The sequence below is a fragment of the Carcharodon carcharias genome, chromosome 23, assembly GCF_017639515.1.
Source record: "Carcharodon carcharias isolate sCarCar2 chromosome 23, sCarCar2.pri, whole genome shotgun sequence".
In the NCBI taxonomy this organism is placed as follows: Eukaryota; Metazoa; Chordata; class Chondrichthyes; order Lamniformes; family Lamnidae; genus Carcharodon; species Carcharodon carcharias.
In genome coordinates, this window is record NC_054489.1 from 4,176,814 (window position 1) to 4,320,992 (window position 144,179).

General features: G+C 45.2%; 5 protein-coding genes across 5 annotated transcripts in view; all 5 read right to left on the reverse strand.

Moving 5' to 3' along the window:
* Window positions 1–6,662: 6,662 nt before the first annotated feature.
* On the reverse strand, window positions 6,663–47,381 carry krt222 (keratin 222). Its single transcript, XM_041173785.1, has 7 exons — window positions 47,311–47,381; window positions 37,909–38,077; window positions 37,585–37,713; window positions 18,733–18,953; window positions 13,374–13,450; window positions 10,647–10,782; window positions 6,663–6,971 (listed from the first exon to the last, which is right to left on the reverse strand). Exons 1-7 carry the CDS (start codon window positions 47,379–47,381, stop codon window positions 6,758–6,760), a joined length of 1,017 nt encoding a protein of 338 aa, XP_041029719.1. The 3' UTR covers window positions 6,663–6,757.
* Window positions 47,382–50,472: 3,091 nt separating this feature from the next.
* On the reverse strand, window positions 50,473–59,072 carry LOC121269163 (keratin, type I cytoskeletal 19-like). Its single transcript, XM_041173680.1, has 8 exons — window positions 58,495–59,072; window positions 57,641–57,723; window positions 55,575–55,731; window positions 54,187–54,348; window positions 52,994–53,119; window positions 52,681–52,901; window positions 51,369–51,403; window positions 50,473–50,695 (listed from the first exon to the last, which is right to left on the reverse strand). Exons 1-8 carry the CDS (start codon window positions 58,924–58,926, stop codon window positions 50,598–50,600), a joined length of 1,314 nt encoding a protein of 437 aa, XP_041029614.1. The 5' UTR covers window positions 58,927–59,072; the 3' UTR covers window positions 50,473–50,597.
* Window positions 59,073–77,988: 18,916 nt separating this feature from the next.
* LOC121269037 (keratin, type I cytoskeletal 19-like) lies at window positions 77,989–84,923 on the reverse strand. Its single transcript, XM_041173431.1, has 8 exons — window positions 84,402–84,923; window positions 83,456–83,538; window positions 82,682–82,838; window positions 82,429–82,590; window positions 80,716–80,841; window positions 80,411–80,628; window positions 79,559–79,623; window positions 77,989–78,235 (listed from the first exon to the last, which is right to left on the reverse strand). The coding sequence occupies exons 1-8, from the start codon at window positions 84,810–84,812 to the stop codon at window positions 78,141–78,143; spliced, it is 1,317 nt and encodes a 438-aa protein (XP_041029365.1). The 5' UTR covers window positions 84,813–84,923; the 3' UTR covers window positions 77,989–78,140.
* A 3,795-nt stretch (window positions 84,924–88,718) lies between these two features.
* Window positions 88,719–96,218, reverse strand: LOC121269056 (keratin, type I cytoskeletal 19-like). The gene is made up of 8 exons (XM_041173475.1): window positions 95,620–96,218; window positions 94,681–94,763; window positions 93,297–93,453; window positions 93,044–93,205; window positions 91,319–91,444; window positions 91,014–91,231; window positions 90,156–90,223; window positions 88,719–88,832 (listed from the first exon to the last, which is right to left on the reverse strand). The coding sequence occupies exons 1-8, from the start codon at window positions 96,049–96,051 to the stop codon at window positions 88,738–88,740; spliced, it is 1,341 nt and encodes a 446-aa protein (XP_041029409.1). The 5' UTR covers window positions 96,052–96,218; the 3' UTR covers window positions 88,719–88,737.
* A 47,497-nt stretch (window positions 96,219–143,715) lies between these two features.
* The window catches only part of LOC121269161 (eukaryotic translation initiation factor 1b-like), a 5,927-nt gene continuing 5,463 nt past the window's right edge, over window positions 143,716–144,179 (reverse strand). Inside the window, exon 4 of the mRNA XM_041173678.1 lies at window positions 143,716–144,035. Within this exon, the coding sequence (XP_041029612.1) occupies window positions 143,991–144,035 (45 nt within the window). The 3' untranslated portion in view covers window positions 143,716–143,990. The remainder of the gene's footprint in view (window positions 144,036–144,179) is intronic.

Sequence of the window (144,179 nt, forward strand, 5' to 3'; positions counted from 1 at the left end):
TCTTAAAATGCATCCAGGAGAGCGTTTTAAGCCAGTACGTAGAAGGTCCCACAAGAGAGGGGGCGGTCCTGGACTTAATTTTAGGGAATGAAGCCGGGCAAGTGGGAGAGGTATCAGTGGGGGAGCATTTTGCAGATTGTGATCATAACTCCATTAGATTCAAGGTTGTTGTGGAAAAGGACAAGGATGGGCCAGAAATCAGAGTTCTAAATTGGGGGAAGGCTGATTTTAATAAGATCAGATCTGATTTGGCCAGAGCGGACTGGGAGCAGCTACTTTTGGATAAATCTGCGTCAGAGCAGTGGGACTCATTCAAGAAGGAAATAGGGAGAGTACAGGGCCAACATATCCCAGTAAAGACAAAGGGTGGGACCAACAAATCCAGGGAACCCTGGATGTCGAGGGATATACAGGATTGGATAAAGAGAAAAAGGGAGGCTTATGGCAGATACCAAGGGCTCTAAACAGCAGAAGCCCCAGAGGAGTATAGAATGTGGAGGGGGGAACTTAAAAAGGAAATTAGGAGAGTAAAACGGGGGCAGGAAAAAACATTGGCAGGTAAAATAAAGGAAAATCCAAAGTTATTTTACAAGTACATTAAGAGTAAGAGGATAACTAGGGAAAGAGTAGGGCCCCTTAAGGACCATAGTGGTAATTTGTGTGTGGAACCAGAAGATGGAGGTAGGATTCTAAATGAATACTTTGTGTCGGTGTTCACAAGTGAGAGGGACGACATGGGTATGGAAATCAGGCAGAAGGACTGTGATATAATTAAAGAAATTAGCATGGAAAGGGAGGAGGTTCTAAGTGGTCTGGCAGGCTTAAAAGTAGATACATCTCCAGGCCCAGATGAAATATATCCCAGGCTGTTGAGTGAGGCAAGGGAGGAGGTAGCAGGGGTGCTGGCAATAATTTTCAATACCTCCCTGGCCACAGGAGAGGTGCCAGAGGACTGGAGGACAGCCAATGTGGTACCGTTATTCAAGAAGGGAGGAAGGGATAAACCAGGGAACTACAGGCCAGTCAGTCTAACCTCAGTGGTGGGGAAACTATTGGAAGCTATTCTGAGGGACAGAATTAATCTACACTTGGAGAAGAAAGAATTAATCAAGGACAGTCAGCATGGTTTTGTTATGGGGTGGTCATATCTGACCAATTTGATTGAATTTTTCGAAGAGGTGACCAGGTGTCTAGATGAGAACAATGCATTTGACGTAGTCTACTTGGACTTCAGTAAGGCTTTTGATAAGGTCCCGCATGGGAGACTGATAACGAAGGTAAGAGCCCATGGGATCCAAGGCAATTTGGCAAATTGGATCCAGAATTGGCTGAGTTGCAGGAAGCAGAGGGTGATGGTCAAGGGGTGTTTTTGTGACTGGTTGCCTGTGTCCAGTGGGGTTCCACAGGGATCGGTGTTGGGTCCCTTGCTGTTTGTGGTATATATAAATGACTTAGACTTGAATGTAGGAGGGTTGATCAGTAAGTTCATGGATGACTCGAAAATTGGTGGGGTGGTAAATAGTGAGGAGGATAGCCTTAGATTACAGGAGGGAATAGACGGGCTGGTCAGATGGGCTGATCAGTGGCCAAATGGAATTTGATCCAGATAAGTGTGAGGTGATGCACTTGGGCAGGACAAACAAGGCACGGGAATACACGATGAATGGTAGGACACTGGGAAGTACCGAGGATCTGAGGGACCTTGGTGTGCATGACCACCGGTCCCTTAAGGCAGCAGGACAGGTAGATAAGGTGGTTCATATGGGATACTTGCCTTTGTTAGCCCAGGCATAGAATATAAGAGCAGGGAGGTTATGCTGGAACTGGATAAAACGCTGGTTAGGCCACACCCAGAATATTGCATGCAGTTCTGGAATTCACATTATAGGAAGGATGTGATTACACTAGAGAGAGTGCAGAGGAGATTTACCAGGATGTTGCCTGGGCTGGAGAGTTTTAGTTATGAGGAAAGATTGGATAGACTGGGGTTATTTTCTCTGGAGCAGAGGCGATTGAGGGGGGACATGATTGAGGTGTATAAAATTATGAGGGGCATAGATAGGGTAGACAGGGAAGGAACTTTTCCCCTTGGTGGAGGAATCAACAACCAGGGGGCGTAGATTTAAGGTAAGGGGCAGGAGGTTTAGGGGGGATGTGAGGAAGAATTCTTTCACCCATAGGGTGGAGGGAATCTGGAACTCACTGCCTCAAAGGGTGGTAGAGGCAGAAACCCTCATAACATTTAAGAAGTATTTGGATGTACACTTGCGATGCCTTGGCATACAGGGCTATGGGCCTAGTGCTGGAAATTGGGATTAGAATAGTTAGGTACTTATTTGACTGGTGCAGACTCGATGGGCCATAGGGCCTTTTTCTGTGCTGTAGACCTCTATCACTCTATGATTCTATGACGATATGCCTGGCCCAAACTTCCTGGAGCTCAGGGAAATGCTTTGGAAAATGCAACCACCTAGGGAACATGGGCTGATTTTAACACACTCAAAATCCATCCATTTGCTTGGAGTTAAAATCAGGCCCATTGCCTGAAAACGCTGCTCCTCTGGCAGCATTGCAACGATCACTGCATTGCACAAGTGCATGTTTCGTGATGACAGCTTGCTCTCAGGCATCTCCTGTCTCACTCATTGCTGTGAATTAGGACTCAGCCACAGTATCAACTCTGAGGGATGGTGTATGGGCTATGATTGTCTAGTGGCTCCCACAGACAATGTTACATTCAAATATCCAATAATTCTAACCCAGGACCCAGAAGCAATATGTTAGCATCAGTTGGTGCCCTTAACATAGTCTTTTGCTGAAGTTCTCACTCTCTGCCCATCTAGCCCACCTAACCACAGTATTTCCTTGGTGCATTTTGAATAACCCGGTGTTTAAGCTGTTGTTAAGCATGAACACCAGCAAAGACCAGTTGTCCCAAATGTGCATACTCAATGTAATTCCATAAATCCCGCCTGTTGCCAAAACCTGATCTTTCTTCCTGTTACGTACATATGAACTAGGAGCAGGAGTAGGCCACTTGGCCCCTCGAGCCTGCTCTCCCATTCAACAAAATCATGGCTGATCCGATTGTAACCTCAACTCCACATTCCTGCCTACCCCTGATAACCTTTCACCCTCTTATTTATCAAGAATCTATCTAGCTCTGCCTTAAAAATATCCAACGATTCTGCTTCTACCACCTTCTGAAGAAGAGAGTTCCAAAACCTCATGACCCTTTGAGAAAAAAATTTCTCATCTCTGTCTTAAATGAGCAATTCCTTATTTTTAAACCATAACCCCTAGTTCTAGATTCTTCCACAAGGGGAAACATCCTTAAATGTTTCACTCGAGTCACCTCTTACTCTTCTAAACTCCAGCGGATACAAGCCTAGTCTATCCAACCTTTAATGTTAAGGCTTCTTGTTACAGGTCATGCTGGTTCTCGTCACTTAAATGTTCTGTGACAATTTACATGTTGTAAATTAGATGTAACATTTCTTTATATCCTGAAAATGGATGAGTTGTGCAGTTTGCAATGTTGGATTGTATTCCTCAGAGATGTTAAATTAACCCTTAGAATTTATAGCTGTAGCTAGCTACAAAACTTTATTCAAATATCTCACTGTCTCCCTCTGTGAGCCAGTTTTATCTGGTGATTGACAAGTAGAGATGATCAGAAACACCCACTGACAGAGATTCCAGCCATGTAGAAACCAGCTATCCACTAAAGCTGTGGAATAAAAGATCCCAAAGAAAAAGGAGTGTTTGTTGGAGATATTAGGATTCATGACAAAATGTTTGATCAAGGAAGTAGGTTTTAAGGAGCATCTCAAAGAGAGATGCAGTGAGGTGGAGAAGTTTAGGGAAGGAATTCCAGAGCTTATGGTCCAGGCAACTGAAAATGTGACCAGCAATGGTGGAGTGATTAAAATCGGAGGTTGGACAAGAGGCTGGAATTGGATATCTCGGACAATTGTAGGGTTGAAGGGAGAGGGCGAGGCCCTGCAGAGATTTGAAAATAAGGATAAGAATTTTAAAATTGAGGTGTTGCCTGGGAGCCAATGTAGCTCAATGAGCACAGGGGTGGGGGGTGGTGAGTGAAACAGGCTGACAGGTGCTTTGCTGCAGTTGTACAAGTATGTAATTAAAAACAGGAAATTCTGGAAATGCACCGGAAGTTTATCAGCATCTGAAAGAAAATACAATGGAACATTTTTGTGGAAATGTGCTGTCAAAACAGTTCCAACCTGAATTCTCTCAGATATTAATTCATCTACAGCATTCCAGTAAATTATCCTTTTAATTTTCAATCTCTAAAACTGGCAGCTTTTCCCTCCACTTTGAAGTGTATTGATATGGAGACCAAGTTAACTCTGTCCTACACACAGATTTATCTTATCTCCTATTGAACACAGCCACAGAGGTTACTGTGGACTTCAGCATAGAGAAGTTAGAGCCTTCGAGTACCCTTACTGAATGGTAGAAAATATTTAGATTAATACTTCTGATTAAAAGGTGACAGTATGATATGGCAAAAGCCTTTCTCCAACATTTTGCATCCTCCACATCTCATTGCAGGTTTTGACCTCTCATATATTCAGAGAACACAACAGATCTGATAATCTTTTAAATGAAAATCAAATCAACAAAATTGGGATAAATCAGGCACAGCCCCTAATTCAGGTCAGCTATAAAACCAAGGACAAAAGTTTAAAGGAACCTTACAAACTTTAAACAACAGATCTGATAGCCCAATCATTACTTGATAAATTCAAGTACCTTGCTACTTGTCTGGTTAATTTGCCTGATTGGAGTAGAGTTTATCCTGCCCTTTCTCATTTATCTTTCATTGCCCCTGAATAACTTGGCTCACTTTTCATGCTTTTTGAATCCTCCTGTTTACTTTTCAGCTGTTAATGGGTGCAATTGTTACCAATATGGTGAGGATGCTACATCAAGTGGCTACAGTTACACAAGCCAGACTAACGAGCCCTCACTGAATTTACCCACAACAATCACCTAGTAACTGAAGCAGACCATAAGCAGCCTCCCAAAGTTTTACTTCACCCCTGTAGACCTGACAGCGAATTCAGAGCCATCCCTGTACAACACACCAATACTTTATAATATATAATATACACACAGAAAATGCTGGAAAAACTCAGCAGATCCGGCAGCATCAGTGGGGAGAGAGAAACAAAGTTTAATGTTTTGAGTCTGTATCGGACTCCTCCACATATGCTGCCAGACCTGCTGAGTTTTTCCAGCATTTTCTGTTTTTATTTCAGATTTCCAGCATCTGCAGTATTTTGCTACAATCAATGTTTTCCTGCTCATCACAGCTTGGCTTCTGCCTTTTAATTTCCACTGCTGTGTGTATTTAATTATTAAAGGATACATTCCGCAGGTAAGGTGTTAGCCTACCTGAGTACATTCACTAATAATCTCTGAGTGTTGTAGGAATCAAATTATTATTTAAAACATTAAGCTATTTAAGGCGCTGCATATTCATATTGAATCTGATAATTATAGATCTTTTCTTTTCTCTTTCTCTCTCCTGAAGGTCCTGAGGACCATTGTTGCCATCTCACACCGAGACAGTGATTCTCAGCAGGGACATAGCCCACTCCTGGCCCTGTCTGACATTCCTATGCATTTATAGAGACGGTCAATAAATAAAAATCAGGGGCAGAACCATGGCTGATTTATTCATCATGCCTCCAACCCTTACCAAGGTGCTGATGTCAATTCCAGCTGGGTAACTGTCAACTGCTGCTGACGTGAAGTTAGCTTTAAAAAAAAGACCAGGATATGAACCTGGTGTCACCTTGGCTCACTCGCTCACTGGAGAAAACCCAGGAGACACTTGCCCTTAAACCCAAAGTTCATTCAAGCGTCAACTTAATATGAGATCGTTTGATGAAAATCAGAGCGAAATGAGTGGGTTTGTCTGCTTGACATGCTGCAGATCTTTACAGCTGGGATCCAGTCTAAGCCAGACTCTGGGCCACCAAGGGGTAGGAATTCACCAATGGAACTGATCATCCAGTGCAGCAGGTAACCAGCAGCCAGTCCAGCACCGCAGGTTTTGGCACAGCCATTAGAGATGAATTTCTAGCCCCAAGTGTTCTTCCTGCATTACAAACTTTACTGTTGACAGCATAATCCCCAATAAATCCCCTTTACTTAATGAAACCTGCTACCTGCTTTGTCAGATTCAGCAGAGTTCATACGTAATTTTCGTTAACGCTTCTTAATTTAAAATAAAGTAACTAGTGAGCCCCACTTACACAGGGAAAAATATTAATGAAAGACAATTGATTGAAAAACAACTTGCCATAGAATAAAAAATAAAATAAAAACAGAAAACTGTGGAAACACTCAGCAGGTCATGCAGCACCTGTGGCGAACGAAACAGAGTTAACCTTTCAGGTCGATGACAGTTCTTCAGAAACATTTACTCTGTTTCTCTCTCCACAAATGCTGCCAGACCTGCTGAGAGTTTCCACAGTTTTCTGTTTTTATTTCAGATTTCCAGCATCCGCAGTATTTTGATTTGGAGTAACACTTCTCAGATTAACTTACAGCTGGTTTTTCATGCACCTTTGTTCATTTAGAAATTTAATTAATTATTGAAAGAACAGCCCCCACTGAACTGCCACTTATACACCCATTAGGTTAATGCAAGAGCTTCAAGTAGAGATTGAGGATAGTGCGTGTTGCATATCACACATGTTATGCTGCGCTTTGGTGACAGTTATGATTTGAGAGACGGAATGCTACTTGATTTTCTCATCACCAGCCTGAGTTCGATGTCAGGGAGGCTGCCTTGCTTGGTCTGTGAGCAGCCTTCGTCCATCGCTGCCAGGTGCAGGTCAAACCGGAGTGATGTGGATTTCTTCCGGAGGTGTGGATTATCTTTGAAAAAGGAGCATTCCCACTCTTTGATAACCTCGTCCACTTTCTCTGTTCTGAAACAATCACAAGATTATTGAGCAGACTTACTGACTGACTCCTGGTTTGAACATGTTAGCATTGATTACTTACTTGAGGCAATCTTACAGCACAGAATGAGGCTGTTCGGCCCACTGTGCTCCTGCTGGCTCTTGGAAAGAGCTATCCAATCAGTCTCACTCCCCTAATTCTGAAAATTACGGCCCCTCAAGGATTTACCCAATTCCCTTTTGAAAGTTATTATAGAATCTGCTTCCACTGCCCTTTCAGGCAGTGAGTTCCTGATCACAACAAATAACTGTGGAAAACTTTCTATCTGGTTATTTTCCTAATGTTTTAAATCTCTGATCTCTTGTTATTAATTCTTGTGTCACTGGAAACAGTTTCTCCCTATCTACTCTATAAAACTGTTCTGGGCACACGTGGAGTTATTGTGAGCAGTCCTGGACACCGCACTTTAGGAAAGATATATTGATGTTGGAGGGAGTGCTGTGTACATTTACTAGAATAATACCAGACTACCAAAAGTTAAATTACAAGGAGAAATTACACAAAGTAGGGTTGTATTCCTTGGAATTTACAAGGTTAAAGGTTGATTTAATCAAAGTTTTTGAGATATTAGGGGGAAGAGATAGGATAGATGGAGAGAAACTATTTACACTGGTTGGGGGTTCTAGGAGCAGAGTCTAAAAATTACAGCCAGGCCTTTCAGGAGTGGAATTAGGAAACACTTCTGCACACAAAGGGTGGTAGAAGTTTGGAACTCTCTTCCGCAAACAGCAATTGAAGCTAGATTCAAGGGACTGAATAGCCCCCTCCTGTTACTATGTTCCTCACCTCAAACTTTGGGAACCAAGTAGTTCGGGGTTGCTATTGGCAACTGCTCACGTTCAGATCTGTCAGTCATTAGCCTATCTCCTGTTGTTAATCCGACTGGTCAATAGTCACTGATATAGCAGTATAGCTCAGACAATCCAATGACATGCACCCCTTGACATCTGAACAAAGATATCTTGTCTTTCACATACACCTTTCCATACTTTTAACTGTGGCTCAGTGAGGAGTGCACTCAAACTCTGAATTATGAATTCAGAAAACCTTGTAATCAGGCTTTCACATTCTGCTCAAGAGACTTGAGCACCTAATCCAGGCTGACACTCTTGGTTCCTATACTGAGAAATGGCAATCTTTTGGATAGGACTTTAAACAGCGATCCCACCGTACTCTCTCAGGTGGGCCTAACAGATCCTGTGTCATTATTTTGAAAAGGAGAAAGGGTCTTCTCCCTGGTGTCTTGACTAATATCTATCCCTTAACCAACATCACTAAATCAGTTTATTTGGTTATTATTGTGTTGCTGTTTGGGTAAAGCTGCTCTGAGCCAATTGGTTGCTGTTTCCTGCATTACAGCAGTTCAGAAAATAATTAGTTACATGTAAAGCACTTGAGGACATCCGAGGTTGTGAAAGACAATATAGAAATGCAAATCAAGTCTAGACTTGTGCTGACACCTTGTGCACTGTTCAGCAGAGGGTCAGTGCCTGCAGTCCCTTGGGCCCTCAGCTCTATTGTGTTTGTCTAGTGGAGAATCTGTTGTGGCACTTCCACAGGGAGGAGGGCAACATTCTTTGAGAAAATAAAACTTTGAAAGAAACGTTGTTGGGGAGTTTTGCATTTGTCTTATGAACACGAATTAGCCTTTGGAGTTTGTCAACATAATCCATATAATATTGTCTAAAAACTGATAATTTACAGCCATGTCTGGTAAATCTCAAAGTTCTGGCGCTATTCACAATAACTTCCCAAAGTACTAGAACTTGATATTTATTCCTTAGTAGTTATCATTTCTCTAACAAGTAAGTTGACTTATGCTGGTTCTACAGATTCAACAGCTCCCCAGTAATTTACCGTAATGGTTATTCTGTGACCTAGAGACTTGCTTCTGAATCAGAAGGTTGTGGGTTCAAACCCCACTCCAGAGACTAAAGTACAAAATCTAGATTGAAGCTGCAGCCCAATACTGAGGGAGTGCTACACGTTCAGAAGTGCCAACTTTTGGATGAATCTTTAAACTGAGGCACCAACTGCCCTCTTGGGTGGACCTAAAAGATCCCACTGCACTATCCTGAGGTTCTCCCTAGAGTCCTGGCCAATATCTACTCCTCAACCAATATCACTAAAGAAAACAGATAATCTGATCATTATTACATTATTGTTTGTGGGATTTTGCTGTGTGCAAATTCACTGAAACACTTCCTACTTTACAAAAGTGGCTACACTTCAAAACTATTTCATTGGCTGTAAAGCACTTTGGGCCATCCTGAAGTTGTGAGAGGTGCTATAGAAATGCAAGTCTTTCTTTATTTCTGCAATGTGTGTCACTGTAGACAGTGAATACAATAACCCTTTAGAGTACCCACACTGTGTTCCATTTCCTTTAACTCACTGATAACTGTGTGTCCCCTAAGGAAACCCAATATCACACGTTTTGTTTGGAAACAGAAGCCAGCAGCATCATACAGGGTGAGGTAGTGTAGGGTTTATTTTGCTGAAGTAATAACCTGGAGAATGTGAGTTCAAATCCCACCAGGGCAGGTTGAGATTTGAAGTTAGTTTTTAAAAACCTGGAAATAACAAGTTGCAAAATCCAACTGATTCGCTAAGTCCACAGGGAAGGAAACCACCTGCCCTTATCTGGTCTGGACCAGTGTGTGACTCCAACTCCACAGCGACATTGTTAACTCAGAAACGCCCTCTGAAGAGATGCTCAGACACAGGCTTTTGCAGAGTCAATCCAGCCTTTCCATGACTCATGGTTCAGGGTCCCTCAGAGGGGTCATGAACCATAGTCTGGATTCTGGAAGCTTTTGAAAGGTAAGTTCAAAAGGTCTTATCCGTGCCCTCCCTATCTCTTTACCTCCTCCATGGCTCCCTTTACCCCTCTATGCCCATTTGCCTGGTATGCATGATGTACAGACTAATGAACCATATGATAACAATGGCAAATGTTGAAAAGCTGAGAAAAAAAATCACCCATTTAGAAATCTTCTTTGAAAAAAATTGCTGTCCCTACGGCCCTATAAAAGTGTAAACCTGACATGGCAATTATAGTATCAGTAACAGAAGCTTTAATCACTTCACACTTCTTAATCTTGTCCAAATAAACATATAGATATTGACAAAAGAGATCACAGAAAAAATAACCTATTATAACCAAATAAAGATGTCAATCAAGCAAAGTAAACATTCCACTCAGTTGTCAAAACAGAATCCCTGCTGAGTTAATGCATTTGTGAGTCTTGTAGCTCAGCCAAGCATTCATGATGAGTACAGGTGGGAGTTCCCAGATGACTTTCTAACCAGCCCACCTTAGCGCACACCCACCTGTGTGGCCACCTATGATCTGCTTCCAAGGTCAGTGGGCCCGGCTCTACCCCATCCCTGCCCCCGTCTCCCCAAAGGGAAGACTGGACATAACAGGGCCCTCGGGCTACCGATCTCAATGGTGAAAATCCAACGCTCAGTGTCAATTTGCTCAGTGTAAACTGGTAACTCGGTGAAAAACTATTGACATCTCATACTCACAATAATGAGGAATGGACAATAAGTGCATGAATAAAACAATTCAGCAGCAATTTTATTTAACTTATTCAGTGCACTGTTAAGAATGAAATAAAAATTGTTGTACTTACTGAATTTTGCCATGAGCTTTTGAACTTGCAGCCACTGAGTTGCGACTTAAAATCTCTTGTGTCGCCACCATCTCAATCCTCTGCTCCAAGCGGTTCGCGATGGCAGAAGCTGCTGCAGAAGCTCTTCGATCAAACCCTGTGGATCAAGTCTTTCAAGAGTCAGAATCTCACCAGCTCTGCATCCATTATCACAAGGAGATGGTGTCTTGTTTTGGATTGGGGGTCTGGATAGATAAGAATGCAGGAGCACCCTGCTCCCCAACACATGAGGTTTGGTTCCTATGAAATGACAGCCTCAGGTGTGGGGGGAGGGGGGGGATGGGGGAGTGGGGGTGCTGAGCTGGGATTGTCCCAACAACCCTCACTGAAATTTTGATTAAACTCTGAAATTAGCCCACGATTTCTGACATCCGTGGGGAGAAGCCATTCACATTACTCGGGAAGCCCATCTCAAGAAGAGAGGGGGAAATTAGCGACACAGTTTTGCAGAAACACATTCGACTGCTCTGAGTAATTGGTTTAAAAATGACAGTTTTCTTCCTGTTTATGCCTGGGAGCAGGAGTGTCACTAGCAAGCTCACAGTTACTGCTCATCTCTAATTGGCCTGAAAAGATATTCTAGCAGTTAATTAGTGAGGGTGTGGGACTTGGGTCGTATGTAGGGCAGGAGGTATCAGCGTGCCAGATTTCTTTGTCTGACGTACATCAGCGAACTAGTTATGTTTTGTGATAATGACACCAACTTTCTGCCCAAAAATGACCAGATTTACTTAATTCATTTCACAACTTGCTGAGGTGGGTTTTGAAATCTCAAACAATGAGTTCTTTCTCGGGGTCACTAAAGATGTGCAGTAAATATAGCATTATCAGCGATGCCCAGCCCCACGAATAAATAGAAACAAAACAATAATTCTTCAGCCAGTTACTCCTAGCTGTTGGGAGCACAGTTTTGCAAAACCGTGTTGCTGGCTTCCCTTCTCTTCCAGAGAGGAGCTTCCTGGCCAATGGGAGTAACCGTTTCCCATTGAGATCAGAAATCGTCCACTCCACGCCATCATCTATCAGGAAGAGCAGGTCCTTCACAGCTTCTTCTGAGAGATCATGGTGTGGGGAAATGGGAAGCAGTGTAGAATGGAGAAAACTGGGCCCAAAGAGCCACAATCTACATCAATCTTTTGAATGAAGGGACCGAGTGGATTGTAGCCAAATTTGCTCACAATACTAAGGAGAGCAAGTTGTGAGGAGGATAACAAAGAGTTTGTAAAGGGATAGAGATAGATTAAGAGGGTGGGCAAAAAATTGGCACATGAAGTTTAATGTGGGAAGATGTGAGGTTGTCAACTTTGGCAGGAAGAATAGAAAAGCAAAATATTATTTAAATGGAGAGAGACTCTAGAATGCTGCAGTACAGAGGGATCTGGGTGTCCAAATCACAGCAAGTGAACATGCAGATACAGCGAGTAATTCAGAAAACAAATGGAATGTTGACCTTTATTGCAAAGGGGCATGGAGTGTAAAAGTAGGGAAATGTTGCTACAACTGGACAGGGCTTTTGTGAGACCACACCTAGAGTATTGTGTACAGCTTTGCTCTCTGTACTTGAGGAGGGAGATACTTCCACTAGAGGAAGCTCAGAAGAGATTCACAAGGCTGATTCCCAGGATGAAAGGATTGTCTTATGAGGAAAGGTTGAGTAGGTTGGGCCTATACCCATTGGGAGTTTAGAAAATGACAGATGACCTTATTGAAACATGTAAGATCCTAAAGGAACTTGGCAGGGTGGATGCTGAGAGGATGTTTCCCCTCATGGGGAAATCCAGAACTAGGACACACAATTTAAAAATAAGGGATCTCCCATTTAAGATGGAGATGAAGAGGAATTTCCTCTCTCAGAGGGTGGTTAATCTTCGAAATGCTCTTCCACAGAGAGCAGTGGAGGTTGGGTCATTGAATGTATTCGAGGCTGAATTAGACAGATTTTTGATCGACAAGGGAGTCGAGGGTTAGCAGCTACAGACAGGAAAATGGGGTTGAGATCACAATCAAACCAGCCCCGATCTAATTGAATGGTGGAGCAGGTTCGAAGGCCTGAAGGCCTACTCCTGCTCCTAGTTCTTATAGCTTATCTTAAGCCAATGTCCACTCGGGAAAATATGAGATTCACTCTTTGTCTCATAAGGCATTGTGCACACTGGTGTTTCACAAATGCATAGTCACCCAGGTTAGATACAGAGTAAAGCTCATCTTCACTGTCCCCATCAAACACTCCCAGGGCAGGTACAGCACGGGGTTAGATACAGAGTAAAGCTCCCTCTACACTGTCCCCATCAAACACTCCCAGGACAGGTACAGCACGGGGTTAGATACAGAGTAAAGCTCCCTCTACACTGTCCCCATCAAACACTCCCAGGACAGGTACAGCACAGGATTAGATACAGAGCAAAGCTCCCTCTACACTGTCCCCATTAAATACTCCCAGGGCAGGGACAGCGCAGGGTTAGATACAGAGTAAAGCTCCCTCTACACTGTCCCCGTCAAACACTCCCAGGGCAGGGACAGCACGGGGTTAGATACAGAGTAAAGCTCCCTCTACACTGTCCCTGAGATGAGAACAGCTAGCCGTATGCCTTGGGCACTGGATTATAGATGCCTAAAGTAGATATTGGGTTTTATGTTTGGACGAACCTCATTCACAAGAATGTGAAACAAGTCACTGGTCACACTTACCCGAAGGGAGGGCCAATTCTTTCCGACTGAAGCTGCTGCAGGATGATTGATAGCCATCAGAAGTAGCGCCAGAGAGCCTGAAATGTAGAAAACATGTATAGGTAGTAAAATTATTTGTTTAGTGTCAGAGGCAAACATTTCCTCTTCAGCATCGTTGTGTTTATTGCCAACCAGCAGCCTTGGTTATGGAAAGCTTCTCATCTTATATATAGCTAAACTCTGTTTTCAGAAACATCACTGACACCGACACAGGGGCTACAAGTCCAGGATAATTAAACCAGCCACTCTGAGCAACACATATTCCAGCTAGTGGTTAATGAGCATAAGGATTAATACTCTATCTATTACAAACTAGCTGAGTAATAATCTCTGGGTCATTTCCCAGTACCAAACCTCTGAGTTAAATTCTTTACATCCATTGCTATTGAAGCGGCATCTTATTTATTCAGCTTTCCAACAACAACAACCTTTACTTATATGGCACCTTCAATGGATATCCCAAGGATGCTTCACAAGGACACTATAAAACACAATTGAACACGGAGACATGTAAGAAGATAACAGGGCAGACAGCCAAAGATTTGTTCAAAGAATTGCAGTGTCTTAAAGGAGGAGAGAGAGGCAGATGGTGGAGAGGATTAGGGAGGGAATTTCAGAGTTTCAGGCCAAGACAGCTGAAAGCTAAGGTGGAGCAATTAAAATGGGAATGTTCAAGAGGCGAGAATGATATGAGTGTAGAGATCTCGGAGGCTTGTGGGGCTGGAAGTCCTTTTAAATGAGACCCTTACTCTTATCTATTCCTCTCTCAGGCCACCCTGAGTCTTTTCCTTTCTAGTGAAAAAGAGACCCAACCTGATATAGAGTGTTGTAGGGTGATGGTTACAGTTCGGTAGGTCTAGAGAAGTCTTTGCTGCCATACACAGATTAACTGTAAATCTTCATTGACTCTTAGAACTATTTACAAATATACAGTAAAGGGTACAAGCTAGGAATGGTCTCCATGCTTGCTGGTGCACACAGCTCTGTCTAATACTCAACTGACCCCTAAGTGTAGGTCATGTGTTCTCTTACAGGAGATCTGGATGTAGAATCGGTTTGGGTGGAGATGAGGAATAATAGGGAAAAAAAGTCATTATTAGGAGTGGTCTACAGACCCCCTAACAGTAACCACAATGTAGGGCAAAGTATTCAAGAGAAAATATTGTGTTCTTGTGACAAAGGGAGGGCAATAATCATGGGTGATTTTACTCTACACACAAACTGGAAAAATCAGATTGACAGTAGTAGCCTGGATGAAGAGTTCATAGACTGCTTTCGAGATAGTTTCTTAGATCAGTACGTTCTGGAACCAACCAGACAGCAGGTAATATTAGACTTGGCATTGCAAAACAAGACAGGATTAATTAATGACCTCAGAGTGAAGGCATCCACAGCTAGCAATGACCACAATTTGTTTGAATTTTACATCCAGTTTGAAAAGGGAAGAGTGGGTCTAAGATTAGTATCTTAACCTTAAATAAGGGCAACCATGCAGGGATAAAAGCTGAGCTACCTGAAGTGAACTGGGAAACTAGGCTAGAGGATAGATCAATAGAGAAGCAGTGGGGAACATTCAAGGGGATATTTCAGAGTATTCAGAATAAGAACATACCTACTATAAAGAAAAACTCTAAGGGGAGGACCCACCATCCGTAGTTAACTAAAGATGTTAAGGAAAGCATCAAACTTAAGGAAAAAGCATACAACCCCGCAAAGATGAGTGACAGGTCAGATGATTGGTTAGAATATAAAGAACAGCAGAGAATGACTAAAAGGGGAAAGAAATTAGAGTATGAGAGGATGGTAGCTAGAAATGTAAAAATGGATAGCAAGAGTTTCTACAGGTATTTAAACAGGAAAAGAGTAAGTAAAGTGAATGTTGATCCTCTAGACAGTGACAGTGGGGAGTTAATAGTAGATAATAAGGAAATGGTAGAAGAAATTGACAAATATTTTGCTTCTGTGTTCACTATAGAGGATACAAAAAACATTCCAGTAATAGCTGCAAATCAGGAGGTGAAAGGGAGAAAGGAACTTGATGGAATTGAAATCACTAAGAAAACAGTACTGAGCAAATTGATGGAGCTGGGGGCTGGCAAGTCTCTGGGTCCTGATGGACTACATCCTAGGATCTTAAAAGAGGCTAATGAGGTAGTCGATGCGCTGGTGTTAATTTTCCAAAATTTGCTAGATCCTGGAAAGGTTCCATCAGATTGGAAAGTAGCAAATATAACCCCTGTATTCAAGAAGGGAGGGAGGCAGAAAACAGGAAACTATAGGCCAGTTAGCTTGACATCTATTGTGGGGAAGTTATTAGAATCAATCTCTAAGGAGGTTATAGCTGGGCACTTAGAAGACCTCAAGGCAATCGGGAAAAGTCAGCATGGTTTTGTGAAAGGAAAATCATGTTTAACCAATTTATTGGAGTTCTTTGAAGGAGTAACATGCACACTAGATAAAGGAGAGCTTACAGATGTACTGTACTTGGATTCCAGAAGGCATTTGATAAGGTGCCACATTAAAGGTTATTATGGAAAATAAAAGCACATGGTGTAGAGGGTAACATTTTAGCGTGGACAGATGATTGGTTGGCTGGCAGAAAGCAGAGAGTATGCATAAATGGGTATTTTTCGGATTGGCAGGATGTGGCGAGTCTGTACTGGAGCCTCAATTTTTTATGATTTACATCAATGACTTAGATGAGGGGAGTGAAGACATGGTAGCTAAATTTGCAGATAACACAAAGATAGGTAGGAAAGTATGTTGTGAAGAGGATATGAGGGGGTTGCAGATGGATATAGATAGGTTAAATGAGTGGGCAAAGGTCTGGCAAATGGAATTTAATGTGGGAAAATGTGAAGTTGTTCATTTTGGCAGGAAGAACAAAAAAGCAGAATATTACTTAAATGGAGGATGGCTGCATAATTCTGAGGTGCAGAGGGATCTGGGTGTTCTAGTACATGAGTCACAAAAAGTTAGTATGCAGGTACAGCAAGTAATTAAGAAGGCTAATGGAATGTTATCCTTTATTATGAGAGGAATTGAACATGAAAGTAAGGATGTTATGCTTCAGTTATACAGGGTATTGGTGAGACTACATCTCGAATACTCTGTGCAGTTTAGGTCTCCTTATTTAAGGAAGGATGTAAATGTATTGGAGGCAGTTCAGAGGAGGTTTACTAGATTGATACCTGGAATGAGTGGGGTGTCTTATGAGGACAGGTTGGACAGACTGGGCTTGTTTCCACTGGAGATTAGAAGAGTGAGGGGTGATTTGACTGAAGTATACAAGATCCTGAACAGCCTTGGCAAGGTGGATGTTGAAAGGATGTTTCCTCTTGTGGGTGAGTCCAGAACTTGGGGGCACTGTTTTAAAATTAGGGGTCGCCCTTTTAGGACAGAGATGAGGAGGGTTTTTTCTCTGAAGGTTGTGTGACTTTGGAATTCTCTGCCTCAGAAGTTGATGGATGCGGCGTCATTGAATATTTTTAAGGCAGAGGTAGATAGATTCTTGTTAGGCAAGGGAATCAAAGGTTATAAGAGGTAGATGGGAATGTGGAAATTGAAACACAAGAAGATCAGCCATGATCTTATTGAATGTTGGAGTAGGCTTGAGGGGCTGAATGGTCTAATCCTGTTCCTATTTCGTATGTTCTGCATCACTGAGTGGACGCTACTGTACTCAGTTTCACATTAATCCTAAATGTGCCAGACCTTTATACTACATAGCCTATTCAGCTTTTTCTGATTGTTATAACCTCTCAATACTGGACACCCTTGACTCACAGAAAACTGAGTGGGAGATGCACTGCCTGGCATGCAACTGGGAGCCAAAAGAGCAGGAAAATTCCAGGTTGATTCCTTGCCTGTTCTGTTTTATTTAATCTTACTTGAAGCAACAGCATCTTGACTCCTGTTTGGGCAACACCTCGATTTTAAAAATCTCATCCTTGTGTTCAAATCCCTCCATGGCCTCACCCCTCCCTATCACGTAATCACCTCCAGTCCTACAACCTTCCAAGATCTCCTCACTCCTCTAATTCTGGACTCTTGACTATCCTGATTTTAATCACTCCAGCATTGGCAGCCGTGACTTCAGTTGCCTGGGCCTCACACTCTGGAATTTCCTCCCTAAATCTCTCTGCTTCTCAATCTTACAGTCCCCCTGTTGTGATGCTCCTTAAAACATACTTTTTTTTAACAAAGTTTTGCACCATTGTTCTAATATCTCCTTGCCTGGGTGTCATGAAGCTATTAATGTATATAATATTATTGAAAAATATTTTTCTTTTAAACCAGAGGTTTAGTCTAATTGGATTAAAGCCAGCTAGTCTGGGTGCTCTGATGTGTATTAGCTTTGATATGTAAGAGAGGTAGGGTGCATTTGCATTTTTTAATAGAGCATTCAAAAAGTGGGGTGAATTCTGGCACCTAGCTAGCAAAGACCAAGCAATATGTTTATCTTGCTAATAAAATTGGTAATATTAAGGGGGTTTTATTGTTAGAAGTGGCTGGTGATACAATGAGAATTTACATTCAATGGGCTGTGCTAGTTTAACAAGACAACTATTGTGTGTGTGTAGAGCAGAGGCAATGCGAGATCAAAAGAATCTGTAAGCCTCCAACTGACTCCACAGGAACCAAAGTAAATTTGTACGGTGAAAATGCTTCGCCTGGTATCTGGTTAAGTCTATGGGTTGCTGTTGCCTTAATGGAGATTCGTTTGGGAATTTGTTAAAAGTTATGATAATAGGAATTTGTAGCCATGCGTATATTTAACTTGTGTAAATTAATAAAATGTTTCACTTAGCTTAACATAAAACCTCTCGAGCACTGGGGGTCTGATTCCTGAATTTAGAGTTGCATCTCAAACATAACACTTAAAATGATAGTTTATGACAGTTGTTTAAAGTTTCCCTCTGGGATTTTAAAAAAACAACTCAGCCTTTACCCACTGCATTGGTCATAACAATGAGTCAGTGTGGAATTTTGTTCGATAACACTCCTGTGAAGCGCCTTTGGATGTTTTACTACATTGAAGGTGCTATATAAATGCAAGTTGTTGTTGTAGAGTTAGCAACCCTTCCCCTGGGGTAGTGATATAAGTCAGCCAACATTTCTGCCCCACCCTCCTCGCCGGCCACACCCCAACCCCACACCGATCACTGTCCTGTGATCCTGACCCCTGCTGGAAAGTGTGTGCATCAACATCAAGTGAAGATAAGGTCAGCTTATGACTCACATTTTAAAAAAAAGAGACATGACATAATGGCAACGTTAAGCTCCTAAGAAATGGGAATTGTGAAATCTCACTGCTCACCTGCCCTCCTCTCTATCCAGGAGACTCCGGTACATTGCTATCTCTCTCTCCAATCTCATCTTCGTATTGAGCAATAGTTCGTGTTCCCAAACCTGGTGCTCGATGTCTCTCCTGACCTCCTGTAACTCCCCCTCCAGCTCGTGAATCACAGACGCCAGCCCCTTCAGCTGCAGCTCATACCTCTGCTCCGTCACCTGCAGGGAGTTCTCTAAACCCTTCTGCTGTGAGAACACATCAATTCAAACCAGATCTGTGATAGTTCTCAACCCAGCATATTGACTTAATATTACATTCACAAAAAACTGTAACTGCTTTTATTTTCACACGAGTTGCTCATCACACACATCGATCTATCTCTATTATATCAGTAAAAATCGAGTGTCTGCTGCCCAAAACTTATTTCCAATTGTCACAATTTTTCAGTGAGGCTTTTTATGTTAACCTCAGTAACACCTCTGGAGAGGAATTTGTGGGGCTACTGGGAAAAGGTGGGGTGTGGGACTAGCTGAGTGGCTCTTGCAGAGATCCAGCGTGGACACGATGGGTCAAATGGCCTCCTTTTGTATTGTAACCAGGCTATGATTCCATGATTCATTCTATAATGTTCTGATGAAAACTCACTGAATGGAAACATTGAAGCTGATTTGAAATCAGTATAAGTGGTGGGTTTCAAATAAGTTAAAATCAGGCCCAGTCTTAACTCTGTTTCTCTCTCCATAGACACAGCCAGGCCAACGGAGCTTTTCCAGCTTTTCTGTTTTTATTTCAGATTTCCAGCCTCCGCGGTATTTTGTTTTGTTCCATAACAGGAATCTCTATGTAAACATTTATAATGGAGAAAAGGGTGATGTTAAACCCTGTTATAGCTGTGTCACTCAGATCTGTGCTTTATTCTGTTTTTTAACTTTATTTTTTTTAACTCAATTTTCAGATTTGCCATCTCCACCCTATTTAAAATTTTTGCAACTCAATAGAGATCTGGAAGTACTGGGAGCACCATGTTCACAGTCAAGGAGCTGTGTAGCCTGGGGTCTGGAGATCAGGGCGCACAATTGGACATTGTCTCAGGTTTGAACTGGAGTCTTGGAGCGTTGTGTGCAAGTGTTTATAAGGTTTGTCAAGGATCGTTGGGGGGGGGCGAATGGAGACTGGGAGATAGTTTGGGAGTCTAGATGGCACCTGAGTCAATTGGGATCACTGGCCGGAATCTTGTGACTCGCTGTTGACAAGCTTAGAGGCAGGGAGAGCATTTACCTAAATAGGCTGCTGATGTACCAGCACCCTGCCTTCCCACCTCCACCACCATTAAGTTCTGGGCAGCAGAGGCCGTGGTTGACCCTTCTGCCCCGCTACCAATTGAGGCCCTTAAGCGACCAATTAATAACCACTTCAGGGCCCCATCCCATCACCACCGGTATTAACCCACCAGTTGCAGGTGGGCCCATCACCGGGTGGCATGTACAACTGAACCCATGCGGGCTGCTTGTCACCTCCAGGGGGCGGTCCCTTGATTAAAGACACTCAGTGCCTGATCAAAAGATTGGACAATGGGATGGGAGTGCCCCCTGACAGACACCACACTGCCCTTGCTGCCAAACAGCCTGTAACTCTCTCCTTGCAACCCCTACCCTTTGAAGCCCCCGCCACACATCACTTACCCGTGGCCTGGGTCACTCCACGTACCTGGGACTCCAGTGCCTGTTCTTCCAGCGGCAACCACAGCCTCCTTTGTGATGCTGCTGAGCATAAGAGTTGCCAGCCAATCAGAGGTCAGCAATTCTGGTGAGGCGAGAGGTCCGCCTTCAGGGTCTTGGTTCCAGGGGAGGCTGTTGGCCTCCCAGCTGCCTGCTTGGTGTCTGGTTCGGCAAGCCCTCTGGAGAAGAGGCAGCGAGGGTCTCGCCAGCTTTCCGGTTGGCAGGCGGGACTCCTGATGCCACCGAGTCTATTTGTATTACCAGGGACAAGGTCTAGCAATTTGAGGGAGAGGCAGCCGAGATAATGGAGCAAAGGCCGGCCTCTTGCGGACTGTCAATTTTCCCTTCACTGTTTTCCTTCCTCCTTCTCAGACAGTTCACAGATTTGTTTAGACTAGAAGCCCCAGATAATTGCTGCCTCGCCACCTGCCTGCCTAAAAATGCATTGGCGCCATGAGATGGTTCATCGCGTTACACCAGCCTTTAACGACCAGCAATCCCCACTAAGGAACAGGCTACATCCAAAATGCTCAAAAGTTCACTGTTTATGTAGGTTCCAAGCTTTTATTCCAAAAGTTGAGCTTTAAGCTGTAGAGCTCGTTCACTGTCCTACTCAGGAGAGAAAGACTTTATTAACTGAATTTGGAGCCACTATGAACAGAGGGAGTGCTGATGATTAACATTGTGAGTGGCAATAAGATAGAATTCAATAGTTGCAGTTTATCCTCCAGCTGACACTTTAAAGGACTTCGTAAAAGAAACTAAAATCATGTGCAACTTTTCCAGAAAGCAAAGTTCAATAAATTATAAAAGCAAAAAACTGCAGATGCTGGAAATGTGAAATAAAAACAGAGAATGCTGGAAAAACTCAGCAGGTCTGGCAGCATCTGTGGAGGGAGAAACAGAGTTAACATTTCGAGTCCCAATGACTCTTCTTCAGAGCTAAGGAGAAGTAGAAATGTGATGAAATTTATGCTGTTTAAAGGCTCCACACCCCCCAGCCCCCCTCGGTGAAGCTGGATAGAAGGTCAGCTATAGGTGGGGGCAGAGGAGAGATTGACAAAGATGTTAGGGACACAGGGCAAAGGGAGTGTTAATGGTCATGGTAAAGGGCTAAAGAAGTTGCTGATAGTGGTATAAAGATAAGAAAGCAGAATGTGTGAATAGCAGGGCAAAGGGAAGCACTCAGTGAAAGAACAGCATGAAACAAGTAACAGATAGCCCTTTGGGAGTGGGGAAGGGAAAAGGATAGAAAAAGGGGTAGAAAGGGATAAAGCAATTAATAGATGAATGAAAATAAGTAAATAAAAAATAAAAATAAATTGTTCCAATCCTACTCAGGCCCTCTCCCACAACTATTTCCAGTACATCGATGACTGTTTCGGTGCTGCTTCATGTTCTCGTCTGGACCTGGAAAAATTTAACAATTTTGCTTCCAATTTCCACCACTCTATCACCTGCACGTGGTCCATCTCCGACACTTCCCTTCCTTGACCTCTCTGTCTCCATTTCTGGTGATAGACTGTCCACCAATATTCACTACAAATCCACCGACTCCCACAGCTACCTCGACTACAACTCCTCACACCCCGCTTCCTGTAAGGACTCCATCCCATTCTCTCAGTTCCTTCGCCTCCGTCGCATCTGTTCCGATGATGCTACCTTCAAAAACAGTTCCTCTGACATGTCCTCCTTCTTCCTTAACCGAGGTTTTCCACCCACGTTGGTTGACAGGGCCCTCAACCGTGTCCGGCCCATCTCCCACACATCCGCCCTCACGCCTTCTCCTCCCTCCCAGAAACATGATAGGGTCCCCCTTGTCCTCACTTATCACCCCACCAGCCTCCGCATTCAAAGGATCATCCTCCACCATTTCCGCCAACTCCAGCATGATGCCACCACCAAATACATCTTCCCCTCACCACCCCCGTCAGCATTCCATAGGGGCCATTCCCTCCGGGACATTCTAACCCACTCGTCCATGACCCCCAACACCTCATCCCCTTCCCATGGCACCTTCCAGTGCAATCGCAGAAGGTGTAACACCTGCCCCTTTACCTCCTCCCTCCTTACTGGTTCAAGGGCCCAAACACTCCTTTCAGGTGAAGCAGCATTTCACTTCCATCTCCTTCAATTTAGTCTACTGCATTCGCTGCTCCCAGTGTGGTTTCCTCTACATTGAAGAGACCAAACGCAGACTGGGTGACTACTATTGCAGAACACCTGCGGTCTGTCCGCAAGCATGACCCAGACCTCCCTGTCGCTTGCCATTTTAACACTCCACCCTGCTCTCTTGCCCACATGTCCGTCCTTGGCCTGCTGCATTGTTCCAGTGAAGCTCAACGCAAACTGGAGGAACAGCACCTCATCTTCTGACTAGGCACTTTACAGCCTTCCGGACTGAATATTGAGTTTAACAACTTCAAGACCATGATCTCTCTCCTCCATCCCCGGCCCGTTTGTTAATCCCTTTTTAAAATTTATTTTTATTTTTTATTTACTTATTTTTATTTTTACTTATTTATTTGTAGTTTTATTGCTTTTTTATCCCTTTTTCTATCCTTTTTCCCCAAACACCGCCCCCTCTCCTCACTCCACCCCCAAAGGGCCACCTGTTACTTCTTCCATGTCATTCTTTCACAGATTACTGCCCTTTGCCCTGCTATTCACACATTCTGCTTTCTACCTTTATGACACTATCAGCACCTTATTTAGCCCTTGCCATGGCCTTTAACACTCCCTTTGCCCTGTGTCCATGGCATCTTTGTCAATCTCTCCTTTGCCCCCACCTACCGCTGACTTTCTATCCAGCTCCACCCGCTCCACCTGCCTTAAACAGTATAAAATTCATCACATTTCCACTTCTCTTTAGCTCTGAAGAAGAGTCACACAGACTCGAAACGTTAACTCTGTTTCTCTCTCCACAGATGCTGTCAGACCTGCTGAGTTTTTCCGGCATTTTCTGTTTTTAGTTAATAAATTATCTTTGTTTAATTCTCTGAATTCCAGCAAAAGAAAGAACGGTTCAGTAAAGTTACTGTGAGGTTAAAGATGAGATATTCAATATAGGAAAGGAATGTTAAACATCAAATGATAAACTTGGATGAAATAAGGATTAAGAAAATTCAATGGTCAGTTTTATGAGAATTGTTCAGCAATAGCAAAACATTACAGAACAAAGGGGAAATCATATGATAAACTAACTGACAACCAACAGTTTAACAATTCTTTTTAAGGACAACAACTCCAACAGTGCAGCACTCCCTCAGTACTGACCCTCCGACAGTCAGCACTCCCTCAGTACTGACCCTCCGACAGTCAGCACTCCCTCAGTACTGACCCTCCCACAGTGCAGCACTCCCTCAGGACTGACCCTGTGACAGTGCAGCACTCCCTCAGGACTGACCATCTGACAGTGCAGCACTCCCTCAGGACTGACCCTCTGACAGTGCAGTGCTTCCTCAGTACTGAATGACAGATTACTAGTGTACTTTCAAGAGACAGGGCTGGAAGTAGAAGTGACTCCAGCTCCCTTTAAAAATGGCAGACGGGATCAGTTCGGGAATCCTGTCCCCATTCCTGAGGTTTTCAACTTAAAGGAATCCCTTTTAAGTATGCCGGCTGGCTCAGGGTGTGAGCCCGCTCTTGCACTCTTGACCTAGCTGACTCCATTGCGTGGATAGGCACCTCCTACTCCACAACTTTTATGGCATCAGGCCAGCTTTTCAAAGCTTCATGTTTCACAACCCTCCGGTCATCTCTTGAGCCACAGTCTGGGTGAGGGAAGCTTTTGAAAGATAAGTGAGAAAGGTCCTCCTCATGCCCCCAGGACAAATTATATGCCCCAAAACATCCTCATGGTCCTATATTCCTCCCATACCAAGCTATAAACCCCGCCCCCCCCACCCAAACAACCCCTATGGTCCCTCATACTCTATATGCCAAGCAATGACCCCCCCAAAAAATTCCTATGGTCCCTCATGCCTCCCCATGCCAGTCCATGCCCCCTAAACATCCCCATGGCCCTATACTCCCCCTATACTAAGCTATGGTCCCCCAAACAATCCATAAGGTGCTCTCATGCACCCCCCCATGTCAAGCAATGGAGATTCCATGTCTATTTGCCCACTATACACTGTATAGAACCAATGAACCTGATGGAGACAGTAGGATGCTTAAAAATAGCCTTTAAAAATGTTCATTCATCGACAACTTTCCACTGTCTTAAAAGAACTCTTACTACAACCAATAAAAGTGTCAATCATCCAGACGCTTTAAAATCTCAATCATTGAAACTGCAAGCACTTGAACCCATTTATCTTGTGTAAAAACGCAGTGGCCATAATTTTGAGGTCAGTGGGCCCGGGAACAGCCTGCGACTGGCACCCAACTGCGATTTCACACTGGCAGGCCGATTAAGGGCCGCCGAACATGAAGAGCGGCTCCCCAGTGGCCGGGAAGGGGTAGGTGAGGGCAGGGGGCCTGTCAAACACCAGGTCCAGGGAGGGAAGGAGGAGGCCACTGCACCTGAGGAAAAAAAAGCTTGAGAGGAGGTGCCAGTGCTGGTCAGTAGCCACGATGTTGTGCAGCGCACCTGGGTGCAGAGCTGCAGGAAGTTTCGTGGCCTGCTGCACTCAGGAAGGGTGAGCACCGGGTTGGCATGGATCAGTGTGGTGATGTATTAAGGGCTGCCCATTCCCCCTGTGGAGATCAGGGGCGTTAGGGTCTGAGTGCCAGTTGTCAATGGCACCGGAGCTGGTCAAGCGGGTGAGCCCTGGCTGCTCGGACTGAGTGCCTTGCGGCTCGAGGGCCACAGCTCGGATCTGCCCTGCAAGGCCCACCTCAGTTGGGGGTTGGCCAGACTGCAATGGGGCTGCCGGTAGAGAGCGGACTCATCAATGCTCCTCTGTCCTTTCAGGGGAAGATGGCCCACAACAACAGTGAAGGGCCACAGACCAGCAGAGCCCTCGCTAACCTCTTAATATTCACCAGATTAGAGCAGGGCCCTTTGGAGCTGGAGAGGCGCCACACACCCCGGTCAACCAGCCGCAGAGTGGCTGGGGTGTCAGGTGAAGGTAAGAGCTCAGTGCACAGAGGTGAGAGTTTCAGATGGTGCAAACATCCTAGTGCAGTCTCATCATTGATAGTAGCCTCAAAACTGGATTCCCCATTGAAAGACGATGGCACCATGATGCAGATCTCCACTGTCTCACCAGGGTGCCTGGCATGCACAGTGACAGTGTGATGACTTTAACTAATGACACATCATTGTTCTCCCTTAGGTTTGCCACCTCACACCCAATCTCAGGTCCCCGAAAACCCACGCCTGACGCCAGAGGATTGCCAGGCACCAGATGCACATATGTCACACCCGCTCTCTGAACCAGGCACCAGTGCAGATAACATTACCTTGGGGGACACTAGATCTTCAGCTAGGATGTTAGTGAACATTGGTGAGGGCACTTCACACTCGCTTGAGGTGCAGGCAGAGGCAGAGAGTGCCCAGGGCACCGGCAGTCAGAGGGCTACTGGGGACCAGGACAATGCTCAGTCGAAGGCAGATGATGAGCCTCTGGAGTTGTCCATCAGGCGGCAGATGCTGGATGTCCAGCGGAATGTGTGGGAGGATCTGGCAGAGATCCATGAGGACGTGTGTGCCATTGTCTCCATTGTGGAGGAGTCCATGCACTGTGTGAGCATTGCATTGACCCTCATGGCCGAGTGCACTGCCCCCTCCATTGAGAGAGTGGAGACTCTCATGGAGAGGCAGCTCCAGGGACAGAATCAGGGGTTCCTGGGGTTGTGCTCGGACCTGCAGCCCTTACACAGGCCCTGAGCTGGTCAGTGCCAGTGTGGGGGTTGGATGAGGCGTCCAGTATCTCAGCTGGGTCCCCATCCATCAATGGCAAGCAGGGAGCTCCAGAGCGACCTCACATTGGCCATGAGCTGCCTGTTGTCTCTGTGGCACCTCTCAGGGCGCTCTGGATGATGGCAGCAGCTCCTCTGCCCCTCTGCCAGTGACTGTGGCATCTGATAAACCTGCGGCAACTTTTTAAAAATTAATTCATGGGATGTGGGCTTCGCTGGCTGGGCCAGCATTTATTGCCCATCCCTAGTTGCCCTTGAGAAGGTGGTGGTGAGCTGCCTTTTTGAACCGCTGCAGTCCATGTGGTGTAATGGGCAGATGCATCTGCAGCAGGCAGGTTGGTGAGGATGGGGTTAAGTATGTTTTTCCCTCCAGTTGGTTTTCTCACCAGCTGCCGCAGACCCAGTCTAGCAGCTATGTCCTTCAGGACTCGGCCAGCTCAGTCTATGGTGGTGCTATGGAGCCACTCTTGGTGATGGACATTGAAGTCCCCCAACTAGAGTATATTCTCTGCCTTTGCCACTCTCAGTGCTTCCTCCATGTGGTGTTCAACATGGAGAAGCACTGATTCATCAGCTGAGGGAGGGCAGTACGTGGTAATCAACAGAAGGTTTCCTTGTCCATTTTTGACCTGCCAAAGCCAATGTTGAGGACTTCCAGGGTAACTCCCTCCTGACTGTATCCCACTGTGTCCCCACCTCTGCTGGGTCAGCCCTGCCAGTGGGACAGGATATACCCAGGGATGGTGATGGTGGTGTCTGGGACATTATCTGTAAGATATGATTCCGTGAGGATGACTGTGTCAGACTGTTGCTTGACTAGTCTGTGAGACAGCTCTCCCAATTTTGGCACAAGCCCCCAGATGTTAGTAAGGAGGACTTTGCAGGGTCGACAGGGATGAGATTGCAGTTGTCGTTTCCGGTGCCTAGGTCAATGCTGGGTGGTCTATCCAGTTTCATTCCTTTTTTGTGACTTTGTAGCGGTTTGTTACAACTGAGTGGCTTGCTAGGCCATTTCAGGGGGCATTTAAGAGTCAACCACATTGCTGTGGGTCTGGAGTCACAAGTAGGCCAGACCAGGTAAAGACGGCAGATTTCCTTATTAGTGAACTAGATGGGTTTTTACGACAATCGGCAATGTTTCATGGTCATCATTAGACTTTTAATTCCAGATTTTAATTGAATTCAAATTCCACCATCTGCCTTGGCAGGAATTGAGCATTACCCTGGGTCTCTGGAATACTGGTCCAGTGACAATACCACTATGCCACCACCTCCCCTGTATGCCAGCTCTGGAACTGGCAGCTCCCCCCCCCAGGCAGGGCCAGCACAGGCTCCACTGGCCGGAGAACAACTGCCAAGGTCATCAAGGCCAACAGGACAGCAGAGTCGGCTGGCTGCCCTCAATGCCAGTGCCAGTGAGGGGGGAGCACCAAGACTTAGCACTCGCAAACATTAAGTTTAAGGCACCATGAGCTCAAGAGGGAATGGTCACAGGTGATCTTCTATTGTGCAATAGTTTGTTTATGTTCACTGGTCTGGGTTTGAAGACCAGAGAAGGTTCTGTTAATTTGTTTTGACTGTCAACGTGAGATAAATTTTCTTTTGTCGCAATGGCCTGAGTATGCTTTTTAATGTAATGTGGTGCAGGGTACGCCAGTCTGTAATGCGGGATGTGGCTGGCTCTAAACTTTATTACACAGGAACTGAGTGGACTTTGGGGTCAAATGAAAGGGTCATTTCAGACATCTGGGATGGAGGCAGCAGTCCTGGCATGAGGTGGAAGCAGATCTTTGGTAGCCCAGCTGAAGGAGCGTTAGATTAAGGTGCCCCTGGTACTCCTGCCTCCCTGGAGGTTACAGAGGTCTGCCTCCCCACCCTCAGCATTCCCCTCACTGTCATCCTCTTCTGACTTACTACTGGATTCATCCTCTGTGGCCTGTGCAGCTGTGTCAACATCCCCTTCCTCCAGTGGGTTCCCCCTTACCAGTGCCAGATTGTGGAGAGCACAGCTATATCAGTGACACCCGCTCCGGGGGTATTGCTATCCTCCCCACAAGAGTGGTCCAGGCATCGGAAGCACATCTTCAGAAGACCTATGGTCCTCTCTATCATTGCCCTTGTGGAGGGCTGACTCCTCTTATGACACTGCTCTGCCTCTGTTCTTGGGTGGCAGAGAGGCGTTATAAGCCACCTCTTCAATGGATAGACTGTGTCACCCAGCGGCCATTCATCCAGACGGGCTGAAGCACTGAAGAGCCCCGGCACCTGGGAGTGTCTCAGGATATAAGCGTCATGGGAGCTGCCTGAGAACCTTGCACAGACTTGCAGAATCTGCATCCTGTGGTCACACACTATCTGCATGTTCATGGAGTGGAAGCCCTTCCTGTTGACGAAGGCACCCGGCTGACCCGCTGGTGCCTTGATGGCCACATGTGTACAGTCTATAGCACCCTGGACAAGGGGGAACCCAGCAATCGCTGCAAAGCCTCTGGCTCGCTCAGCCTGGCTGGCCTCATCTGTACAGAAATAAATGAAAGTTAATACCCGCCTGAACAGAACATCTGTCACCATTTTGATGCAACTGTGGGCAGCTGATTGGGAGACTCCACACAGATCCCCCAATGAGCCCTGGAAAGAGCTGGAGGCATAGAAGTTGAGGGCTGCTGTGACCTTCAGAGCACACAGTCAGAGCTGATCTCAGGCCCAATCATCTGACAAATGGAGGTCTCTGTCTCCCTTGAGAGGTGGAGCCTCCTTTAGCATTGTACCTCGGACATACTGAGGTAGCTGCATCGCCGCCTGTAAACCCTGGCAGCAGGATAGTGGCATCTTCTGTGGCTCCTTCCACCTTGGACTACCTGCTGGCCCTGTGCCCCTTGTGTCTGCACCTCTCCTCCCACAGGTCCCTCCCCTGGAAGCTGCATTGGGACACCCAGCCTCCTCTCCCTTCTGCCCCTCTCTCCCTCCTCAGAGGAGGTGCCTCCAGCAGAGACCACAACCCCCATTCCCAGGGTAAGGGAAGGCTGTCTGATACCTGGAAGAGTCCACATGGTCTGAATCCTCTGGGGATCTTGGAGACACCAATGAGTCCTGAAATGAAGCCTGGAAATGTTAACAATGAAGCCCCGAACAGAGATGAAGCTGCCTCATTCCAATAAGCAACCAGCAGCAAACTGACTCCTAAACTCCTCACTGCTCTCACAGGCAATGCTGCTGACCCTTTGTATCCTGCCCTTGGATGAGGTTTTCGAAATTTTCGGCTGGCCACCTGCCCGTTTTGCCCGTGCGACAATTATAAAATCACACAGACAATGAAAAATCAGCATCAATTGACTTTTTAATCACCTTAACCGGTCTTTTAATTAATGGCGGGTGTGGCTCTGGCTCCTGCGCCTGCCCGCAGAGTGAAATATCGCGCGAGCGCTCGATGATGTCGGGACACTCACCTGACATCATCACATTTTATTTTATGCTCGAGCATGTTGGGCACACGTCTGCACGGCAAGTGAAAAATTCTGCCCATTGTGAAATTGACAGCATAGATCAGAGAGTCAGAGCTATCAATCAAGCAATGCTTTCCCTGAGGCTCAGGTGTTTCAGCAGGCTAATAGATTTTTGGCCTCTCAGGCAAGCCTCATTTTGCATTGAGAGCCGAGAAGTCTATAAATCTATTAAAACACCTGAGACCCAGGGAAAACATTGCTTGATTGTCAATTCTGACTCTCTGATCTATGTTGTCAATTTCACAATATTCATTTACACAAGATAAAGAGGTTTGAAGTGTCTGGAGTTTCAGCTATTGATATTTCAAAGGGCCTGGGTGATTGGCACTTTTATTGGGTGTAGTTAAAAGGAGTTTTGTTTAAGAAAGTGGAAAGTTAGCAATGAATGTCTGTTTTTTTTACATATCCTACTGTCACTATAGGGTTCATTGCCTCTATACAATGAAAGTTGCCACCATAGTCCCATGGGCTGCTCTCTCATTAGACAGAGACAGCTGATGGTGAGTTTAACCTGAGGGTCACCACACCTCAGGCGAGGGATGAGGTTGAGAAGACAGGGCCTTCTAGGACAACCTCAGCCAGTACAGGAATTGAACCACAGTGTTTGTACCATTTTGCATCACAAACCAGCCGTTCAGCTACCTGAGCTAACTGAGCCCCTCTTCAATACGATGTATAGTGGGTGTATGGGCATGGGAGTACCACGGCTTGGCATGGGGGCATGAGGGACCATAGGGGTTGTTTGGGAGGCACGGATGGAGCATGTGGGGAGAGTGTGGGGAGGGGGGGGGAGGTGAAGGAGTGTGGGGGTGAGGGCTGGAGGGCCTTTTTGTTTTCATTTTAACCGGGAAGAAGCTCCTCAGCCCCGAGACAGGCCTTTTAAACAGCCAGCCTCCGCAGCCGGCAGTGTCCATGGCTGCCTCCGAACATCTTCCCAGGTTGGCTGACCCAACTTGCACCCATGCGCCTGCAATGAAAATCCCGCCCTTGCGGGCACTTTTTCCAGAGGCAGGCAGGCAGAGATGGACACTTTCCCAACTCCCACTGCCCATCTTCAGCATGAAAATCCAGGCCTAGAATCATTAAGGCACAGAAGAGGGACATTCGACCCCATCAAGCCTGTGCCAGTTCTTGTAAAGCAACCCAATCAGTCCCATTCCCCTAATTCTATCCCTGTAGCTCTGCAAATTTATTTGCCTTAAGTCCCCATCCAATTTCCTTTTGAAATCATCATCATCACCACTTCCACCACCCTCGTAGGCAGCAAGTTCCAGATCATGACCACTCACTGCATGGTAAAGTTCTTCCTCACACTGCTCCTGCATCTCTTGTCCAAAACCTTAAATCTGTGCCAACTGGTCCTTGTACCATCAGCTGATGAAGGAATTTTGGAAGGAAATCTGCCATCCTTACCCGATCTGACTTCTACGACTCAGACCTACAGCAACGTGTTGACTCTTCACTTTCCTCTAAAAGGGTCTAGCAAGCCACTCAGCTGCGTTCAAGAAAGTGTCTCACCACTAACCTTGTCAAGCACAATTAAGGATGGGCAATTACCAGTGATGCCTGCATCCTGTGAATGAATAAAAATAATTGCAAATGAGGAAATGGCAGTCTTGTTGAATAATTAATTTGTTTATAGTTTTCACAGTCAGTTAAGAGAATATTAATGAATCGAGGATTGAAAACCACTAAAATAAGTAAGAAAATAGTATTGGAAAAGGTAATAGCACTGAAGATTGGCAAAAATCCCAGTGTTTAAAAGGAAGTAGGTGTGGAAGCTAGCTATCACTCTCCAAACATTCTGTTGATTTGGGAATTGTCCCTTTAGATTGGAAAATAACAAATGTGATTTCATTATTTAAGAAAGGAGAGAGAGAGAGAGACCAGGAAATTCCAGATCAGTTAGTCTAATGTTCACTGTGGAGAAGTTACTGGAATCTATAATTGAGGACAGAGTAACTGACTTGATTGAGAAATTTCAGATGACTAGAGAAAGCCAACATGGATTTGTAAAGGTGAGGTCAGGGTAATGAACCTAAGTAAGTTTTTGAGGAAGTGACTGAAGTAGATGGAGAGGAGAATCCCCACAGATGCCGTTTATTTAGACTTCCAGACGGCAGTTGATAAAGTTCCAAATTACGGACTGTTAGTTAAAGTTAAAACTCATGGAGTTGAATGTCAATTATTGGCCAGGTTAGGAGATTGGTTAGGAGATTGGTTAGGAGATTGGTTTGGCAGGAAAAACCAAAAAGTCGGGATGATGGGTATGTGACTGAATTGGAAGGAAATGTCAACTGTTTCCCACAACGACCAATGCCGGGGCCTCAATTATTCCTTATCTAATAACTTAAATAACACGATAGAAAGCTGTATATCCAAGATTGGTGGAAAATAGTATTAACGGAAGTATAAAATTACAAAGAGACATTAATTGGTGAAGGGAAGGATCTTGCACTCCCACCAACGGTGGGCATCAATGGGGGCACGATGGGAAAATTTGGAGAGCGTCCAAAAGTCAATTCATTTTTGGACAGTCTCCAAATTTTCCCGTCACACCCGTGACAATGCCCACCATTGGCGGGACCGGAAAATCCCACCGGAAATGAATGGGTAAGACTGGCCAATAGGTTTTGATGCACACAAGTGTGAGGTCATAAACTTTGACCCAAAATGGAATAGATCAGAATATATTATAAATGATATAAATCTAAGAACAGTGGCTGTTTAAAGAGATTTAGTAGTCAACTACAAAAAAAAAATCAGAAAGGTTAATGAAATGTTTCCCCTTATAACAAGAGGCTGGAAAACAACGAGGAGGATGTTTTGCTACATCTATCAAGGCCTGCTTTGACCACATCTTGACCACTGTGTACAGTTCTGGGCATCAGAAAGGTTATATTGGTCTTGGGAGCAAGGCAACACAGATTCACCAGAACATTACCAGTGCTCCAAGGGTTAGGTTATGAGGGGAAATTGCATAAACTACATTTGTATTTCAATAGAATATAGACGTTTAAGAGGTGATTTGATTGAGGGTTTAAAAAATTTGAAAGGAATTGATGGGCCAGATAAAGAGAAACATTTTCCACTGGTGCAACATTCTAGGATAAGGGAAAGTCAGAGCCAGGCTATCCAGAAGAGAAGTTAGTAACTTTCCTTCACCGAAGGGTGGTAGAAGTGCGGAACTAAAGCAGTAGATGCTAGCTCAACAAATAATTTTAAATCTGAGGCCAATAGGTTTTTTATTAGCAAAGGACCGGTTGGTGGGGTGAGTGCATCAGCCTTGACCTCACTGAATGGTGGAACAAGCACGAGGGGCTGAATGGCCTCCTCCCATTGCTATACTTCCATTTTGATGATAGGCCCACATTAGGCCCATCTGACAGACAAGCTGTCTGCATCTTTAAGTACTGATTAGTGGCAGGATATCTATTCATCCTCTAGCTTACCGCAAGCCGGAGGTTTGATCAAATATAATGGTTTTGTACCGACCACAAGCACCCTGCATTATAATTTATGTAAAACAATCTTGAAAACAATAAGAGAAACCGAGTCAGAGACCTGGAGGCTAGAATTTACAAGCAGTCACAACTTGCTGTCTGAGTGAACTCCGTGGTTTCCAGGATATATATGTATATATAAAATTAACAGGCTTTAACAACAGAATTTTAAAAGGATTTGCAGCTAAACATCATGTGCTTCAGTTGGCCTCCTATCCATGAACATTACAAGACATCCTTGAATATATCTACTTCATACATTAGGAGATTGGTGTATAGTCTGTTTCCTGTACACACTTATTTGCTGTAACATTTTACAATGACTTCCCTCAGCACATGTCGATGCTTTTCTCCACCGATGCTGCCAGACCTGCTGAGTTTTTCCAGGTAATTCTGTTTTTGTTTTCCCTCAGCACATGTGTTCAGCTCACTGCGAGACCACATGTATATATTACACATATCCAGTGGCTTATCGCAAAGCACTCTCACCTCAGGCTCAGAAGGTCATGGATCAAGTGCCACTTAAACACTCAAAACACTTAAACTAGGCTGACACTTCCAGCACAGCACAGAGGCAGGGCTGCATTGTTGGAGGGGCAGTACTGAGAGAGCCCTGCACTGCCACAGGGATAGTCCTGAGGGATTACACAAGAGAATGCTGCAAGGCTACAGGTGCTGTTTTCTGGGCGAAATGCTAAACCCTCTCAGGATCCCATGGCACCTTTGTCTCCTGATAAGTATTCATCCCTCAAGTAAGATCATTAAAACAGATTTTATGAGTCACTGCTGTTTGTGGGAGCTTGCTATGCACAAATTGGCTGCTCAGTTTCCTACATTGGAAAAGTGACCAGATTTCGAATGTACTAATTGGCAGTGAAACACTTTGGGAGAACCTAAGAGAGTTAAAGATGGGATAGAAATGCAGCTAGCTGGTTTTCTTTTCAAAATTATAAACTGTATCGTCTGCACGGAGTAATGTGCACGGGGAGGGGTGGGGGGGGGTGCGGGGGGGGGTACACCGGGGGGAGGGTGCACGAGAATAGGGTGTGGTGGGGGGAGGGCACATGGGGGGGAAGGTGGACTGGTGTAAAGGTTTAACAGGTCACACAGACATTTCTTTTTGTTGTGTGACACGTGAATATTTAAATAACATCAGACTTTCCTGCAGATTAATGTAATTTCAACTGTGGAAAAGGCGGTGATTGGCTTCTCACCGCTGATCACTTACAGGGAATCGGTTGCATCCTAATAGGCCCCAGGGCATTTCCTACACAAACTTGATTTGAAGGGACATCAGGAGGCCCCTCGTTTACAACAATTAGTCATTGTGGCCTGAAAGAGGAAATCGGGGTAACATACAGACGCAGTTTAACAGCAGACTCACACGTTGTGAGTTTTTAAAACTGGTGGGTACTGGGGGTGGGGGGGTTTGTGGGGAGGGGGGCAGGTGGGGGGAGAGTGTGCATGTGGCAGGGTGGGGGGAGGGTGCACGGGGAGAGGGTGCACGGAGAGAGGGTGCACGGGGAGAGTGTGCACGGGGAGAGTGTGCACGGGGAGAGTGTGCACGGGGAGAGGGTGCACGGAGAGAGGGTGCACGGAGAGAGTGTGCACGGGGAGAGTGTGCACGGGGAGAGGGTGCACGGGGAGAGTGTGCACGGGGAGAGTGTGCACGGGGAGAGGGTGCAGGGGAGAATGTGCACGGGGAGAGGGCGCACGGGGAGAGTGTGCACGGGGAGAGTGTGCACGGGGAGAGTGTGCACGGGGAGAGGGTGCAGGGGAGAGTGTGCACGGGGAGAGGGTGCACGGGGAGAGTGTGCACGGGAGAGGGTGCACGGAGAGAGTGTGCACAGGGAGAGTGTGCACGGGGAGAGTGTGCACGGGGGGAGGGTGCATGGGGAGAGGGTGCACGGGGAGAGTGTGCACGGGGGGAGGGTGCACGGGGGGTGGGGGGAGGGTGGGGATGGGGTGGATGTAAAACGCTGGCTGTCCAATTTACAAATCCTGTGAGTATTTTCAGAGGGTGTCTGGCCAAACGTTTCACTGATGAAGATTCTTGGGGCAGAATCTTGTGCTCTCCGTGGTGCTGAGTTTGGAGGCGAGAGGGTGTTTACTTTGGTGGGATGGTAGCGTACCCAAACCCCACCACTTTCCCACCTCATAGAATTAAGGCCACGGTTGACCTTCCAACCCACTGCCGACTTAGACCTTCACGTGGCCAATTAACGATCAGTTATGGGGCTCATCCCAGCACCACTGGAATGAAATCAGCTGATAACAGACCTGTCACCCTGCAGTCTGACTTTCACCTTGGGGATGTGGCCAATCAAAGACAATAGGTGCCTGATTAAGGGAGTGGACATTGGGGCCTGCTCCTGCCACCTTTTCCCCACAACCCCTACCCCTGTGAGGCCCTGTGAGGCCACCCCTCCCCCTCCAAATTACGTACCTGTGGCCTGGGTCACTCCGTGATCCTGGGACTCTGGCGCCTGTTCTTCTGGCAATAGCCACGGCCTTTCCAGTGGCCTCTAATTGGCTGTCAGCTCTCGGTGGGCAAGACTTCCACCCCGGGGTCTTGATTCCAGGGGAAGGCCCACTGCTGGCCTCACCATTGCCTGATTGGCGTGTGGTTCAGTGGGCTTTCCCAAAAAGAGGCAGGGTGGGTCACATTGTTCACCCCTTCCCCACTCACCCCCTGCCCCGCTCACCCCCTGCCCCGCTCACCCCCTTCCCCACTCACCCCCTTCCCTGCTCAACCCCTACCCTGCTCACCCTCTGCCCCGCTCACCCCCTTCCCTGCTCACCCCCTTCCCTGCTCAACCCCTACCCCGCTCACCCCCTTCCCTGCTCACCCCCTACCCCACTCAACCCCTACCCCGCTCACCCCCTTCCCTGCTCACCCCCTACCCCACTCAACCCCTACCCCGCTCACCCCCTTCCCTGCTCACCCCCTTCCCTGCTCACCCCCTACCCCACTCACCCCCTATCCCGCTCACCCCCTTCCCCACTCACCCCCTACCCGGCTCACCCTCTCTCCTCTCAACCCCCACCCTGCTCACACCCCTCCCCACTTACCCACCTCCCCACTAACACCCTCCCCTTCCTCACACCCTTCTGCCTGCTCACTCCCTCCTCCACTCACCCTTTCCTACATTCGCCATCCCTCCCACTCCCTGATCACCTGGATTCAGCCCTGACTCTGTCCAGATTCTCTGGTTGCACTTTAACCTGACGATGGTGGATGAGTGTGAGTGCTGATAGGCTGAAATGAGGATTGAGCCTCCTCTTGAGCAGAAACACCAGCATTGCCCTGATGGGCCAAATGGCCTCTCTCTGTCTCTCTGCTGTAATTCTCTATAACTGGGGAAATGCTGTCCCTCGGTTGATAGCCTCTCCTGAGTCAGTGCAGCAGTTTGATACACTGGGGGGGGGAAGGAGATCTTGAGGTGAAATCTGCTGAAGGGATCAGCCGACACATCACCCTGTCTTTGTGTTTCAGGTGCTGCAGTGAACTGGACGCTTGTAAACGTTCCTCATCCCTGGCTGTTTGTTTCTCTGCATTTAATCTGTCAGGACCTCTGGACAGTCTGACCAGGGTCCCGAATCTGCCTGTACCGGCGGCCAAGTCCGTGATCTTCAATGAACGTACAGTGGCACTAGGGCTGTATCAAAGAGCAGGTTTCCATGTATATTCCTGCTTGTCTCATGTGAGGAGATGTCCCACCTCTGCCCACCCTCCCGGTCCTTTAACTTGAGGTGCTGAATCATGGTGAGATTTGAGGCTCTCCCCGAAGAGTGATGTTTGTGCATCAGTGGAGGGGGGGCTACAGGTAGTGCCGTGAGCTGAGCCCAGTCCAATCCTCTCACCTACAGGAGTCACAGATTGCCAATCAGGAATGGGTTTAGTGTTGAGTACTGTTAAGCCAGTCAATCTCGGCTGGGCCCAGAGCCAGGTTGTATCATTAGCTTCAGTCACTCTGGAATGTTGTGGGGGTGAATGAGCAAAGCGTGTCCCTCCTGATCACTGATCAGTCACCAGAACTGGAAAGTGGGCAAATAAGGGCATTGGGCGCATTGGGAGTTTGGTTTGTGTATGATGCCTACTACTGTGGAATTTCTACAGATACTCTGTCAATACTCATGCATGAAGAATGGCCCTTTTGTGTGCGATACTAGAAAGTGAGGGGCACCTTGTGGGACGACGCTGAAATAAGGAGTTAAGGCAGAGAACTAGTGAGGACCATCTGTTAAAAATAGTTCTAATCAATATCTCGCAGTCACTCTTACCAATGCAAGGAGAGATTCAATCTCCACCTGAAGGCTTTGCCATTGACGTCTGGCATCATTTAGCTCTGCCCTGGCAGCTTGCAGAGAATCTTCATCCTCATTCATCTCCGCATCACTGACTTCCAATAGCTACAGCAAGAGAGAATGAGAAATAACCAACAAAGCAGCCTGACCATTTCCAATTGAGTGTTTGTAATACTGCGTATCTGCCGTACATTCCAGACACTTTAAGGAGAATGGGGATTACAGCCGAGTATTGCAATGAGGTAATTATCCAATTCAGCCTTTATCACTAACACAGAGGCCTTGTTCAAAGAAATGTACCTGAGTGCTGATGCAGGCATCTAATTCCATCCGACTCCTGTGTATAATCTTTTCATAATGCTTCTTAATGTCCGTAAGGAGCTGGGACAACTCCAGTCCTCTGCTGCTTCCATCTTCCATGGCACTAACTGGGTATGAACAGGCTGGTAAAGCCTGCAGAGCACAGACCCTGCTGCAGGACACAGACAGCATCATTAACATAAAGCAATACTGCCTCAAAATAACTGAATAAAAAAAAACCCCAACAGCCAGCTCAGTTAGCACATCCAACATTAACCTGTATAAAGTCAGTGACAATCAACGTTCTTAAAGGCCAGTCCTGAATAGACTGAGACATGCGAATGATTTAATGTTGTGCAGTTTAAAATCATGCAGCCTCTCAGAACACTTGGAAGTTAATTTGGTGCTATGCAGCAGCTTGAATGTTTTGGGATGTTTTGCATTGTCAGTCTATTTGTTTCTTCACTCACAGACACATATTCACTGTCCTAATATTGTGCAACAATGCGCATGCACAAATTCACACTCAGAGATCTACAAAGGTTCGTTTGCGCACACTTGAAGGGACTTGTATTTCCACAGTGCATTTCACCACCCCAGGATATCCCAAACCCTTCTTTGAACTTTAGTCACTGCCATAATGTAGGAAACACAGACCTAGCTTATGCACAGCAAGATCCCACAAACAGTAATGATATAATGAGCAGATTAGTGCCGGCTGGAATGAGAAATATTGGCCAGGACACGGAGGTTAATTCGCTTGCTCCTCTTCAAAATTGTGCCAGGGGATCTTTTACATCCATGTGAGAGGGCTGACCAGACAGGGTCCTGGTCCTGAGTTTAACAAACAACGCTTCCAACTGTGCAGCACTCCCTCAGGACTGCGCCAGGTGGATTCACCTGGATTACATGCTTTCCTGGAGTGAGATTTGAGCCCACAACCTGACTCTAATGTAAATGCTATCTACTGATCCAAACCTGACCCGAACACACACCCACACACATATCCCGCCACCCCCCCCACACACACACACACCCACACACACCCACACCACACACACACACACCCCTACACACACACACACCCACACCACACACACACACACCCCTACACACACACACACCCACACACACCCACACCACACACACACACACACCCACACCACACACACACACACCCCTACACACACACACACCCACACCCCCCCCACACACACACCCACACCCCCCCCCACACACACACACACCCACACCACACACACACACACACCCCTACACACACACACACCCACACCCCCCCACACACACACCCACACCCCCCCCCACACACACACACACCCACACCACACACACCCACACACATATCCCACCACCCCCCCCACACACACACACACCCACACACACCCCCCCCACACACACACCCACACCTCCCCCCACACACACACACACCCACACCACACACACACACACACACACACACACACACACACCCCCACATACACACACCCCTACACACACACACACACCCACACACACCCACACCACACACACACATACACACACACACACACACCCACACACACCCACACCACACACACGCACACCACACACACACACACACCCCCCCCCACACACACACACACCCCTACACACACACACACACCCACACACACACACCCACACACAAGCACCCACACACACCCACACACACACACACACACCCCAACACACCCCCACACACACAGTAAGGATGGCGGGAATAGAAAAAAGAGTTTAACAACTATGCATTGTAACAGTACAAGAACCACAGAAAAGAATATTAGTTCACATGATTTCCAGAATTCCAATGAGGAATTCTGTCACATATTTTATTCATTCATGGGACGTGGGCTTCGCTGGCTGGGCCAGTATTTATTGCCCATCCCTAATTGCCCTTGAGGAGGTGGTGGTGAGCTGCCTTCTTGAACTGCTGCAGTCCATGTGGTGTAGGGACACCCACAGTGCTGTTAGGGAGGGAGTTCCAGGATTTTGACCCAGTGACAGTGAAGGAACAGCGATATATTTCCAAGTCAGGATGGTGAGTGACTTGGAGGGGAACTTCCAGGTGGTGATGTTCCCATGTGTCTGCTGCCCTTGTCCTTTTGGATGGTAGTGGTTATGGATTTGGAGGGTGCTGTCTAAGGAGCCTTGGTGAGTTCCTGCAGTGCGTCTTGTAGATGTTACACACTGTGTGTCAATGGTGGAGAGAGTGAACATTTGTGGATAGGGTGCCAATCAAGTAGGCTGCTTTGTCCTGGATGGTGTTGGGCTTTTTGAGTGTTGTAGGAGCTGCACTCATCCAGGCAAGTGGGGAGTATTCCATCACACTCCTGACTTGTGCCTTGTAGATGGTGGACAAGCTTTGGGGAGTCAGGAGGTGAGTTACTCGCCGCAGGATTCCTAGCCTCTGACCTGCTCAAGCCCACTTCTCCCTCATTCTGGATGTAGGGGTTGCCAACATATCAGGAAAGCCCTGGAATCTCTTAGAGCTCATGGTGTTGGGGAGAGGGGGTAACATATCAGCATGAATAGAGGAACTATCAGCTAAGGGGAAATAGGGAGTAGGCATAAATGGGTTTTTTCCAGGCTGGTAAGCTGTAATTAGTGGAGTGCCACAGGGATCAGTGCTGGGTCCTCAACTATTTACAATTTATGTCAATGATTTGGTTGAAGGGTCTGAATGTTTGGTTGTTAAATTTGCTGATGGCTCAAAGATAGGTCGGAAAGTAATTTGTGAAGAGGACATAAGGAGTCTGCAAAGAGATATTGTAAGGTTAAGTGAGTGGGCAGAGATTTGGCAGATGGAGTTTAATGTGGGAAAATGTGAACTTGTCCTAATAGAAAAGCAGCAAATTATTTAAATGGAGAGAGATTGCAGAACTCTGAGGTACAGAGGGACCTGGGTGTCCTGGTACATGAATCAGGAAAACTTAGTATGCAGTTACAGCTAGTGATTAGGAAGGCAAATGGAATGTCGGCGTTTATTGTGAGGGGAATGGAGTGTAAAAGCAGGGTGGTTTTGCTACAGTTGTATAGGGCCTTGGTGAGACCACAGGCTGCATTTTACATGCCTCCTCTGGGTGTGTTTCTGGCAGAGGGGCACGGTAAAACAGGGTGGGTGCCCCCCAACAGCTTCCCACCCACCCCTGAGCTCACCCCATCACCCCCACAACACGGGGGCTGGGCAGGAGGATGGCTACTGAAATTTCAGCCGGCCTGCCATATTTAAATAAGTAATCAAGGGTCAATTAGGCTCATTACCAATTAACCCTGATAATACACTCCCCATGCCGGAAAACATTTCCCTTGGACAGCCGGGCAGAAGGGGACAGCCTGGATTGTTAAAATGGACCCTTCAAAGGGCAGGAAGGGCTGTTTAATCCTCGGGGGTGCCCTTTGTAGATCGGGAGCGGCCCCCTCAGATTTAACTCCCCCTGTTCTTCCTAAACAACCGCCCCAGCCCAAAACCCAAACCCTCCAACCCAGGACCAGCTTCGGGGAGCCCTGGGCCTTCTTGCAGTACCAGCTGTGGCCACTAAGGTGTCTTGGTGCTGCCGGGTCTGGTGGAGCCACCGGCTGATCAGACTGGCCGGCAGCTCCAGAGAGCGCAACCCCCTCTCCAGTGAAGGGTGGAGGCCCCACACTGCCCCTATTTAGCCTGCCTGTAGTGTTATGGCTGCGTGAGTGAGTTGGCATGGAGTGTGTCGGCTCCACACTGACTTTACTTCCAGGTGGGGTGAGCCTTCACCCCCCACTCCCCTTTATTGTTCAGACCCACATCGTGAACCGTTTTGGTCTCCTTATTTAAGAAAGGACATGATTGCATTAGAAGCAGTTCAGAGAAGGTTCACTCGACTGATTCCTGGGATGAGGTGTTAGCCCTTGAGAAAAGGCTGGACAGGTTGGGCCTGTATCCATTGGAGGTAAGATTCAGAGGCGATCTTATTGAAACATAGGAGATCCTGAGGGGACTTGACAGGGTGGATGCTGAAAGGATATTTCTCCTTGTGGGAGAGACTAGAGCGAGGGGACACAGATTAAAAATTTAAGATGAGGAAAATGTTTTTCTCTGAGGATCTTTAGCCTGTGGAATTGTCTTCCCCAGAGAGCAGTGGAGGCTGTATCATTGAATATATTCAATGCTGAGTTAGACAGATTTTTGATAGACAAGGGAGTGAAGGTTTATGGGAAGCAGATGGTAAAGTGGAGTTGAGACACAACCAGATCAGCCATGATCTTATTGGATAGCGGAGCAGGCTCAAGGGGCTGAATGGCCTACTCCTGCTCTCCATTTGTATGTTCATCTCTAGGAATTAAAGATTAATCTCTACGATACTATTGCTGCAAGCAAAATCTGGGAAAAACACCACTGAGTATTAAATAAAATTTTTTTTTTAATTCTTTGAACACTTCTGTTTATTATTTCTAAATATATTTTGGGCATGGCAGAAAACGTTATTCCACTCTCAGTCAGCAATGGAATCTGATGTAGGAAGGTGATTGTTAAATTCCAATAGTTGTTTAGAAATGAAGACCAAAACCAAGACAGACTGCTTCAGAGTTTTTGTTTGTCATAAAACTCTCCACAGACAGCACCAGTCTCAGCTGTTATCCCTTTTATACAACCAAATGGTACTTAGTTAAACAGCCTAATAATTAGCAATTGAGCTTCTTTAACTGTTTACTTCCCTAACAGATTCCCCTCTTTAAAAGAAAGTAACCCTGAGTTTAATTAATCACAAAAAAACAGTAATAACAAACATCAATATATATGTTTTCATTCAATAAATTGATCTTAGTGCCCTTCTTAAAAAGAGGATGCATGTATAGGTACGTCCACACAAAAGAAGTATTTTTTCTTTAAAATAAAGATGTCCCTCTTTGGGGATCTCTAGTAACTTCTTGGAGCTTGCTTCTCTTTTGATGAAGCAGTCAGATAATTGGTAGCTGCTCTCACTCCATTTGATTTTGGCAATCTCCTTATTATCAAGCATCTGTTTTAAACTTGCAGCATCAATTCGCAATCCCTTCTCGTTAACGCACTTTGTAGAGTGAACATTTTCCCAAAGTGACTTATTGTCTATAAGACATTCGAAAGGTAGTGTTCCTGAATACCCTTTCCCATTTAAAACTTCAGCCAGTATCTTTGATATAAAGAATGCCATAACTACCGCCTCAACAGCAGCGAGAGTCTCCACTGCCAACGTACTTTTTGCAACTCTTCCTGTCTTTTTAGATTCCCAGGCCAAAGGGCAGCATTTGCCATTTCCCCCATGAGAAATATTATAATCCTCCCACACTTGAAAATCCATCACATAGCTTTGCATAAGACGCATCAGTGAACACAATCAGTTTCATTTTTCTAACATCACCCAAAGATTGGGATTTTAAAACACTCTGCTCCATTTTTAATTTGGTCAATGTTTTGTTTGTCTGAATGATTTCTTCAACCTTGGGGTGGTTCTCTTTAGTGCTCAATTCCAAAAAGTCAAAACTGACATTTAGCCTCGTTTGTTTGCCTAGCCAATTGAGTTGCCCAATTAGACTTCTGAGTTCCTCTTTTTCTGTTTCAGAAGCCGCTGTATCTTTTTGGGAGGCCCTAGCACAACTAGTTGCAATAGGGTTGCTGATATAAAAGGACTTGTGATCCGCTCTGCCTGATTACCAATCCAATGTACTTCAACGCACCAGAGGCCTGATTTCCAATTTTAAACTCTGTTCTGAGCCCATTCATGGCAACTGTTTCCAATTCACTACTACCACCCCACAAAAAATTATCTACATGCATCATAAAGATGCCTGTAAGTTTCCCTCCATGGTGCCAATAAAACATTGCTGGGTCTGCTTCCAACTGAAGACAGCCCAACTTTAACAAAACTGATCTCACTGAGAAATGCCAAACTCTGGAGGCATCATTTAAACCATAAACGCATTTATTTAGCTTTCAGAAAATCTTTTCTGCGTTTGGCACCTATTTTGGTGGGCGGAGAAAAACTTCTCTTTGAAGTTAGTGTATCTGTAAAAAGCATCCTTAATATCAATGGACTTACATTCCCAAGCACTTGTAGCTAATGGAGCTAAAAAGATCTTCAGCAAAACTTTCCCTGCCGTGGGTGAATCTACTCTTATATCCCGGTCACCCAACATTTCTTCAAACCCTTGTACCACTAGCCTGGATAATGCACCTTTTCCTGTGCATACCCACCTATGAGACAGAGCTGGTTGTCCCCTCTCTGTCACCTGTGTGTATACTCCAAATTCTTTCCAACTATGTTTGGCATCCTTTATTAATTTATCTTCTAATTTGTTTGAAGCTGCCAAGACTTCTCGATCACATGGGCTCCTGCTTCTTGCAGCGTTACCCGTCTGTGCCATATCCCTTGATCTTGTTAAGCTAGGCCCTCTATCCTGCCTTCTATCATGCTTCAGGCTGTTACTGTTTGATCTCCCTCTGCCATTTACAGATGTTCTTTCAACAGTTCGCAATCTCTTCCTGGAGGCATGTTCACTCCCAGACCCACTGTCTGAACTGATACTGCATATCCATACCTTCCATTTTTGTGCTTCATGTTCCCAGGCCATAGGCCTAATCTCCTGTCCTTTATCTCGTACATTTAACCAGTTTTTATATTTTCCAGTGGCCTTCCCTGCTCTACCTACAGTCGTCACATCCCACCATTGGCTGGCCCCATCTGGCGAGCGTGTAACTTCAGTGCCAGCTTTCAGCAGTTGTTCTCTGGGGCAAATCACCCCATCTTCTTTGTCCAAATTACTGTCTCCATCTTCAGATACCCCGTCAACTTCAGCTACCTGATCCTCACGATCAAGCAACATATGGGTATAAAAAGTACGTCCCTTCCACTTTCCGAACCCCCAAATTTGGAATCTGTGCAACTAACCTTGATGAGTGTGCCCGAATCGTCTGGCTCCCATGTTGTAAAATGACGGAACAAAAACAAAAACAAAAATACCTGGAAAAACTCAGCAGGTCTGACAGCATCTGCGGAGAGGAACACAGTTAACATTTTGAGTCCGTAAGACCCTTCATCAGAACTAAGATAAATAGAAATGAGATGAAATATAAGCTGGTAGAGGGGGGTGGGACAGGTAGAGCTCGATAGGGGGCCAGTGATAGGTGGAGGCCAGGAACAGACTGCCAAAGGTGTCATAGACAAAAGGACAAAGGGGTGTTGACGGTGGTGATATTAGCTAAAGGACACGCTAATGGGGACATTAAGGGTAGGAAGCAGGACAAGCAAGTGACAGATGGCTCTAGTGGGGGTGGAGTGGGGGGAAGGGATCGAAATAGGCTAAAAGTTGGAGATGAAACAATAGATCAAAATAAATTTAAAAAGAGGAGGGAAAAGAAAAATATATTTGTAAAAATATTATAAATTATTGGAAAAATAGGGATCGGAAAGGGGGATGGAGGACAGAGTTCATGATCTGAAATTATTGAACTCAATATTCAGTCCAGAAGACTGTAAAGTGCCTAGTCGGAAGATGAGGTGCTGTTTCTCCAGTTTGCGTTGAGCTTCACTGGAACAATGCAGCAGATCAAGGACGGACATGTGGGCATGAGAGCAGGGTGGAGCGTTGAAATGGCAAGCGACAGGGAGGTCTGGGTCATGCTTGCGGACAGACCGAAGGTGTTCTGCAAAGCAGTCACCCAGTCTGCATTTGGTCTCTCCAATGTAGAAGAGACTGCATTGGGAACAGCAAATGCAGCAGGCTAAATTGAGGGAAGTGCAAGTGAAGTGGAGTGGACCAGGGTGTCCCAGAGGGAACGATCCCTGCGGAATGCCTCCGGGGGTGGGGGGGATGAGGTGAAGGGAAGATGTGTTTGGTGGTGGCATCATGCTGGAGTTGGCGGAAATGGCGGAGGATGATCCTTTGAATGCGGAGGCTGGTGGGGTGATAAGTTAGGACAAGGGGGACCCTATCATGGTTTTAGGAGGGAGACGAAGGTGTGAGAGCAGATGTGCGGGAGATGGGCCGGACACGGTTGAGGGCCTTGTCAACCACCCTGGGTGGAAAACCTCGGTTAAGGAAGAAGGAAGACTCAGAGAAACTGTTTTGGAAAGTGGCATCATCAGAACAGATGCGACGGAGGCGAAGGAACTGAGAGAATGGGATGGAGTCCTTACAAGAAGCGGGGTGTGAGGAGCTGTAGTCGAGGTAGCTGTGGGAGTCGGTAGGCTTGTAATGGATATTGGTGGACAGTCTATCACCAGAGATTGAGACTGAGAGGTCAAGGAAGGGAAGGGAAGTGTCAGTGATAGATCACGTGAAAACGATGGAGAGGTGGAAATTGGAAGCAAAATTAATAAATTTTTCTGGAAAATGATTGTTTTACCATGTTTACCTGTAATCTTTCCCAGGCCTTTCCACTCATTAATTCCTTCTCCTTTATAGTATACCATGTCTCCCTGATTGAAAATAGTTTCCAATGGTCATACATTGTGTCTTAGAGCTCGCCGAATTCTTTCTGAAACTTTGGCTTTAAGAACATTCTTCTACCCACGTTTAGTGCGGTTTAATGCTCAGAAAAGGTAGAGCTAATCGTAGTTCCCTCCCAACCTGGGGGATGATCACTGAAGGAATTTTTGGGTTTCTATAGCCCCCAACCATCTGCAGTGAATTCTTGGCATGGACAGCCCATGCTAGAGGTAATGTTAATTTACAGCTTGGTCTATCCACCAATATTTTACAAAGCATCTCATCTATAACCACGTGATTCCTTTCACACACTCTGTTACTAAAGGGGCTTTCAGCTGCTGTATTCATAACTATTATATTCATGTTTTCACACATTTCCCAGAACTAGTCATTAGCAAATGCCCCCCCACCCCTCATTATCAGTGAGGAAATTTTCTGGTGGTCCCAATCTGATCCCTATCCACTTCTCCATTACCTGATCCACAATTATTTTCTTTTCCTTACTGTATATGACTGTCAACTGGCTAAACCTTGTTGCCAAATCTATGACATGTAAAATAAAAATGTCCTTTTCTTTATCCCACACCTTTAAATCCAACACCACAACTTCATTGAAATCCCTCGCCAAGGATAGACTCACTATTGGCCGAGACGGTGTCTATTTGTATTTCTTACATATATCATATCTATCATTTATCCCCTGTAAGTTTAATGTGCTCTCCATCCCTTTTTCCTGCCTCCCTTACCAACAACTTTAATCTTTGTGGAGAAGGGTGGGCAAATTGCCGATGAAATTTTAACACAAATAGTTTTTTGTCTTCCAAATTCCTATCTCCTGACGCTAACAACACTTCTTTAATCTCCTTAGTAGAAAAGTAAGGTTTCATTAAAGAGATACAGTAGTGTCCAGATTGTGTAAATTACAAATCCACAGGTTTTCCAAATACAGTGGCCTTGTCGTTCTCCATGTCCAGCTTCATTTGTGCTTTCTTCATCGATGGCCTGCTCAACAGTAATGGTATTTCGCTCGACACTACGTCTGTGCTAATGAAATGATTGACTCCAGCTATCTTACAGGGAATCACTACCCTTTTAAAAAATCTTAGGGTATTATCATCTCCAAATCTAAAATTGGTGGAACTCTCAAATTCCTTAACCTTATTCCAGTCCTTGTCATTTAAGGAGTCCAGGTAGCATTTTAACCAGCCTGTTCCACAGACTGTAGAAGTGCATCCACTATCTAGCACCGCACAGTTGAAGGACTCTGCAACCAGCATTTTCATCACCAGGCTGAAACTTCTAGTAACTAATACAATGCCCCCCTCTCCTTGGTCAATATCTCCATCTTCTTCTGTCTCAGGTGACACCTTATTATATCGTTAAGGACGATTCATTGCATAATGGTATTTTGAATCACATCTAAAACACCGATGGACCACACCCTGGGCATTTCTAGGGTTCATTCTTTTGTCATAATTCCCCAATTCTTTTTTCCTGCCATATTTGTCCGAGATGTCTCTGTCCTCATTGTTTCTAGTTACAAATCTCCTTTCATACTGACGTCTGTGCCCTGTTTCTAAACCACCTCACCACCCATCAATATTGCATCCTCCATTTTCTGTCTTATCACCGAATGACTCATTTGCACCATGAACGTTGGTGGAAAGGAATGTTTTCCGACGGATTTTTTTCTGGCATCTGTTCTAGCGGTGCGTGTCTTCCTGCAAACGTAACTCCCGTTAGAACTAGAAGCCTGTCCGTATTCCATACTCCGGCACAGTCCAGTAATTTAAATGCCAGCACTGATTGGGGAATTTCTAGATGGAACTTTTGCAGTCCTGCGTATAGTCCATGGAATTCCATTACATAATCTTCTATGGAACTGTCCTCCAACTTTCTAAATTTGTCAAAATCGGACCATGCTTCGTAAGCACTTAATCATCTTTTTGATGGATCTTATCCATAAAATCTAATAATGTTTCCAAACCTTCATTCATGTCCAAATGCTCAGGCTCCAACCCTGAAAATACTTGGGACCTTGCTTTGTTTTTGTATAGTAACGAACGTGCCAAGGCCAAATCCTGTTTGTCCTTCGGCAAGGACGTAACCCATGTCCACATAGTTACTTCATTCTTCTATTGTTCATAGGGTTCACTTTCTGAAAACATCAGAGGGTAATCATACCCCCGAAACTCGACATTTTGATTCAGCCATTCTCCTTTTTTTTTCTGCAAACCACTTTGCTGTTAAAGTTAATTCCAAATACAGTCTGTTATCCAAAGAAAGCTTAGTTTCCAATCTGTTACTTACAAGCAGCAACCATCCTCTGCTACCACTGTTAAGTTCCATAGTTGTTTAGAAATAAAGACCAAAACCAAGTCAGACCAATTCCAAGTTTTATTACTTGTCATAAAACTCTCCAAAGACCGGACTAGTCTCAGCTATTATCCCTTTATAAAACCAAATGGGTACTTAGTTAAATTAGCAACTGAATTTCTTTAACTGTTTCCTTCCCTAACAGTGATGACCTGTGAGAATGGACATGTTGGATGTGTCATGAAACTAACATTTTTTCCATAATATTTCACTGGTTTATTGTGAAGTAGATTTATGGAGGTAACTGTAATTGGGTCTGTGTGTGATTTAATTACATTTTGTAGTCAAATAGACAGCAAGCTTTAAATCATCAAAAGAAGCTAGGTGCTTAACAGGCTAATGAGTAAACATGGATTCTGGCTTAGCATGTAAGGTGTGAAAGGAATTTGCATTTTTTGATAAATGAAGAGATATTTGGTTTTCAAAGGGTTCTTAGTCTGTTTACAACTAGCTGGATAAGCAAGGCTAAGGAATGTGTTTATTTTCCCCAAAGGTTACTGGCAATATTGGCACCATGAAAGTTTTTATGTTATGAGGAAGATACAGTTTCAAAGACATATGGCATGATAGAATTTACATATTCAAAAGAGAGAAACATATATAAAGAAGAATGAAAGGTTATGTGTGAGAAGGCCATGTAAGACCTAACAGGAGAATGTGAAATAGACTTAATGAAGCCTTCAGCATATGTGCATGAGTCTGCTATATAATAAAACTGAAGTTAGAGAAAAGCCATTTGGAATTCCAGTGTCCAGGGTATTGTGTTAACTTGCTGAGTTTGTTTTAAATCTAAAATCTATTGGGGACCATTACCTTAAAGGGGGTGTAACTGGGGGTCGTGTTAATTAGGAATTTTAGGAGTTATTGTAGTATTAATTGTATCTTACCTGTGTGTTTGACATCTTTTTTTAATAAATATTTTAATTTAATTTTTTTTAAATCTTTAAAGGTCTCAGTGGACGTATTACTCATTGATTGTGTACACATCTCGTAATAAATACAAATTTCCAAACCATTCTGATAGCACAACCAAGGTTCCCGCATGGATTTAGTCCACCTGGCACACATCATCTGTCACGTCATAACAGGTGACCAATGGCAGAAGCTAGGGGAAGTTTGGTTGGAGGCAGGAGGTCATGTGAACCACCTGGAATGTATCCAATCAGAGTTGATTTAGCTGCCAATGATCCATCTGTCCTCTCCATGCTGGTGCTAGGAGTTAATGTCTCCATTCTCCACTCCCTCTCCTCCTTTAAAATGATCCTTACACCAACCTCTTTCACCAAACCCATCTTGATGTCTCCTTGTTTAGTCCGCCGTCAACTTTGTCTGACAGTGTCGGTGTGAAGCAGCTTGGGACATTTTACTACATTAAAAGTGCTGTATAAATGCAATTTGTTGCAACTGGAGACATCACAAAGAAATCCATTCCAGTTCTGTGCCAGCACCTACAGTTGTGCTTTCTAAGAGAGATCCGTGCATGGCAATCAGAGGCAGGTTGCTCTGCATTTTTTCAGAGCTTTGATCCTCATCCTAACATCCCTAATGATGATCTGCTTCAGATTAACAAACTCAACCCAGACTGGAGATTGGAACCGGAACCTTCCGGTTAATTTGGCCGGTTACACATCGCCTTCAGCAACTGATTACAGATTATCCCAATCACTGGACAACCAGCCTGACACCAATAAAGCAGACAAGGTTCTGATGCAATACTCAAAACCACTTTATTAAAGACCAGAGAAAACCCAATGGACAAAATGTTATAAAGCAGCTAATAGATTTTAGTGTAGTCTGAGGATCATCAAGACCAACTCTGGGCAAGGAGAGTTTGGTTACTTCACATTGACTTCTTGATGTGACTCAACGACCTTCCCATCAACGATCGTTTCAGTAATGGTCACGACCTTTTTGGTTGTCACCACTGTTGGATCTGTAAGAAATAATTGAAAAAAGCAATTAAAATAAACAAGCAGAAAGAACTTGCATTTACATAGCACCTTCCATAACCTCAGGAGTCCCATAGTCAATTAAATACTTTTGAAGTGTAGTCACTGTTGGAATGCAGGAAACATAGCAGATAACTTGTGCACAGCAAGATCCTGCAAGCAGTGAAGTGATAAATGATCTGTCTTTGATATTGGCTGGAGGATAAATTTGACCACCACACTGGGCAGAGCTCCCCAGCTCTTGGTAGTATAGAATTCAATATTTCTGAGTAGAGTGACGTGCACACACAGTGTTCAGCAGGAGCCCTCTGAGTGATGCAGTAATTGGAATTATGGTAAATAATATACAGATACACGTCGGATTGTCTGTAAGCTCCACTCTTAGTTTTTCCAAACAAGTTTTGTTTGGTTAATGCACAGAAGATCCATCAGAAGCTGGGTGAGTGGACACGGTTCAACACACCACAGGCAATTACTGAAGATAATGAACCTGAACTCGCTGGAAAATTACAGATTGAAGACATCTTCCCCTCCACCACCCAGTTCCCCAGAACACTTTGGAGAAGATTTTGTGGGACATTCTCCCTTTGCAGCTTCCCCGTGTGGCTTACACCCTGTCATAATCCCCGCTGACATTGGTTCACTCCATTTCCTTACCATGGACAGTTTCTGTTTTGATTTCAGTTACATATCTGGTGAGAAACAAAGAATAATTAACAATTAGTCAGCAAAAAATAGTCAATTAAAATTCTCTAAGGGAGGGGGAAGGCTAGTGATCAGCAATGTGCACTGGACAAACCTCTCAGCTAGGACAGACAGTTGGAGAGCTAAAGTGAGATACTTGGAATACGGAGATGGAAAGAATGTTGTAAAGGTCAAAGTGGAGGAGCAGGTGAAGAGTTAGAGCCCAGGTCACAGTCACCAGCTGGGTTAAAATAAATAAGGAATTTTCCCTGAATTCCATAGGTACTAATGAGCCTCCAGGGTGAACAAGGGTCTTAAGCTGCATTTAGTACAAGGTCACCAACTTGGTAAAGGGTTGAAATGTACATTAGGAAGGCTGTTATGAGGAGGCTGATTGACAAAATTGTTTGCTAGTTCCCAATAATGAGGCTCCATGGCTAGTGCTTCAGTTACTGATCTTTCCTCACATCAATCAGCTGAACAGGAGTAATCCAGTCATTGTGGAAGAGTTTGAGTGCAACTTAAAATCCTGCTGAGTGCTTGCTGCTCAATTACTGCTGGAGATTTGAAAAGGATGTTTGAGACACATCAGGGTATTTCCTGGATCACTTTGTCAATAACTCAACAACACTCCAGCAACATTTATATCAGGAAGCCTCTGAGGACTTCACCTCAACAGAGTGCTGTGCTACTCCACCTTACTGGGCACCTTCTAGGAGTCACCAGGAGAAAGGGAGTTCTTGGTCATCAGCATCTTTCTTGGGTCCCCACAGTCTGCAGGAGGAATGGGAGGAGGACATGAGGCCAGGTTAAACAGTACAAGTGCAGAAGACCGGGACTGGGATAGGACACCTGCACCCCACTCTGAGTACAGGTCATCCCTCCTCCACCAGGACCTCCAATGTTGTATCTGAGAACCTGTGCACACTCCCTTGATCCAAGAAAGTTCCTGAAAGCTGCTGCTGTGTGTCAGCCAGGCCACTCCATATCTTCACGAAAGCTGTGTCTAATTAGTGCCTGAGTGTTAAACCTGCAGGTATATGATTCAGGTATGTTTGTATCATGGTATCATCGATTAGCCCCATCATTGAAAGCTGAAACCATATTTACAAACAGGCATGTCTTATTTCCACAGCAACTGTTCTCACTCTGTCACCAAAATAACACCCTTAGTGTTTCCATCAAGCTGGGGGTATTAAAGTCTCAGGAAAGGGGAAGACTGAGAGAGGACAACAGCCAGTGAATATGTGTTGGGTGGAGATTGAGTGTTTGGTTATTTCCCCACCTATCTTCTTCTCCCTCTAGGAGGTGACGGTATGTAGCAATCTCCATCTCTAGTCTGCTTTTGACATCTAGAAGCTGTGCGTATTCTTGGGTTTTTCGCTCCATTTCAGTTTGAATATGCATGAACTCTGCTTCCCGGTCAGCCATGATACCCTGAAGTCTGTTGAGCTCCACAGCATAGCGATCTTCTATCTCCTGGAGACTGTCTTCCAGGGACATTTTCTACATTGAAAGGGCAACAATCAGTAACCAATGCAGCAGCTGAGTAACTACAAATCCAAATTACTGAGAGTGGAATCCAGTACTGTACTCACCACGCTCAGCATTGTTTGAAGCTCAATTTCCAACGCCTGTAGTTTCCGTCTCTGTTCGGTAAGTTGTGACTTTTCTGTTTGTATCATCTCAGTGTTAGTAACCACTGTCTGTTGTAGATTTGCAGACTGTAATGAAACGTGTTAAAAGTTCTAAGCGTAAGAAGGTGTAAGCAACCAACACAATGCAATACATGGCAAACCAAGAGTGACTTAGGAGTTGGCTGTGTCCACTTCTAGTTATAATTCTTGCAAATATAATCATTTTTTTGTCTCCTTTTCTGAAGGTCCAGTGGCTACTGAACTGTAATTGCTACAAGTTCCAAGATTTCCCTGTGCTAAGTTAACATATCATAGTTATATTGACAATGAGGGTGTTAGGATATTCCTACTAGATAGAGTTACAGAATACTGCCAGGGTTCCTGCTTCTGACTCCAGTGATAGCTGCAGGCTAGTTCATGGAGGTAATTGTTTGTGACAACTACGACCAAGAGTTGAATGCAGGATGCGATAACAATAAAAAGCTGCATCAAAAATACATGCTTTTTACAGACAAGGTTTCTAGCTACACACTGGCCCAGTATTACATGATGAGGCTTGAACTAGGAAGATTACTGGAGTTAGGCTTGCTGGGTTCTAGATTGGTGTGTACCTCAAGTGGGAACTATGTATTGCCTTTATCTCTCATGCCCTCGTTTTCTTTATCCCACTGGAGGCCATGCATTCAGCCATTTGGTCTCCAACCTCTAGAAACCCTTCCCTAAACCTCTCTGCCTCTTCATCATCCTTTAAGATGCTCCGTAAAATCAGGCTCTTTGGTCAGACTTCTGTATGTCTGTCTGAATATTCCTTATGCGTCTCAGTGTCAAATTCTCTTTTGATAAGGCTCCTGTGAAGCACCTTGAGACATTTTAATGTTAAAAATGCTAAATAAATGCAAGTTATTGTTGTTATAGCCAGATTATACAGTGCTCAGGAATATATTTGTTAATCATAAAAGATTTATTGTAATTAAGCCACAAATTCTCTGATTCTTCTTTGCAAAATATTCACACAAAAGTTAATAAACTCTGCTGTCACTTCCTATTTGAAATCAGTATCATTCTTGTGTGAATCTATTAAGGATTTCACTGGGTGATTTCTTTATATGTAGACAGCAGCTTGTAGCGCTGTCCTGATTGGTCACTCCCATTACCTGTTCCTTGTACCAGGATTCTGCCTCCTTCTGGTTTTTCGCTGATATTAATTCGTATTTTTCTCTAATTTCGGCCAGAGCCTTGGTCAAATCTGTACCCGGGGTGGAATCCACGTCTACTGTGACTGTGCCACGGATTTGATTGTGGAGAGACTTCAGCTCCTATGGACGGAGAGAAGGAAAGCGAGATGAAGTTGTTAGCGTTACAAAACAGATGAATCTCCCAGCCTGATGGTTAGGGTATTGGAGCAGTAACCTGAAGGTGACGATATCAAATTGGGACCAATGGAAAATAATGAATATCAATGTGAACCAATTCTAAAGGATTCTGACAAACCAATCATTGGCAGGGAAATGACAGGTGCAATGTAATGTAAGATTATAAGATTTGGCAGGAGGAAGACCGGTGTGAATTCAGTGTTAAATGAGAATGTACTTGAGTTATTGGAGCAGGAGAGGGTCCATGGGTGTAATGAACAGATCACTAAGGCCATCCAGACAATGGGCCTAGACTGATAGAAAAACGTATCAGAATGTTGGGATAACTAGCAAGCAATAGAACATATAAATCTCAAGCGACCTTGTTAAAACTAGCCTTGGTGAGACCATATCTGGAGCATTGTGTGCAGTATTTGTCTCCCTGTAGCTATTCCAGGAGTACGGGGGAGAATATTCAATTATTGGATGAGCTACAATGGAATGGTGTACGAGCAAATATTGTCTACTGGGTCTTTTCTCTCTTGAAAATGGAAGGCTGAGAGATGAGATAATACAATTGTTTAAAACTAGGAAAGGTTTATTGGACAAATTGGATGCCAGGGACCAATTTAAGCATAAGGGTCATTTTTCTACATTAAAGACAACAAAGAAAATTGGAAATGCAGGTGGAACTTCTTAACCTGGAGGGTTATGAACAGATTACTGGACAAACAGTGGGGTAAGAAACTTAATGGGTTTTGAGAAGAAAATATATGGGTTCCTGTCAACACGTTGGGGTCAGGGTCATGGGAGCTGTGAATGGGGAGGAGAGGTGGGTCCCTTCCTGTCTGAAACTTTTATTATTGTTCCAGTCCCCCAGGTCTAATTGTGAAAGTGAATTCAATAAATCTGACAGAAGATTGACCAAACCTATCAGATTATCATAAAACTTAACTGGGTCACTAATGCCCTTCAGGAAAGGAACCTTCCCTCCCAGCCCAGCCTGGTCCTGTATAGGACTCCAGTCCTATTCTATGTAGACTCTTAGTGCACTCAGGATAACTGGAAATGAGCAATAAATATTCCCACATCACAAATAAAGTCTTTAACCAACATGCCAACCGTTTAGCATTCTGCTAAAATTAGAACAAGACCTTGTTGTTGTTGTTGTTTGATTATCTGCTGCTTACTTCTTCGTGGTTTTTCTTGGTGTAAATTGTTTCTTCCTTCAGTTGTTCAATCTGTGACTCCAGATCACTCCTAGTGAAGGTCAGTTCATCCAGGACCTTGCGCAACCCAGCAATGTCCATCTCCACTCCACATCTGATGGAGTACTCGGCTTCATATCTACAAGGTAGACCAGAAAGATAAAGCTTTTTTAATTGGTTCAAAGATGCTTTCAGACCAACAGGGGCAGCACTCCAATGTGAATTGTGCCAACTGGGACTATGGGCCCTAGTAAATGTAGGAAGAAGCGTCATATGGACTGGAAGCGTTGACTCTGTTTCTCTCTCCACAGATGCTAACAGACCTGCTGAGTTTTTCCAGCATTTTCTGTTTTCATTTCAAATGTCTGACTAATCTAGTTGAATGTTTTGGGGAGGTCACTAACACTGTGGATAGGAGAATGTCTATGGGTGCTGACTATATGGGCATCCAGAAGGTATTTGAGGTTCAGGAGGTCATTAGCTAAAGTGAAAATTCACAGAATTGGAGATAACCTTGTGACATGGATTGATAATTGGTTAGGAGCTAGGAGATGGAGAGTAAGGATAAAGGGAACATACTTTGATTGGGAGGATGTGACAAATCAGTGATCCATACTTTGGGCTTGGCGGTTCACCATGTATATCAATGGGGAGGGGTAGAGAGTCATACATCCATGTTTGCCAATATCACTAAACTAGGAGACACAGCATGTTTTGTAGCTAGGAACAGGAATATAAATCAGTGGAAATTCTTCCCGGTTATGTTTGTTCTCCCAGGAAAGCCATTTCCTTCACTGGTCTCCTATTGCAGCAATAATTCAGCAAGCGGTCATTGAAAGGAGGGGATGTGGCAGAAAGCTTTGTGAATTCTGACAAATACTTGATTGCTTAAGAGATTTCCCGATCTCAAAGCTACTTTGAACTTTTCCCTGTGCGTTTGAACTTTGAAAGCAATCCCACCTCCTCAGAAGCCTCTACCTCTAAACAGGAACAGTTTCCAGTGGCAGATGGGTTAGTGACCAGAGAACACAGATTGAAGATAACCATCAAAAGGACTGGGAGTGTGGTGGGGGTGACGAGGAGAATGTTATTTACACAGTGAGTTGTTACAGTCTGAAACTCAGTGTGTGAAAGGGCGATGGAAACAGATTCAATGATAACTTTCCATCAGGATTTGAATAAATGGTCAAGAAGGAAAATATTTGCAGGGCTATAGGAAAAAAGCAGGGGAGTGTGAGACGAATTGGATAATTCTTTCAAAGAGCCAGCACAGGCACCATGAGATGAATGCCCTCCTTCTGTGCTCTTTAATTGTATGATTTTTATGGACCTATCTTCACGCACCCCCTTAACACATTGTACTTCTGTCCATTTCCCATTTTCTCTCTGGCTTTCTGTGTAACACCTTGACTATACTCTTGGAGGAGCTGGAAGATTAGAAGATCCTCCAAATCTGGTGGCAAGAAATGTGTTCCCACAGCAGTGACCTCTCCGAAGCCAACTTGCCCAGCATCGAGGCACCAATCACTCAAAACTAGCTCCGCCGGGTGGAACATGTCGTTCACATGCCTGACACCAGACTCATGAAGCAACCGTTCTACTCGGAGCTCGATAGCACCAGGAGACTCCCAGGAGGGCAGTGGAAACGTTTTAGGGATGTCCTCAAAGCATCCCTGAAGAGGTCAAACATCCCACCGGCTCATGGAAGACCCTCACTGGCTTGTTCTGACCAAAATGGAGAAGGTTAATTCCGGATTTCACCAAACACATCAAGAGACTTTGACAGGAATGTGCAGAGGCAAAGTTGAGGCATCGGAGGAGCACATAAGCCTCCATACAACCCAACTACCCAACCCTTCAAGCACCACCTGCCCCGCATGTGGGCAGAGTCCACAGATCACATATGGGACTCGTCAGTCTTCTCAGAGTGGAAGCAAATCAACCTCAATCCTGAGAAGACTGTACAGATATTGTTGTGTTTGGGAATTCTCTCTTTCTAATTTTAATGAGCACATACCTTATGTTGACAGAACTAAAACAGGACTCACTTGGTTTTAAAGTCATCTGCAGCCAGTTTCGCATTGTCAATCTGCAGCAGGACCCTGGCATTGGCAAGAGAAGCATCATTGATCTGTGAAACAAAACGTTACATATAATTCATTTGTTTCTGCTTGTGAGAAATCCAAACCAGGGGCATAAATATCAGCTAATCAATAATAAATCCAATGGTAGGGAGGGAGGAGAGGAGGAGGTGTGTCACTCCTCTTGGCTCCACATTAGGTATTTTAAAAGAATTTACTTTTTGGTGATGGCCTCCCACATCCCTTTAACATTTCCCCCTCCCCCACCTACCTTGAGTGGGTGTCATGGAGACCAGTTACATATATACCTGCTCCATTCAGAGCAAACACATTTCTGGATTGGGCTGCACAAGATACATTCTATGTAACTGAATGCCAGAACTGACTCTAATCCTCTGCTTAGTTTACTTTAAGACTTGAGCACATCATTGAAGGTGAAAGCTAAAGTTCTGCGTTGTTACAGGTAGCATGAAATTGTGACTCTGTTTCGCTGACCTGGTAGATGCTGGAGATTCTATGGATACTGCAAGAAGAGGAGAGAGAGAGGGAGAGGGAGAGTGATCTAGTCAACATTCCTGTCTCAACTGAAGCCAATAACAACTGGTCATCCATTTCACTCCTGTTTGTGGGATCCTCCTGTGCAGATGCCTACACGACAACAACCATCCCATTCCAATGTGTGAAACCCTGAAAGAACTAAGCAAGAGGTTATAAAAAGTGAAGTTATACAACGGTGAAGTTTGTCCCGGGTCAGAGGTGGACTGGGCTGAGTTCGACTGGACAGAGCACACTCGGCGAGATGAGAGAGTTTACATACATACCTGCGCTCGGAGCTCGGAAATCGTTTTCCAATAGCTTCCCAGGTCTTTGGTTCCTGATGGTGTTCTCTTCTCATAGAACTCCCTGATCTGCCGCTCCAGCTGGTTGTTGGACTTTTCCAAGCTGCGCACTTTCTCCAGGTATAACGCCAGGCGGTCATTCAGGTTCTGCATGGTCTGCTTCTCATTGACGCTGAAGAGCCCGAACGACCCTGAGCTGTAACCCCCGGAGTATAAGCCTCCATAGCCGGAGGAGGCGGTGGAGATGCGGGTGCTGCGGATTGGATTGCTGTAGACGCTGACAGCTCGGCGGCTCTTGGACCCTGCACTGGCCACGCTCAGCCTCCCCGACTTGGAGGAGCTCAGGATGACAGAGCTGCCGGTGCTTTTGCGGGAGCCGCTGCGGGTCTGCACTGAGGGGAAAATAAGAGACATGGTCAGCAGGAACTGGAACCGAGTTAAAGCCGCTCAACTAAAATCACTCAGGACCAGGAGGGTAAGTGTTCGCCTGGACCAGATCCTCAACGATTTATCTACAAACTCTCCATGGGCGTCCCCACAAGCCTTCGTGGAACTGGAGAATGTGGACGGTCAGGTTTGTTAAATGACAATGGAAGCTAAAGGATCCAGAGTGTTAGAAAGCCAGTGCTGGTCCAGCCACATACCAACATGAGGACACACATCCCAGTCACATACCATCACCAATTCATTGTAATAACCTCACACTCACACCCATGACATATTTAGGAGCAAATATTTATGGAATTTCTGGTTCAAATCCATCTCCAGTGATGTCCAGTCTGTAACAGATATTTATTCTGTCGTGGGATATGAGTGTATCCCTCAATACCCAAGAGAAGATGCTGATGAGCTGCCTTCTTGAACCGCTACAATCCCTTTGGTGTAGGTACACCTACCGTGCTGTTAGGGAGGGAATTCCAGGATTTTGACCCAGTGACAGTGAAGGAACAATGATATAATTCCAAGTCAGGATACTGAGTGGTTTGGAGGGGAACTCCCAGGTGGTGGTGTTCCCATCTATCTGCTGCCCTTGTCCTTCTAGATGGTAGTGGTGGTGGGTTTGGAAGGTGCTGCCTAAGGAGCCTTGGTGAATTCCTGCAGTGCATCTTGTTGATGGTACGCACTGCTGCTACTGTGCGTCAGTGGTGGAGGGAGTGAATGTTTGTGGATGGGGTGCCAATCAAGTGGGCTGCTTTGTCCTGGATGGTGTCGAGCTTCTTGAGTGTTGTCAGAGCTGCACTCATCCAGGCAAGTGAGGAGTATTCCATCACATTCCTGACTTGTGCCTTGTAGATGGTGGACAGGCTTTGGGGAGTCAGGAAGTGAGTTACTCCCCATAGGATTCCCAGATTATGACCTGCTTTTGTGGCCACAGTATTTATATGGCTAGTTTAGTTCTGTTTCTGGTCAATGGTAACCCCCCAGGATGCTGATGGTGTCATGACTGAGTCACACAGAACAGCAAGATTCCAAGTGCCATCCCTACTCAATGCTGTGACAGCCGAGTGTCACTGGGGCTCCTGTTGGCCCTGGGCTGGTGCACGATTATTAGGAGCCTTAGACAAACCTTCAGCCTTGCTCTGTACTCCTATGTCCTGCCTAGAAATAACTTCCAAAAATGGATGTTGTGTATGAATAGAAATTCTGCATTTATATTTACAGATTTATTTTACATGGAAAAGGAGAAGATTATGACAAAAACAGAAACAGAAATACCTGGAAAAACTCAGCAGGTCTGGCAGCATCAGTGGAAGAGAGCACAGTTGATGTTTTGAGTCCTCATGACCCTGATTATGACCTGAATTTTACATTTGGCAGGTGCACATGATCAGTGAGTTCAGGGCGCCAGGAAACGGGCCCCCGACAGTGATTCATCCCCCGGCCACGATTTCACGCTGTCTGACCAATTAACGGCCAGCCAGCGTGAAACACATGCTGAAAAACTCAGCCCTGCCAGGGTTGGGGGGGTGGGAAGAGGGCGGGCAATGACCTTTCCATGGGCATGGGTGAGCGCTGTGAGAGAGCACCCTGAAGGCAGATAGCTGCAGGGAGCTGCAGACCTGCAAATGATCAAATAAAGGTTTAAAAAGCTGCAAAAAAAATGTCCATGCAGCACAATCACGCACCTGAAACTACACCTGATGAAAATGTTGTCCACAGATATTTATTTTCATTTTATTTCATAACAGAGATTCCATCCCGCCCTTGGACGAGGTTTGATGAAAAGTGTAAAGGCCACCTGGCTGATTCACCAACTGTAAGGTTGGACGGACCATGAAAAATCAGAGTCAATTGTGCTGTTAATGGGCTTAATTGCCCTCTTAATTGTCGGTGGGCACGATTCTGACTTTTTTGCGGTGCCCACCAATCGAAATATAGTATGAGTACGCGATGACGTCGGGACATTCACCCAATGTCTTCTTGCGTGATTTTACACCCAATTGGGTCAGGTGCACACCCGCCTGTGGGACATAAAATCCTGCCCTATGATACTGATTAGATCAATGAGAATGTGGACACTTTTCACAGGATTTTATGAGATGAAATACACATTATAATGTGTAATATGGCTCACATGATGTAACACTATGTGTTCCTGCAACAAAGCTGATCATTAGAATTTAGAATTCAACTTCCCATCCTTTCAGTTTAACAAATGTAGAAACAAATTCTTTCAGGTTAATGTTTTGTGCAATTTCATGTTCTATTCGTGAGGTGGAGAGTCAAGCCAGTCTTTCTTACAAAGTTTGATTCATCCTGTGGTGATGGACACTTTGGAAGTCACCTTGCAATTCACTGTGGAAATTTGAAGCATCAGCATCTTTGGATTTCTCAAGTTTTAAAGTTTGCTCTAGTGTTAAACGATGTTCCACAATCTGTTTTGATGCAAACTGTGAACATCATTTTGGGCCGTGTGGAAGAGTCACCATAGTTGCAACTAGTAGCATATTCCCTTTCACACCCTATCTTTTACATTCAGATTCTGTTCCTCAAACTCTACTTCACCTTGTGAGACTGGAGGCAAAACTGTTGTCCCAGCTTTAGTCTCAGGTTGTTTCTTTGAGCTACCTTCATCTCGATGTTGTGGATGAAGATACTTCAGAAAGGAACCTTCTTGCTTCGCTTGTACTTTTCCTTTTCAGCTTTCCGTTGATAGTATTGAACTCCAGGCAATTTTTTTTCTATCTGCCATGATGCCACATAACCTATTTGTTTACTTATGTCGTTTCAGGAATAGTTCATTCAGATTTTTGCAAATTTTGCTGCTGTAAGCGGCTGCCTACTTTGCCTTGGTGGTTACACCAGTCCTGTGTTGGCTCAGTGAGCCTGGAGTAAAGGAAGAAGGAATGAATTCACTGCTTCGTCTTCTGGAAATGCAGGTGTGAATAGACCGCACCACTCACTTTAGGTGTTGAGTGAAATATCGGATGGCAAAGAGAGAATATTGGATTTAAATGAAAATTTTGTGTTTATCAGCTGTAGTTTCTCTGACTCGGGGTCTTTATTGGTTTGATCTGTACCAATGATTTGCCTGAAGGGACTGAGTGCATAGTTGTTAAATTTGCTGATGACAAAAAGATAGATAGGAGAGTAAGTTGTGAAGAGAGCATATCGCGCCTGCAAAGGGATATAGATAGGTTAAGTGAGTGGGCAAAAATTGGAGTATAATGTGGCAGGAAGAATAGAAAACAGCGTATTATTTAAATGGAGAGAGATTGCAGAACACTGCGGTACAGAGGGATCTGGGTGTCCTGGTATATGAATCACAAAACGTTAGCAGGAAGGTACAGCAAGTAATTAGGAAGGCAAATGGAATATTGTCATTTATTGCAAGGGGAACGGAATATAAAAGTAGGGATGTTTTGCTACAGCTGTATGGGACATTGTTGAGACCACATCAAGATTACTGTGTATAGTTTTGGTTTCCTTATTTAAGAAAGGACATAAACTGCCTACCCCTGACAACCGTTGGAAGCAGTTCAGAGAAGGTTCACTTGACTGATTCCTGGGATGGGAGGTTATATTATGAGGGAAAGGTAGGACAGGCTGGGCCTGTATACGTTGGAGTTAGGAAGAATGGGAAGCAATCTTATTGATCCTGAGGCCGGGACTTGACAGAGTGGATACTGAGAGAGTGTTTCCCCATCTGGGAGAGACTAGAACTAGGGGACACCGTTTAAAAATAAGGGGTCTCCCAAATTGTTTCTCTAAGGGTTGTGATTCCGTGGAGTTCTCTTTCCCAGAGAGCAGCAGAGGCAGGGTCATTGAGTGGCAGAGGTAGAGAGATACTTGGCCAACAAGAGAATCAAAGGTTATCGGGGGTAGGCAGGAATGTGGAGTTGAAGCCACAATCAGATCAGCCATGACCTTATTGAATGGAGGAGCAGGCTCGAGGGGCCGAGTGGCCTATTCCTGATCCTAATTCACATGTTTGTATGTTGGGCTGCACAGTCAAGACTGAGATCGGGAAGGCATTGATGAAAATCACAGTGTAACCAACTCTCCAAACTGACAGGTCAAGCTTTCACTATTTGCCCCTTTCCACCCGAAAAGGTTAATGTGCCAGGACGGATAAAACCGACCAGACCCAAGTGGGTATTTTTAATATGTGAGTCTGGACAGTTGAATCTTGGCATCTTATTTTTCATAAGCAGGTCTGAGCCCATCCTCATTAACTGACAGCCACCATTTCCAGCAGGAGTGATCAGCTGCAGGAACTCAGGCTAATCATTCCCTTCCTCAGGGTACTGAGGCTAACTGTAGAGCTCAGCTCTGGCTAATAGGAAGCTCAGCAGAATTCAGGGATCAAACATACAAATTAGGAACAGGAGTAGGCCACTCGGCCCTTCGGGCCTGCTCCTGAACCGAATGCCAGGTAAAGCTGATTTATTTGGCGATCACAAGGTGATTTAGTTTTGTCCTAAGCCATTGGAGTAAAACAAAGAAAGTTTGATTGTTTGAAGTCAATGAATGCCTGAGTTAGCTCCATGAAGCCCAATCAATCAAAATCGAGGAGACTGCTAAAGGTAAGTAGCCCTTGTTTAGTTCACAATCTGGGAGACTGATCTCTACTGGTGTCAACTGTCACTCAGTGGGTAGTGCCCTCACTTCTCAATCAGAAGCTTGTGGGGTTCATGTCCCACTCCAGAGACTTGAGTCTAAAATCCAGGCTAACACTCCTGGTACCAACACAGAGGGAGTGTTGCCTTGGCAGAGGTGCTGTCTACTAGATGAGGCATTTAACTGGGACCCCAATCTGCCCTCTCAGGTAAAAGATCACATGGATCAATTTTGAAAAAGAGTAGGGCAGACCTCTTCAGTGTCCTGGCCAATAGTTATCTTTCCATCAATGTCGCTGAAGCAGAATTTCTGGTTATTTGTCATGTTGCTGTTTGTGGGATTTGCTGTGTGCAAAACCAGCTGCTGTGTCTCCTACCTCACGACAGTTAAAAAGTCCTTTGTACCCTGCACATGGCTGTGTCCTGAAATTATGAAAGGAGCTTTATAATTGAAAGTGTTTCCTTCTCTCTTGGCTGAGCCATCTCAGAACAGACTCAAAGATCAACAACAAATTTGATCTACTAGTCTGATGCTGGGGTGAAGGAGCCAGTTTCGGCAGTGTAACTCCAGAAGTCAGTTTAGGGGCTCTGACCCTAAACTCTAGAATTCATCCTGTAAACCTCACTGTCTCCCTGCTCCTCTCTCTCCTTTAATAAACTCCTTCAAATTTACCTCTTTGACCAGGCTTTTGGTCTCTTGTCCTAATATTTCAGAATGGGGCTCAGTATCAGATTTTGTTTGATAATTGTCTGTGTGAAGCACCGCGACAAGTTTTATCTTGCTGCTGTTATTGTATGACAGAAATCTGAGTGACGACACTGCCAGTCAAAAGTTAATGTTGTACAAGTCATTTGTCCACCCACTCTTCCCTATATCTTCTCCAAAAATGTTGTTTTGCTGCCTATCTAATTAGGACTGCAGTGCATTCTTTAAATTTGTCTTCAATAAAAATCTCACCAGGGCAGTTCGGCATCCCACATGCATTGGCAGATAATGTGACAACACCCAAAGATCAAAGGATGTAGCTGGTGGAATCAAGTCTGGTGAGTTGATTTGCATGAAATATCACTTATTCTGAAAACTTTGTAACATTTCAAAGCAGCATTTCCAAGTTAAGTGTCCAGGTTGATTTGTGTTCCAAAACACTTGTGAACTTCACCATTAGAGATTTTCAGTTTCTCACTCCTTCCGTTCTGAAGCCCAGGAACTTTTTCTTAATTATTCATTTATTATCCATTTAAGGGATATGGGTGTCGCTGGCTGGGCCCAGCATTTATTGCCCATCCCTAGTTGCCCTTGAGAAGGTAGTGGTGAGCTGCCTTCTTGAACCGCGGCAGTCAATGTGGTGTAGGTACACCCACAGTGCTGTTAGGGAGGGAGTTCCAGGATTTTGAGCCAGCGACAGTGAAGGAACGGTGATATATTTCCAAGTCAGGATGGTGAGTGACTTGGAAGGGAACTTCCAGGTGGTGGTGTTCCCATCTATCTGCTGCCTTTGTCCTCCTAGATGGTAGAGGTCGTGAGTTTGGAAGGTGCTGCCTAAGGAGCCTTGGTGAATTCCTGCAGTGCATCTTGTAGACTTGCATTCTGCCATCTTGCCTTGATGCAAGTGAAATGTGCCAATAATTTATCACTCTGCCAGACTCTTTACCCTTTTACTTACACAAAAATATTCAGCTAAGTTCTCAGCCCTGGTTAGAACAAAGAGCCAAAAGCCCTAAATCTTTCCAGCGGCATACTTATTGCCCCAAACTGCAAATCCCTGAGTTTTCTTGATCACTCCCCTCTGGAGTTTTGACATCTTTGGTGATCTGTGGCACCATGGTCTTTGGTCCTATGTCCAAAAGACCATTCTCTTATGGGAATAAAGATGATGCATGACTGGAAATTATTCTGTTACATGAGATATTGGAATAGTCTCTCATGCTGTTAGGAACATAAGACCTAAGAGCAGGAGTAGGCCTTCGAGCCTGCTCTGCCATTCGATACGATCATGGCCAATCTGGATATGCCTCAACTCCTCTTTCCTGTGGAGTCCCTTGCCAATCAAAAATATGTTAACTCAGCCTTGAATAAATTCAATAACCGGCTCTACTGCTTTCTGGGGAAGAGAATTCCACATATTAATGATGCTCTGAGAAAAGAAAATTCTCCTCTACTCCGTCTTAAAAGGGAGGCCTCTTGTTCTTAAACTATGTCCGCTGGTTCTGGTCTTCTCCCACAATTGGAAACAACATCCAGGTATTGACCCTATCAAATCCCCTCAGGATCATATGTTTCAATAAGATCACCTCTCATTCTTCTAAACTCCAATGGGTATAGACTTAACCTGTTCAACTTTCTTTATAGAAGGAGCCCCTCATCCCAGGAATGAGTTAAGTGAACCTCCTCTGAACCGTTTCTAATGCAATTATATCCTTTTTCAAGTTAGGAGACAAAACTGTATACAGTATTCCAAATGTAGTCTCACCAAGGCCCTGTACAGCAGGACAGCATGTGAAAGACAGGGCTAAGCAATCCCACAACCAACAGATCAGATCTAAGATCTGCAGACCTGCCTTATCCAGTCGTGAATGGTGGTGGACAATTAAACAACTCACTGGAGGAGGAGGCTCCATGAATAATCCCATCCTCAATGATGGAGGAGCCCAGCACATCAGTGCAAAAGATAAGGCTGAAGCATTTGCAACAATCTTCAGCCAGAAGTGCTGAGTGGATGATCCATCTCAGCCTCCTCTGGAGGTCCCCAGCATCACAGATGCCAGTCTTCAGCCAATTCAATTCACTCCACGTGATATCAAGAAATGGCTGAAGGCACAAGATACTATAAAGACTATGGGCCCTGACAACATTCTGGTAACAGTACTGAACACTTGTGCTCCGGAACTTGCCGTGCCCCTAACCAAGCTGTTCCAGTACAGCTACAACACTGGCATCTACCCGGCTATGTGGAAAATTGCCCAGGTATGTCCTGTACACAAATAGCAGGACAAATCCAACCTGGCCAATTACTGCCCCATCAATCCACTCTCCATCATCAGTAAAGTAATGGAAGGGGTCATCAACAGTGCTATCAAGCGGCACTTGCTTAGCAATAACCTGCTCACTGATGCCCAGTTTGGGTTCTGCCAGGGCCACTCAGCTCCTGACCTCATTACAGCCTTGGTTCAAACATGGACAAAAGAGCTGAACTCCCGAGGTGAGGTGAGAGTGACTGCCCTTGACATCAAGGCAGCATTTGACCGAGTGTGGCATCAAGGAGCCCTGGCAAAACTGGAGTCAATGGGAATCAGAGGGAAAACTTTCTGCTGGTTGGAGTCATACCTAGCACAAAGGAAGATGATTGTGGGTTGTTGGAGGTCAGTCATCTCAGCTCCAGGATATTACTGCAGGAGTTCCTCAGGATAATGTCCTAGGCCCAACAATCTTCAGCTGCTTCATCAATGACCTTCTTTCCATCATAAAGTCAGAAGTGGGGATGTTCGCTGATGATTGCACAATATTCAGCACCATTTGTGACTCCTCAGTTACTGAAGCAGTCCATGTCCAAATGCAGCAAGACCTGGACAATATCCAGGCTTGGGCTGACAAGTGGCAAGTAATATTCACACCACACAAGTGCCAGGCAATGACTATCACCAACAAGAGAAAATCTAACCCTCATCCCTTGACATTCAATGGCATTACCATTGCTGAATCCCCCACTATCAACATCCTGGGAGTTACCACATCAGAGGCTGGGAACCCTGTGGTGAGTAACTCACCTCCTGACTCTCCAAAGCCTGTCCACCATCTACAAAGCACAAGTCAGGAGTGTAATGGAATACTCCCCACTTGCCTGGATGAGTGCAGCTCCCACAACACTCAAGAAGCTTGACACCATCCAGGACAAAGCAGCCCACTTAATTGGCATCACATCCACAAACATTCACTCCCTCCACCACCGATGTACAGTAGCAGCAGTGTGTACCGTCTACAAGATGCACTGCAGGAATTCACCACGCCTTCTTTGACAGCACCTTCCAAACCCATGACCACTACCATCTAGAAGGACAAGGATAGATAGATGGGAACACCACTACCTGGAAGTTCCCCTCCAAGTCACTCACCATCCTGACTTGGAAATATATCGCCGTTCCTTCACTGTCGCTGGCTCAAAATCCTGGAACTCCCTCCCTAACAGCACTGTGGGTGTACCTACACCACATGGACTGCAACAGTTCAAGAAGGCAGCTCACCACCACCTTCTCAAGGGCAACTAGGGATGGGCAATAAATGCTGGCCCAGCCAGCGATGCCCACAAGCCATGAATGAATAAAAAAGAAACTGCAGCAAATTAAAATCGACTTCTTTGCCTTTTCTGTCTTTCACCTGAAGAGGGAAGATGGCTCCTGATCTTCAACCCACAGTAACTCACCCGCACTGTCCTCCATCACTGGAGTCACACATAAAAGGTGTGCACTTGGCGGACTGCATTTTGCAGCGCTCACCAGGGTCGCCTGATGGACTTCAAGGTTGAGGCACATTGGGATGGGCAAGAGCTATCCTGCCATTGAGATGACTTGGGGGGTGGTGGTGGGGGGGGAGATGCTAGGGCTGCCCTGTGGTTAAATGTAGCGCTCAAGCATTCGGGATGGGGGCTAGGGTGGTTGAGGGAAGCAGCCACACATTAGGGGCACCTTGTATAAAGTGACCATTCCTCTGCAGCTGAGACAGTTCAGGCGCAGCCACATTGTTATGATTGGATAAAAACAAAAAAACTGCGGATGCTGGAAATCCAAAACAAAAACAGAATTACCTGGAAAAACTCAGCAGGTCTGGCAGCATCGGCGGAGAAGAAAAGAGTTGACGTTTCGAGTCCTCATGACCCTTCGACAGAACTTGCGTTCGAGTCCAAGAAAGAGTTGAAATATAAGCTGGTTTAAGGTGTGTGTGTGGGGGGCGGAGAGATAGAGAGACAAAGAGGTGGAGGGGGGGTGGGGGTGTGTGGTTGTAGGGACAAACAAGCAGTGATAGAAGCAGATCATCAAAAGATGTCAACGACAATAGTACAATAGAACACATAGGTGTTAAAATTAAAGTTGGTGACATTATCTAAACGAATGTGCTAATTAAGAATGGATGGTAGGGCACTCAAGGTATAGCTCTAGTGGTTTTTTTTTATATATATATATAATGGAAATAGGTGGGAAAAGGAAAATCTTTAAAAGCAAGGGAAGGTTATTGCAAACTGGAGGAACAGCACCTCATCTTCCGACTAGGCACTTTACAGCCTTCCGGACTGAAAATTGAATTCAACAATTTTAGATCGTGACCTCTCTCCTCCATCCCCACCCCCTTTCCGATCCCCTTTTTTCCAATAATTTATATAAATTTTTCTTTTCTCACCTATTTCCATTATTTTTAAATGTATTTCCATCCATTGTTTTATCTCTGCCTTTTTAGCCTATTTCGATTCCTTCACCCCACCCCATCCCCACCAGGTCTATCTGTACCTTGTTTGTCCTGCTGTCGACCCTTAATTAGCACATTCCTTAGATAATATCACCACCTTCAACACCTCTTTGTCCTTTTGTCCGTGACATCTTTTGGTTATCTCCACCTATCACTGGCCCTCTATCCAGCTCTACCTGTCCCACCCCACCCCCCCCCACCCCACCCCACTTAAACCAGCTTATATTTCACCTCTCTTCTGTTTTTCCTTAGTTCTGTTGAAGAGTCATACGGACTCAAAACATTAACTGTGTTCCTCTCCGCAGATGCTGCCAGACCTGCTGAGTTTTTCCAGGTAATTTTATTTTTATTTTTGTTTCAGGTTCTTAGTACATCCATGCTAAGCCACGCGGTCTCTCTCTTTCATCCTGTGGGAGGACTACATCAGGATCATGGAGCCTGGTGACCTAACTGTATGCCTCATGGTGTACAGAGAGCGAAGACTATGGAGAAGAGAGTGACTGAGGTGCCTAGCTGCGCAGAGAGAGGAGCAGCACCCTCAGGAAGAAGAGGCGGCTGTGGCTCCCACACACGCCACTGAAGAGCCACATCGCTGGTCGGCGCCTAGCTAGACCCAGAGTCTATAGATGCCGCCTTTTATTCCTGTAGATGACCAAGAACCAGTGTTGCTGAAGGCTGCGCATATCTAGGGAACTGGTCAGTCACATCTGCCACCTGCTGCAGGATTTGGCACCAAGGGGACATGGAGGGCATCCACTGCCAGTGGCTGTGAAAGTGACTGTGGTGCTTAATTTCTATGCCAGTGGCTCCTTCCAGGGCTCCACAGGTGACCCCTGTGGGATATCACAAGCCTCCACCCAAAAATTCACTCAGGAGGTCACAGATGCCACCTTCGCGAGGATACACAACTTTGTGCATTTCGCCCGGGACTGGGACAGCCAGGGTTCAGGAGCGATTGGAGTTGCCCAGATCTCGGGTTTCCCACAGGTGCAGGGTGCGATCAACTGCACTCTCATAGCACTCAGGTCTCCGTCACAACACACAGTCAACTATGACAACCGCAAGGGATTCCATTCGCTGAATGTGCAGCTGGTGTGCGACCACCACAAACACATCCTACAGGTCTACTTCCCAGGGAATGTGCACAACTCCTACATTCTCAGTCGGTCACAGATCCCTGACATGTTCCAGAGTCCACTGAAGCTACAGGGATGGTTCCTCGGGGACCAGGGCTACCCACAGAGGCCGTGGCTGATGATACACGAGTGACAGCCTCAGACGGCAGCAGAGCGATGGTATAACGAGGCTCATGCTGCAGCTCACACCTTGGGTGAGCAGACCGTCAGGATGCTGGAGATGAGGCTCCGGTGCCTGGACCAGCCTGGTGGGGCCCCGTAATATGGTCCACAGAGGGTGTCACACATTGTCATTGTCTGCTGTGCCCTTTATAACCTGGCACTGCAACGGGGAGAGAAGCTGGCTGAAGAGGAGATGGAGACCGCCTCCAATGAGGAAAACATCAACAGGGATGAGTGTGAGGAGGTCCTCGAGGCCGACAATGACAGGGATGAGACCCTCGCACTGGTTGGACGAGGCAGGCTTGCTCGGGCAGCCTCATATCTGCTATATTTGTGGAGGATGATGACGAGATGCAGTGAGGTGTCCCCATAGATCCTCACATTGCATCTGTGAACATTTGACTCCAGTCTGGCTTATGGCAATGCACATACCCTCTGTGATAATGCTCCTGTCATGGAGACACAGTAGAGGCCCTAATAGTCGCTCGATTACAGGAGGATGATGATGACCTGCAGTGAGGACACTGCATAGATCTTCACACAGCCTCTGAGAATGTCTGACTCCTGTCTGGCCGAGGGCAGCTCACTTGTGCTCTGTGATCAGGGTCATATCATAGAAATGCAGCCGTGAAACTTTAAAAGCATCTAATCCTTTGTCCGCCTTCAACACCTGAGCCCTTCAGGAACACAGTGTCACTGGTCACAGATGCTGAAGAGATGGGGGCCAGCCCCACATTAAAGATGCTGAGAGCACACAGAGAGTATGAGAGAACTCTGTGGTGCCTGCCCACTACATTCTGGCAGCAATGACCAGCACCATCGAGGTGCAGGCATCAGTAATGTGTCCAGGGAGTGTGAGGCTGGACCATCACTGTGGTCTGAAGGCTGCACAGACACAGGGAAGAGGCCTTGGACTGAGACACCTGCCTTTATCTTGTGCAGAAAGGTTTCACATGAACGCTGTTCATCAGAACAAGGAGCCACAGAGAGGGAGAGGTTCCTGGGAGTTTATTGACAATAGTGAACAGTTTGTACAAGTGATTAACACTCGTGCCCAGGCTGTGCGACTAATTCTCCTTAACCCGCAGGAGTTGGCGTGTTGCGTGTCAGTGAGCATCGGGCTCGTGGCCGATACCATCCAAGACCTGAGAACGGTTGTGCTCGGACCTGATGTAATTTTAGATCTTGAGGTGGCCCAGGTGTGCGGTGGTCTTCCTGCTGAACGTTCCCCTGTTCGGACAGAATTCCACATTGGCCCCAAGCCCCGAACCCTCCCTCGGGTGCTGGTGCCCCGCAATATGAGCCGCCTCGGGGACATGACCTCTGTGCCATTTGGCACGGCAAAGAGGAGCTTTTTGTATGGACTGCTGCTGCACACCTTCCATTTTCTCGCCCTTGTCCGCCGCCCGGACACGCCCTGGCGTGCCTTGTTGCTGTCCGGCGGCAGAGGCCGCCGATGGGAGGCCCTCTACGGAGGTGTCCTCCCCCTTTCTATCGGGGACCTGGGTTGGAGGGTGTTGCATACAGCAGTCCCCTATAATCGTAGGATGCATAGGTTCACGGACTCCCAGGACACCTGCCCTTTTTGTGGTCTTGTGGAGTCCGTGGACCACGTTTACGTAGGGTGTTGTAGGCTGCACTCCCTTTTCAGTTATTTAAAAAACCTTTTATTAATGTTTTGTTTGCACTTCAGTCCCACGCCCCTGATCTATGGACACCCGGTGCAGAGGGGGGCTGAGAGGGAGGAGGACCTCCTCGTGAACCTGCTCCTGGGCCTGGCCAAGTTGGCTATTAACAGGTCCAGGCAGCGGGCGATCAAGGGGGTGGTCCCGCCCGACTGTTTGGCCTTCTTAAACAGCTACGTTCATAGCCGGTGTCCCTGGAGAGGGAGCAAGCCGTGTCTGCCGGAACTGTCGAGGCCTTCCATTCCCGGTGGGCACCAGGGGGGCTGGGGTGTTTTATCGACCCTCTTCACCACATTTTGATTTGATGTTTGTAAGTTTTCTTTAAACTTTGTCTTTGGTTTTACAGCTGACCTGACTTAGGGGCTGTGCTTATTTTATCCCTCAGTTTGTTAATTTAGTTTAATTGTTTGACTCAGAAAGAGTTACATCTCCTTAACTTTCCTAACCTTGCCACCACACCTTGGTACTCCCCAGACATCCACAGTGAAGATGGAGGCAGTCTGCTGACTGCTCCTCATGACCTTGGCGGGCGTCCTCTGGAGGGCCGAGACCCGGAGGGCCCTGGCCTACTTTTGGGTCCTGCTGTGTGGCAGTGGCAGCCTCCTCGGCCTGTGGAGCTGGAGCTGCTGAGGTCACAGGAAGAGGGGACTCGGATGGGCCGGGCACTCCCAGAGTCACCTGGGTGGATGGCCCCGGAGTGTGCACCTGCTGATCCTCCTCCCTATGGGTGCCCGAGGGCCCCTAGCTGACTCCTTGAGGAGAAGGGGTAGATGGAGTGAGATCGAGCTGCCCCACACACCTCTCGCGTACACACTGTTAGAGGCCAACTATGGCATCAATGATGAAGTTCAGCCCACGCTGCAGTGCAGGAGCAATGTCCTGGACCAAAGTCTCCCTGGCACCTGCCATCCTACCAGTGTTGATATCGGTGTGTTGTCATGCCAGCGCTATTACCTCAGACTGACAGCGGACTCCTCCATCGTGCCTAGCAATCTGAGGAGTGCAGTGGACATCCCTTCCTGATGTTCCTGAGCTTGTCTTTGCAGCTCCAGCAACTGTGACATGACCGAGTGCAGGGACTTGTCATCTGACTCAGACTCAGCAACATTCTGGCCTCCAGCAGTCCTCCAAGGGCTGGGGACCTGGGAAGTCCCTGCCCTCACCTGCTGTGGATCAGACAGAGCGATGTACTCACCAGATTGTGATCGCAAGGCTACTCTAAAGCTAGGTCCCACCGAGGTGTGTGTCTCTGCACTGGTGGAGGGTGTGGGTGAGGCTGTGATGGGACTTCAGGGAGGGGACCTTCAGATTCCTCTTCCGAGGTTCCTTCAAGGCTTGAATGGAAGCCCTGGGTTGTGGACTCTGTCAGCTGTTTCCCAGATGTGCCTCCGGAAGCAAGGGGAGATAGTTAGTGCACGGCAGTGGACTGTGAAAGAGGACACATCACTCACAGCATGGTTGTCTGATGGATGTTGCACTGCTGGACCCTCACTTGGTAGAGCAGCGCCAACCTCACTGTCAGTACAGGACCGGTTCCAGTCATCACCGGCCAGCTGGATGGCTCTGTTTTCAAAACCTGTGAGGGCCCTGATTTCAGGCATTCCTATAACAGTCTGTGACCTCTCCCTCTTGTTTTGTACCAGCTTGTCCTGCATGAATAGAGATGGAGACTGTTAACAGGACGCCTGCTGTGCCAGATGATAAGTTTGCCTGTGTGGGTTGTGAGTGGTCCATTGGACGGGATGAGGACAGTAACAGTGAGTGTGAGAGAGAGTGAATGGTGATGTCCGTTAAACCGGCAGTGAGTGAGGGCCCTGTGGGTGTGTGATGGGTTTGTGAGTGTGTGAGTTGAGGGTGATGAGAAGAGTAACTAACCCTGGTGGAACGGAGGAGATCATTCATCCTCTTGTGGCACTGGGTGGCTGTCCCCTTTTGAAGGGCATTGGCGCTGACCACAGCTGCCACCACCTCCCAAACCTGGCTGGTCACACCACTGCCCATCCTGCGGTTAGAGCGGGGATAGGGGGGCATCACGGCCGGTCTCCACAGCATCCAGAAGACGTTCCAGTGACGCCTCGCTAAACCTGGGGGCCGCAGTCTTTTTGCCTTTTGTGGACATCTTCCCTGCAGCAGTCGTTGGCGGGAAACACTGAGAGGTGTGCGCATGGCTGGACTTTAAATGTGACGCCCAGCGTGATGAAGCGGCGAGGCGATAGCGCGGTGGGCGAACGAGAGCCCGCCCACCCTGGAAAGGAGGTGTTTCCCGGAAATGCAGTAGGTTTGGGGTGCTATGGCCTGAAAACCCACCATCGCAGCCAGCGGGTAAAACGTTGTTTTACCCAGCCAGCTACCGCACTTAGTGCAAACCTGAGACGATTCCACCCAATGCCCCTCCATATGCAAATTCTATATAAAGTAATGCCTTCTCTTTGGGAAGAATCTTCGGCTCAGCAAGTGGGAGCCAAGGCTCGGTAGCCGAGGTGTAAAATGATGTGGAGTGACGTCAGGCATGTGTCCCGACATCACCCCGCGTCATTTAGACTTTCAGTTCAGCTGTCAGCTGTGCACCCACCGAACTGTCCAAGGCCTAATTAAGGCCATTTAACTAACAATTAAAATAATTGACGGGGCTGCTTGTCCAACCTTAAGGCTGGCAGGGGGTGGGGGGGGGGGGGGGGGGGGGTGGGGGGGTGGGTGGTGCGGTGGGTGGGGCGGGGGGAGCAGGTGAAGAGTCCAGGCGGCCTTCGCATTTCTCACGGAACCTCATCCACGGGCAGGAGGAGGTTTCAAGAATGATTTAATAATTTCTCAAAAATTTTTATTGAAATGAATGTACATTTCCCAACTCATGTGACAGTTTCACATAAGGGGACAATGTCATAACAATTTCTTCAACAATTTATTGAAATGTTAAAAGTTAAAATTAACCTCCCTGCAGCCTCAGGGAGATTTCTGCACTCTTTCATGCGTATACGCTCAGGGAACCCCACCCGCACTGTTGGGTGGGCCTGAATTGGCCTGCACAAGTCAAATGGCTGCACGGACCTGATTGGGTCCACACCTCCCATACCTGCCCCCACATAACCCACCCAACGGCGGGGGGAGAATTCTACCCTTTAAGCTGAAAGTATAGACAGATAAAAATGAAAATGATGCTTTGTCCATCCTCTATTAGGTTGGTTAGATCAAAAAAACATGAAAATATATCACCTTTCGTGAGGACATTACAAAGCCCTCACAAATAGTGATAGACTTCTGAAGTGTAGGCAGCATTTTAATGTAGGAAACATGACAGCCAATTTAGGCACAGCAAGATCCCATAAACTTGATCAGGTCATCTGTTTTAAATGATATTGATTGAGGGATAAACGTTAGCCAGGCACCAGAAATAACTCTCTTGTGCATCTTTGAATATTGGCCTTCGAGAGGGCAGAAGGGGCTTCATTTTAATGTCTCTTCAGGAAAATAGATGGCACTTCTGACAGTGCAGCATCCCTCAGTACTGCATTGGGAGTGGAAACATGGATTTTGTGCTCAAGGCTCTGGTTTGGGACTCAAACCCACAACTTTCAGATTGGGGTGAGAGTATGACCCACCGAGCCACATTCTTTTGCATGATAAATCCTGAACCTGTTGTCTCCCATGACAGGCTCTGTAATGAGTAATCCTTCACCACAGGACTAGATTTGTATTATTCTCCAGCCCATAATTTCCTGAGCAATTATTATACTCCACCTGCTGAAAGGAATTAAGGCCAGTACTAGCTGAGCTAAGTAATTTTCAAATAACAACTAAGATAAAAGCAAAATACTGTGGATGCTGGAAATCTAGAACAAAAACAAAAGTACCATGAAAAGCTCAGCAGGTCTGACAGCATCTGCAGAGAGGGATACAGTTGACATTTCGAGTCTGTATGAACCTTCATCAGAACTAAGACATATAGAAATAAGATGAAATATAAGCTGGTAGAGGGGGATGGGACAGGAGAGCTCGATCGGGGGCCAGTGATAGGTGGAGGCCAAGAAGAGACTGCCAAAGATGTCATAGACAAAAGGACAAAGGGGTGTTGATGGTGGTGACATTATCTGAAAGATGTGCTAATGGGGACATTAAGGGAAGCAAGCTAGTGGCAGATGGCCCTAGTGTGGGTGGGGTGGAGGGAAGGGATCGAAATGGGCTAAAAGGTGGAGATGAAACAATAGATCGAAATAAATTTAAAAATAAGAGGCAAAAGAAAAAAAAAATATTTGTAAAAAAAGTATAAATTATTGGAAAAGGGGGGATCAGATGGAGGAGAGAGTTCATGATCTGAAACTGTTGAACTCAATATTCAGTCCAGAAGGCTGTAAAGTGCCTAGTTGGAAGATGAGGTGCTGTTCCTCCAGTTTGCAATAACCTTCCCTTGCTTTTATTAGAGATAGCCGTGCTGTTTCTTGAAGGTGGTGACTGCTGCCTGGATCAGCTGCTGTGACAGTTCACCATGTTGTAGCATCATGCCTAATCTGTCAACCTTTATGTTTGGGTTGAATTTCCTGGCTGATGGTTAAGTTCCACTACCCGAGCCGAGACAGGGTAGCAACCCTGCTTTGGCAATCAGGAGGAACCACCCTCCTATTAAAGACAGTGGCACAGCCATAACGTTCAATCAGAGAGCCGGCAGCTCAGCAACGTCAGGGCTCAAGGTAGCCATTGTTGGGCCTGGAACCCCTGTAGAGAGGAGAGTGGGGTGGAGGGGTGCCCTTGAAGATCAGGTAGGTTTTGTCAAGGAAGGTGAAGCCTGGCAGCCAGGCCCTGCCCATTGGCAGGGGGGTGGTCACAGAATGCTGATTGCGCCATGGGTGTGAGGGTGGCCATTTCTGCTAGTGGGTCTCTCTATGGAGCGTCCGTTAAAGGTCACCCCCCCGCCCAGGAGGCTGCCACCCAGCTGTCCCCTTACAGGGTGGTGGGCCCTCCCAGCACAGGCAAATACCCACGGAGGTGGGAGGTTCCAGTTAATTGGCCACACGTGGTTTCAATGGCTACCCAGACGATCAATCACATTTCCTGTTGCTGGCGACATGGCCGCCCAACATCTCCCCCATCCATTTCACCAACCTTCCTGCCTCCAACCCTGGGCCAGGAACATTCTACCCTGTGAGTCTAGGCAGTCCAGTATTGGCAGACCATTGCAGGTTCAATGGTCCATGACATTTACATCCTTGTATTGGAGGAGAATGCAGGGGAGAGAGGAGATGGTGTGAGGGAAGGGAGGCGAGGGTGCAGGGAAGTGGGGGGGGTGGGAAAGAAAATGGCAGGAGGGAGGAAGTGTGGGGGAGGGAGAGGATCGACCCTCGGCGATGGTACTTGGCAATCAGGTGCAGGAGGGATCAAGAAATCGTGTCTGTGGAGTTGGGGGGGGGGGGGGGGGGGGGTGTGGAATGGGATAGATGGTGGGAAATTGTGACTAGCTGGGTTAGCATTTGTTTGAAATGCGATGGGGGGCAAGCCTGTTCCCCTGGCCCACAGACAGTGCTGGAAAGGGTTGTAACTGTGTGGAGCAGTGGTAGCTCCTGCCTCCTACTGGTGTTTTGGAAAACCTATTGGTAGCCATAATTTCAGCTGCTGAGGTCCTAAGCTCTGGAATTCCCTCCCTAAACATCTGTCTCTCTACTCTTTCCTCCTTTAAGAGGCTCCTTCAAACCAAATCGCTGGCCAAGCTTTTGGTCACTTACCCTAATGTCTCCCTGTGGTTTAGAGTCAGTGCTCCTGTGAAACACTTTGGGATTAAAGCTATTGTAGAAATATAGATTGTAATTGGTGAAAACCTTTGTTTCATTTGCAACAGAGGGAATGTCCTATTTTCTAATCCCACCCCGAGGTTCCTGGTCTCTGATTGTGCTAACCCCCTGGCCCCTAGACATTGGAGCTGGTTGAAGTTTCCAGAGATATTAGGAGGAAGACGTGTGTCTGCTGGGAGGAGCTGAAAACACAAATGAGGATAACTGTTCCCACAAGACTTTATTAAATCCTCAGAAATACAGAGAAAGGGAAATCATTAAGAGTTGTGTTTATTAGGTTTGATTATCTCATCTTGTTAGATGACTTATACTTTGGAAAAAGCTGGGAAAAGGACAAAGTGTTGAACATTCTATTAGTTGACATCGATTTCCTCCGTATGTGAAGAAACCACTTGCCCATTAATCGATTCTTCCACCACAGTCTTCACTCTCTTCGTGATGACAGGTTCTTTAAGAAAAAGAAATAACCAGGAGACTAATTGATGCATTCATTAAATCAGTAGTTGCTAATGTTAAATTTATGATGTTACAGTTCTGACTACACCTTGGTTGCCAACTTGCGGTACATATTCCTGGAAGTTTCATCACAGGACCTTCTGTCCCCACCCTCTCCTCATTGGTCATGCATCACACCCATCTTCAGAGCTCCGCCTCCTCACTCCCCTGTCATTTGTCACCCAATAAGGCACTTCCTGGGACCCTCCCCTATATTCCTCATTGGCCACTCACTACCACCATCTTGCTGGGCCCTGCCCCTTTCTCCCTCTATAGGTTCCCCAACATCTCAATCCTTGCATTGTATTTATTGCTTTATACTGTGTGGCATTTAAGTATTTTATGTGGCATTAGACAAGATGGCAGTATATTCTACACCATCAGTTTTATTTCTTAAATCCTGCCCAAGAAGACTACAGAGCACAATTCACCACCCAGTCCATTCTCCCTCATGATCCCTGGCTCTGTACCTGGATTTCCCACTAGCCTCCATTCTTGAGGATATCACAGGATGAATGAGCAGCCGAATGCTGAATGTGGCCATTACTCAGGTGGGTTTGGATGGTCAGGGTTATCTGGCTAATCAATCACGAGGGCATTGGGGGAGGAGTTGAATTCTTTCCTGAATACGTACAGACTTCAATGGATATCAAATCAGGAGTGGGGACCCAACCAGATTTCTGTTTCTCTAATTATTGGGGCAGTGAAGTGAATTGTAGCAGCCTAATTGTTCCTCTGGTTGGGAGCAGACAGACGTTCTTGCTGTGCATGACTCAGTACACAGCAGACAGTAAAGTTATGGAATGAGGGGTCTGGGAACTGTTGACTCTCTCTGCCTCTGTCACTCAGCATGTTAAGAACATCAGACAATTGGTCATGAACCTGCTCCACTATTCATCTGACCTTGGACCTTAATTCCACTTCAGCACCTGAACTCATATTCCTCAAGTCCTCTGGCGACCAAAGGTCAATTAGTTTCAACGTTCAGTGTATTCAATCATTGAGCATCCACAGCTTCCTGGGGTAGAGAATTCCAAAGATTCACAACACTTTTGAGGGAAGAAATTTCTCTTCATCTCAGTCCTGAAAGATCAGCCCCTCATCCAGAGACTGGGCCCCCCTCCCCCTGTTCTGGACACCCCAGGCCGGGGAAACAACCGCTCAGCATTCAACACTAGCTGCCTCAACTACAAGCTGTAGATGTACATTTACTTCTGTGTTCAAACTTATGATGCAGTCACTTTGATGACAAGTTTGAAAGTTATCTTTAACTCACCACGTATTTCCTCTGTGACCACAATCTTGCCTATATCATTTGTTCTTCGTGTACTTGTTACTTGCCTGGTAAAAATAAACAGTAATCAGTAAATATCCAGGAATCCCTCCAGCAGGAGAATCACAAGGGCTGGGTGTGTGTGAGTGTAAAGAAAGAATATGCATTTGTAAAGCACTTTTCAGAACCTCAGGAATGTCCCAAAGCATTTTACAGCTGGTTGATGTTTAGTATCTCAGTAAGATGATGTTTAAGTGTAGTGGTTCTGTTACTGGGCTAATAGTCCAGGGAGCAGGAGTCCAAATCTCACCAGTTTGGAAAATGGAATTTCGTTTTATAGAAATCTGTAAATTAATGGCCGATTTCAGCCTCAATTATGAGCTCAAGACTGTCTCAGGGCAAGAGAAATTCCATTGAGACAATTGCAATTGTTGAATAATTCCACTAAGTAACAAATAACAGAGCAATGTGGAAATTCAGTGTTCAAACATCTGGATTACTGCGACACCACTCAGGCTATAGGATTTCTGTGAAGAGAAAGGAAAAATATCCCAAGTGCAGACAGGGTGATCTTTGAAGGTTGGTGCGTAAACATCTCTGGGACAGGATAGGGAGACAGTTACTCTATTACCAAATTTATGCTATGCTAAAGTAACAAGGATTGATCCTGACACTGGTTCTGAAATGCGAAGTGTTCCAAATTTCACACTAACGTCCCTTATTAAGGAGCACAAAATTCATCAAAATCCCCCAAAGTAACTCTACAGACGGTAATAGTTCCGAAGCCATGTCTAACATATTTAGTTAGGGGGATTAGGCTGTCAGGAGCTGGGTTCAATTTGGTTACTTTCTTACCCAGATCCTCCTTCCAGCAGGCGACGATATGTGGAAATTTCCATTTCCAGTCTACTTTTAATATCCAGCAGGTCAGCATAGTCTTTGACATGTTGGTCTATTTTCAGCCGCATTTCCACCAGTTCTGCCTCCAGTTTGTTGATGGTCAGCTGAATTCTGTTGTACTCCTCGCTGTAACGAACCTCAGTGTCCTTAAGAGTCGCATTTAGAGATGCATTCTGCACACAAACAAACAGTGATTAGTCAGACCTGCATTTCCAATAAAGCCAGGGACTGAGGTTGCTGCTCTCCTGCGTTGTACTCACCATGCTGAGCTGGGTCTGGAGCTCCATATCCAGTCCCTGCAAAGTGTGCCTCAGTTGGACGACCTGTGACTTCTCTGCTTGAAGGGCCTCAGTGTTGACAACAAATTCCTGCTGCACAGTCGCACACTGAAACAAACAAACAAGAGAAGTCTTCAACCAACAATGGACTTGGTTTTCATCAAAACCACAAACTCTCCACTATCTGTCTGGTGTTCGAACAATCAAAGGTTGCCATTTGTCATTAACTCAACTCTGTCCCAAAATAATGCCAATTTGGTTCAGGCCATCTTGAAATCAGATCTCCAAATGTCATGTTATCCCAAGATGTATATAAAATAGCAACATGACAACCTGTTTATTGTTTCCAGTCTGATGCTGAAGGTATTTTCTTACGTGTTACACTGAGGAAGATGGGGAATTGGAGAATTTCAGAGATGAATTTTTAATCGGCCATGGAGGCAGAACTGGGCAGGTCTGCAATTTCCCACCAGTGGCAATATGCTGGTTTATCCACAGTGACCATCTCCAGGCCATTTTCATTCAGGCCGAGGGATGATGGCTTCATATCCACAAGTGGCAGGTAGCCTGTTAGGCTAGTCAGTGGACCCCTCTCTACACATTGACTGATTTTTCCAATCAGAATGTGCAAACCCCCCCCCACCCCCGAGGTCAAAACATGATCACGGGGAGGAGTCAGCCCCACCCCTGGACAGGAGCCTGCACTCCGTCCGGGGACCAATTCCCCCACCATCCCCGCACCTCTGCTGGCATCAGGCAGGCTTCAGAGGATGCCTCCATCTTGCAGCCCTGGTTTGCTCTCTCCTATCCACATTGACAGGGCCCACCTGAGCCTGGGGCTGATGATCTGACCTCCTATTGGTCTTCCAGCTTCAGGAAGCCATCTCTTAAACTTAATTGGATGGTGAGTGCACACCATTGGCCAGTTTGTCAAGCAAATGGTGTTGGGAAATATACCCAATGTTGGAGGCCAGAGCAAAAATTCAGCCTCTGGGTTTCTGCTCAGAGAGGCCACTTATTCTCAATTACTTAAATTTTGATTTTCTGAACTGAAGATCCAGGTTTCTTTTAGCTTTAGCTGTTTCTTTGCTGGTTTGTTGAAGGAATTACACTGAGCTGTCTGCCTCTGTTAATTAGGACCCAAAGAACCACCCTCTTAATCGCTGCCTCTCTCGCAATGCTGTCTGCTCACAGCTGAGCAATAATCAGCTTCTATTCTTTTATCATAGGGGCTGTTATTCTGGAGATACCAACTGTGAAAGGAAGGATAGCATTTATACAACATCTTTCCCCATGTGCTTTACAGCTGATGAAGTATTTTCAAGTGCAGTCTGTTTGTAATGTAGGAAACAGGGTAGCCAATTTGTGCACAGCAGGATCCCAGAGCAGCAATAAGATAAAATAGAGAGTTAATTTGCTTTGTTTGAGGGATAATTGTTGACCAGTGAGAACTGGGATCTTTTTAAGTCCACCTGAGAGAACAGATGGAAACTCAGTTTAATGTCTCATCTGAAAGACAGCACGGCATTCCCTCAGTACTGCACTGGGAGTGTTAGTCAAGTCTTTGGATTGGGACTTGAACCCGGAACTTTTTGATTCAGAGGTGAGAATGCTGTAGCTGATGCCGTGTTATGAAGGATGTGATAGTTCAGTGATCACATTGGAATAACATAACCCCAGATTTCCCCCAATTACCTGCTGCCTGTACCATTCTTCAGCTTCACTCTTGTTCTTTTTTGTGATATCGTCATACAGCTGGCGCATCTCTTCCAGCATCTTAGACAAATCAGGTGACTGTTCGGCTGTAACATCTACAGTGACATTGCCAGATATCTGACCACGCAGTCCCCTCAGCTCCTACAGAGAAAACATTCAGTTAGTTCATACTCCCAGTCTTAAAGGAACATTCAACTCAGTAGAATCATTTACCAAAATGGAAGTTACTTACCTCCTCATGGTTTTTCCTGATGTAGATTAGTTCCTCCTTTAGACCCTCAATCTGCATTTCCAGCTGACTCTTCTCCAGTGTCATATCATCCAACACTGTACGCAGTCCATTAATATCTCCCTCAACTGCCATTCTAATTCCCAATTCAGCTTCAAATCTATAGAGACAGAAAGAAGGGGCAAATCTCTCATTACTTGATGTCTAATGCTGGAGTTAAGAGGTATTCCCTTGCATTCTACAGTAGGATTCCTGATTTAAATCATCTTCCAAGTGGGTTGGGATGAATATTCCACATTTCTCCTTCCCCCTAGGTACTTCAGCCTCTCCTAGGAGATTACCTACCGGTCGGGTGGACAAGTCTGGTCAGGACATGCTAGGCATCATGAGTATGAAGCAGCTGGTCTTTTCCTGGCTTAATTTACAAACTAGCATTCCATCTTAAGTTACAAGCGTTTTCTCTGCTTTCTGAAATAACTAAGATGGTTGGTCTTCAGTATCTGTACAGTTCTCCTGAGAAAGGATCGAGATGGTCTCTCCATCAGAGGGAAATAACAGGAGACATGTTAAGTAATTCTTTAAATATACCCAAATCTGGAAGATTATTTCTTGGACCAAATACCATCTGTTCAGCAGCAAAGGGTAAGAATGATGTAGGTGCAGGAAAAAGTTGCAAGTGGATGATGAGGAAGACAAATCAACAGGATAGGTGGGATCGGAGAATAAAGCACACCCTCAGCTCAAAGACATTAAACAGCTACATTTATTATTACTTACTTGGTTTTGAAATCTTCAGCAGCAAGTTTGGAGTTATCAATCTGCAGCATAAGCCTGGAGTTATCAAGGATGAGATCATTAATCTGTGAAAAATGGAGATTAATAATAAATTTCACAGAGTTTGAGAAGAAAGCAGCCATCAGTAACATCACTTACAGTTTGCCATGCTTTCAGTTTATAGTGCTAGATTATCCTGTTGTGAGACACTACAGGCTCCACATTCCATTTGCATCTCCTGCACTGGTCTCCCTCCTACAGGTTTGCTGCCCCTCTGTGTCCCCCCTCTTCAGGTCTGCTGCCCCCATCTGCTACTCCTCTACCCCCCAACCCCAGTTCACTGCCTTTCTGTCCCCTACACCATGTCTGCAGCCCCTCTGCCCCCATATCCCTGGCTACCCCTTGCAGTCTGCTGCCCTTCCCTCAATCATTGAGCCTGGAACATTCAAAGAATTCGTCATAGCTCCCACTTGTACTACACCTGGTTTTGTTTCTGTTTCCTCAGTTTCTACCTATCATCTAATCCACCCTCACTCCCTATGCGCCAGGTCTCATCACTATAAGCTGTCGGAGCCAGCTCCAGTGTGGGACTTTCACCAGAAACACACCAACATTGACTCTCATTTCCCAAACCACATCTGCACTCCTCTCATTCCAGCCTCTTGAGCAGCCTCCATGTTTCAATGGCTCGGCATGGCCACCCCTACAGTTACCTGTACCCCAAGCTCTGGAATTCCCCTCCTCAAACTCCCTACCTCACTTTCCTCCTGATGCTCCTCAAAACCTTCCTCCTTGACCAAGCTTTTGGTCATCAGAGCTTAATATCAGCTTGTTCCGTCTGCCTGGATTTGTTTTGGCAGCTTCCTGTGAGGTACCTTGGAAGGCTTTATGGTGTTAAGGGCGCTCTCTCAGAGAATTGCCAGTAGAAGCGGCAGCTAGAAGGTCTCACCTGGTCGCGGATATCTTTAATGGTGCCCCAGTAAACGCTCCAGTCCCGGACAGCTGGAGTCGCTTTCTCAAGTAACTGGCGGATCTCCAGCTCCATTTTGCTGTTGGAAGTTTCCAAGGAGTGGACCCTGTCCAGGTAACTGGACAGGCGCTCGTTCAGGTTCTGCATGGTTGTCTTCTCATTGAAGCCTCCAGCTGAGGAGGAGGAGGAAGAGATGGAGAAGGAGCCGGAGCCGGAGCCCAGGGCGCTCCCCAGCCCCGAACTCGGACTCACCGAGGCGATACGGGTCCCCATCCCGACGCTGTACAAACTCTGAGCGCGGGACGCGCCCCCGCTGCTTCGGACGAGTCGCACGGAGGATGAACCATGGCGGCTTGATCCACCAAACGAGGACTTGAAGCTCATACTCATGGTGCTAGAGGTTGTAGACAAGTGAGAGACAAACTACAAACTGCAAACGCAGATCCTGTCTCCCCCCCTTATATCCCATCCCCATAGGGCGGTCCTACCACTCCACTCCCCACACATTGGCTGGGAGAAGATCCAGCAACTCCCCCCAGGACTGCTGCTCTCAGCTAAAACCACTCATTTATGAACCAGGACAGAGTTTGACAGTTTGACATTGGATGAATGCGGCGGGGACCCTCCCAGAGACACACCCTGGGCTGCGTCCCAGTCATTGCAAAGAGTTGATCCACTTTCCCATGGCCATCTTCAGCAAGATTTGCAGAATTGGTGTCAAATTCCATTCTGCAAAAAATGTCACGATTTGACTTGTCTGTTTTCCTGGAATGTTGTGTGCGGTATTGTTTTCTGAATGAAACTTGTTTTCATTGCAGACGTGTTATAAAAACTCATTTACTGAATTCCACACCTTGTCGGGATCACCAGGGACTGAAGCTGAGAGTTGTCGATTGAAATATTTCAAGTCCGACAAGTTTTGAAAGATGTTTTTTTCTCTCTCTGCAAGTTATTGTAAGTAGGTTCCGTAAAGCCGGTGAGAGTCGGGAGCACATTGAAAATTGACATTGAATTAGTCAAAACAAAAACAAAAATAGCTGGAAAAACTCAGCAGGTCTGGCAGCATCTGCAGAGAGGAACACAGTTAACGTTTCGAGTCCGTATGACTCTTCAACAGAACTAAGTAAAAAAGATGAAGAGTCATACGGACTCGAAACATTAACTGTGTTCCTCTCTGCAGATGCTGTCAGACCTGCTGAGTTTTCCAGGTATTTGTTTTTGTTTTGGATTTCCAGCCTGCGCTGTTTTTTGCTTTTATCTTAGCGTTTAGTTGAATTAGTCAAAGTGGTCGGGGGCTAGGAGATTTGGCGGGATGCTAAACATAATCTGTAGCGGCAGCAGGAACTGTGCCCTTTTTAAACACAAAACTAGTTTCGTTAACGACAACAAATTATATTTATATAGCATCTTTAATCTGTGTAGCATCTTTAATTTATATAGCACCTTTAAGACATCCCAATGCACTTTGCACAAACATTATGAAAGCAACGTTAGACACTGAGCCACATAAGGTAATTGAAAGGAGGTGACCAATAGCATGGTCCGAGGTAGGTTTTAGGAGTATCTCATAGGTGGAAAAAGGAGAGAAGTGGAGAGGTTTAGGGAGGGAAATCCTGAGCTTAGGGCTCAGGATGATGGTAGTTCATGTGGTCTATGTGGATTTTAGCAAGGCCTTTGACAAGGTTGCACACGGCAGGCTGGTTAAAAGATAAAAGACCATGGGATCCAGGGAATGTAGCAAACTGGATACAAAATGGGCTGAGTGGCAGAAAACAAAGGGCAGCGGTTGATGGGTGTTTTTATGACAGGAAGACTGTTTCCAGTGGGATTGTGGGGCTGGAGGAGATTACAGAGATGGGGAGGGGTGAGGTTATAGAGGGATTCAGATATTTCAAGTCAAGGTATTTCTTGGGCAGGGTCCGATGTAGATCAGCAATCTCAGAGTGATAGGGGAATGGGACTTGGTGCAGGTTCAGACACAGGCAGCAGAGCTTTGAGTGACTGTAAGTTTCGGGGGGGGTAGAATGTGGGAGACTTGCCAGGAATGAATTGGAATCATCAAGTCTACAGGAAACAAAGGCATGAATGAGGGTTTTAGCAAAAAATGAGCTGAGACAGGAACAAAGTCCATCCACGTTACTGAGGTGGAAATAGGCTTGGACTATGTGGTCAGAAGCTCATCTCGGGATGAAACATGACATCCAGGTTCGAAACAGTCTGGTTCAGCCTCGGACAGTTGCCAGGGAGAGGGGTTGAGTTGGTAGCTGGGGAATGGAGCTTGCAGCACGGACTCAGACAAAGCCTTTGGCCTTCCAATATTTGAAGGAAATTTCTGCTCATCCAGCACTGGATAGCGGATAAGCAGTCTGATCATTTGCCAACCCCAGAGGGGTCGAGAGAGGAGGTGAGATAGAGCGGGGTCTCGTCAGTGCACATGTGAATACAAACACTGTGGTTTTGGATATGACTGCAAGAGAAAACATGTCGATGAGAAATAGAAGGGGCTGAAGGATAGACTCCTTTTGGGGGAACATCAGGAGGAACAATGTGGGAGCAGGAAGCGAGGACATGGCGTGACTCTCTGGCTACGATTGGATAGATTAGAATGGAAGCAGGCGGGTCTTTCCAGCCCCGCCCTCTGCTGGGACCGTCCAGTCCGGCTGAAAGTCAATGGACTGGGCGGCTGGAACTTCCATGGTGGATCCATCCATCCCCAACAGGGCTGGAAAATCCCGGCCATTGTCTAAAGATTAAAGCCAGACCTTTCAGGAGTGAAATTAGGAAATGATTCTACGCACAAAGCGTGGTAGCAGTTTGGAATTCTCTTCACAAACAGCAACCCACTTAACCTCACCCCCTGACTGTATCCTGCCCACCCCCTGACTGTATCCTTTCCCACCCTCTCACCATACCCTTCTCACCCTCACTCCCTATCCTCCCCCTACCCACAACCCTCTAATCAGTTGCTCTATCTGTCATTGGCAGGGGGGTGGTCACAGAATGCTGATTGCGCCATGGGTGTGAGGGTGACCATTTCTGCTAGTGGGTCTCTCTATGGAGCGTCCATTAAAGGTCACCCCCCCCCGGAAGGCTGCCACCCAGCTGTCCCCTTACAGGGTGGTGGGCCCTCCCAGCACAGGCAAATACCCACGGAGGTGGGAGGTTCCAGTTAATTGGCCACACGTGGTTTCAATGGCTACCCAGACGATCAATCACATTTCCTGTTGCTGGCGACATGGCCGCCCAACATCTCCCCCATCCATTTCACCAACCTTCCTGCCTCCAACCCTGGGCCAGGAACATTCTACCCTGTGAGTCTAGGCAGTCCAGTATTGGCAGACCATTGCAGGTTCAATGGTCCATGACATTTACATCCTTGTATTGGAGGAGAATGCAGGGGAGAGAGGAGATGGTGTGAGGGAAGGGAGGCGAGGGTGCAGGGAAGTGGGGGGGGGGGTGGGGGGTGGGAAAGAAAATGGCAGGAGGGAGGAAGTGTGGGGGAGGGAGAGGATCGACCCTCGGCGATGGTACTTGGCAATCAGGTGCAGGAGGGATCAAGAAATCGTGTCTGTGGAGTTGGGGGGTGGGGGTGGGGGTGTGGAATGGGATAGATGGTGGGAAATTGTGACTAGCTGGGTTAGCATTTGTTTGAAATGCGATGGGGGGCAAGCCTGTTCCCCTGGCCCACAGACAGTGCTGGAAAGGGTTGTAACTGTGTGGAGCAGTGGTAGCTCCTGCCTCCTACTGGTGTTTTGGAAAACCTATTGGTAGCCATAATTTCAGCTGCTGAGGTCCTAAGCTCTGGAATTCCCTCCCTAAACATCTGTCTCTCTACTCTTTCCTCCTTTAAGAGGCTCCTTCAAACCAAATCTCTGGCCAAGCTTTTGGTCCCTTACCCTAATGTCTCCCTGTGGTTTAGAGTCAGTGCTCCTGTGAAACACTTTGGGATTAAAGCTATTGTAGAAATATAGATTGTAATTGGTGAAAACCTTTGTTTCATTTGCAACAGAGGGAATGTCCTATTTTCTAATCCCACCCCGAGGTTCCTGGTCTCTGATTGTGCTAACCCCCTGGCCCCTAGACATTGGAGCTGGTTGAAGTTTCCAGAGATATTAGGAGGAAGACGTGTGTCTGCTGGGAGGAGCTGAAAACACAAATGAGGATAACTGTTCCCACAAGACTTTATTAAATCCTCAGAAATACAGAGAAAGGGAAATCATTAAGAGTTGTGTTTATTAGGTTTGATTATCTCATCTTGTTAGATGACTTATACTTTGTCCTTTTCCCAGCTTTTTCCAAAGTGTTGAACATTCTATTAGTTGACATCGATTTCCTCCGTATGTGAAGAAACCACTTGCCCATTAATCGATTCTTCCACCACAGTCTTCACTCTCTTCGTGATGACAGGTTCTTTAAGAAAAAGAAATAACCAGGAGACTAATTGATGCATTCATTAAATCAGTAGTTGCTAATGTTAAATTTATGATGTTACAGTTCTGACCACACCTTGGTTGCCAACTTGCGGTACATATTCCTGGAAGTTTCATCACAGGACCTTCTGTCCCCACCCTCTCCTCATTGGTCATGCATCACACCCATCTTCAGAGCTCCGCCTCCTCACTCCCCTGTCATTTGTCACCCAATAAGGCACTTCCTGGGACCCTCCCCTATATTCCTCATTGGCCACTCACTACCACCATCTTGCTGGGCCCTGCCCCTTTCTCCCTCTATAGGTTCCCCAACATCTCAATCCTTGCATTGTATTTATTGCTTTATACTGTGTGGCATTTAAGTATTTTATGTGGCATTAAACAAGATGGCAGTATATTCTACACCATCAGTTTTATTTCTTAAATCCTGCCCACGAAGACTACAGTGCACAATTCACCACCCAGTCCATTCTCCCTCATGATCCCTGGCTCTGTACCTGGATTTCCCACTAGCCTCCATTCTTGAGGATATCACAGGATGAATGAGCAGCTGAATGCTGAATTTGGCCATTACTCAGGTGAGTTTACATGGTCAGGGTTATCTGGCTAATCAATCACGAGGGCATTGGGGGAGGAGTTGAACTCTTTCCTGAATACGTACAGACGTCAATGGATATCAAATCAGGAGTGGGGACCCAGCCAGATTTCTGTTTCTCTAATTATTGGGGCAGTGAAGTGAATTGTAGCAGCCTAATTGTTCCTCTGGTTGGGAGCAGACAGACGTTCTTGCTGTGCGTGACTCAGTACACAGCAGACAGTGAAGTTATGGAATGAGGGGTCTGGGAACTGTTGACTCTCTCTGCCTCTGTCACTCAGCATGTTAAGAACATCAGACAATTGGTCATGAACCTGCTCCACTATTCATCTGACCTTGGACCTCAATTCCACTTCAGCACCTGAACTCATATTCCTCAAGTCCTCTGGAGACCAAAGGTCAATTAGCTTCAAGGTTCAGTGTATTCAACAACTGAGCATCCACAGCTTCCTGGGGTAGAGAATTCCAAAGATTCACAACACTTTTGAGTGAAGAAATTTCTCTTCATCTCAGTCCTGAAAGATCAGCCCCTCATCCAGAGACTGGGCCCCCCTCCCCCTGTTCTGGACACCCCAGGTCGGGGAAACAACCGCTCAGCATTCAACACTAGCTGCCTCAACTACAAGATGTAGATGTACATTTACTTCTGTGTTCAAACTTACGATGTAGTCACTTTGATGACAAGTTTGAAAGTTATCTTTAACTCACCACGTATTTCCTCTGTGACCACAATCTTCTTGCTGATATCTTTTGTTGTTTGTGTAGTTGTTACTTGCCTGGTAAAAATAAACAGTAATCAGTAAATATCCAGGAATCCCTCCAGCAGGAGAATCACAAAGGCTGGGTGTGTGTGAGCGTAAAGAAAGAATATGCATTTGTAAAGCACTTTTCAGAACCTCAGGAATGTCCCAAAGCATTTTACAGCTGGTTGATGTTTAGTATCTCAGTAAGATGATGTGGAAGTGTAGTGGTTCTGTTACTGGGCTAATAGTCCAGGGAGCAGGAGTCCAAATCTCACCAGTTTGGAAAATGGAATTTCGTTTTATAGAAATCTGTAAATTAATGGCTGATTTCAGCCTCAGTTATGAGCTCAAGACTGTCTCGGGGCAAGAGAAGTTCCATTGAGACAATTGAAATTATTGAATAATTCAGCTAAGTAACATAAATAACAGAGCAATGTGGAAATTCAGTGTTCAAACATCTGGATTACTGCGACACCACTCAGGCTATAGGATTTCTGTGCAGAGAAAGGAAAAATATCCCAAGTGCAGACAGGGTGATCTTTGAAGGTTGGTGCGTAAACATATCTGGGACAGGATAGGGCGACAGTTACTCTATTACCAAATTTATGCTATGCTAAAGTAACAAGGATTGATCCTGACACTGGTTCTGAAATTGCAAAATGTTCCAAATTTCACACTAACGTCCCTTATTAAGGAGCACAAAATTCATCAAAATCCCCCAAAGTAACTCTACAGACGGTAATAGTTCTGAAGCCATGTCTAACATATTTAGTTAGGGGGATTAGGCTGTCAGGAGCTGGGTTCAATTTGGTTACTTTCTTACCCAGATCCTCCTTCCAGCAGGCGACGATATGTGGAAATTTCCATTTCCAGTCTACTTTTAATATCCAGCAGGTCAGCATAGTCTTTAATATGTTGGTCTATTTTCAGCCGCATTTCCACCAGTTCTGCCTCCAGTTTGTTGATGGTCAGCTGAATTCTGTTGTACTCCTCGCTGTAACGAACCTCAGTGTCCTTAAGAGTCGCATTTAGAGATGCATTCTGCACACAAACAAACAGTGATTAGTCAGACCTGCATTTCCAATAAAGCCAGGGACTGAGGTTGCTGCTCTCCTGCGTTGTACTCACCATGCTGAGCTGGGTCTGGAGCTCCATATCCAGTCCCTGCAAAGTGTGCCTCAGTTGGACGACCTGTGACTTCTCTGCTTGAAGGGCCTCAGTGTTGACAACAAATTCCTGCTGCACAGTCGCACACTGAAACAAACAAACAAGAGAAGTCTTCAACCAACAATGGACTTGGTTTTCATCAAAACCACAAACTCTCCACTATCTGTCTGGTGTTCGAACAATCAAAGGTTGCCATTTGTCATTAACTCAACTCTGTCCCAAAAATAATGCCAATTTGATTCAGGCCATCTTGAAATCAGATCTCCAAATGTCATGTTATCCCAAGATGTATATAAAATAGCAACATGACAACCTGTTTATTGTTTCCAGTCTGATGCTGAAGGTATTTTCTTACGTGTTACACTGAGGAAGATGGGGAATTGGAGAATTTCAGAGATGAATTTTTAATCGGCCATGGAGGCAGAACTGGGCAGGTCTGCAATTTCCCACCAGTGGCAATATGCTGGTTTATCCACAGTGACCATCTCCAGGCCATTTTCATTCAGGCCGAGGGATGATGGCTTCATATCCACAAGTGGCAGGTAGCCTGTTAGGCCAGTTAGTGGACCCCTCTCTACACATTGACTGATTTTTCCAATCAGAATGTGCAAACCGCCCCCCACCCCCACCCCCGAGGTCAAAACATGATCACGGGGAGGAGTCAGCCCCACCCCTGGACAGGAGCCTGCACTCCGTCCGGGGACCAATTCCCCCACCATCCCCGCACCTCTGCTGGCATCAGGCAGGCTTCAGAGGATGCCTCCATCTTGCAGCCCTGGTTTGCTCTCTCCTATCCACATTGACAGGGCCCACCTGAGCCTGGGGCTGATGATCTGACCTCCTATTGGTCTTCCAGCTTCAGGAAGCCATCTCTTAAACTTAATTGGATGGTGAGTGCACACCATTGGCCAGTTTGTCAAGCAAATGGTGTTGGGAAATATACCCAATGTTGGAGGCCAGAGCAAAAATTTAGCCTCTGGGTTTCTGCTCAGAGAGGCCACTTATTCTCAATTACTTAAATTTTGATTTTCTGAACTGAAGATCCAGGTTTCTTTTAGCTTTAGCTGTTTCTTTGCTGGTTTGTTGAAGGAATTACACTGAGCTGTCTGCCTCTGTTAATTAGGACCCAAAGAACCACCCTCTTAATCGCTGCCTCTCTCGCAACGCTGTCTGCTCACAGCTGAGCAATAATCAGCTTCTATTCTTTTATCATAGGGGCTGTTATTCTGGAGATACCAACTGTGAAAGGAAGGATAGCATTTATACAACATCTTTCCCCATGTGCTTTACAGCTGATGAAGTATTTTCAAGTGCAGTCTCTGTTTGTAATGTAGGAAACAGGGTAGCCAATTTGTGCACAGCAGGATCCCAGAGCAGCAATAAGATAAAATAGAGAGTTAATTTGCTTTGTTTGAGGGATAATTGTTGACCAGTGAGAACTGGGATCTTTTTAAGTCCACCTGAGAGAACAGATGGAAACTCAGTTTAATGTCTCATCTGAAAGACAGCACGGCATTCCCTCAGTACTGCACTGGGAGTGTTAGTCAAGTCTTTGGATTGGGACTTGAACCCGGAACTTTTTGATTCAGAGGTGAGAATGCTGTAGCTGATGCCTTGTTATGAAGGATGTGATAGTTCAGTGATCATATTGGAATAACATATTAATCCCAGATTTCCCCCAATTACCTGCTGCCTGTACCATTCTTCAGCTTCACTCTTGTTCTTTTTTGCGATATCGTCATACAGCTGGCGCATCTCTTCCAGCATCTTAGACAAATCAGGTGACTGTTCGGCTGTAACATCTACAGTGACATTGCCAGATATCTGACCACGCAGTCCCCTCAGCTCCTACAGAGAAAACATTCAGTTAGTTCATACTCCCAGTCTTAAAGGAACACTCAACTCAGTAGAATCATTTACCAAAATGGAAGTTACTTACCTCCTCATGGTTTTTGCCGATGTAGATTAGTTCCTCCCTTAGACCCTCAATCTGCATTTCCAGCTGACTCTTCTCCAGTGTCATATCATCCAACACTGTCCGCAGTCCATTAATATCTCCCTCCACTGCCATTCTAATTCCCAATTCAGCTTCAAATCTATAGAGACAGAAAAAAGGGGAAAAATCTCTCTTATTACTTGTTGTCTAATGTTGAAGTGAAGAGGTATTGCCTTGCATTCTACAGTAGGATTCCTGATTTAAATCATCTTCCAAGTGGGTTGGAAAGAATATTCCAGATTTCTCCTTTCCCTCGCTACTTCAGCCTCACCTAGGAGATTACCTACCTGTCGGGTGGACAAGTGTCTGGTCAGGACACGCTAGGCATCATGAGTATGAAGCCGCTGGTCTTTTCCTGGCTTGCTACAGAGCAGAACAGACTAATATGTTACAAAATTGGCTCCTCCATAATACAGCCATTCTCTAATGTGGGAGTCACAAGTATAGGTTTGTGCTGATTGACACTACCAACAAGATCTGATCTTGGTGTGAACACTAGGTGAGAATATCAACAATTTATCTTTTTTCTTTCCATTTAAGCTGACTTGCTGCCACAACCCCCCACCTCCCCCACCTCCCCCCATGCCTCAGTTAATGATCTTTGTGTCACCCAAATGTCTATCAATTCCTTCGTTACACCTCTATTTTGGAATAAGATTGAACACTTGTTCCTTTTCTGGGCTAGAGAGGTTGATTGGAAGTCATTAACAATTATCACATTGGTAAAAGGATACCAAAATTATTAATTATGAGCTTTACTTCTTGTCATAAACTTACTGCACAATTGACATGCAAATTCAGCACTTTCTTAAAAATTAACAGGGAGGCTTAGGGTGAAAGATTTTGTGGGCAAACTGGCAGCATTTTCAAATCATGGTTTTGCAAATCAGGGCATATCGCTTAATCCCCTAAATTTGCTGGATGATTTGCACATTAATAGTTCTGCATTTGTCTGCCATTAACATGTTGGATTTTTCCAGTAAATTCCATCTTAAGTTACAAGCATTTTCTCTGCTTTCTGAAATAACTAAGACAGTTGGTCTTCAGTATCTGTACAGTTCTCCTGAGAAAGGATCGAGATGGTCTCTCCATCAGAGGGAAATAACAGGAGACATGTTAAGTAATTCTTTAAATATACACAAATCTGGAAGATTATTTCTTGGACCAAATACCATCTGTTCAGCAGCAAAAGGTAAGAATGATGTAGGTGCAGGAAAAAGTTGCAAGTGGATGATGAGGAAGACAAATCAACAGGATAGGTGGGATCGGAGAATAAAGCACACCCTCAGCTCAAAGACATTAAACAGCTACATTTATTATTACTTACTTGGTTTTGAAATCTTCAGCAGCAAGTTTGGAGTTATCAACCTGCAGCATAAGGCTGGAGTTATCAAGGATGAGATCATTAATCTGTGAAAAATGGAGATTAATAATAAATTTCACAGAGTTTGAGAAGAAAGCAGCCATCAGTAACATCACTTACAGTTTGCCATGCTTTCAGTGCTAGATTATCCTGTTGTGAGACACTGCAGGCTCCACATTCCATTTGCATCTCCTGCACTGGTCTCCGTCCCACAGGTTTGCTGCCCCTCTGTGTCCCCCCCACTCAGGCGTGCTGCCCCCATCTGCTACTCCTCTACCCCCCACCCCCAGTTCACTGCCCTTCTGTCCCCTACACCATGTCTGCAGCCCCTCTGCCCCCATATCCCTGGCTACCCCTTGCAGTCTGCTGCCCCTCCCTCAATCATTGAGCATGGAACATTCAAAGAATTTGTCATAGCTCCCACTTGTACTACACCTGGTTTTGTTTCTGTTTCCTCAGTTTCTACCTATCATCTAATCCACCCTCACTCCCTATGCGCCAGGTCTCATCACTATAAGCTGTCGGAGCCAGCTCCAGTGTGGGACTTTCACCAGAAACACACCAACATTGACTCTCATTTCCCAAACCACATCTGCACTCCTCTCATTCCAGCCTCTTGAGCAGCCTCCATGTTTCAATGGCTCGGCATGGCCACCCCTACAGTTACCTGTACCCCAAGCTCTGGAATTCCCCTCCTCAAACTCCCTACCTCACTTTCCTCCTGATGCTCCTCAAAGCCTTCCTCCTTGACCAAGCTTTTGGTCATCAGAGCTTAATATCAGCTTGTTCCGTCTGCCTGGATTTGTTTTGGCAGCTTCCTGTGAGGTACCTTGGAAGGCTTTATGGTGTTAAGGGCGCTCTCTCAGAGAATTGCCAGTAGAAGCGGCAGCTAGAAGGTCTCACCTGGTCGCGGATATCTTTAATGGTGCCCCAGTAAACGCTCCAGTCCCGGACAGCTGGAGTCGCTTTCTCAAGTAACTGGCGGATCTCCAGCTCCATTTTGCTGTTGGAAGTTTCCAAGGAGTGGACCCTGTCCAGGTAACTGGACAGGCGCTCGTTCAGGTTCTGCATGGTTGTCTTCTCATTGAAGCCTCCAGCTGAGGAGGAGGAGGAGGAAGAAATAGAGAAGGAGCCGGAGCCGGAGCCGGAGCCGGAGCCGGAGCCCAGGGCGCTCCCCAGCCCCGAACTCGGACTCACCGAGGCGATACGGGTCCCCATCCCGACGCTGTACAAACTCTGAGCGCGGGACGCGCCCCCGCTGCTTCGGACGAGTCGCACGGAGGATGAACCATGGCGGCTTGATCCACCAAACGAGGACTTGAAGCTCATACTCATGGTGCTAGAGGTTGTAGACAAGTGAGAGACAAACTACAAACTGCAAACGCAGATCCTGTCTCCCCCCCTTATATCCCATCCCCATAGGGCGGTCCTACCACTCCACTCCCCACACATTGGCTGGGAGAAGATCCAGCAACTCCCCCCAGGACTGCTGCTCTCAGCTAAAACCACTCATTTATGAACCAGGACAGAGTTTGACAGTTTGACATTGGATGAATGGGGCGGGGACCCTCCCAGAGACACACCCTGGGCTGCGTCCCAGTCATTGCAAAGAGTTGATCCACTTTCCCATGGCCATCTTCAGCAAGATTTGCAGAATTGGTGTCAAATTCCATTCTGCAAAAAATGTCATTATTTGACTTGTCTGTTTTCCTGGAATGTTGTGTGCGGTATTGTTTTCTGAATGAAACTTGTTTTCAGTGTAGACGTGTTATAAAAACTCATCTACTGAATTCCACACCTTGTCGGGATCACCAGGGACTGAAGCTGAGAGTTGTCGATTGAAATATTTCAAGTCCGACAAGTTTTGAAAGATCTGTTTTTTTCTCTCTCTGCAAGTTATTGTAAGTAGGTTCCGTAAAGCCGGTGAGAGTCGGGAGCACATTGAAAATTGACATTGAATTAGTCAAAACAAAAACAAAAATAGCTGGAAAAACTCAGCAGGTCTGGCAGCATCTGCAGAGAGGAACACAGTTAACGTTTCGAGTCCGTATGACTCTTCAACAGAACTAAGTAAAAAAGATGAAGAGTCATACAGACTCGAAACATTAACTGTGTTCCTCTCTGCAGATGCTGTCAGACCTGCTGAGTTTTCCAGGTATTTGTTTTTGTTTTGGATTTCCAGCCTGCGCTGTTTTTTGCTTTTATCTTAGCGTTTAGTTGAATTAGTCAAAGTGATCGGGGGCTAGGAGATTTGGCGGGATGCTAAACATAATCTGTAGCGGCAGCAGGAATTGTGCCCTTTTTAAACACAAAACTAGTTTCGTTAACGACAACAAATTATATTTATATAGCATCTTTAATTTGTGTAGCATCTTTAATTTATATAGCACCTTTAAAACATCCCAAGCACTTTGCACAAACATTATGAAAGCAAAGTTAGACACTGAGCCACATAAGGTAATTGAAAGGAGGTGACCAATAGCATGGTCCGAGGTAGATTTTAGGAGTATCTCATAGGTGGAAAAAGGAGAGAAGTGGAGAGGTTTAGGGAGGGAAATCCTGAGCTTAGGGCTCAGGATGAGGGTAGTTCATGTGGTCTATGTGGATTTTAGCAAGGCCTTTGACAAGGTTGCACACGGCAGGCCGGTTAAAAAATAAAAGCCCATGGGATCCAGGGAATGTAGCAAACTGGATACAAAATGGGCTGAGTGGCAGAAAACAAAGGGCAGTGGTTGATGGGTGTTCTTATGACAGGAAGACTGTTTCCAGTGGGATTGTGGGGCTGGAGGAGATTACAGAGATAGGGAGGGGTGAGGTTATAGAGGGATTCAGATATTTCAAGTCAAGGTATTTCTTGGGCAGGGTCCAATGTAGATCAGCAATCTCAGAGTGATAGGGGAATGGGACTTGGTGCAGGTTCAGACACAGGCAGCAGAGCTTTGGGTGACTGTAAGTTTCGGGAGGGTAGAATGTGGGAGACTTGCCAGGAATGAATTGGAATCATCAAGTCTACAGGAAACAAAGGCATGAATGAGGGTTTTAGCAAAAAATGAGCTGAGACAGGAGCAAAGTCCATCCACGTTACTGAGGTGGAAATAGGCTTGGACTATGTGGTCAGAAGCTCATCTCGGGATGAAACATGACATCCAGGTTCGAAACAGTCTGGTTCAGCCTCGGACAGTTGCCAGGGAGAGGGGTTGAGTTGGTAGCTGGGGAATGGAGCTTGCAGCACGGACTCAGACAAAGCCTTTGGCCTTCCAATATTTGAAGGAAATTTCTGCTCATCCAGCACTGGATAGCGGATAAGCAGTCTGATCATTTGCCAACCCCAGAGGGGTCGAGAGAGGAGGTGAGATAGAGCGGGGTCTCGTCAGTGCACATGTGAATACAAACACTGTGGTTTTGGATATGACAGCAAGAGAAAACATGTCGATGAGAAATAGAAGGGGCTGAAGGATAGACTCCTTTTGGGGGAACATCAGGAGGAACAATGTGGGAGCAGGAAGCGAGGACATGGCGTGACTCTCTGGCTATGATTGGATAGATTAGAATGGAAGCAGGCGGGTCTTTCCAGCCCCGCCCTCTGCTGGGACCGTCCAGTCCCGCTGAAAGTCAATGGACTGGGCGGCTGGAACTTCCATGGTGAATCCATCCATCCCCAACAGGGCTGGAAAATCCCGGCCATTGTCTAAAGATTAAAGCCAGACCTTTCAGGAGTGAAATTAGGAAATGATTCTACGCACAAAGCGTGGTAGCAGTTTGGAATTCTCTTCCACAAACAGCAACCCACTTAACCTCACCCCCTGACTGTATCCTGCCCACCCCCTGACTGTACCCTGCCCACCCCCTGACTGTACCCTGCCCACCCCCTGACTGTACCCTGCCCACCCCCTGACTGTACCCTGCCCACCCCCTGACTGTATCCTTCCCCACCCTCTCACCCTACCCTTCTCACCCTCCCGCCACCCCCAACCCTCTCCAATCATTTGCTGTATCTGTCTACTAGATAGCAATGGCTGTATTTCGAACATAACCCATTGGCTGTGAAGCACTTTGGGATGTCCTGAGGCTGTGAAAGTTGCTATCGAAATGCAATTCCATTCCTTATGGAGGCAGAAAATTGACTCTGAGTTGAAAAAGAAGAAAATACAGGAAACTCAGCAAGTTAGGCAGCAACTGGGGAGAAACATGGGAGTTCTCCCCTTCCATATGGGTAATAGCAATAATATCCCAGACACAATCATCAACCACCCTGGGTATGTCCTGTCCCACCAGCAGGACAGGCCCAGCAGAGGTGGCAGCACAGGGGTATACAGTCGGGAGGGAGTTGCCCTGGGAGTCCTCAACATTGACTCCGGACCCCAAGCAGTCACATGGCTTCAGGTCAAACATGGGCAAGGAAACCTCCTGCTGATTACCATGTACCGGCCTCCCTCAGCTGACGAATCAATGCTTCTCCATGTTGAACAGCAGTTGGAGGAAGCACTGAGGTGGGGGCAAGGGTGCAGAATGTACTCTGGGTGGGGGACTTCAATGTCCACCATCAAGAGTGGCTCAGTAGCACCAATACTGACCGAGCTGGCCGAGTCCTAAAGGACATAGCTGCTAGAATGGGTCTGCGGCAAATGGTGAGGGAACCAACCAGAGGGAAAAACATACTTGACCTTATCCTCACCAACCTGCCTGTCACAGATGCATCTGTCCATGACAATATCGGTAAGAGTGACCACCGCACAGTCATTGTGGAGACAAAGTCCTGCCTTCACATTGAGGATACCCTCCATCGTGTTGTGTGGCACTACCACCGTGCTAAATGGGATAGATTTCGAGCAGATCTAGCAACTCAAGACTGGGTAACCATGAGGTGCTGTGGGCCATCAGCAGCAGCAGAATTGTACTGGAACACAATCTGTAACCTCATGGCCCGGCATATCCCCCACTCTACCATTACCATCAAGCCAGGGGATCAACACTGGTTCAATGAAGAGTGCAAGAGGGCATGCCAGGAGCAGCACCCGGCATACCTTAAAATGATGGGGGATCCCAGCACATCAGTGCAATAGATAAGGCTGAAGTATTTGCTACAATCTTCAACCAGATGTGCCGAGTGGATGATCATCTCAGCCTCCTCCGGAGGTCCCCAACATCACAGATGCCAGTCTTCAGCCAATTCCATTCACTCCACATGATATCAAGAAACAGCTGAAGGCACTAATAGTGCAGAGCTTATGGGTCCTGACAATGTTCCGGCAATAGTACTGAAGACTTGTGCTCCAGAACTTGCCGTGCCCCTAGCCAAGCTGTTCCAGTACAGCTACAACACTGGCATCTACCCGGCTATGTGGAAAATTGTCCAGGTATGTCCTGTACACAAATAGCAGGACAAATGCAACCCAGCCAATTATCGCTTCATCAGTCTACTCTAGATCGTCAGTAAAGTAATGGAAGGGGTCAATAACAGTGCTATCAAGCGGCACTTGCTTAGCAATAACCTGCTCACTGATGCCCAGTTCGGGTTCCGCCAGGGCCACTCAGCTCCTGACCTCGTTACAGCCTTGGTTCAAACATGGACAAACAAGCTGAACCCCCAAGGTGAGGTGAGACTGACTGCCCTAGAAATCAATGCCACATTTGACTGAGTGTGACATCAAGGAGCCCTAACAAAACTGGAGTCAATGGGAATCGGGGGTAAACTCTCCACTGGTTGGAGTCATACCTAGCACAAAGGAAGATGGTTGTGGTTGTTGGAGGTCAGTCATCTCAACTCCAGGGCTTCACTGCAGGAGTTCCTCAGGGTAGTGTTCTCAGCCCAATCATCTTCAGCAGCTTCATCAATGACCTTCCTTCCATCATAAGGTCAGAAGTGGGGATGTTCACTGATGATTGCACAATGTTCAGCACCATTCGCAGCTCTTCAGATACTGAAGCAGTCCATGTCCAAATGCAGCAAGACCTGGACAATATGCAGGCTTGGGCTGACAAGTGGCAAGTAATATTCATGCCACACGAGTGTCAGGCAATGATCATCTCCAACAAGAGAAAATTGAACCATCGCCCCTTGATGTTTAATGGCATTACCATCGCTGAATCTCCCACAATCATCATCTTGGAGGTTACCATTGACAAGAAGTTGAACTGGACTAGCCATATATTTACTGTGGCTACAAGAGCAAGTCAGAGGCTAGGAATCCTGCGATGAGTAACCCACCTCCTGACTCTCCAAAGCCTGTCCACCATCTACAAGCACAAGTCAGGAGTGTGACGGAATACTCCCCACGTGCCTGAATGAGTGCAGCTCCTACAACACTCAAGAAGGTTGACATCATCCAGGATAAAGTAACCCACTTGATTGGCACCCCATCCACAAACATTCACTCCCTCCACCACCGACGCACAGTAGCAGCAGTGTGTGTACCATCTACAAGATGCACTGCAGAAATTCACAAAGACTCCTTTGACAGCATCTTCCAAAACCATGACCAATACCACCTAGAAGGACAAGGGCAGCAGATAGATGGGAACACCACCACCTGGAAGTTCCCCACTAGGCCACTCACCATCCTGACTTGGAAATATATCACCGTTCCTTCACTGTCGCTGGGTCAGAATCTGGAACTCCCTCCCGAACAGCACTGTGGGTGTACCTACACCACATGGACTTCAGTGGTTCAAGAAGGCATCTCAGTGCCACCTTCTGAAGGGCAACTAGTGATATGCAATAAATGCTGGCCCAGCCAGAGATGCCCACATCCCGTGAATGAATAAACAAAAACAAATCAAATGTCAATCTGTGCGTTAGATACCCAGGCCAAAGTTTCTGGAGTATTAACATGGATACCTTGCAGACCGAAGGCTTGTTGGCTGCCTATAAATTTCCTTTGAAAACACTGCTCAATGATGGTTCCAGGTTTTGATGAGGAGCTCCTCAGTCCTATGAATGGGGATGTTTTTATCTCTGGATAAAGATACCCTATGGAAAAGGTGACAGCATTCTCAGAAGACGCACAGGAGGCTGCTCAGTAAGATAAGAGCCCATGGTGTTAGAGGCAAGGTTCTAGCATGGATAGAAGATTGGCTGTTGGGCAGGAGGCAGAGAGTGGGGATAAGGGGGTCCTTCTCAGGATGGCGGCCAGTAACTACTAGTAGATTTCCGCAGGGATCAGTGTTGAGACCACAACTTTTCACTTTATACATTAATGATCTAGATGAAGGAACTGAGGGCATCCTGGCTAAGTTTGCAGATGATACAAAGATATGTGGAGGGACAGGTAGTATTGAGAAGGCGGGGAGGCTGCAGAAGGATTTGGACAGGTGAGGAGAATGGGCAAAGGAGTGGCAGATGGAATACAACATGGGGAAGTGTGAGGTCATGCACTTTGGTAGGAAGAATAGAGGCATAGACTATTTTCTAAATGGGGAGAGAATTCAGAAATCTGGAGTGCAAAGGGACTTGGGAGTCCTGGTCCAGGATTCTCTTAAGGTTAACTTGCAGGTTGAGTCGGTAGTTAGGAAGGCAAATGCAATGTTGGCATTTATTTTGAGAGGACTAGAATATAAAAGCAGGGTTGTGCTGCTGAGGCTTTATAAGGCTCTGGTCAGACCACATTTAGAATATTGTGAGCAATTTTGGGCCCTGTATCTCAGGAAGGATGTGCTGGCCCTGGAGAGGGTCCAGAGGAGGTTCGCGAGAATGATCCCAGGAATGAAAGGCTTAACATATGAGGAACGTTTGAGGATTCTGGGTCTATACTCGATGGAGTTTAGAAGGATGAGGGGGGATCTGATTGAAACTTACAGAATACTGAAAGGCCTGGATAGAGTGGACGTGGGGAAGATGTTTCCATTAGTAGGAGAGACTAGGACCTGAGGGCACAGCCTCAGAGTAAAGGGAAGGTCTTTTAGAACAGAGATGAGGAGAAACTTCTTTAGCCAGAGAGTGGTGAATCTATGGAACTCATTGCCACTGAAGGCTGTGGAGGCCAGGTCATTGAGTGTGCTTAAAACTGAAATAGATAGGTTCTTGATTGGTAAGGGGATCAAAGGTTACGGGGAGAAGGCGGGAGAATGGCAGGAGAAACTTATCAGCCCTGATTGAATGGTGGAGCAGACTCGATGGGCAGAATGGCCTAATTTCTGCTCCTATGTCTTATGGTCTTATGTTTGTGAGGAAGCTTTGATCCTTCTGGTTGGACTGTGGGATCCTCCATAAGGCATTCTTAGCATGTTGCAGTTCTTGCAAGCATGAAGCCATCGATCATCGGGCTGAGGGGAGATCCTAATGCATTCTAGATTTGATCCGGGCTGGTAGGAGGTTGGGCAGTTCAGCTGGGATCAGCATACCTTTGATGATAAAGTTGTTATATCCTCTAGAGACTGATATTCATGGCATAGGTGTTAACATGGGGTTAACTAAGTATTTTTGAGAATCTTACAGCCCATTATGCTGGCTCTTTGCTAGAGCTATCCAATTAGTCCCACACCCTTGTCCTTGCCCTGCAGCACTCTCATTAGAGATCAGCAAATTCAGCACAGTTTAATTTTTGAGTGAAGTCAGTCTTCCAGGAGGTAAACAGCTAGGAATTCTTGTGATTTCACACAATGCAGAGTTAATCCTTTATTAATACCTGTCAGCTACCCAATAGTGCTTTTCAACGGAGAAATGCTTGAACTTGTATCAATTTGTTCAAACACGATGATCTTGCCTCAGGTAGTGGCACTCCCACCTACAACAGTGTTATCTCAGCTCCTAATGCAACCAAGACATGAAAGGGATCAGTTTAATGATTAAAATGCCAGCATGACAACAGGGAAAGAAAATTGCACTGAGTTTGAGTTGGGACTTGAAAAATCATTTCAAAACCAGGGGGCAATTCCTAAACAGTGACAATTATCCTATCATAGATCAGGAGTCTGCAGAAAAGGGTGGAGGTGATCCATGGATGAATAGGCATCTGTAGTATAAGTAAATGTTGTGTTTTTGTCTTCTTGGGTTGCAGATTGTTTGTTGCACACATAGAGAATTGCAAATTTGCAATATTCCGATTACTGTATTGCAAACTCGAATTTACCAGGTGGATCTAAAAGATCCCACGGCACTATTTTCAGAACAGCAGGGGAACAGTTCCGAGTCTTTTGACCAATATTTATCCTTAAACTAACATTACTAAAACTATCTCATTGCTGCTGGTGGGAGCTTGCTGTGTAGAAACTGGCTGCTTTGTTTTATACATTAAAACAGTGACTCCACTTCAGAAAGTATTTCATTGGCTGTAAAGTGCATTGGGACATCCCGAAGTTGTGAAATGCAAGTTCTTTCAGGACCATATGTCCTGGGAAAAGCAAAATCTTGTAGCCCTGTCTTTCAGGTTACAGTTGCGCCAATCTGTTTGGACTTGTTGGCTAGAATCAGTGTTTGATTCTGCCTCACATGTCTGTAAACACTGTAAAAGCACAGTGACAGGCTCAATAGTCATCCACAATTTTAAATGAACTGTAATAGTTTTCCAACCTACTTATGATTGAATGAGGCAGTATAGCAGCAGTAAAGCTGTAAGGCGGAACTCAGTGATGAGGAAAGATTGGAGAAGTTGGGACTATTTTCCTTGGAGAGGAGAAGGCTAAGAGGAGACTTGATGGAAGTTTTCAAAATCATGAGGGGTCTGGAAGAGTAGATAGGGAGAAACTGTTCCCGCTTGTAAACGGATCGAGAACCAGAGGGCAGTTTTAAAGTGCTTTGCAAAAGAAGCAAATGCGAGGTGAGAAAAAGCTTTTCCACTCAGCGAGTGGTTAGGGTCTGGAATGCACTGCCTCGAAGTGTGGTGGAGGTAGGTTCAACTGAGGCATTTAAGAGGGCATTAGATGACTATTTAAATAGTAGCAATGTTCAGGGTTATGGAGAAAAAGCAGGAAATTGGCACTAAGTTCAAAGGCTCAGAGAGCCGGTGCAGACATAATGGGCCAAATGGCTGCCTACACCACAATAATTCTGTGATTCTGTGATTCAGAGGACGGCGATTTAAGGTGAGTGGCAAATGAACCAAAGGCGACATGAGAAAAAAATCTTTTAAACAGCGTGTGGTTAGGATCTGGACTACATTGCCTGAATGTCTGAAGGAGGTGGCTTTTGAAAGGGAATTTTAAAATTATCTGGACAAAAAAATTGCAGGGCTACTGGGAAAGGACAGGGGAGTGGGGCTAGCCAAGTTGCTATTACAGAGAGCTGGCATAAACAACATGGGCTGAATAGCCCCCTGTCTTGTAACCATTCTATGTTCCCAAGATTCTTATTGACGCAAACTGAGGAAACGTTTTTGTTACTGGAACAAGGCTGGAAATTTTTAACTGGTGAATGCAAATATATGGTTAAGATGGAAGACAATACCTATGTCTATGCTATGTGGATGAAAGGGCGCCAGCTACTGATAAGGTGCCCATGCTTTTGGTCTTCATGGGCTCACATAGGCACATAACATGGAGTATCAGTGGCACTTATACAATTTAAATGAAAGTTAATGGGGACACAAACTTACATCAACTTGCTGACGCTAGCCACCTTGATATTTTGATTTCATACTTATCAAACATTCAGGCAGTTGTGCTAAGGACAATAAAATTAAGTGCAAACCAGTGAATAATAATTAAACATGAATAGAACTGAGTTGCCAAGGTCAAGGGTGCTAGCTATCAGGTACAACTTGTGGCCCACGATCTCCATTTTGACAGATCTGTGGGCAGTTGAATAAATGTGCCCTCTGCGTAAGATAAGGAAAATTACATTTTTTTCTCATGCGTGTCTGTGCATTTTATTTTCTACTAGAATAAACAACATACCACCTTTTCCCAAAACTTCTTGACTGCATAGCTAATTTGGAAGATTGCTAGCTGGGTACTGCAAGGCTTCCTACTACTCTAGCTCAGTGTGTTTAGGCACAGCCACACACTTTCTACAATGTTAATTTTATTCTAGCTCCTCTTTAAATCACAGATTTAAAATCTCCCTTGAGTAACTGTATTCGTTATCATTCATTTCCTGATGCAATTGAGCATTTAGTCTGAAAAATCAAGTTGCTGAATCTTCTCACTTTGCAGGGTTTGTCAGCTGCACGCTTTGGTTGCTTTGCTGTGTGGAAAAGTGTTTCATAAATCTTAATCTGAAATTTGTGCCTAAAATTGTGTGAGCTTCATTTGCTCCTGAACTTACAATGGAAATATTTTGTCATCCACTGCCCTTGTTTTCATGAAAGCAAGTGTTTTATTGACTTTAGATGTTTTTTAATTCTTTCACAAGTGTGTGGGCATCGCTGTCTAGGCCAGCATTAATTGCCCTTCAGAGGAGTGGTGAGCTGCCTTCTTGAACCACTGCAATCCGTGTGGTGCAGGTTGACTCACAGTGTTGTTAGGAAGGGAGTTCCAGGATTTTGACCCAGCTGGTGAAGGAATGGCAATATATTTCCAAATCAGGATATTGTGTGGCTTGGAAGGGAAATTGCAGGTGGTGGTGTTTCTATGCATCTGCTGCCCTTGTCCTTCTAGGTGGTAGAGGTCGCAAGTTTAGAAGGTGCTGTCGAAGGAGCCTTGAGTTGCTGCAGTGTATCTTGTAGATGGTACACACTGCCACTGCCACAGTGTTAGTGGTGGAGAAAGTAAATGTTTAAGGTGGTGGATGTGATGCCAATCAAACGGCTGCTTTGTCCTGGACGGTGTCAAGCTTCTTGAGTGTTGTTGGAGCTACCACTTATTCAGGCAAGTGGAGAGTATTTCATCACACTCTTAACTTGTGCCTTGTAGATGGTGGACAGGCTTTGGGGAGTCAGGAGGTGAGTTACTCGCCACAGGATTCCCAGCCTCTGACCTGCTCTTGCAGCTACAGTATTTATAAGGCTGGTCCAATTCAGTTTCTGGTCAGTGGTAACTCCCATGATGATATTAGAGGGGGGTTTAGCAATGGTAATGCCATTGAATGTCAAGGGGAGATAGTAAGATTCTTTCTTGTTGTAAATGGTCATTGCTTAGCACTTGTGTGGTGCAATTGTTACTTACCACTTATCAGCCCAAGCCTGAATGTTGTCCAGGGCTGCTTCATGTCTTCAGTACTATTGCCGGAATGTTGTTAGGGCCAATAGACTTTGCAGTATCCAGTACCGTAAGCCATTTCTTGATGCTGGAGACCTCTGGAGGAGGCCAAGATGGATCATCCACTTGGCACTTCTGGCTGAAGATGGTTGCAAATGCTTGTCTTTTGCACTGATGTGCTGGGCTCCCCTATCGTTGAGGATGTGGATATTTGTGGAGCCTCCTCCTTCAGTGAGTTGTTTAATTGTCCGCCACCACTCATGACTGGATGTGGCAGGACTGCAGAGCTTAGATGTGATCCGTTGGTTATGGAATCGCTTAGCTCTGTCTATCATTTGCTGCTTATGCTGTTTGGCACACAAGTAGTCCTATGTTGTAGCTTCACCAGGTTGATACCTCATTTTTTGGTATACCTGGTGCTGCTCCTGGCATGTCCTCCTGCACGCTTCATTGAACTAGAACTTTACTGTTCAGTTTTAGTAAGACAGCCTGTCCAGTGACTGAAGTCATTTAATGTTTTTAGTGGTATAATATTGAGTTTACCCAGTTGAAACAGCAACTGATTAATTGGCTTGCTGAATGGTTTATTATGTCCCAAGGCTCCAGCAGCAAGAGTTTCAGTCCATGTGTTATATGAAAGTGAATTTCCAGAATGATTGGCCATTGTAGTATCTGGGAATTCTGTCCAGCATAAGTTGGAGTTGGGGCAAAGTGACATTACTCCCACAATTTGCCCCTCTACAGAAGGAATTGCTTCTATTGCCATTATAAACTTTGCATCAATCAAATAAATTGAGCAACCTACCTGTATTATTTGTAGAGAATGTAACAGCAGCAAAGATAAATATACTTACCAGCACTTTTATCTGTTTGAATTATCATTCTGGATTCACCTAATAGTTTTTTTAACCTTGACAGCTACATTGCCAAGTTCCTGTCAACAGGCACAGCTCAAATTGCCTACGACTCCTCAAGCTCAAGAGAAATTTGGCTTGAATATAGTTTTCTTGTGAAACCCATCTGCACACATGGGTGACTTCTGAACTGATCTTGCACGACAACTGCAGTACTTACATTTTTTTAGTGTTCATTATGTTCTGCGCGATGTCTCAAAGCAATTTATAGGGTTGCAGATAGTGAGTGGGTACCAAGCTGAAAGAGGATAAAAGAGGGAGTTGGTTAGGTGAGGTCAAAACATAGTGAAAAAGAAGGATTTTGAGATTTTTGAAACCAGGGAGGGAGGTGATGTCCATGTGGAGGAATTGAGGGTGAGTGTTCCAAAAGATGGAGCATGTTTTTTGGGGGGGATTTTTGGGATTTGTTTTTCCCCGGAACAATATATTGTGGATCTAACCAGGGATCTGGTAATGTGTAATGAGGCAGGTTTAATAAATGATCTCAGAGTAAAAGATCCCCTTGGAAACAGTGACATTCTCTAAGTAGAGTGAAACACTGGATGAAATTGGCTGCTCCTGTTGGAAGCAAGTGATATGGCGGGCATGAGCAGATAATGTGGCAAGAAGGCAAAAAGTCGATTTTACATTGGCGTGAAACCAGTTTGCGATCCTCCGTTCCAGCCATCAACGGCCGACAGCGCTTCCCACCCGCAAGTCAGAAACCTAATTTTAATACTTTAGCGTCTCATATAAGCCCTCCTCGCCGGAATCAACCTCCCATGTCGAATTTACCACCCATGTCGGTGTGACTTCAGAACAGCGTACTTCACTGCTCCCTTTAAAAGGCATGCACCTGACAAGCTGAACTTCGAGGGGAACTGGGAGGTGAGTGGTCAATAATGTTGCGCAGCGTTCATGGGGGTTGCCCGTTGGACTCCAAGGTTGAGGTGCCGCGTGTTCAGGCACACGCACATGTAAGTCGCTTTTTCCCGGCTGGTAGGCAGTGCGGTGCCGGGGCAAGGGCTGCAGTGCCGGTCAAGCCGGGGGGTGGTGGGTGGGGCCAAGGCAGCAGACTGAGAAAGTACACAAGTACACGTGTGAATGGGGGGGTGGGCAGGGGGTCTGGGGGTGAGGGAAGCGGCCACGCACTTGGAAAAGCTTGCCAAAAGTGAGCGTTCTTCTGCAGCTGAGACTGTTCAGCTGCAGCTCCATTGACAAGGCTGGGAGTCGGGCCTCTGAAGCTTATCTGCCCACTCAAGCAACTCAAAAGCATAAAAGTGCCACCAAACGCTTCAGGACTTTTCACCCCTCGGGCGCAGACTGCAAATTAATGTGCGTTTTAGGGAGCAGCATAGCAATTGGCCGATTGGACAAATTGTAGAATCCCCTTGTGAAAGGTGACCATGGAGCAGTCACTGGGGGAGATGCTCGGAGCCCCTTGCAATGTCTTTATTCAGGTGTGGATCGGTGTCCATTATGGTTCAAGCTAACAGTGCAGCCTTGCAGTGCAGGTAAGGAGAATGCCTGCTCCTGAACTGAGAGCACAACATGCAGTCCAGTAGCCAATCGGTCAAGTGGAATGGGGCAGAGGTGGGTGAGGTTTCAGACAGCCGATGAATGCACTACACACTGGTCATCCAAGTAGTGGCCAGAACTCTCCTGCATGCGTGAATCAGCCTTCAGACTTAACCAAGAGAGGTTCTTAGGACACTTATGCTAACCCAGGCGTCTCTGTTTGATTCTGCAGGAGGAGAATATCAGAATCATGGAGCCTGGTGATTTAGTGGTGTGCCTCATGGCTTACAGGGAGTAGAGAAGAAGCAGAGAGCGGTGTAGGAGCCTGGCTTGGCAAAGGAAGGAGCACCTCCCTCAAGATGAAGAGGCGGCAGGGGCCTGCTGTGCACACAGCTTCACTAGACCCAGGGTCTGTAGACGGCACTTGTCATTCCTGCAGATGACTGAGAACCAATGTTGCCAATGACATGCCCAGCGGACTGGTCAGTCACATTTGCCACCTGCTGCAGGATTTGGTGCCAAGGGGACATGAAGGGCATCCACTGCCAGTGGCCGTGAAAGTGACTGTGGCGCTCAATTTTTATGCCAGTGGCTTCTTCCAGGCCTCCACAGGTGACCTGCTTGTGACTTTTTAAGCACAAGTGTAACCAGGGGAGTCACAGACACCATCTTCGTGAAGGCACAGGACTTTCTGCATTTCACCCGGGATCAGGAGAGCCAAGAAGCAAGAGCGCTGGGATTTGCGCAGATTCAGGTTTTCCACAGGTGCAGAGTGCCATTGACTGCACTCGCATGACACTTCGATCTCCATGGCAACAAGTGGTCAAATACGCCACTCGCAAGAGCTCCCACTCACTGAACGTTCAGCTGGTCTGCAACCACCACAAATGCATCCTACAGGTATGTACATGATTCCCAGGGAGCGTCCACGACTCCTACATCCTTAGCAGGTCTCAGATCCCTGACATCTTCCAGGGTCCACAGAGGCTGCAGGGTTGGGTCCTCGGGGACAATGGCTACCCACAGAGGCCATGACTAATGACGCCTGTGTGACAGCCTCAGACTGCAGCAGAGCGATGGTGTAATGAGGTTCATGTCATGACCTAGACTTTGGTGAAGCAAACGATAGACACTTTGAAAATGAGGTTCCAGTGCCTCGACAGGTCTGGTGGTGTCCACCGAGAGTGTCAGGCATCATCGTCGCTTGCTGTGCACTGCAATAGGGGGAGGACCTGGCTGAGGAACATAAGAACATAAGAAATAGGAACAGGAGTAGACCATGCGGCCCCTCTAGCCTGCTCCGTCATTCAATAAGACCAGGGCAGATCTGCTTGTGTTTCGATTTCCACATTCCCATCTACCCCCGATAACCTTTGATTCTCTTGCCTAACAAGAATCTATCTACCTCTACCTTAAAAATATTCAATGACCCCACCTCCACCACCTTCTGAGGCAGAGTTCCAAAGTCGCACAACCCTCAAAGAAAAAAATTCTCCTCATCTCTGTCCTAAAAGGGCAATCCCTAATTTCAAAAAGTGCCCCCTTGTTCTGGACTCACCCACAAGAGGAAACATCCTTTCGATGTCCACCTTGTCAAGGCTGTTCAGGATCTTCTATACTTCAATCAAATCATCCCTTAATCTTCTTCATATGGACCCGAAACGTTAACTCTGTTTCTCTCTCCACAGATGCTGCTATACCTACTGAGTTTTTCAAGCATTTTCTGTTTTTGATCCTTGCTTTTATGTTCAATTCCTCTCGTAACATTCCATTAGCCTTCTTAATTACTTGCTGAGCCTGGATACTAACTTTTTGTGACTCATGCACTAGAACACCCAGATCCCTCTGCACCTCAGAATTCTGCAATCGGCCTCCATTTAAGTAATACTCTGCTTTTACATTCTTCCTGCCAAAGTGAACAACTTCACATTTTCCCACATTAAACTCCATTTGCCAGATCTTTGCCCACTCAAAGGAGGAGATGGAAGAGGTGCATACCTCATCCAACGAGGAGGACGTCAAAGGGAATGACGGTTACGAGGTCCTTGAAGGCGAGGATGTTGGTGATGAGGCCATTGCGCTGGCTGGATGAGGCAGGCGCACTCAGGAGGCCCTAATAGCCACAAGATTCTGGGAGGATGATGACGATATGCAGTGAGGACCTTCCACAGATCTTCACATTGCCTATGTGAATGTCTGACTCCTGTTTGGTAGAGGGCAGCTCCCTTGTGCTCTGTGATCAGGGTCATATCACGGAGATGCAGCAATGAAATTTGAAAAACACCTGATCCTCTGTCGGCCTTCAGCATCTGAGCCCTTCAGGAGTACAGCATCACCGGTCACAGATGCTGAAGAGATGGGAGCCAGCCCCACCTCAAAGATGCTGAGAGCACACAGAGAGAATGACGGAACTCTGTGACACTTGCCCACCACATTCTGGCAGCAATGACCAGCACCTTTGAGGTGCAGGCATCAGCAATGTGTCCAGTCAGTGTGAGGCTGGACCTTGGTCTGAAGGTTACACACTGCACAGGGAAGAGGCCCTGGACTGAGACACCTGCCTTTACCTTGTGCAAGGAACCAAGGTTTCACACCTGAGTGACATGAATACTGCTCATTAGAACAAGGAGCCTTTATTTACAATATTTACAATATTACAATACAGTGTTTATTTACAATAGTGATAATGTACAAGTGATTAACACCCGTGCCCAGGATGCGCAACTGTGGCTTTTTAACCCCTTCTAACTCTGCCACCACGTCTTGGCGCTCTCTGGGCATCCACAGCGGAGGTGGAGGCAGCCTACTGACTGCAACGCCCTGTCTGTGATGACTGTGGCGTGTGTCCTCTGGAGGTCCGAGACCTGGAGGGCTCACCTGCTTTGGGTGTCCTGCTCACCTGCTGCACTCTCCTCGGCCCTGGATCTGGAAATGTGGGGGCCACAGGAAGAGTGGATTTGGATTGGCCGGACATTCCCGGAGTCACAATGTGGATGGCCCTGGGGGGTGCACCTGCTGCTCCTCCTCCTTATGGGTGCCCGAGGGCCCCTGGCTGACTCTTTGAGAAGAAGGGGAAGTTGGAGTGAGATCGAGCTGCCCAGCACCTCTCTCGTGTTGACACTGTTGGAGGCCAACTATGATATCAGCGATGGAGTTCAGCCCCCACAGCTGGTGCAGGACCAATGTCCTGGACCGAGATCTCCATGGCAGCCGCCATGCTGTCAGTGTTGACCTCAGTGCGTTGGCATGCCGGCGCTATCACCTCAGACTGAAAGCAGACAGAGTTGCCCATCATCCCTTGGAATCTGAGGAGTGCACCAGACATCTTTGCAGCTCCACCAACTGACTGAGGACCGAGTCTAGAGGCTCATCGTCTGAATCGAACTCAGCAGATTCCTTGCCTCCGGCAGTGTTCCGAGTGCCGGTGACCAAGGATCTCCCTGCCTCGGCTTGCTGTGGAACAGACTGTATACTCTGCTCACCAGATTGTGATCCCGAGGCTGTTCTATATCCAGGTTCCACCGAGGTGTGCATCGCTGCACTGGTTGAGGGTGTGGGTGAGCACCGTGACGGGTATTCAATGATGTTGGCCTCAGGTTCCTCATCCAAGGTGATCTCAGCGTTGGGGCTGTGGTCAAGTTTGCCTGAGGGTGTCGTGTCAGATGTGCCTCAGACAGAAAGTGGAGATTATTAGTGATTAGCAGCCGCATTGAACACAGAACAGTGGACTCAGAGTAGTGTTGAGAGAGGGATGATGTGGTGCAGAATCCTCATGTGGGTGTTCGCCGCTGTCAGGAAGATATGATAATTCTCATAATGTTGTTGGCATTTATTGTAAAGTAGAGTAATAGTGGGGTCTGTGTCTGTGGGTGTATGTGTGTATGTGTGTGTGTGTGTGACTTAATTGAATTAAAGACAGCTGGACTGAAGGCTTTGATGTAAGAAGAGAAGGTGGGGACGGGATTTTCCTGTCAGTGAGCACCCACACTTAAACTTCGCCCCCGACGGGGGAAAATCCTGCCCTAGATTTGAAATGCTAAATAGGGAAATGGGTGAAGTTTTAGACTGTGAGGTGTAAAGGGAACATTTTCATTTGCTACCAGAGTAGCTTGAATTCAAAAGAGGGGGTGAAATGTTACACCTAGCCAGAAGTTAAGAAGCAGTGTGTTTATTTCTCTCAAAGATCACTAGTAATATTAGCATGATAGATTTTTATTATTAGTGAGGTAAAGTCCAAAGACACAGTGAAACAATGGGAATTTGCATTCAGAGGGGAAAATACGTATAAAGGAGAAAAGGTTGCGTGTAAGGGCAGGAATTCTAAGACTGACAAGTGTGCAGAGCCTCCAGCCTCTATGCCCCAAATGGCTGCCTGCAAGAACTGAAGTTAAGAAAACTCACTTTGAATTTGACTGTTCAGGGTATCGTGTTACTTTGCCTGGGTCTTTTAAAATCTGTGTGTTTTACTGTTGCCTTAACGAGATATAACTGGGAGTCCAGGAGAGCTGGAAGTTATCATAGTAGTAATTTGTAGACCTATCTATATGCTTAAAATCATTTCTTCAATTAATAAATGTTAAATTTAGTTTTGTGAAAAAACCAAAATATTCGGTGGTCTTATTACTACTGAATTTAAGGCACACATCTCAAAATAAATACAAATTATAAAATAGCTGTGGCAGTTTCAAGTTTCCCTCTCGGATTTGAATGGCTCAGCATTTACCATCCGCTATGTCATAACTATATTTGGGGCTCTTTGCAGGACATATTTAAAATTCCTGGACTGGTTTGGAGTTGGTAAATCTTAAGGTTACGAGTGCAAGAAACACTTTGAATTCAGGAGTTGGCGTAAGGTATTTTTAAAGTGGTGAAACTGCAAAAATGGCTGTATCCAAGGCTAAAACAATTTTGGAAGTAGAAGATGTAACTCTGGTTGAGTTACAAAAATTATCTAAGGGTATGTTAACAGAGTTGACCAATAAGTTGCAGTTGAGGTTACCTGAAGGGGCTAAGAAAGCAGACATAATTGAAGGTATAGTACAGCATTTAAAGTTGGAAGTGATACCTGACACTAGTGAGTCACAGCTGGAGGTAGTGAGACTTCAGTTAGAAATGAAGAGGCTTGAATTTGAACAAGCAAGAGAACTGAGAAAACTTGACTTGGAGGCAACCAAAATGGAAAAATAATTGGAAATGAAAAAAAAACTGGAACTAGGGGCAGCGGAAGAGAGGGAAAAAAAGAGAGATTATTTCAAAAAGAAATAAAAATGTGAAAACTTGATCTCCAGAGGAAACGTTAGCAATGGAAGAGAGAATGAAAGAAAGAGACAGAGTGTACCGGTTTAAAAAGCTGGATTTTAAAAAGGAGACATCAGATGCTGAGGAAAGTTCTGATGATGAGAAAACCTTTAACCTAAAACCCAGTGGGAAGATGTTTAAATTTGTACAAGCTCTTCTGAAATTTGAGGAAAGAGATATGGGAGCATTCTTTATTTCATTTGAGAAGATAGCTAAACAGATGAAGTGGCCACAGGAAAACTGGGCATTGTTGTTACAATCCAGGCTGGTGGGTAGAGCACATGAGGTTTATGCTTCACTGTCACAAGAAATGTAGGTGAACTATGATGTGGTTAAAAAAAAGGCTATTTTGAGTGCATATGAGTTGGTTCCTGAAGCACACAGGCAGAAATTTAAGAATATGAGAAAACAGCCTGGGCAAACTTATATTGAGTTTGAAGGAGTAAAACAAAGTAATTTTGACTGGTGCATACAGGCATTAAGGATAGAGATGGCATAGCCAGCTCTTAGAGAGGTAATTCTCTTGGAAGAATTTTAAGATTCAATTCCTTCGGTAGTGAGAACTCATGTGGAAGAACAGAGGGCTGATTCTGTAAGACAAGCAGCAGAGATAGCTAATGATTATGAGTTAATTCATAGAGCTAAATCATTTTTCATCACCCTTTTAAGTCAGAGAAAGATAGAAAGTGGGAAGGTGGAAATTCCCAAGAAGTTTTTTTTCAGAATAAAAAGGAAGGTGCTGAGAGTAGAGATGACTCTCGAAAATTGAGGCATTTTCATTGTAATAAAGTTGGATGCAAAAAGTCAGAATGTTGGAAATTGCAGGGAAAATCTGTTGGGAATATTGGGGTGCAGAAAAGTTCTGGAGGTAAAAGTACCGTAGGTTCTGAGGTTCAGGCACAGGAAAAACCCGTGGTTTGTGTACAGGTAAAACAGGAAGAATGAGTGATAGGTAAAGAAGTGGGAATATGTTCGCAAGTTACCCAAGAGAATTCTGAGGAGCAGGTTGCAGACATGTTTGAAGATTTTGTATGTCTTTCCACATGTAGAGGGTGGAGTAGGTAAAGATGTTAAAATTCTAAGAGACACAGGAGCTAGTCCATCCTTAATGTTGTGGGATAGTGATATTTGTTGTTCGGAGGGAGTATTGCAGGAGCAGGAGGGGAGGTGGTGCTATAGTGGTATTGCCACTGTATTGGTATCCCAGAGACCAGGGTAATGCTCTAGGGATCTGGGTTCGAATCCCACCATGGCAGATGATGAAATTTGAATTCAATAAAAACCTGGAATTGAAAGCCTGATGATGATCACAAAACCATTGTTGTAAAAACCCATCTGGTTCCCTAATGCCCTTTAGGGAAGGAAATCTGGCCTACATGTGACTCCAGACCCACACCAATGTGGTTGGCCCTTAAAACATGCTCTCTGTACAAGCAATAAATGTGATCTAGTCAGTGACACCCACATCCCATGAACAATTTTTTAAAAAAGCAGCTGATAATAAATGGGACTCATGGAGATGCTAAACCATGTAGCTAACCATATAACCATGTGGAAGGTAAATTTAAGGAGTAAGTGGAAAACAGGTGAGCTGATTATTGGAGTAATAGGAAAATTGCCCATTTCAGGGATTCATATTATTTTGGGTAATGATATAGCTGGGTCACAGATGTGGGTGATGCCTATGGTAGTTGAGCAGCCTGTAGAAGTGTTTTCAACAGAAGTTTTGCAGAGAGAGCATCCTGGAGTGTTTACAGATTGTGTGACAACAAGATCACAGGCTCATAGGTTGAAACAAGGAGAACAGGAAGCTCAAAGGCAGGGAGAAGGCGTGGAAGTCCAATTAGCTGATAATTAGCACAATTATCACTGTGTCTGATAATATTGTTCAGCAGGAAAGAACAGAGGACAATTCAGCTAAGGTGTTTAACTCAAGGCAGTTGGTAGAGTTACAGAAAAAAGGATTTGCAAATAAAACAGTTATATAAAACAGCTTGCCCAGAAACAGAGGCAAAGCATATTCCAGAATGTTTATTACCTTAAGGGTAATACTTTAATGAGAAGATGAAGGCCTTATCATGTTCCAGCAGATGAAAGCTGGAGAGAGGTGCATCAGATTGTAATACCATTTGGAGAAAGAAATGAGGCTCTGAGGATAGCTCATGAAATTCTAACGGGGGAACATTTAAAGATACCACAGCAAGTGATGAAAGTGAAGGCAGACAGGAAAGCTACAGCTTGTAGTTTTGTTGTTTGGGAAAACGTGCCGATTCTGGTACTGGGTGACTCATTAAGGGCAAATTTTAGTGGGTCTTACAGGATTGAAAAGAAACTGAGTGAAGTAAATTATTTACTCCAGAAGCAGAGGGTGTGTCATGTACATATGCTTAAAAAGTACTTTGTCAGGGAAGAAGACCAAAAGGAGGTGTTGGTAGTAGTAAATAAAGAGAAAGAGGCAGAAATGCAGGATTCTGAAATTGATTTTCCTCTAATCAAATTGGATAATGATGGGGTACTTGAAAATTTAAATGTAATATTGAATTACTCTCTAGGCAAGTGTCAAAGTGATTTGGAGAAGCTATTGCAATCACACAAATCCATTTGTGGGAATAAGCTGGGGAGGACAAATTTAGCTATATATGATGTATGTGTAGAAGTTTCATCTTTTATAAGGCAACATCCTTATAGATTAAGTCCAGAAAGGTTATCACAAGTACAGAAAGAAATTGAATTCATGCTTCAAAATGATGTCATTGAGTCTAGTTTCAGTAACTGGAGTTTGCCTATTGCGCTGGTACCGAAACTGGATGGAACACAAAGACTGTGTGTGGATTATCAAAAGGTAAATACAGTGACAAAAGCGGATTCATATCTTATACCACGGTTAGAAGATTGTATTGAGAAAGTGGGACAATCAAAATTTATCACAAAGACTGACTTGCTAAGAGGATATTGGCAAGTACCGTTATCGGAGAGAGCAAAGGGGATATCAGCTTTTGTAAAAGAAAAATACTGCAGATGCTAGAAATCAAACAAAAATAGCTGGAAAAACTCAGCAGGTCTGACAGCATCTGTGGAGAGGAACACAGTCGACGTTTCGAGTCTGTATGACTCTTCGTCAGCACTAAAGAAATATAGAAATGTGGTGAAATATAAGCTGGTTGAGGGGGGTGGGACAAGTAGAGCTGGATAGAGGGCCAGTGATAGGTAGAGGCAAAGAAGAGTTTGCCAAAGATATCACAGACCAAAGGACAAAGAGTGTTGATGGTGGTGATATTATCTAAGGAATGTGCTAATGGTGACATTAAGGGTAGAAAGCAGAACAAACAAGTGGCAGATAGCCCTAGTCGGCGGAGGGGGGGGTGCGGGGTGGTGGGGGGAAGGGATCGAAATGGGCTAAAAGGTGGAGATAAAATGATAGATTTAAAAATAGGTGGGAAAGGAAAAATATATTTTAAAAATATATAAATTATTGGAAAAGGGATTGAAAAGGGGGTGGGGGTGGAGGAGAAAGTTCATGATCTGAAGTTGTTGAACTCAATGTTAAGTCAGAAAGGCTGTAGAGTGCCTAGTCGGATATCAGCTTTTATGTTGCCAGATGAACTATATCAGTTTAACGTCGTGCCATTGAGTGTGAAAAATGCACCTGCAACATTTCAAAGACTGACAAACAAAACAATTGCAGGTCTGGGCAATTGTGCTGTTTATATTGACAACTTGATAGTTTTCAGTCAGATGTGGAAGGAGCGTTTACAGCATTTGGAAGAATTGTTTTTTTGAGAAGCTAATTTGGTGATGAACTTGGCTAAAAGTGAAATTGCAAAAGCACAAGTTACATATCTGGGCCATACCATTGGAAATGGTAAGGTGGCTCTGAGAGATGTGAAAGTCAAGGCTATCGTGGATTTCTCCGTGCCTACAACAAAATGAGAAGTCTTGACATTTCTGATCATGAGTGGGTTTTACCGGAGATTTGTACCAAATTTTAGCTGTGTGGTTGCTCCATTGACTGAACTATTAAAAAAGAACAAGAAGCTTCAATGGACACAGGAGTTTCAGGAGGTATTAGACGGTTTGAAAACTGTATTAACTAAGACACCAGTTGTGGCAGTGCCCAATCATACCAAGCAATTTAAGTTGGCTGTTGACGCAAGAGAAATAGGCATTGGGGCCATACTGTTACAAGAAGATGAAAATGGAATTGCAAAACTGATTCACGGAAGTTGAATGTATAACAGAGAAGATATTTAACAATTGAAAAGGAGACTTTGGGTCTGGTGTTAGCAGTCCAGTATTTTGAAATTTATGTTGCAAACAATTCATCAGAAACAATTTTTATACAGACCACAATCCTTTAAAATTTCTGGACAAATTTCAAGACAAAAGTGCAAGGCTATTCAGTTGGAGTTTATTACTGCAATCATTTAATCTACAGATTATACATGAAGCTGGATGAGAAAACCTGTTTGCAGATGCATTGTCAAGGGTTTGAAGCTTAAGGAGGTGATGAGGCCTGATAGAGATGTGAGGCTGTGAGAGAGTGAGTGGTGATGTCCCTTGAGCTGGCAGCGAGTGAGATGACAGTGGATGTGCGATGGGTTTGTGAGTGGGTGAGTTGAGATTGATGAGATGGTTGACCAGTCCTGGCGGCATGGATGAGATCATTCATCCATTTTCTGCACTGGACGGCTGACGGTTATGGCCGGAGTGGTGAAACCGATGGGCCTCCTGCGGCCACAGTGGGGTAGAAGACTTTGTAGTGGACCTCCACAGTGTCCAGAAGGAGTCCCAGGGACACTACATTGAATGGGGGGGGGGGGGGGGGGTTGCTGCACTCTTCATGCATTTCCATGCCATGTCTTCACTGGAGCAGTCCTGGGCTACAAGCATTGAGAAGTATGCGCACGGCTGCATTTTAAATATGGCAGCTGGGATAAGGAAGCAGTGAGGTGACGGTGTGGCGGGCTAATCAAAGGCTGGCCACCAGCGAGCTGGCGTGTTTTCTGGTGACTACATAGTTTATGAGGTGGGAAGGAGGTGATATAGCACAAAAACCCACCATTGCAGCTGGCAGGTAAAACATCTTTTTTCATGCCTGCTACCGCACTTTGTGCAAATCTGGGATGACTCTGCCCACAGTCTATTACTTTATACTTGCTCCTCGGGTCTGCGAAATATCCAATAGAAGTGCCAGGACAGCCCAACAAACACCCACAGTCACTGCCATCAGTGAGATACCCTGCTAGCATCTGTTCTCAATTCTAGTAAGGAATCAAAGCAGCAACCTGAATTCAATTCATCTGAAGTGGAATTAGTGGAGCATCCAGCCTCTGTGCTGATGTCCTGGGCCATTGTGTCACCCATTTCTAAATAACTCCACAGTTCAAACAACTACACAGAGCTAAGACGAGAGGATGTTTGGAATTCTCCTAAAAGGAATGAGATAGCCAGCAGCTTGATATATTTTGAAGTAACATATGTGGTGGCCTAAAGACAACTATAGGGGAGCCCACTCAGTATTGAAAGGAATAGTGGAGCAATTGAATTAAACGCTTGAGCCTAAGAGAAAAACACTGCAACCTTGAAGAACGATAGCATCTTGTCTGACCACTATAGCAGGATGGGCCTTGAGACATTCCATGTTTCTCTCTCTCGGGCCGAATGGAATCAAAGTTGTGATAGTCACGTTATAAACAACTGCACTTGTGGTGTAGGAATGGAAATTTACTGGAACATGGATTGGTCAGTAAACTTATGCAAATAAGTGGATTGAGATGTACAAAATTTACTGATTGGTTGTAAAATGCTTTTAAGCAAGTCTTTGTGTATTCTGCTTTGATACGGTACAATAACTCTTGCTGTATTGTTCTCCCTTGTGCACAAGTAATAAATAGGGTTTCTACGTACGAAATGATGCCTCAGTGTGATTAATCTCCAACAGTTTCTGGAGGTCCCACCGAGATGACTAACTCCTGGGGTTGAGTCACAGAGTGTCAGCATTAGGACCTCAGGATTCAAGGACTCCTCAGTCCACGGCAGCTCCATTTGGGCTTCTGGGGTTCGTTGACCTGCAATCTACCTTCGCCTGCCTGTGGCTGACTCTCAGGGTAAGTCATCTATTTAAATATTTGGGAGATTAATTTGACCAGTAATTTAGTGAAAAAGTAGTAGTAGTATATCCAGGGGTCCGAGTCCCTGGAGGTGAAAAAGTAGTAGTAGTATTCCCTGGGGTTCGAGTCCCCTGGAGGTGAAAAGTAAGTAGTTTCTGGGTTTTTTTGTGTATATTAATAAGTAAAAATGGGAAATATAGCATTAAAGAAACCCCAGGTTCCCCCTTTGAAGGGAACCCCAAATGCATACATGTATGTCCAACATGTTTCTGATTGGGTAAAATGGACCCAAGGTAAGGGAGAGAGTTTCCCGCCGGACTGAACTTTTAATCAGAATAGAATTGAGCATTTATAATATGTTTTAATGGAGGTATAGTCCGCTACTGAATTTTCTGTAACTTAAAAAAATGAATTGATCTAAGTTACAAGAGCTGTTTGCGCTGAAGAGAGAGAGGGTACCCCTAGGGGTAATGAGCAATTGACAAGCAGCAGCAGAGAAAATGTGAGCTTTTGTCAGTTTGAAGGTCCCTATAGGTGGAGCCTTCAAGATCCCTTTATTCCCCCCACTGCTACTCAAAGATTCATTTAGAGTTAAGTTCAATATCATAGGAGTATCGATACATTCCTTTATCTATGTGTTTGTTTGTGTGCAAAGAAGCATTTGTATGTGAGCTTTAATGTGTTTTCTTACCTGAATTGCCTTTTGTGTGTGTAGATGAGCACTTTAGAGTCGAAATCCCCATATTAGATTAAAGGAAAAGTTTATTCGAATATTCCAAAGTTTTGAGTATAAGGTTTGAGTTGAGATTTCTGGCAAAAAAGGTAATTTGAAGGTAGTGTAAAGATAAAACAGGGCTTACCTTTGTTTGAGATGAACCAACCCTTGTACCACCCTTTTGCAGACTAGTAGAGAATAACCGTCATCATCAGCTTCCAAGCTGATTGGGATTAATACATACGAGTTCGTATTCTAAAATTCTGAGGGAAAAAAATTACTTGAAATTCAGAAAGATTATAGGAAAACCAAAAGACATAAACACAAGGTCTAGATGATTTCAATGGATAAAAAGGGGTTTCTTATGAAGAGATGAATTAAATATTAGAGGAAATCTGCTTTCCAAAAGCACTGGAATTTGAATTTGGGACATCTTGAGATGTAAAGTGCAGTGTAATTTAACAGGTTACTTTGAATAACAAGGATGCTATCTAAGATAAAGAACGTGTCAATAAACATACGGAAATTATAACTTAGATACAAATTGTTACACATGAAAAAGAGGTAGTTTTAATTTTGATAGTGTAAAGTACAGTTCTTACAAAGTTTAAAAATTTGAGGTTTGGTTCTTGATAAAGTTCTCAAAAGGGAATTTTCATTTTAAAAGGCTTTTTGACAACAATTGGCACTAATTCAAATGCTGCAAGCTTTTGTATTTGTAATGTCTGTTACCAAAATGTGAAGTTAAGCTCAAGACATTGACAAAGTTTGGCAGAAATTCATTTTTTGGCCGAGTTAATGAAATTCAGGGAAGAAAACACATTAATGAATAATGCAAAAAAAAAAGTCAGACATAATTTAGTGGGACAATAAGATGTTGTTTGAGAAGAAGATAAGGAAGCAAAACATGTCAATGCTTGATTTCTGTTTTAAAACTGTTATGAGAATACTTTATTGAAGTATAAAGTCTCTTCAGACAACATGAACAAGATAAAATGGGAGCTGTTGCATGTGTAAACTGGTATGAGGAAAGTAGGAGAATGAGTTAGGGAAAGAGGACATAATGTACAAACTGTTTTAAGGGAAATGAATTTGATAATCTGGCCATCAACTGAGGCATTGAAACTGCACAGGGGGAGATAAGCAAAGATCTAGAGACAGAGATCACGGTTGAAATGGAATAGTTAATATGGCCTAAAGAGTAAGGGAACATTTTAAACAATCAAGACAATAGAGAAACTGAACTCAAGAGAATCAAAGTGATCATGGTCAGAAAAAAAAACCTTAGAGGTAAAATTATTCAGTGTCTGTAGTTGAGGCAATTGAAGGGTAAGGAGAAATAATATTTAACAATTTACTGCAAGATAGATACAGGTAAAGGGAAAGCTGGAAAAAGGTTAAATAGATGTATTACTGACTATATTAATGTGCCTGCAAGCTACAAAGAGTAAAACACAGGATTAATACCTTGATGACAGGCAGAGTTAAGCGGTTCCCATAGAGTACCATCACTGGAAGTGAAGATACTGAGTCATTGAAAGAAAGGATAAGAAGGTGCATTGTAGAGTTGTTTAAGGAATTGAGGTCTGACATGAGACAGCAGCAGGAGGGAGTAAACTGGAAGGAGTGGGGGTGCCTACCCAGATGGATTCAGGACAGGGAACTCTTTTCACAGGGAGAGTCATTAAAGAAGTGTGTAATCTTATGGAGATTAAACAGAAATTCCATATTCCTTACCACCCCCAGAGTCCAGGGATGGTGGAAAGGATGAACTGAACTTTAAAAAAAAAACATCAATCAAGAGACAGGGAGCAGCCCAATATTCTAATGCGCCGTGGGCTACCCCAAGCAGGACTGCCGGGTTCACCCCATTTGAAATGATAACAGGAAGGGCCATGCAATTACCTGGAGGCATTATAGTAGAAGGTGTAGGGCTACAGAAAGGAAACATACAGGACAATGTAAGGGAATTAAGTATGATAAAAGCAAAAAACTGCGGATGCTGGAAATCCAAAACAAAAACAAAAATACCTGGAAAAACTCAGCAGGTCTGACAGCATCTGCGGAGAGGAACACAGTTAACGTTTCGAGTCCAAATGACCTTTCAACAGAACTAAGTAAAAATAGAAAAGAGGTGAAATATAAACTGGTTTTGGGGGGTGGGACAAGAAGAGCTGGATAGAGGGCCAGTGATAGGTGGAGATAACCAAAAGATGTCACAGACAAAAGGACAAAGAGGTGTTGAAGGTGTTGATATTATCTAAGGAATGTGCTAATGGGTGACATTAAGGGTAGAAAGCAGGATGAGGAAGGTACAGATAGCCCTAGTAGGTAATGGGGTGGGGGGAAGGGATTGAAATAGGCTAAAAGGTAGAGATAAAACAATGGGTGGAAGTACATTTAAAAATAATGGAAATAGGTGGGAAAAGAAAAATCTATATAAATTATTGGAAAAAAAGGGGGGATCGGAAAGGGGGTGGGGATGGAGGAGACAGTTCATGATCTAAAATTGTTGAACTCAATGTTCAGTCTGGAAGACTGTAAAGTGCCCAGTTGGAAGATGAGGTGCTGTTCCTCCAGTTTGCGTTGAGCTTCACTGGAACATTGCAGCAGGCCAAGGACGGACATGTGGGCATGAGAGCAGGGTGGAGTGTTGAAATGGCAAGCGACAGGGAGGTCTGGGTCATGCATACATAACCTATAAAGAACACCAGTCTGGACTTTACCACTCAGCCGAGAATACCTTCTCTTGATGTTATTCAGTTTTCCCTCGGGTAACTAGGCCAGTTCAGAATCATCATGAACTGCAGACATCGTGGTGTCTTGAGGCTGGTGTGTTAGGGCTCCAACCACTCCAATCAGATCTTGTAGATGGTACACACTGCTGACACTGTGCTTCGGTGATGGAGGGAGTGAATGTTTGTGGAAGGGGTGCCAATCAAGCAGGCTGCTTTGTCCTGGATGGTGTTGAGCTTCTTGAGTTGGAACTGCACTCGTCCAGGCAAGTGGGGAGTATTCCATCACACTCCTGACTTGTGCCTTGTAGAATGGTGGACAGGCTTTTGGAGAGTCAGGAGGTGAGTTACTCATCGCAGGATTCCCAGAGTCATGATGATAGCTGATTGTGTGTGCGTATTACATAATAAGGTACAATCTGCACTACATGGGGTGAGGGGGCGGGGGTCTGACCTGGGGCCTGGAGATCAGAAAACACATGTAAGGAAGTTAGCTGGTGTAGCAAATTAAATGATGTTATTCTAGCAGTTAAGCCTGTGACTTTGAGCATTGTTCTTTCGGTCTGAGATATGACACTGGTGACGAGGATAAAGATGGAGGCATTTAGGATTGTGTCCGGTTGCTAGAGCAGTCCGGGGAATTAGCTGTTTGATTGGCGCAGTGATACCTGTACCATCAACGTGCACCGTCAAATAAATAGGAAAAGATTAGCAAAGACAAATGTAGGTCCCTTACAGTCAGAAACGGGGGAAATTATAATGGGGAACAAAGAAATGGCAGAAGAATTGAACACATATTTTGGTTCTGTCTTCACAAAAGAAGACACAAATAATTTGCCAGAAATGTTAGGGGACCAAGGGTCGAGTGAGAGGGAGGATTTCAAGAAAATCAGTATTATTAAAAAAATAGTGCTAGAGAAATTAATGGGGTTAAAGGCTGAAAAATTCCCAGTGCCTGATAATCTACATCCCAGAGTACTAAAGGAAGTGGCCCTGGAAATATTAGGTGCATTAGTGGTTACCTTCCAAAATTCTATAGACTCTGGAGCAGTTCCTACAGATTGGAGGGTGGCAAATGTAACCCCACTATTTAAAAAAGGAGGGAGAGAAAAAAGAGAATTACAGACCAGTTAGCCTAACATCATTAGTGGGAAAATGCTAGAGTCTATTATAAAAGATGTAACAGAACACTTGGAAAGCATTAACAGGATTAGACAAAGTCAACATGGGTTTATGAAAGGGAAATCATGCTTAATTAATCTACTGGAGTTTTTTTTTGAGGGTATAACTAGTAGAATTGATAAGGTAGAACCAGTGCATGTGGCGTATTTGGATTTCAAGAAGGCTTTTGATAGGGTTCCACATAAGAGGCTAGTGGGAAAAATTAAAGCACATGGGGTTGGGGGTAATACACTGACATGGATTGAGAATTGGGTGACAGACCGGAAACAGAGTGTGGGGAAAAAAGGGTCTTTTTCCGGGTGGCAGGTGGTGACTAGTGGTGTACCACGGGGATCAGTGCTTGGGCCCCAGCTATTCACAATATATATAAATGACTTGGATGAGGAAACTAATTGAAATATTTCCAAGCTTGCTGACAACACAAAACTGGGCGGCGTTGTGAGGAGGATGCAAAGGGGCTTCAGGGAGATTTAGACAAGTTGTGTGTGTGGGCAGACACATGGCAGATGCAGTATAATGTGGATAAATGTGAAGTTATACACTTCTGTGTGAGAAACAGAAAGGTAGAGTATTATTTAAATGGTGATATATTGGGAAATGTGGATGTACAAAGGGATCTGGGTGTCCTTGTACACCAGTGAACGAAAGTAAATAGGCAGGTGCAGCAAGCAATTAGGAAGGGAAATGGTATGTTGGCCTTCATTGCAAGAGGATTTGAGTTCAGAAGTAGGGATGTAATACTGCAGTTATACAGGGCCTTGGTGAGACCACACCTGGAGTATTGTGTGCAGTTTTGATCTCTCTACCTAAGAAAGGATATACTTGCCATAGAGGGAGTGCAGCGAAGGTTCACTAGGCTGATACTGGGGATGGCAGGACTGTGGTATGAGGAGAGATTGGTTCGACTGGGCCTGTATTCACTAGAGTTTAGAAGGTTGAGAGGGGATCTGATGCAAATGTGTAAAATTCTAACAGGGCCAGACAGACTGGATGCAGGGAGGATGTTTCCCCTGGTTGGGGAGTCTAGAACCAGGGGCCACAGTCTCAGGATACGGGGTGGGCCATTTAGGACTGAGATGAGGAAAAATTTCTTCACTCAGAGGGCGGTCAACATGTGGAATTCTTTACCACAGAGGCTGTGGAGGCCGGGTCACTGAGTATATTCAAGAAAGAAATTGACAATTTTTGGATATTAGGGGCATTGAATGGCATGGAGAGAAAGTGGGAATATGGTGTTGAGATAGAGGATCAGCCATGATCATATTGAATGGCGGAGCAGGCTCGAAGGGTCGAATGGCCTACTCCTGCTCTTCGTTTCTATATTTCTAAAGTGCGCCTGGAGGAGTTCAATGTGTAGACTGTGTTACAACCCACCTCCAATTTGGTTCCCCAAATTTGTTGATCCAACAACTCCTGCAGTGATGTCCTGGGACTGAGATGACTGACCTCCAACAACCACAACCATCTTCCTTACTACCAGCTATGACTCCAACCAGCGGAGAGTTTCCCCCCGATTCTCATTGACTCCAGTTTTGCCAGGGCTCCTTGATGCCACACTCGGTCAAATGCTGCCTTGATGTCGAGGGCAGTCACTCTCACCTCACCTCGGGAGTTCAGCTCTTTTGTCCATGTTTGAACCAAGGCTGTAATGAGGTCAGGAGCTGAGTGGTCCTGGCGAAACCCAAACTGAGTGTCAGTGAGCAGGTTATTGCTAAGCAAGTGCGGATTGATAGTACTGTTGGTGACCCCTTCCATTACTTTACTGTTGATGGAGAGTAGACTGATGGGGCAGTAATTGGCTGGGTTTTGTCCTGCTTTTTGTGTACAGGACACACCTGGGCAATTTTCCACATAGCCGGGTAGATGCCAGTTTTGTAACCATACTGGAACAGCTTGGCTAGGGGTGCGGCAAGTCCTGGAACACAAGCGTTCGGTATTATTGCCAGAATATTGTCAGGACCCATAGTCCTTGCAGTATCCAGTGCCTTCAGCAATTTCTTAATATCACATGGAGTGAATCAAATTGGCTGAAGTCTGGCATCTGTGATGCTGGGGACCTCCAGAGGAGGCCAAGATGGATCATCCACTCAGCACTTTTGGTTGAAGATTGTTGCAAATGCTTCAGCCTTATCTTTTGCACTGATGTGCTGGGCTCCTCCATCATTAAAGATGGGGATATTTGTGGAGCCTCCTCCTCCAGTGAGTTGTTTAATTGTCCACCACTATTCATGACTGGATGTGGCAGAACAGCAGAGCTTAGATCTGATCCTTTGGCTGTGGGATCTCTTAGCTCTGTCTATCACTTGCTGCTTATGCTGTTTGGCACACAAGTAGTCCTGTGGTATAGCTTCACCAGGTTGACACCTCATTTTTTAGGTATGCCTGGTGCTGCTCCTGACATGCCCTCCTGCACTCTTCATTGAACCAGGGCTGATCCTCTGGCTTGATGGTGATGGTAGAGTGGGGGATATTCCGGGCCATGAGGTTACAGATTGTGTTCAAATACAATTCTGCTGTTGCTGATGGCCCTCAGTGCCTCATGGATGTCAAGTCTTGAATTGCTAGATCTGTTCAAAATTTATTCCATTTAGAACAGTGGTGGTGCCACATGTCCTCAGCCCAACCATCTTCAGCTGCTTCATCAATGATCTTCCCTCCATCATAGTGTTTGCTGATGATTTCATGATGTTCAGCACCATTCGTGACTCCTCAGAGACTGAAGCAGTCTATGTCCAAATGCAGCAAGACCTGGACACTATCCAGGCTTGGGCTGACAAGTGGCAAGTAACATTCGCACCACACCAGTGTCAGGCAATGACCATCTCCAACAAGGGAAAATCCAACCATTACCCCATGATGATCAATGACATTACCATCACTGAATCCCCACTATCAACATCCTGGGGGGTACCATTGACCAGAAACTGAACTGGACTAGATATATAATATATAAATACTGTGGCTACAAGAGCAGGTCAGAGGCTGGGAATCATGCAACGAGTAACCCACTTCCTGCCTCCCCAAAGCCTGTCCACCATCTACAAGGCATAAGTCAGGAATGTGATGGAATGAACTTGCCTGGATGAGTGCAGCTCCCACCACACTCGAGAAACTTGACACCATCCAGGACAAAGCAGCCCATTTGTTCAGCATCACATCCACAAACATTCACTCCCTCCACCACCGATGCACAGTAGCAGCAGTGCGTACCATCAACAAGATGCACTGTAGATATTCATCAAGGCTCCTTAGACAGCACCTTCCAAACGCATGGCCAGTACCACCTAGAAGGACAAGGGCAGCAGATAGATGGGAACACCACCACCTGGAAGTTCCCCTCCAAGTCACTCACCATCCTGACTTGGAAATATATCGCCGTTTCTTCACTGTTGCTGGGTCAAAATTCTGGAACTCCCTCCCTAACTGCACTGTGGGCGTACCTACACCACATGGACTGCAGCGGTTCAAGAGGGCAGCTCACCACCACTTTCTCAAGGGCAATTAGGGATGGGCAATAAATGCTGGCCCAGCCAGTGAAGCCCACATCCCATGAATAAATTTAAAAAAACACGATGGAGGGTATCCTCAATGTGATGATGGGACTTCGTCTCCACAACTACTGTGCGGTGGTCACCCCTACTGATACTGTCAGCATGTGCGGCTGGCAGGTTAGTGAGGATGAGGTCAAGTATGTTTTTCCCTCCTGGTTCCCTCACCACCTGCCGCAGACCCAGTCCAGCAGCTATGTCCTTTAGGACTCGTCCAGCTCGGTCAGTAGTGGTGCTACCGAGTCACTCTTGGTAATGGACATTGAAGTCCCCCACCCAGAGTACATTCTGCGCCCTTGCCACCCACAGAGCTTCCTCCAAGTGGTGTTCAACATGGAGGAGCACTGATTCAATAGCTGAGAGAGGACATACTGAGTATGTGGGAATCAGCAGGAGCTTTCCTTGCCCATGTTTGACCTGATGCCATGAGACTTCATGGGGTCTGGAGTCGATGTTGAGGACTCCCAGGGCAACTCCCTCCCAACTGTATACCACTGTGCCACCACCTCTGCTGAGTCTGTCCTGCCGGTGGGACAGGACATTCCCAAGGATGGTGATGGTGGTGTCTGGGACATTATCTGTAACGTATGATTCCGTGAGGATGACTATGTCAGGCTGTTGCTTAACTAGCTTGTGAGACAATTCTCCCAATTTTGGCACTAGCTTCCAGATGTTGGTAAAGAGGACTTTGCAGGGTGGACAGGGCTGAGTTTGCTGTTGTCGTTTCTGGTGATCTTCCTGGTTCCTTTTTTGAGGCTGAGTGGCTTGCTAAGCCATTTCAGAGGGCATTTAAGAGTCAACCACATTGCTGTGGGTCTGGAGTCACATGTAAACTAGACCAGGTAAGGATGGCAGATTTATCTTCCCCAAGGACATTAGTGAACCAGATAGGTTTTTACAACAGTCAACAATGGCTTCATGGTCATCATTAGACATTTAACTCCAGATTCTTATTGAATTCAAATTCCACGATCTGTCCATGACAGTGTCGGTAGAGTGACCACCGTTCAGCTGCTGTGGAGACAAAGTCCTGTCTTCACATTGAAGATACCCTCCATTGTGTTGTGTGGCACTACCACTGTGCTAAATGGGATAGATTTCGAACGGATCTGGGAATTCAAGACTGGGCATCCATGAGGTGCTGTGGGCCATCAACAGCAGCAGAATTGTACTCGAACACAATCTGTAACCTCATGGCCCGGCATATCCCCCACTCTACCATTACCATCAAGCCAGGGCATCAACCCTGGTTCAATGAAGAGTGCAAGAGGGCATGCCAGGAGCAGCACCAGGCATACCTAAAAATGAGGTGTCAACTTGGGGAAGCTATACCACAGGACTACTTGCGTGCCAAACAACATAAGCAGCAAGTGATAGGCAGAGCTAAGCAATCCCACAACCAACGGATCAGATCTAGGCTCTGCAGTCCTGCCAAATCCAGACATGAATGATGGTGGACAATTAAACAACTCACTGGAGGAGTCTCCACAAGTACCCCCATCCTCAATGATGTGGGAGCCCAGCACATCATGAGGCAAAGGATAAGGCTAAAGCATTTGCTACAATCTTAAGCCAGAAGTGCCGAGTGGATGATCCATCTCGGCCTCCTCCGGAGGTCCCCAGCATCACAGATGCCAGACGTCAGCCAATTTGATTCACTCCACGTGATATCAAGAAACGGCTGAAGGCACTGGATACTGCAAAGGCTATGGGCCCTGAAATATTCCAGCAATAGTACTGAAGACTTGTGCTCCAGAACTTGCCGCGCCCCTAGCCAAGCTGTTCCAGAACAGCTACAACACTGGCATCTACCCGGCTATGTGGAAAATTGCCCAGGTTGTCCTGTACACAAAAAGCAGGACAAATCCAACCCTGCCAATTACCGCCCCATCAGTCTACTCTCCATCATTTGAACCTGGGTCCCCAGAGCATTACCCTGGGTCTCTGGATTACTAGTCCAGTGATAATACCACTATGCCATCGTCTCCCCATAATCCATGAGGACTGATCCAGAGGAAGTTGATTAGAAAGAATGAATGGTTCAGATTTGATGAAGAACAGAAAGCTGCCTTCATAGTTTTGAAAGGTAGCTTGACAAGTGCTTGAACCCTGGGATACTATGATCTAAATGAACCATGATCTAAATGAACCAATGAGAATCATAGCAGATGCTAGTCCTGTAGGATTAAGATCAATGCTGGTGAAAATGCATGCTGAAGGCCTGAGACTCATTGCTTATGCAAGCAGATCTCTTACAGATGTGGAGACGAGATATTCTCAGATGGATAAAGAGGCCTTAGGATTGATGTGGGCAGATTGGTGTGAAAGATTCCATGTATAGCTGATCAGCATTAAGTTTGAGTTAGTGATGGAGTGCAAGCCATTAGAGATGATTTATTCTCCCAGATCGAAACCAAGTGCCAGAATCAAGAGATGGGTTTTGAGACTCCAGCAGTACAAGTACAAGGTGGTTCATATTGCTGGAAAGATGAACATCGCTGACCCACTGTCATGAGTACTGAGGGAGGGTCAAACGCACAGATCCTCACCAGGGAAGGAAGCTGAATCGTTCCTGCCATTTGTGGCAGTTCAGGTTACACCCAAAGCAATGACAGCTGGAAATATTGAAAGGGAATCAAAGATCCAGAATTGGATGCCATCAGACAGAGAATCCAAGCTGGAAACCGAATGAATTGCCCATTCAAGCTGTACATTACAATAGGAGATGAACTGTGCACAATGGGGAAGTGTGTTCCCAAAGGCAGTGCACTTATAGTGCCACAAAAACTTATGCCTAGACTGAGGACACTAACTCATGAGGGTCACTTGGGAGTGGTTGGTACTAAGTAAAACTTACAAATGTTTTTTTTTATTCATTCATGGGATGTGGGCATCACTGGCTAAGCAAGTATTTATTGCCCATCCCTAATTGCCCTTCAGAGTCAACCACATTGTATGGGTCTGGAGTCACATGTAGGCCAGACCAGGTAAGGACAGCAGATTTCCTCCCCTAAAGGACATTAGAGAACCAGATGGGTTTTTACGACAATCGACAATGGTTTCATGGTCATCATCAGACTTTTAATTCCTGATATTGATCGAATCCCATGGTAGGATTCCAGCCTGGGTCCCTGGAGCATTACCCTGGGTCTCTGGAATACTAGACAGTGACAATACCACTATGCCACTGCCTCCCCTAAATGGTGGCCAGGGATTAAGAAAGATGTGGAGCAGTTTATCAAAACATGTCATAGATGTCAACGTATCAGCAGACCCAATCCACCAGAACCAGTATGCAGTGCATTATTACCAGCTGGACCATGGGAGGATGTAGCAGTTGACTCCTTAGGCCCACTTCCATCAGGAGAGTCTATACGAGTGGTGATTGATTATTATAGCCATTACTATGAGTGTGTCATGATGAAGTCTACAACAGCAGAGGAAACAATGTCTTCAGTGACTGAAATATTTGTAAGGCACGGTCTACCAGTCATTCTGTATTCAGACAATGGGCCACAATTCATTTCACAGACTGTTGCAGATTACATGCAAGTCACAGGCATTCAACTTCACAGAGTAACCCCTAAATGGCCACAGGCAAATGGGGAAGTGGAATGACAAAGCCAATCCTAAGAGAATTGCTCATGCTGAGGGCAAAAATTGGAAGGAAGCATTGCTTCGTATGCGGCCATGTATTAAGCAAATCCACACACTACAAAGGGAAACAGCCCAGCTGAGCTGCTATCTGGACACAAATCATGCACCAAGATATCAGCTGAAGAGCATTGTTGTTGATCAGGAGGTTTGAAATCATGATGCAGAGAAAAGGGGTGCTGCTAAGTTTTATGCGGACCACAGAAAGGGAGCCAGACAGTCTTATGTGATGCCAGGTGATGAAGTACTGCTGAAACAGGAGAGTCTGAGTAAGATGGATACACCATTTTACCCCAACTGCCATTTATCAAGAAGGGAAAAAAGTGTGGAGTCACCTGAAGGAGTACCGTATGACAGAAATTCTTCTGTCAATAGTGTCATGGTGACTAAGACAGTGGCAGATGAACCAGATGTGGGGTCTAAGGCAAAGCCAGCATCCAGCAATCCAGAAGTCCAAGCCAGCGATGCTGATAGAAGGCAGACAGCATGTTATCCTGAAGGAAAAACATCAGTTCCAGCGGGGACAATGACAATTCTTAACCCTGATGTGATAACCAGAGTTTCTGAGCAGGCAGACCACGCCACATACGGAGACTTGAAGTGGAAATCAATTTGGAGCAAAGATTTGTGATTTAAAACAATGTGATTTTAAGTTGAAAAACACCAAACCTTGACACAAAGCATATGCCTAGATGTGAAGTTTTATGTGTTGTGATTATGTTCAAAACAAAAAAGGGTGTATGTGATTCTGAAATTGCGTTTATGATGTTTGTAACTACACGAGAAAGCAATTGGAGTGGATTATTGAGGCACATTGAGTTACACACTGAGGATTATCACAAGGAGGCCACAGTAAATAGTGAAAGAGAAATAACAGTTCTAGAAAGTGAATAAACTGAAACCATATTGGACTGTGATGCACTGAAATTCCCTGACATTTGTAATTGAAGAAATTCATTTAATCAGTGAGTTAGGAAAATAACGATAAGTTAGGTTTGTTTGCAAAATTTATCACAATCAGTTTATTAAGGGATGGGGTCTAAGCCACATACACCAAGCAGGAAAATCATGGGCATGTTTTGATCTAATAAAGGAGGGACATCATGATGATAGCTGATTGTGTGTATGTGGATTATTAGATCTACGTGGTACTTGGATAAGATACTGCAAGGTACACTCTGCGCTACAGGTGGGGTGGGGGGGGGGAAGGCGGTGGTGACCTGACCTGAGGGTTGGAGGTCAAATAACACATGTTAGGGAGTTAGACAGCACGACAGATTAAATGATGTTGTTCTTGCAGTTAAATCTGTGATTTCAGTGTTGCTCTTTCAACCTGAGATATGATACTCAGCTTCTTGTAACACAGTATCATAGAATTGTATAGCAGCGGAGGAGGCCTTTCAGTCCATCATGTCTGTGGCTGGCTCTTTTGAAAGAGCGTCCCAGTTAGTTCCCCTTCCCTGCATTTTCCCCAAAAACAACACTTCAGACCTAAGCAAACTCAGCACAATATGATTCACAGGTCAACGCAATCCTAGCTTGGCTCAGCTGGCAGTGCCTCTGAGTCAGAAAGTCACGTGTTCAAGTCCCACTCCACAACTTGAACACGAAAGCCAGGCTGACACTCCAGTGCAGTACTGAGTGAGTGCTGCACTATTGGAGGTGCTATCATTTGGATGAGACATTAAATCAAATCCATGTCTGCTCTCTCAGGTGGAGGGAAAAGATTCCAGGTCACTATTTTAAAAAAAAGAGCAGGACAGCTTTTCTATTTATCCCTCACAAAACATCACAAAAACACTTAACTGATTATTTCATTGCTGTTTGTGGGACCTTTCTAAACGAAAATTGGCTGCCACATTTCTTACATTACAGAAGTGACTACACTTCAAAATGTACTTCAGGGAGATGCTGCAGGGAGGTGCTGGCTGACATTGGTGATAGAAAAACTTGCCGCTCAACAGATAGGAAATCTGCAGAAATGTTGAATGAATGGATCAGAGTAGGGTCTGTCCAGATTTACAGGGATCAAAATAGAGAGAGCATGGAATGAGTTTGCACTGTAAAGAGATTTCAGTCTCACCAAATGACTCAAGCTACACAAACACCTACAGCCCCATTATTAGATCAGGATGTTGCATTGCAACCTGCTATTTTTGCTCTATCTTCACACTGAGGCCCTGTCTGTCCTTTCAGGTGGATGAGGGAGATCCCATGGTACTATTTCGAAGAAGGGCAGAGGGAGTCCCCCTGGTGTCCTGGCCAATATTCATTTCTCAAGCAACATGGCTAAAAACAAGTGATTATCACTTTGCTGTGTGTGGGAGCATGCTGTGTGCAATTTGGCTTCTGCATGTAATACGTTAAAAAAAGGGGACAGTAAAGTGCATCCTGACTTGTGAAAGCTATAAATGTAAGTAAATTATAAATGTAAGTCTTTCTTTTCATCCATTCCAGGGAGTCAATGATTGCGTTCAGTTCTCAGATCAACTATTTCTTACTGTTTACAGTCACAAGGCTCCCTCTGCTGCTTACTAAATAGTTAAACAGCACGTGGAAAATTAAGTCCATTCAGATATTTAGGGGTACCACAGAATGGTTAGAAGGTGGAACTGGCTTCTTTAGCAGGTAGTTCAGGTTAATAGCATAAATACCTCCTAAGGGGAATATAGTGATAGGGTGAGGTGAAGGAAGGTTGGAGGAGGTCATTATGGAACATAAACATTGGCACAGACAAGCTGAGCAAAATGGTCTGTTTTGGTATATACGTCATAAAAACTGCACTCGTTTTTCCAGTTTTTCTCCCTCTCAGAGGCAGGTTATTGGCCCACAGGCATCAACTCACCCACCCCTCCCAAGCAAATGCTAACTTTGAAAGAACACACTAGCATTTATATGGATTCTTTCAAGGTGCCTTGGAGCTAATGGACTCATGTGAGACAAAACAAAGAAAGTGCATAGATAAGTATGTAAACAATTTATCTGTTTCAAGTTGAGAGTAATGTTTACTGAGACATCTTTCTTCTCTTCAGATAAGGCTATTAGGTCCTTTATAACTAAATCAGCATACAGAGTCATGCCTTAAAACAACAGCGCCTCTAGTGTGCTCACTATTCCAGAGACCCAGGGTAATGGTCTGGGGACCCAGGTTCAATTCCCATCATGGCAGATGGTGGAATTTGAACTAATTAAAAATCCAGAATTAAAATTCTAATGATGACCGTGAAACCATTGTCGATTGTTATAAAAACCCACCTGGTTCACTAATGTTCTTCAGGGAAGAAATTTACCACCCTTACCTAGTCTGGCCCACATGTGATTCCAGACCCACAAATATGTGGTTGACTCTTAAATGCCCTCTGAAATGGCCTAGAAAGCCACCCATTTGTATCAAACTGCTACAAGGTCACAAAAAAGGAATGAAACCGGATGGACCACCCGGCATCGACCTAGGCACCGGAAACGAAAACGACAATCTTAGCCCTGTCGACCCTGCAAAGTCCTCCTTACTAACATCTGGGGGCTTGTGTGAAACTTGGGAGAGCTGTCTCACAGACTGGTCAAGCAACAGCCTGACATGGTCATCCTCACGGAATCATACCTTACAGATAATGTCCCAGACACCACCATCACCATCCCTGGGTATGTCCTGTCCCACCGGCAAGACAGACCCAGCAAAGGAGGTGACACAGTGGTATACAATCAGGAGGGAGTTGCCCTGGGAGTCCTCAACATTGACTCTGATGTTGAGGCATGAGACATGAAGTCTCCGGATCCCATGAAGGTCAAACATGGGCAAGGAAACCTCCTGCTGATTACCATGTACTGCCCTCCCTCAGCTGATGAATCAGCGCTCCTCCATGTTGAACATCACTTGGAGGAAGCACTGAGGGTGGCAAGGGCACAGAATTTATTCTGGGTGGGGGACTTCAATGTCCGTCACCAAGAGTGGCTCCGTAGCACCACTACTGACCAAGCTGGCCGAGTCCTAAAGGACATAGCTGCTAGACTGGGTCTGCAGCAGGTGGCGAGAGAACCAACAAGAGGGAAAAACAGACTTGACCTCATCCTCACCAACCTGCCTGTCACAGATGCATCTGCCCATGACAGTATGAGTGGGAGTGACCTAGCCTAGTCAGTGACATCCACATCCCATGAACAAATAATTTTTAAAAGTTCAGTTATATTGCAAATGTCTCAAGACACTTCATTGAATCGGACATATTCAACAAAAAAACAGAAACCAAACCCCAGGAGATATTACGAGAGATGAATTCAAGTTTTGACAAATACATTGATTTTAAGGGGGTCTTAAATTTGAGGCTTTAATAGGGGCGTATAGTATCTTTCCTAAGCTCAGGACTTCCCAAAGTGCCTCACAGCCAATAAACTACTTCTTGAAATGTAGTCACTTGTAATGTGCAAAATGCAGCTGCCAATTTGCACACAGCAAGCTCCCACAAACAGTGATGTGATAATGACCAGATAATCTGTTTTAGTGATGTTGGTTACGGGATAAATATTGGCCAGGACACCAGGAAGAATCCCCCTGCTTCTCTTTGAAATAATTAACATGATTGTTTTTGTCTGATGAGGTAAGTAAGGGTTGATGCAGGTTTTGTGTTTTATGCAGTGTTTGTATTTCCAAAAAGCATTTGATAAAATGCCAAATAACATGCCTGTCAGCAAAGTTGAAACTCACACAATGAAAGGGACAGTGGCAGTATGGATACAAAGTACAGAGTGACAGGAAACAGATATTGTGAACAGTTGTTTTTTGAACTGGAGGAAGGTATACAGTAGGATTCCTCAGCGGTCAGTACTAAGTCAGTGTGTTAAATTTGAACAAAGGAAATTATGAAGCTATGAGGGGCAAATTGGCTGAGGTGGATTGGGAAAATGCATTAAAATGATCGACGGTACACAGGCAATGTACAGTCTTTAAATAATTATTACATAGTTTACAGCAATTATATATTCCTTTAAGACACAAAAACCCAAAAATAAAAGTCAGTCAACAGTGGTTAACAAAGGAAGTTAAAAATTGTATAAGATTAAAAGAAAAGGCTTATAAAGTTGCCAGAAATAGTAGTAAACCTGAGGATTGGGAGTATTTTAGAATACAGCAAAGGGTGGCCAAGAAACTGATAAAGGGAGAATGAAACATGAATGTAAACTAGCAAAAAACATAATGGAATGTAAAAGTTTCTACAGGTGGGTAAAAGTTTCTATAGGTGGGTAAAAAGGAAGTGTTTGGCTAAGACAAATGTGGGTCCATTACAGGCAGAGTCAGGAGAATTTATAATGGGAAATAGAGAAATGGCAGAGAAGCTAAATGCTTACTTTGTGTAGGTCTTCACTGAGGAAGATACAAGAAATCTCCCAGAATTAGAGATTCAAGGGACTAGGGAGAATGAAGAATTGAAGGAAATTAGTATTAGTAAGAAGGTTAAATTGGAGAAATTAAACTGAAGGTTAATAAGTCCCAGGGTCCTGATATTCTACATCTCAGAGTGTTGAAAGAGGTAGCTATGGAGATAGTGGATGCACTGGTGATCATCTTTCAAAATTCTCTAGATTCTGGAATAGTTGCTGCAGATTGGAAGGTAGCAAATGTCAGCCCACTTTTTAAGAAGGGAAGGAGAGAGAAAACAGGGAACTACAGACCTGTTAACCTTACATCAGTAGTAGGGAAAATGCTAGAATCTATTGTAAAGGATGTGATAAATGGATAATGATCTGATTGGACACACCTCTTGGAATTTTTTTTGAGGGTGTTACTAACAGAATTGATAATAGGGAGTTGACGAACGTAATATACTTGGATTTTCAGAAGGCTTTTGATAAAGTTCACCACAGGAGGTTGGTTAGCAAAATTAAAGCACGTGGGATAAGTGACAATATACTGGCATGGGTTAAAGATTGGTTAACAGGCAGAAAACAGAGAGTAGGAATAAATGGCTCATTCTCATGTTGGCAGGCAATGACTAGTAGGGTACCGTAAGGATCAGTACTTGGGCCCCAGCTGTTCACAACATATATCAATGATTTAGATGTGGAGACCAAATGTAATATTTCCAAATTTGTGGGTGACATTTTTTTTAAATTTGATTCATTTACAGGATGGGGGCTAGGCCAGCATTTTTATTGCCCATTCCTTGTTGCCCTTGAGAAGCTGGTGGTGAGCTGCCTTCTTGAACTGCTGCAGTCCATGACCTAAAGCTAGTTGGGAGTGTGTGTTGTGTGGAAGATGCAAAGCGGCTTCAAAGAACTTTGGACAGATTTAGTGAGCGGACAAGAACGTGGCAGATGGAACATAATGTAGAAAAATGTGAGGTTATCCACTTTGATAGGAGGAACAGATGTGCAGAGTATTTCTTAAATAGTAAGAGATTAGAAAGTGTAGATGTACAAAGGGACCTCATCAATAAGCCACTGAAAGCTAACATGCTGGTGCAGCAAGTAATTAGGAAGGCTAATAGTATGTTAACCTTGATTGTAAGAGGATTTGAGTACAAGAGTAGTGAAGTCTCGCTTCAAATGTATAGAACCTTGGTTAGACTGCACCTGGAGTACTGTGTGCAGTTCTGGTCCCCTGACCTTAGGCAGGGTATTATTGCCATAGATGGAGTACAATGAAGGTTCACCAGACTTGTTCTGGGGATAGCAGGGCTGTTCTATGAAGAGAGATTGGGGAAACTGGGCCAATATTCTTTAGAGTTTCAAAGAATGAGAGGTGATCTAATTGAAACCGACAGAACACTTAAAGGGAGACAGGGTAGATGCCGGTAAGATGTTTTCTCTGGTTGGGGAGCCTAGAACCAGGGGACACAATTTCAAAATAAGGGGGAAGTCATTTAGGACTAAGATGAGGAGAATTTTTTTTACTCAGAGGGTTGTGAATCTTTGGAAGCTCAGTCATTGAGTATGGTTAAAGCAGAGATTGAGAGATTTCTTAATACCAATGATGGGGATAGTGTGGGGACAAAGATATTGAAGTGGGTGTTGAGCCAGGATCTTATTGAATGACAGAGCAGGCTTGATGGGCTGAATGGCCTAATCCTGCTCCTACGTTCCTAAGGCTACTGTATTTCTTGATCTTTATTTATAACTTCAGGCTGTACAGGCTATGGGATGAGCAGACATATGGCAGATGAAATTTAATGCAGAGAAGTGTGAAGCAATACAGGGAGATATGTGCTCTAGTTGTTGATGGTAGCAGGGCAGTTTGAGAATGTGGTTGAAAAGACAGAATCCTGGGCTTTATAAATAAAAGGAAATTATGATTAACTTGTATATGACATGGGTTCAGACTCATGGTGTCCAATACTGGGCATTGCACTTCAGGAATGACGTGAGGGCTTTAGGCAGGGTGCAGAAAAGATTTACGAGAATGGTTTCAGGGATGAGATATTTCAGTTACGTATATTGGAGAAAGTGATTTTTTTTTCCTTTGGAGGAGAAGGTTGAGGGCAGATTTGATAGAGGTGTTAAAAATTATGAGGGGTCTATAGATGGTAGGTAGAGCAAAACTGTTCCCGTTGGTAGAAGGGTTGAAAACTAAAGTACAGGTTTAAAGTGATTGGCAGGAATGGCAACATGAAGAAAAATTTTTTCATACAGTGAGTGGTTAGGATCTGGAATGCTCTGACTGCTGTGAAGAGAGATTCAATCAGAGCTTTTAAAAGGCATTTAGATGATCACCTGGAAGAACAGCATTTACAGGGAACCAGATGGTTATAATTGACCAGGCCAAAGGATGCAGAGAGGTAGAGGAACAACCATGCGCCTGTTAGAGATTTAGGAGGAAACAAATCAAGAAAAAAAAAGGCTACTTTGCTAGACAAAGGAACCTTAGGATTATCTTGGAGGGGGCAATGATTATTTTGAGAGGGAGGGAGTAGCTGAGGAGAGGGAACCATTTATGTCAGCTAACATGGAAGTCAGGAATAAATGTTGGGTGGTCAGTACCATGGAATCTAATTAGGATAGATAGTTAGTTTAGTGGAAGAGATGAACTTAAAGGGGGTTTGAGGACAGATGAGAGAGAACAGTCATTGGTTCAGGGCTAGGGTGTGTACTGCAGTAAAATAACAGCACAGATCACTATTCAAGTCCCTTGTTGGTCTTGACCCCACATCTGATTCAGAGCCACACTGACACATCATACTATTGCAGAGCATCTGCTACCTGCCCTGTAATCTCTCACCTTGTTCCATTCTCCAGTCTCTCATCTAGCAATTTCCTCAGTGCTAGTCAGGGCTATGACCTAGTGAATTGCACCCAAACTCTAGCCTGTTCTCTCTGCTTCTTGATGGTCTAAGTCCCCATGCTGCTTCCCATCCATCCCCTTTGATTTTAAAATACCATCCAAGATATTGCTCTAATTCTGGCCTCTTGAGCATTCCCAGTTTTAAAATCATTCCATTGATGGCTATGCTTTAAGCTGCAGGGTCCAAGCTCCTGAATTCCTTCTCAAACCTCTACCTTGATTTGTATCTTTAAGATAATCCTTAAAACCCACCTTTTTGATCAATTTTTTTGTCTGGGCCCCTAAATCTCATGTGGCGTTGTTTCAGGTCTGTGAAGCTCCTTGGGATGTTTTATGTTAAAGTTGCTTCATAAGTAGAAGTTATCAGCTTGGCGGGGGGGGGGGGGGGGGGGGGGGGGGGGGGGGTGCAGGGGGTTCACAGCAGTGGGAGAACAGATGAATTCTGACAGCAGCAGTGTTTGGCCACATGGGAAAGGAGGTGGTTTAGCCCTTCAAACCCAGTTTTTACTCAAGGCTGATGTTCATTCATCTACCAAACTTAGTTCCGTATCCTTAATGCCTTTAATTTTTAATTGACCCAAAGCCTCACTATTCTGAAGTCTGACATCACCCCAAAGCCTCACTACTCTGAAGTCTGACATCACCCCTGAACAGCTTAGATTCCAATGCATCTGCTCCATTGCTTTTGTAGAAAGGGTACACTGGTGAATTACAAACATTCTAACTAGTCTAGATAAGGTTGCAGCCGAATTCCACATTACTGTTTTATGTTCTGTCCCTTTTAGATGGTGAAGTATTATAACTTTACCTACTAACCCTGAGAGCACCCAAGCTTGGAAATTGCCTCCTTCCAAGATGCTTCTTATAACCTCCTGAGATGAAAACTTTTGGCTTGTTATCAGATTGTCAGCATCTTGGGGAAGTTTTCCCAGTAAAGGTGCTATTTAAATGCAAGCTGTCATATATCTGCACATGAAGTTTTTTTTTAAAATTCTATTCAACAACTGATCTATTTTAGTTTTAAATTCTCCAATGGGATGTGGATGTCATTGGCAAGACCAGCATTTATTGACCATCCAATTTCCTTAGAGGTGGTGGTATTGATGAACCACCTTCTGAAACCACTGCCATCCATCTGGTTACGGAGGGAATTCCAGGATAATGGTCCAGCAACACTGAAGGAATTATATTGTTTCATATCTGCAAACTTTACAATGTTGCCCCCAAAATCCAAGTCTAGGGTTGTTTATAAAATGGATCCAAAACTGGTCCTCTAGGAATACTACAAAAGCACCTCCATTGTCATGTTCCAGTATATTATGAACTTCCAATCAATATTTTTTAAATTTTAAACAATTACAATGGCTGCTGTAAATATGACCTTTGACATCAAGCTCCAGACAGTCCTGAGTATCAAGCAAATACCTAATTAAATATGGACATCACAGCCATCTGAGGAACTTTTAAGGATGGACCATAAAGAACAGCATTCCAGCCAGCTCATCTTTCATCACAGAAAGAGACAAAGTAGTGTTAGATGAATTGAATGGATTGCATCAACCTTCCATTGCATTATAATGATCCCTAATTCAAACCAGACTGGGTAAATTTCAAAGTGTCAAATTACACCAACCTTTTGGAAAAAAAAGGGGTTGAACCTGTACAAGTAATTAGTATCGCCTGCTTTTAAAAGCAAAAAACATGGCTGTTCTGCAGAAAAAGTTCCATCAGCTGCGACAAAAACAGAATTACCTGGAAAAACTCAGCAGGTCTGGCAGCATCGGCGGAGAAGAGTTGACATTTCGAGGCCTCATGACCCTTCGACAGAACTATCATAGTTCTGTCGAAGGGTCATGAGGACTCGAAACGTCAACTCTTTTCTTCTCCGCCGACGCTGCCAGACCTGCTGAGTTTTTCCAGGTAATTCTGTTTTTGTTTTGGATTTCCAGCATCCGCAGTTTTTTTGTTTTTATTTTTGTTTCCATCAGCTGCGAGTCATTTAAGCAGCCAAGGTAATAAACAAATAGCTTGAAATTGGGAGAAGACTCTCCCCACCCACTGATACTGGGGGCCACCACAAAGAAAATCAAAAATTGCAGTTGTATTGTTTTACACTATTAGACATGATTAGATACAGATGAAGATATGAGAGTAGTGAATGAGATGTCACATTTTAAACATCTAGCACAAGTTGTGACGATAAATAACCTTTATTTTAACCTCTACATTCTGCTTGGATTATTTAACTTGGAGCAATTGCAGGTAAGAAAAAAAAAATCTTACATACAAACATTAATCATGGGCAATAAAAATGTTTACCTTTATGTAAACATGGTATGGAGAAAATTCACTACCATCTTCTGCTTCCTGTCAGAAGATTTTGTATCCATACCACCACTTCCCCTCAATTTCCTGAGCTTTCCCTCTCGGCTTCTTGTGGCCCTTTGTCGATTGCCTTCCAAAAATCCATATATTGCATTATTTTGATCTGTGACTGAAATCTTTGCTGGCTCTCCTCATTAGCCCATACCTTTCCAAATAGAAATTGTCCCCAATAAGGGTTTCCAATGATTTCCCCTGGCCTGCGGCTTCCTGGTTTATCCTTTCCTTTCTTATGGGATAAAAGAGAACTCCTCAGATCTAAATAGTGAGATAGGATCTTTTAGAAGGGGAGTAGAGAGCAGGAGACTTTTCATTAGCTCACATTCCAAAGCATTTCACAAAGTAAAAGTAATCTTCCAAAACAAAACGGAGAGTTACATATGACTCAACGCTGCTCTTCCCTCTATAGATAAACATTGGATTCTGTATTAGTTAATGCAGAGGTCAGTGGGTTCCATAGACAATGTAATGGAGGTTCAGGCTTGTTATTCCAAGTCTTTACGTTATGCAACAGGATATCCATTGGAACAGATTTGAAATATTTCCTCAGGTGTGTGTCACAGGACTTAAAGATTTGGATCCCTGCTCATCTACAAGGAAACCTAACATGTCAGAACAAGTTTCTCAAGCAGGTTTTATTATACATTATAGAAAGGAGGTACAAAGTTCTAACGTGCTTTTAAAAGCAAGCACAAACATTACAAACCATGTCAAAAGTTAACAGGAACAAAAGCAAATGTATCTAGAGATCGTGCTACAGGAGCTGGAAGATTGTGAACTGCTCATTATTGTGCAAGTTAAATGCCAACATACAGGCTTCCCATGATCAAGGAGTACAGTCCATAAGTCAGAACCTATCATTATCCAACAGTGGTGTGCACACAGGAACAGTCAATTAGAACCCATGGACCTTGAGTTGCTCTTCCTTAACAATTCCAACCTGAAAATCAAATGAAACACAGGTAAGCATAAACACTGGCTGCCTCACAGCACTATGGATTGAGTCACTAAACCTCAGGGTAATGTAGAGAACCAAGTGCTGGTATGCAATGCACTCAGCTTTGTCAGTGAAGTTTAATCCAAC

What these genes read in the sequence shown, in the direction of transcription:
- krt222 (XM_041173785.1), bottom strand. Translation starts at nt 47,381, where the DNA reads ATGAAGAAAGCACAAATGAAGCTGGACATGGAGAACGACAAGGCCACT. An exon ending in TTGAATCTCTCCTTGCATTG is followed by an intron (nt 18,954 to 37,584) that starts GTAAGAGTGACT and finishes GTGTTCTCACAG; the next exon opens with CAGAAGGGTTTAGAGAACTC. An exon ending in AAAGCTCATGGCAAAATTCA is followed by an intron (nt 6,972 to 10,646) that starts GTAAGTACAACA and finishes TGATTGTTTCAG; the next exon opens with AACAGAGAAAGTGGACGAGG.
- LOC121269163 (XM_041173680.1), bottom strand. Translation starts at nt 58,926, where the DNA reads ATGTCTCTTATTTTCCCCTCAGTGCAGACCCGCAGCGGCTCCCGCAAA. An exon ending in AATCCTGGTACAAGGAACAG is followed by an intron (nt 53,120 to 54,186) that starts GTAATGGGAGTG and finishes GTTTCATTACAG; the next exon opens with TCTGCAAATCTACAACAGAC. An exon ending in CTAGAGGGAGAAGAAGATAG is followed by an intron (nt 51,404 to 52,680) that starts GTGGGGAAATAA and finishes GTTTCTCACCAG; the next exon opens with ATATGTAACTGAAATCAAAA.
- LOC121269037 (XM_041173431.1), bottom strand. Translation starts at nt 84,812, where the DNA reads ATGAGTATGAGCTTCAAGTCCTCGTTTGGTGGATCAAGCCGCCATGGT. An exon ending in CTGCTGGAAGGAGGATCTGG is followed by an intron (nt 79,624 to 80,410) that starts GTAAGAAAGTAA and finishes TATTTTTACCAG; the next exon opens with GCAAGTAACAAGTACACGAA. An exon ending in GGTCACAGAGGAAATACGTG is followed by an intron (nt 78,236 to 79,558) that starts GTGAGTTAAAGA and finishes TTTTTCTTAAAG; the next exon opens with AACCTGTCATCACGAAGAGA.
- LOC121269056 (XM_041173475.1), bottom strand. Translation starts at nt 96,051, where the DNA reads ATGAGTATGAGCTTCAAGTCCTCGTTTGGTGGATCAAGCCGCCATGGT. An exon ending in TTAAAGATATCCGCGACCAG is followed by an intron (nt 94,764 to 95,619) that starts GTGAGACCTTCT and finishes CATTTTTCACAG; the next exon opens with ATTAATGATCTCATCCTTGA. An exon ending in TCCAGACCCAGCTCAGCATG is followed by an intron (nt 91,232 to 91,318) that starts GTGAGTACAACG and finishes GTTTGTGTGCAG; the next exon opens with AATGCATCTCTAAATGCGAC.